Source organism: Triturus cristatus, chromosome 2_2, assembly GCF_964204655.1.
Source record: "Triturus cristatus chromosome 2_2, aTriCri1.1, whole genome shotgun sequence".
In the NCBI taxonomy this organism is placed as follows: domain Eukaryota; kingdom Metazoa; phylum Chordata; class Amphibia; order Caudata; family Salamandridae; genus Triturus; species Triturus cristatus.
In genome coordinates this window covers 993,262,478-993,406,656 of record NC_140582.1, presented here as the reverse complement: position 1 = coordinate 993,406,656, position 144,179 = coordinate 993,262,478, and positions in this window count along the sequence as shown.

The following is a 144,179-nucleotide window of genomic DNA, read 5'->3' as shown; positions in this document are numbered from 1 at the left end:
TGCAAGGAATGTAGTTGAATCTAGAAAGAATCAGTGGTTGTATCTTCAACTTGAAGTGGACCTTTAGAATGAATTGTTTGTTGCTCTAAAGGGGCCTTAAGTCCTGATTATGAGTTTGACTGGGGTAACAGTAAATTCATATAGAAATTTACTGTTACGTGCAGTAAATCTACCTCATTACATTCTAAATATGTGTTTTAACCCCTTCAAATGGGGAATTTTTGCATGGGAGCAATTTTTCCAGCTGTAAAATCACAAGGAATTTACAATGCCTACAAGCAAAAGTTTTGCAAAATGATGCTCCAAATTTTGAGAGCACATACTGCAGATTGTGATAATGTTTGTAGATTCTTGAAGTCAGATATTTCTAATGTCATCTTCTTTGCGCAGAAGCTAGTGTCCATCAGAGATGAATAGTTTTTCTGGTTGCTACTTGGAGGAAGTAGACTATGTTATGTAACATGTAGGACATTTTTTTGCTCATTTGGGTGTGAATTTGAGACTGTAGGATTGAATACTTTCTTTTACCAACTTCTCTGAGTAGGTGGGAAATGTATGCCTGAACTTCTGGGAGAGGTGTAGGTGATGGATGCGGTTAGTTGGTAGCTGAGTGTTTAGCATAGTAATTTCTGTCAGTGGGCAGCATTGTATGCTACCCTAGTTTCAAATCAAAAAGCGGAATGTGGAATGGCTGCTGTTGTAGCCAAAGTCTCATGCGATTTTCCCAGGACATGGTTTTCCCTCTGGAAGAAGTATGCAAAAATTCCACTCTGCCTGACACATCCAGGGCTGTGCTAGACGTCTGGCTTGGCTCCAAGAAGCCATGCATAAGCCAAAAATGTTTGCCATGTGACTCATGCAGCAAACATCATGCATAATATGATATCTCTTAGAAATTCAAAAAAAGTGTGCACCTTAGTACATCACAATATATACCTACAATGATAAGTGCTTATTAAAAGGAACAGTTTTTAAATGTGAACTTAGAAACCTTCCTACTGCCTCCACCTCCTGACGATAATGTGATTAGTAAACTAAGAGGCAAGTTAGATGGCATGCGCACCCTGTATGTAGCCGAGATTCTTATTATAGATGGAGCACTATTATAGTCTATTAAATCGAACACAAGACATTTTTGTACAGCCTGTGTTCTGCCCTCACATCTGAGAATGAAGAAAAATTAGGTTTGTGAATTACAATATTTTCCTGGTGTCACACAATGTGGGTAATCAGGAAAACCAGGGTTGATCCCAAATGTTCTGGTTTGACATTGTACAATTCAGCTAATTGAGCCACTAAATATGTTTTTTTCTCTCTCCTTTTACATCAAATAGTAATACTATGGGGCAGATTTACAATCCCCTTGTGCCTCATTTACGCCGCTGGTGCATCACTTTTGTGATGCAGCAGCGGCGCAAATCCTGCTCCATGGTGCGGGGTACTTACAACGTGACGCATCTGGGAGATGCGTCACGTTGTAAAGCCCTGCGCCACATGTAGGTGTTCCTGCGCAGGGGGGGCGTTCCGGCGCAGGAACGCCTCCTAAAAGTGGCTGAGTGAAATCTACAAGATTTCACTCAGTCACTTTTAGGCCCATGCTGCATCAAAACCCTGCGCCTGCCTGAAGCAGGCGTAAGGATTGACGCAGCATTAACAAGATAGGGCCCCCCAGACCATTGCTGGAGCTGCGTCACGCTTGCGACGTAACTCCAGCAATGCACCACTTTTACGGCACAGATGCGTCACGCATCTGTGGCGTTTTTGCCCCATGGTGTGCCGCATTGTAAATGTGGCGCATCCATCGTGGCGGAACTGTGGCGCACAATAATGGTGCATCCCTGCTGATATGCAGGGATGCACCAGTTATTGTAAATATGCCCCTATGTCTTTAATTGAGGTAAGAGTATGGGTGATAGGCAGAAGCCACATGAATGCTCAGCTCATTTTGTGTTCAAGGTACCAAGAGGGTCTTGAGCTGAGCCAAAGCCAAGCATCAGGGTCAAGCCTAACTCGAGCTTTCTGTGGTTCACCCACAAATACGGACTTTTATATCAGGACCTTAGCTTAAATGTGCCATCCTTTGTTGTATTGATGTAGAGTTACATTTGGAGTTTTCTTTTTTTGATCTAAAACCAGGTATCATGATTTGGTACTGTTAAAATATTATAAAAATATTAAAAACAAATTGCATATCAGCAATATTGACAGACAAGTTTAGAAAATAAATTCACAAAAGACAGACAAAATTAGCAGAAATCCAACTTTTTGTGGGATTAGCCTGAGGTGATGGTATGCAATCAATAGGTACTTTCTGATTATGCATTGCCAACTTTCAAATGAGACATACACATATTGATTGTAGGCAAATCTCAGTTGCACAAAAAATCTTGTAGCAGTTGCATATCAAGCATGAGCACTGTAAAAGATAGGATGAACCCTGAGGGCTACATTTGCCAAAGTATTTGCTAGACCTGTCAACCTTAAGGTGTTCTTCCCCCGAACGTTTTGGCAGCTTGCCTCCCATTTTGATGATTTATTTTTTTGGGTCTTAGGACCAGTGCTAAAATGCTTGTGCTTACTCCCTTAAACATGGTTTTATTGACTTATCCACCATTTGTATGCTTAATTTACTCATAAGTCCATAGTAAAGCATACTACTTGTATCAGGGCCTGTAAATTAAATGCTACTAGTGGACCTGCTGCATTGATTGTGCCACCCACTTGAATAGCTCTTTAAACATGTCTCAGGCTTGCCATTGCAGAGGCTGTGTGTGCAGTTTACACTGCAATGTCAACTTAACATTTAAAACTCCTTGCCAAGCCTTAAACATTATTTTATAACACATAGGCAGGCCATAGGGCAGGGTGCTGTGTAATAAGAAGGCAGGGTTTCCATGTCCTAGTGCAACATACATTCCCAAGTTCATTTTTTATTACCTGAGGACCTACCCTCCCAAAGGTTAACATTGGGGATTTCTTATTACAACTAATACGCTGTAATTCCCAATTAGAAGAAATGCTTGTGCTCACTCCCTTAAACGTGGTTTTATTGCCTTATCCACCATTTGTATGCTTAATTTACTCATAAGTCCATAGTAAAGCATACTACTTGTATCAGGGCCTGTAAATTAGATGCTACTAGTGGACCTGCTGCATTGATTGTGCCACCCACTTGAATAGCTCTTTAAACATGTCTCAGGCTTGCCATTGTAGAGCCTTTGTGCGCAGTTTATACTGCTGTTAGATTTGGGGGTCTCTAGTTGGCAGAGGTAGGTACCTTTGACAAATAGGGACCTCAGGGTAAGGGGGTACACTCCTAAAATAACCCCTGCTCACCCCCTTGGTAGCTTGGCACGAGCAGACAGGCTTATCTCAGAGGCAGTGTGTAAAGCATTTGTGAACACATACAGTAACCAAGTGACAACACTACAGATGGGCACCACACAAGTTTTTTATAAAAAATAACTATTCTTTATATAGTCCTATCACAAGACCACAAACTACAAAAATCCACAATACTGTACTTTAAAATGGTAGAATTAACTTAGTTCTCTTAAGATGGTAAATGTGACACTCCGAGTTCAATGTACCTTAAGATGCGTAACACAAGACAACGAAAGTGTTGCAAGGACGGTGATGCGTCGAAGATCTGGTGCAAAGAAAGAAAGATGGCGCGTTCTTCTTGATGTGACACACTTCCCGGTGATGCGGTGGCGCCTGATGCGACGTCGATCCTCTTCCCTGGTGATGCGAGATGTTTCCTCACGATGTGAGCCGCGACAGGCCCTGCGACATGCTTCCCAGTGATGCGGCGGCGTCTGCTGCGACGTCAATCCTCTTCTCCTGGCGATGCGAGGCACTTCGGTGGACCTGCGATGACTCGATAATTCTTCTGCGAAACGCTTTCCGGTAATGCGGCGGCATCTGCTGCGACGTCGATCCTCATCTCTGGCGATGCAAGGCGCTTCGTGTTGTGAAGCGGCAGTTCGGCGACACTATTCTTGTTCTTGAGTCGCGCTTCCAGCTCCTTGAGCCACGCAAGTCCTCAAAAAGTCCAGCACAACTGCAGGCACTTAAAAAGAACTCTTGGGGGGCTGGTTGGTGAAGTCTGTTGTCCCTGAGACTTCAGCAGGAGGCAAGCTCTCTTCCAAGCCCTTGGAGATCCTTCACAAGTTGAATGAAAATACACACAAAGTCCTTTCTCCTTTCTTTGGCAGTCAGGCAACCACTGCAGGCCAATCCCCCAAGCAGCACTTCAGCTTAGGGATAGTCTCTCCTCAGTTTCTTCTGGTTCCACTCCTCAGCAAAGCTTTCTTCTTGTTTCCCAAAGTGATCTAAAGTTCTGGGATCTGGGTCCCCTTTTTATACACAGTTTCTCGTTGTTCTCTGAAGGCAGAGAGGCCTTTGCCTAGTCCAAACCAGTTCTGGTCAGTCCTGGAGCACTTTGTTGACATGACTCCTTCTTTCCTTTAACAGTGCAGGGCAGAGACATCAGACGCACCACAGAAGGTGGAGCCAGCATTGTGGAGGAAAAGCACAGCCCTATTCAGGTCCCAGGTGCAACTCCTCCCACACATCTACATGGAGATCTCTCTATTCAGCCCTGTGCTGACTCACCCTGTTTCTGGGAATTCTCCGGCCCCCTGGAATTCTCCAGCCCCTGTCACTCAAACTCCAGACAAAGAATACACAACCTAGCAGAGGCAGGCCTGGATGGTTATACAAGAAAATACCTACTTTCTAAAAGTGGTATTTTCAAACACAGAATGTTAAAGACAACTTTACTAAAATATGTATTTTATCATTCTGAGTTCAGGCATCTAAACTCGAATTTCTACCATATTCCCTGAGTAAGTTAGGATTATAGGATGTAATAATCAAACTGCCATTCTGGCCTATGGGGAACAGATAGCCTTGCAATAGTGAAAAACGAAAATGGCTGTAATTCACTATTAGGACATGCCACACACACCAGGGCATGTCCTACCTTATACTTACAAGGCACCCTGCCCTTGGGCCTACCATAGGGGTGTCTGATATGAAGCAAATGTAAAGGTTTAGGGACTGGCAAGTGGGTGCACTTGCCCAGTCAGCATGGCAGTACCAGATTGCACACAGGCTCTGCAATGGCAAGCCTTAGACACACTTTTACAGGCTGCTTCTGTGGGTGGCACAACCAGTGCTGCAAGCCCACCAGCAGCATTTGGAATACCAGCCCTGGGCACTCTTGGTGTACTGTACTGGGGTCTGATAAGTAAACCAAATCAGTCAATCATGGAATCACTAATCCATACATCAATTTACATAGGGAGAGCATATGCACTTTAGCACTGATCGGCAGTGGTAAAGTGCCCAGAGTCATAAAACAGCCAACAACAGGTCAGAAAAAATACAGGAGGAAGGCAAAAAGTTCAGGGATGACCCTGCAAAAAGGGCCAAGTCCAACAACTGCAATGTCAACTTAACATTTAAAACTCCTTGCCAAGCCTTAAACTCTATTTTATAACACATAGGTAGGCCATAGGGCAGGGTGCTGTGTAATTAGAAGGCAGGGTTTACATGTCCTAGTGCAACATAAATTCCCAAGTTCATATTTTATTACCTGAGGCCCCACCCTCCCAAAAGTTAACATTGGGGATTCCTTGTTACAACTAATAAGCTGTAATTCCCAATTAGAATGAGGTAGAGCTATCATGTTTAGTACCTATAGAATTGTATTATAAATCCTCTTTAATGGTAATGTTGAATTTATCGTCACAATTTAAAAAATGCCACTTTTAGAAAGATAGTCATCTGTGGGGTTACGTCCTTATTGATGGCCAGATAGGACATGGGAAAAGTTATTATTTTTTTTTAAATGAAGGAATCTGACCACCTTTTTTGTCTTGCTGCTATTTATTTAGGCAGACTACGGGCCAATGTTTATATATTTCTTGGTCCCGGTTATTTCTTTACCCTTGTTTAGGCAGTTAACTTATTTTATACATTTATGTACAAGCCTGAAAATAAGCGATACACAATTCAGTTTGAGATAAATCATTGACAACAAACAATACACATAATAAACAAATTATTTGAAATCAGACAGTGCATAATCAAACAGTGCTTGAATCACAAAATCATGATTATTAAACCAATAATGAGTTTTGTCAACAATAATGACCTTGCAGTACTCTCTATACAACAATTTCTTTTTCTTTGAGAGTTGCTGACCATGGGGATTAAGCTTTAAATCTAGGGGAATAAAATCTATGTTCAATATCCCTTTATTGACTTTTGGCTACAACCAATTAATATCCCTCATGGGATTTTTGTGGAAAGGTGCCGACGCATTTAAAATCCCATTATTTATCATGGGATTATCCTCAGGGCAATGACAATGTATAATCTGTGAAAAATAAAATGTGTAAAAGTAATCAATGTTTATACACTCCCTTCTCTGTGAAGTTTAGATTTGGTTCTAAACAAAATTATAGGGTACCTGGACTTGTTTTATAAGGTTTCTCCTTAAATTGAGCTGTTTATTATATTCAGAATTTCTACAATGAATCTAGAGAAGAAAAGAAGCTTTGTTGTAGCGTGTGGAATGGTGGCGTATTTGGAATTAATAGCCAAATTTAATCTGAGGGGATTACTTGTAGTAGTCATATATTGCATTGTTGTTTGCATCTAATGTTCTTGGTTCGCTGTGAAGACTACATGGCAACCGCAGCCGCATTACATGTGGGAGGCGGTGGGCTCTGCTTGAGGCGATTGTGTTTTTGAAATCTTAAGTAGAAAGGAGAAAGGGCCTGATCAGTTTCCCAAGTTTCAAAAACAGTTTCTATTTGCGCATTATGAAGATACTTTGTATCGCTCCACTTACTGGCAATTTAACACAGTGATCTCACTCGGCCTCTTGACCTTTATGGGCTCTTCAATTGCCATGCATGATTGAGAGTCTAAGGCAGAAGGGCAGAAAGATTTGTTCAAAGTAACTATTCCTCTCGAAAGTTCCTTTAGTTACATGTACACATTTTGCAAATGTGTTTTATCTTCCGATTTACTTGCCGGTTAACGCAGGAGCTCTCTCCTTCACTTTCAGGCTCGAAGTCCATTGGAAGTTAATAATTGTTTCCGGTTTACGGCATTTCTTTTGAGGTGATTGTGAAACATGCCAAGTTTTCATTGGTATGCTGGATGTTGAAGTTTTTTTAGATTTTTTGTTGCGCTTCGTGGCTCACATAAGAAATGCTCTGCTCGCATTCTGGAGTTTAATAAAGTGATGGTATTTCTTGTTCTTTTAAATAGAAGAAGCTAACCTTTCTGATGTCAGCTGGGTGTTGTGCTTTACCAATTGTTTTCTTAAAAAAACTTTCTTTGCTGACCGGAGGTCTGTTCTTTTAAATGTTAGTACATGCTTTTTTTGTGGATTATTCAACCGAGCTTTTAGATAATTCTGTCATTTCATTCAACCCTTTCTGGGCGCTGTTAAATTATAAAATGAGGTATGCCTCCTTTCTTAATAATGAAGTTTCTACATTTCCACCTTTGGGCGATTGTTTGAGGACGGCTAATACTGTCCAAACAAAATCTCTTTCAGAGTGCTTCTTATCCATAAAATGGGACACAATGGGTGCTGACTGCACTTGTTTTATAATCCTGGAGCGGTGTTGTACGATACTTTGGTTCACTTGTTGATTCGTTTTTCCTATGTACAATTTAGGACAAGGACATTGAATGGCGTGGATTGTGTTTTTTGTTTTACAGTTTGAAAACTCTTTGTGTTTCCACTTTATTGCGTCATGGATGAATTCTGTTCTTTCAATTGTGCTATCACAAATGGAGCAATTGCCACATTTGTGGTGGCCTTCTAAGAGTTTCAAGTTCCATTGGGCACCTAGGTCCTTCTTTTGAGTGATAGGTGCCAAGTCGGCCCGTATTATGTTTTGGCCTATACTCCCGCCTTCTTTCATGGCAAACAGTGGTCGCCCTAATGGACAATCTAATTGAGTAAGAAGATGCCAGTTGTTCAGAATCATCTGACGAAATTTGTGAGTGTGGGGACCAAACATGGTCACACACACTCGTTTTTCAAGGGGTTTCTTGATGGTTTTTGTTGCATGCTTGAGTATTTTTCTGGGGTAACCCCTTTCTTTAAGTTGGTCACAAAGGACGGCTGCATTGATAAAGAAGTCCTCCTTTCGAGCACAGTTCCTTCTGATTCGCAACAGCTGACCATATGGAAGATTCTCACGTAAGCTCCTTGGATGGGAACTTCTGTCGGTTTACAGTGTAAAGTATTCATCAACTATTGTTCTTGGGGAATTACTTCCATATCAAAGAAGGTCAATGGTTTACTTTTGATTATACTGAATTTTATATCTGGATGTCTTGTATTGAGCCATTCATAAAAAGATTGAATTTCCAAAGGCACCAGACATCATCGATGTATCAATACCATTGCTGGATATATACCTCAAATGGATTGTTATTGATGATGAACTTGTCCTCAAAACGGGCCATATACGGGTCACATACAACACCATCATTTCTGGGGCGAAGGGACAATCCATCGCAGTCCTTTTTCTCTGCATAAAGAATGTTTCCTCAAATTTTAAATAATTTTACTTGAGGGCTATTTCTACCAATTGAAGTATAAATTCAGTGGGTACTCTGTGGGACCTGTTCCTGGTTTCCAAATAGTATTCCATACTTTGTAAAGCTTCCTCTTGCAGAATCTGTGTATACAAAGAGACTACATCGAGAGTTACCATCCATTGGTAGTCAGAATCAAAACAATGATCTTCTATCTTTGTAATAAATTCCATTGTATCTCTTATGTACGGTGGTTCTTGTTCAATGAATGTTTTTAAAAAGATATCCAAATACTTCGCTATGGGTTCCAACACGGAGTCGCAGCCAGTGATAATTGGTCTGCCCGGTGGTGTTTGAGACACTTATGTATTTTTGTTAGAAAATAAATAACAGGAATCCTTGAAATTAAAGCAATCAACTTAGGAGGAAAGCCAGCCCATTTTAATGCATGAAACATAAAATCCCAGCCAACCCTATTGAAGGTCATTTTTGCATCCAAAGCGATAGCAGCAATAGGGTGATCTAAGGATAAAGCTTTGCTTATGACATTAAAGAAGACGTGAGAATTGTCAGAGTCTGGTCTTCCCTTAACGAAGCCTGATTGTGCAGGGCCAATCAGATCAGGTAAAACAGGATCAATATCAAGTGCCAAAATCTTTGAGAAGATCTTATAGTCAGTATTAACTAGGTAAATGGGCTGATAACTCTTACAAAGAGAGTGATCCTTATCTTCCTTTGGGATTTAGCAGATCAAGGCTTCCTGAAACGTGCCCTGAGATGAACCATTATCAGAGAAATATTTAAACAAAAGTAAAAGATTGGGTAAAAGGATCTTTGCAAAATGATCATAAAACTCGATAGTAAAGCAATCTGGTCTGAGCGCTTTCCTGCGTCGTACCACCAAGACTGCATTGGAAATATCCGCTAAAGAAATATCAATTCCCAAGGAATCAAAATCAATGTGTTGAGAAGGAGGAGAAGCAATGGATTGAAAATAAGTGGAAAGATCAGACTGTACTGGTAGAGTTTCAGGCATATATAAATCCTAAAATGAAACAAAGTCATTTAAAATATCATTATCTGTAACAATAGGAGTACCAGTAGGGCCCTGTGAAGATTCTATTCTAGTTCTTTCCTTTCTTACTTTTAAATAGTTAGCCAGCAATTTACCCATGTTGTCTTGACCCCCATAATAGCGAGAACTACTTTTCAATAAGTAACTGGAGGTAGCGTCTGTAGATAATCTATTAAAAGTAAGTTTAGCGTCAATAGGATTTTTCAAGGAAGACTCACTATTGGAGTGATAATAAGTATATTCTAACTGTTTAATTTTATTAAGTAATTGAATCGATTGGCCCACTAGGGATTTTTTCTTTTGTGATACAAAATGTATAATAAAACACCTGGCGGCTGCTTTAAAGTACTCCCATATCATAACAAAAGGAGATACTGGGGTTGAGTTAATCGTAAAAAATTTGGAGGCATAGGAATCAAATTGTTGGCAGAAATTAGGATCTAGAAGTAGGGAATTATTAAAGCGCCATCTTCCTGGGTGGGGAGAGAAAGGGATAAGGTCTATGGGGCTGATTCACAGAACTAACTTACGACAAAATCCTAAACTTACTACTTTTGGTATTCACAGAAGTTAGGATTTTGTCTTAAGTTTGTCTTAAGACAAACCTAAGACAGACATAAGACAGACTTAAGACTGACTTAAGACAAAATCCTAACTTAAGTCTGTCTTAAGTCTGTCTTAAGTCTGTCTTAAGTTTGTCTTAAGTCCGTCTTAAGTCTGTCTTAAGTCTGTCTTAAGTTTGTCTTAAGACTAACCCTGGGCGTAGTTCGCGAAGTAGCACTTCGCAAAGCTACGCAAAGTGCAGTTCGCACTACGCGAGCTACACGTAGCACTTCGCGAACTGCGTAGTACCTTGTTCGCACTGTGCCAGATGTCGTTTTCAATGATTGCACAGTGCGGACAAGCAACCAGCACTGTGCAATCATTGAAAATGGCATCTTGCACAGTGCGAGCTGTAGTTTGCTGCTGCTGGAGTAGATTTTTACTCGAGCGGCAGCTTTCTCAACGCGAACTGGTAGTTTCTCATCGCGAGCGGTCGCGAGCATATGCGACCACTCGCAATGAGAAACCTGACCTCCTCGCGCTGGGAATCTCGCCGGGAGGTTTATTTTCCATGCTCGCGATCGCCAACATGATGTTGCTGATCGCGAACAAGGAAAAAGTCTCGCCGGGATCATTTTGCTTGCTCGCGGTCGCCAACTTGACGTTGAGGACCGCGAGCAAGCAAAAAATGACCGCAGCACCACGCTACGCGTGTTCGCACTGTGCTACGTGCAATTCGCGTAGTGCGAAGTAGCGCGAACTTCGCAAACTACGCGAGCGTAGCGTAGTGCTTTGCCCAGGCTTACTTAAGACAAACTTAAGACAAAATTCTAACTTCTGTGAATACCAAAAGTAGTAAGTTTAGGATTTTGTCTTAAGTTAGTTCTGTGAATCGGGCCCGATATCTACATGTACAGGAGCATGATCTGAGATTAAAATTGAACCAATTTCAGATTGAATGGCATGTTGGGTCGAAGACTTACTTAGGAAAAGGTAATCAATACAGTACTGTGAGTGATGTGAGGCTGAATAAAAATTATATTCTCGAAGATCAGGGTGACAAAGTCGCCAAATATCAACCAATGATTGGCGGCGAACTGTGGATGTAAATTGTGAGTGCATTTTAGAGGGAACAAACTTAACTCTTGAATGTCTGTCTAATATGGGATCGTGGATTTGGTTACAGTCACCACCAAATATGATATAATCATCATCATATAAAAGCAATTTGTCAGAAACATTAGTCTGGAAAACTTTATCGACTGAAGTAGGGCCATATACATCAAAAATAACTACAGGAATCTTATCGATGAGAAGCTTAACAATAACCCAACAACCTTCAGTATCAGATTCCTGTTGAACAAGGCAGGCATGTAATTTTTTATGACATAAGATTAAAACCCCATTTTTCTTACCTAAAGCTGGAGAATTAAAAACATGACCCATCCAACATCTCTTCAGCTTGGAATCTTCCTCTTCAGAGATTTTTTAAGCAAAGCAAAGCAATATCAGTTTTTAATTTCACTAGATGAGATAGCACCCATTGCCTTTTAATAGGGTTGCTTAATCCTTTAATATTCCAGGTAGTAATCTGCAATGTAACTTGATGATAAAAGCATGTACAAACAATATGCTTACAAGAGCAAGAATAAAGTTAGAATAAGATAGATATGAGGAAGAAAATTGAAAGAAGTGAAGCATTTGTTTTATGAAAGAAGGCATAAGCGAGGAAGGAGTAAAGTAGATAAAATAAAAAAGAAAGTGATAAGAAGAAACCATACAAGAGAACACCGATAAAAGAAAGATAAGATAGAGAACAAAAAGACAGCACCAGTCATACAAATGATGACTGAAGAACATACCTACAAACACAAGATGAAATGGGGGGGTGGCTACACCAGAAGACGATGATGACAGCACTGGAACTCCACCGAACCTCAGGCAGGGGAACCACGGATAAAGACGTCAACATATATGGGAGACCATAAGGGAAATGGATAGCGGGAAAAATCCAACTGTATAAGGAGGAAAGAAAAACATTATGCATAAGATGTTACCCTGGAAGAGAGGGATAAGAGAGATAATAGATAAAATGACTTAATGCTTGAACATTACAAAAATACAAGCGAAACAACATTCAGGGAGTTACATAGACAAGAAAACAGCCAAACAGGGTGAAGCAAAATAATAAACCAAGTAGATTTTGAAGTATCCATGACATCAGCTCCATGTGACAAAGAAATTCCTGCAATGCAGCCGGCTTCTCAAATTTGGTATTTTTTTCCTTAAAGGTGACCTTGAGAAGGCAGGGATGGATTAGTCCAAATATGGCATTAATAGATCGCAACCGAGGACGGAGATCAAGAACTTTTTTTCCGACAATCTGCGGGAACTTTAGCCACATCCTGAGAGAAAAATAGACTATGACCTTCCCAAAAAATGTGTTTTTTGGACTTGACAGCAGACAGGATTTGTGGGAGGTCAGTATATTGCAGGAAAAACATGATGACTCCACATGGTTTTTCGGGTATCTTGGGACCAAGTTTATGAGCCCTTTGAATGTTAAGCGGAGAAGTAGCAGATATGTCCAGGAGCTTAGGCAAAAATGTCTGAAAAAAGACGGTTGGATTGGAACCCTCAATATTTTCTGGAAGACCATAAATTCGGAGGTTATTTCTGCGATTTCAGTTTTCTAAATCTTCAGAGTGCTTTTTGATGAGACATATTTCAGACACTAGAAATGAAATGCGCGAGCATGAGGATTGAAGAGAATCTGTTCTTTGTTCCACAACAAGCACACGCGATTCTAACGAAGACCACTCATCATCCAGATATTGAAGAGTTTCAAAGCATGAATTTCCACAACGATTACATCCATGGAGGCTGAGGAAGAGTTCACTGGAAATTTGGGGGGGGGGGCTTTTTTTGGTTGCTTGGTGGAAATCACACATATTTTGCTTAAAAGCTGTGTTTTTTGGGATGGCGCCTGGTGTATGATCAGGTTTCTGAGGAGAAAAGTTCTCCATTTCGTTGTGAGTAGAGTCTGAGTCCGAGTGCACAGTATGTTTGGAGGAAGTAGAGAGTTTAAGGTTCCTTAGTCTCCCTATAAAAAAGAAAAAGGTAGTTTAGTAAACAGTGCATAATTTGAACCTTCAAAAGCAGTACTGCAAAGTCAGGCACACTGTGAGGAGAAGAAGGCTTCAACTCTAAAAGGGCAGAGCACACCGGAATATATCAGGAAATCACAGGGTCCACTTCTTCAACCAATAGAGTCACTAGAGGTGTAGACAATAGAGAATAATGTTTACATAATGAGAGTATTTAATCTCTTCAATTTATAATGAAGAAATGTCTCCACAAATGAGATACTCTGAGGAAAAAAGGGCACAAAAAGCAAAGTAAATATGTTTGTTCTTTCTAAAATAAATGTGCCAACTGCATACAAGCAGAGAGAAAACTAAAGCGCTGAAAAAATGCTTTAAAACATTCTGAATAAGGGTGCCTTTAATTTTGGAAGTGCAGTAAAATTTGAGAAGGGCTGTTTCATCTGAGGGCTAAAAGCGCTCTCGGCATTCAAAATGGTGGCCACCGCCTCAGGATAAGGGAAAATCCCTCGGTGTCATTATAACACTGGAAGCACTGCAGCGTAAAAATAAAAACAGCTCCAGCGACTCACCACACCGGGAGTGAGAGATGCCTCAAATCTCGTCCCTCGGCGAGTGCTGGAATCGGCTTCTAATCACATGAAGGCTCACTGGTCCGCCAGAGCACCGTGAGGTCACGCCATCTTTGAACAGCGCAGAAACCACGCCCTCCAAGGGCTTGATGTCTTGCCTCCTTGATTAAAGTCTCAGGTACATAAAATACTTCCAACTCACCTGCTACAGCATCTGGACTCTGCCATATGTGAGTCTGCCCTGCGAAGTGGTGCCAACCCAGTCCTTGACCCTTGGAAGTGGGTTCAAAGTGGTACTCCAGCAGAATCCACGCATCGCTGTTGTCGAAAGGATTCAGACCCAGCCATCTCCTCCATTGCAGGTGCATCACCACAATTGCAAGGATCGACTCCAATGCATTGGCAGCTGCGTGGCACATTAACTCCATTCTTGATGCATCATCACTGTGGCGCAGCTTTGAACCGATGCATCGACTACCGATGTGGATTGTGGATTGCCTCATCTGAACCCTGCATCTCATCTTCGACAATGACGCAACCAAGGTAGTTTGCAGTGGGTGAAGACTGGTCCCTGTATCTGACCCGTGCCCCATCATGGTTGCCCTAAACGTTTGGAATTTACATGACTAGATAGCCCCAGTTGATGCTTTATGCTTTTAAAAATTCAATTTCAAATTTCATCTAACTCTTTTAAAATTAATAACTCCAATTCTTCTATTTGGATGTTTGTAATCTTGGTCTTATTTTGTTCATTAAACAGGGGCGGCTCCTCCACATAGGTAGAGGAGCGTCGCCCCACTGCTTTCTGACAGTGCGAGAAGCAGAAACATAAAATGTATAAATACCATTTTATGTTTGTGCTTCACACACTGCGAGAAAGCAGAACTAGGTTTTGGTTGGGGCGGGCAGTTCGGGGAGGAGTGGCTATCCCAATGCTATGAACGCTGACTCATTTGGTCTGCCCCAGGGCTGACCAAACCAGTTATGAGCACTCTCCCGTTTTCTCCATGTAGGCTGCATGCAGCGTGCCAAGGAGAAAACGGCCTCCCATAGACGCCTGTACAGACGGCGTCCTAGCCAATCACAATGCTGCAGCACCAGAATTGTAGTGTTGTGATTGGCTTAGGGGAGAAGAGGAAGGCTGCCTGCTTCAGCTTTCTGTGAGCAGAGAGAGAACAGGAGACATGGGACCTGAGGCGAAGGTAAGTTGTTTTTTAAAAAATGTATGACATTAACCCCCTCCCCACGTGACTCCTTCCCCGCACGACGCCCCTACCCCCCACCCACGAGTCATGCCAGTCGCGACTCTCATTAAATTAAACTCCATGATTCTAACTACTTGTGGTATCTTTTGCATGGCGTTTTTACTGCTTTACTGTTTGAAGTTTTGCACGAATACTTTACACATTGGCTCGTATGTTGAGCCTGATTGCTCTGTGCTAAGCCACCAGGGGTGATCACTGGTTAATCTCGAGTATGTTTGTGACTTACCATGACTAGGATTGTGAGATTGTGGTTCCTGCTTGGGTAGGGTGCATACCTCTGTCAACCAGAAACCCAACTAACAGTATTTTCGTGGAAAAAGGAGTTTTTGTTTTTTATTTGATGGAAGCGATTCTTAAAGGAGGGAGAGAACCAACCGAGAACGTTCCAATTAACAGTTCTGCGATATTGAAGGGTGTCAAAGCAACTCCATGGTCTACTGTGTCAAAGGCAATGGTAGGATCAGAAGGCATGATTCCACTTTGTCAAGGATGCAAAGGACATTGTCTGTAATTCCCAGGAAAACAGATTTGATGCATTGACCAGGTCTGAACTAACCACATTAGTCAGAACCCAAAACATCATTGAAATCATGGAGTGAGTCAGACTGCATGGATACCCCAGAAACCTCACCCAGCCCTTGTGAAGAAATTATGTTCAGCAGCCTGAGGGGAAATTATGGGAAAGAATCCTGATAGCCGGCACTTGATCAGTCGGGGAGGAGATGTTCCCCACACCACCTGAGGCGCCTGATCCACAGGCCTCCAAGGCTAGAAGACTGTGTCTGTGAGGAGTGAGGCCCATAAGAACTATATACCCCTTCTATAGCAGAGAGTGCAATGACAGAGACTCATGAATGTTTTGCTTACATTCATTGTTCAACATTTTTGGAAAAGTTTGGAAGGTATGTAATATGTTGCAGAGCATGCCCTGGGGTGTTACACATATACATACACATCCATGCATCCTGACCCGAAGCACGGGGTCAGGGATTCTGAAGTAAGCATTCCTTACACAAATTAGTTATTTAACAAAACTTTACTCATCCAACAGGACCAGGCACATATGGTGCCGGCATCTCCCCTGGACTCCCCTAACAACTGACTTCCTCACACAATTCCACAGCTTGCTCATTCTACTTTTCACTCATCCCATTCGCCTATCCATCATATACATTCCACAAGGCTACCAAACATCGCTCTCTTTATAACAAAACTAAATTCTCCTCTACACCACTATAATAACACTTTAACAATCACAGGAAAATCCTATGCCTTATTCTGACCAATAAAATAACTCTAGTAGAACATCTAACTCAGTACATAATTCATATAACAAGCTGGTAGTTTACATACTCTTGTACCAACACCTTTCTCAGTTTCACCATCAATTTTCTCATTCCTTGTTCCTGCAGATTTTTATGGAACCATGACCAATTCCTTCTCACTAGCTCTAAGGTATACATTGCCCTCCTCATTATCCTCTCTTCCACTCTTCTCTACATTCCATTTGCATAAAGACACTCTATTCATATTCTACACTCTACTATCTTGAACTCCCACAGCTGTCCTCATGCCTTCCACCACATGTTGTAGGTCAGACCAAAACGAATGCCCCTTAGGCACAATTCCCAGCTTCCTAATGCGAACCCAGTTCCTCACAATTATCCCAGGATCACTCTTTTCCTTCCTTGGAATTTCTCATTTTCTGTTGATGTTTTCTTACGTGTTCCTTCTTTTCTGCTGAAACACTACTCACGTGTTCCACATTCTGCCATCTCATTTACTGACATGATATCAATTTAGTCATGGGATTCCGCCTTCCTAATAATTCAAATGGAGTTTTCCCAGTTACAGAACTGGGAGTTACGCTATATGACAGCAGTGTGGCTTGTAAAGTTCTCCTCTAACAAAATATTGACTTAAGGGCCATCTGAATTGACTCTTTCACAATTCTGTTTCACCTTTCTACTGACTATCTGCTTGGGGATGATATAAGGCAATAGTAATATGTTTTATGCTTAGGCCAACAAGATTTCTTTCATCTTTCCTGAAACAAATTGCATACCATTTTCAGTCACTACTTCTTCAGGAATAACTTACCTCACAAAGATTCTCTGAAAATGTCATTATCATATCAGTAGTAACACCACCCACTATTTGTACCTGCAGCCATTTAGAAAAATAGTCAGTAAAAAGTAAAGCATATGTGTCCTTCTCGGACAAAGTCAAAATTAGGTCCCATTAAATCAAAAGCCATGTTTCTCCGTGGTCTATCGGGATTCTCTAGTACACACACTGGAGCTAATAAAGAACGTGATGATTTATCACTTCCATTACACATGTCACAGTCTCGCACCCATTTATCTACACATGCATCAATACTAGGCCACAAGAACTGCTCCCTAATTTTCCTTTTTGCCCCAGACTTGCCACAATGTCCTTCATGTGCTATGTCCATTAACCTTGTTCACAGCCCTACTGGTGGTACAAATTTGTCCCCTTGGGCCAAAACTCTTTCAACAAATGTAAACTCACTTTGCACGGTATTGAATGAAACACAGTCTCCACTGAACTCCTTTTCATTAGGCCAACCCACTGCTACAAGTTTCTTAACTGGCACCACATCATGATTGCCCGTCATTACCTTAACCCATTGCTCCTGAGTCACAACTCCTCCTTGATCTGCAACAATCTCAATTGTAGCACCCATATCACATTTGTTTCCACTCCAATACTTCCTAAACATTCACTTAGAGGAAATTTGGACAGTCCCACTAGTCCATTTAATTTACCATAGGCATTTTCCGCAGTATAATGGTGCATTTATAATCTGGAAGCTTACCTTGCCAGCCTTGGAGACATAGATCTTCCAGCCCCTGATGCTAGCAAATGCACCAACATGTTATGGTCGGTTCTGATAAAAAATGGACACACCTACAGAGCTGACAGATATTCATCAATTCCTTCACACCCTTTTTGAAATCTCCAATAAAATCTAAGAGCCAGCTGTAGGTGGCTAAATAACGGTCGGTAACGACGAAATTCGGTACATTTCAGCGTTACCGACCGGTATTTAGCCATTCCTAATGTAGGTAAGGAATCGGTAAATAAGGAATCGGTAAATACCGATTCCTTATTGCTCTTGCACTTAAGGAATCGGTAATACCGATTCCTTAAATGCAATGTAGGAAGCACATTAAAGAGCGCTTTTGAGCCTTAAGAAATCGGTAATTACCACCAACTTCAAGTTGGTGGTAATTACCGATTTCTTTTAAAAAATCACTTTTTTGTTTTTTGTTAAGTGCCATGTGGCACACATTCATGCCCTTAGGGCATGTATGTGCACCACATGTGCACACATGCACATTTCTGGGGTGCAACAGGGTGACCTTTTGACACCCTGGCACCCTTGAAAGTGCTCCCACTATAAGCGATTCGGTAATAACGACTCGCAAATAGTGAATGTCTTCACATTCATTCCTATGGGCCTTCAAGCCCATAGAAATGAATGGGTAGGTATTTCTTATTACCGAATCTCAATTGCCGATTCGGTAATAAGGAATTTTAAGGATTCAGTATTTTTTACCGAATCATTACCTACATAGGAAATACCGATTTCTTAATGGCGAATCTCTAAAATTCGCTATTAAGAAATCGGTATTTCAGATTTACCTTCCGCTAGCCCTAAATCGCTTAAGTACCACAATTACTGTCTTTACTTATCTGTCTTGTAAGTGCCTCAAGGCTCTCTGATACCACTCAGATCTCCTGCATTTTCCAAACACAGAAGGTTTTTAAATTCCTTCAGTCCTACAGCACCCAAAGTTAGCTTCAATAGTTCCAACTGTCCGGCAGGCAAGCATTCGCCTTCCTCCAACACATCCACATATGCTTGGAAGAGATCAATCCACATGTCTCATTCTATTTGTGGAGTTCTCAGGTTGTGCTAGAAATGCTGGTGGTGCTTGAAATTGCGATTCTCCTATTACCATGACCAGAGAATCTGGATTTCATTAAAGGCACAGAGGCTAACATTATGCATAATCTTTTAATGCAACTTCAAGTACAGCCACTTAAAAGTTACATCATAAAGCAAAGCTCTAGAATAAACAAGTGTAAGTTGGCAACAGCAGCACAGAGATCTGCCTCTTTTAAATGCAATGAGAGCAAAAGGAAAAGTTCTTCCAAGGGCAGTGGAGTCCAGAAGCTGGCAGCATGCAGGGAAGGCCTCTCCTTGGAATGGAGGAAAACGAGGAGTCGAGAGCAGTTGCACGGATCCTGATGGTAAGCCAATCAAGACAAATTATCTGAAAAAGGACAAAATATTATGAAATTGTACTTAACACCCTATGTAAAGGTGGAAAAAAGAGAGATAGTGGTAATTGATACTACACATGTTAGAGGCAAATACCGTCAAATATTCTAAATTAATCAAAACATTACACTTAACAATTTTCTTAGAACAAGAAGAGTGCAATAAGACAAGAGATGTTAAAATTCACTCCCGGGAGGGATGGTTGGGATAATGTTAGCCTCTGTGTCTTTAATGAAATCCAGATTCTCTGGTCATGGTAATAGGAGAATTGCAATTTCAATACAAGACCGGAGGCTACCATTATGCATGTTGGTAGTCAAGTAGAACTACGTCAGACATGTGTTCGATAGGTTTGCAGTAATGTTTTGCAAAGGTATAGGAACTTGACCAGTCTGCTGCTTTGAGGATATCATCCAACTTACCCCCTTTCCAAAATAGCCCCTCCAAATGAATGTGCCCGAATTCTAAGGAGATCGATGCCTGCCAATTGCATAGCCAGTTTAACCCATCTAGCTATGGAAGAAGAAGTGACAGGTTTGAAGGACTTTACAAAGGATATAAGGAGTTGGTCTACCCCAGCGGTGCGAGGAGGGTCCATCCTTGAATCATATTCCTTCATGCAATCCACCACACATCATTTTTTACAAGCATCAAACGTAGGGTAAAAAATCATATCAGACATCGTTTTAGTTATCTTGATAATTTCAAATCTAACTCCAAGCGCATCATAGGATCTGTTGGATATTTTCAATGCTTTAACGTCCAAAACTCTATGTCAGGATATTAGACAAAGGAGAGAAGCTAGTTTGATGGAGAGTCTCTTATTATCTAACAAGTAATTATTCAGCCAGTTAGAAAATAGATCAAGAAGCAATTTAACGTCCCAAAGGGTGTCATATTTTGGTTTTGGAGGTCTTTTAAGCCTGATACTCTTCATAATTCTGCAAATTATAGGGTTTTTCGCAATAGTTCTACCATTAAAAAGGGAGTGACCTGCAGAAATGGCAGATCTATAACAGTTAAATGACCTATAGGTAAGACCTCTTTCAAATTGTTCGACAAGAAAATTGGCTACATGCACAATAGCAGCCTCCACGGAATCCAGGTTCCTTTCCAGGCACCAACAAACCCATCTTTTCCAGATGCAGTTGTATCTATAGTGTGTACCGGGGGCCCAAGATTCTTGGGGGAGAGAAGAAGCCTGCACCGAAAGTCCAGAGATTTCATTGGCTCGCCTGACACTTTCCAGGCAAGAAGGTTCAAAGTTCCGTTCAGAAGAAGCGGGTGATCCAAACCATCTATGTCTCTTGGGAGGCCTGGTGAAGCTGGAAGTAGAAAGGGTATTTTGTAAGCTAATTCCAAAGTCATTGGCAACCGGGCTTGGGACGGCCAAAATGGAGTTACTAGGACTATTGAAGATCGTTCTGTCCTCAACTTCTGAAGGACGCGTTGGATCATCGCAAAGGGGGGGAAAGCGTATCCCCAAATGTCTTTCCAATGCTGGAGAAAGGCATTCACTGCCAGAGCACCGGGATCTGGCATCCAGCTGAAGTACTTGGGAAGTTGGACATGAGCCTGCTCTCAAAGAGGTCTACTTCTAAGGGACCCCAAAGACAGTCTAGACTCTTGAACACATTTGCTTTTAATTTCCAATCGGTGTGATCTATGAGGAACCTTGAATTCCAATCCGCACAGACATTCTTTAGGCCCGGAAGGTATTCTGCTATTAGCGAAATTTGGTGTTCCAAGAAGAACATCCACAGCTTTTTGGCTAGGTTGGAGAGGGCTGGTGACCTTGTGGCCCCTAGGCGATTTATATAGGCAAAGGGATTGCTTGAAACTCATCAGGGCATAAAGCGCTGCGGTTAACTCCAGAAAGTTTATGTGATGCAAACTCTCCAAATAGGACCATAAACCTCCTGTGTTCTGGTTTTGAAAACAAGCACTCCAGCCATGAAGGCTGGCATTCTATTCCAGCATATATTCCATGGAAGTCCCAAAATTGGCTTTCACGTTCCAGGCATCTAGATTCTCCAACCACCAAGTCAGTTCCGCCTTGGCATCTGTGTCTAGGTGCATTTTGCCTCTGTACCAAAGGCCGGAATGGAGGGCCCTGCCCTTGAGTCTTTGAAGGGCTCGGTAATGTAGAGGGCCCAGAAAGATAGCTTGGATAGAAGTTGATAAGAGGCCCAGAAGTCTGGCTAGTTCCCTTAAGGTTAGAAGATCTAACTTCAGAACATGACGGATCTCTTTCCGAATCTTGGATATCTTCTTTGTGGGAAGTAAGAGCATGGACTTCATGGTATCTACCGTAAAGCCCAGGAACTCTAGAGACCTCGAGCGAGTCATGATGGATTTCTCTCTGTTTATAATAAAACCTGTACTCTCTATACCTGTACTCTCTATTAAATCCACAGTAGTGTTCAAGTCTTTCAGAATTTGAGAATGGTCTTGAGACATGATGAGTATGTGGTCTAAATAGGTTATGAGGTGGACACCCCTTTCTGTCAGGACTGTGGTAATGGCCTTCATTACTTCGGTGACACACCAGGGAGCTGAAGAAACACCGAAGGGAAGAGCTTGGAACTGATGTAGATGGTTGTTCCATGCAAATTGAAGGAAGGATTGTGACTCCTCTGCCATTGGAATCATGAAGTAGGCATCTTTTAAATCTAGTTTCACTAGCCAATCTTTTTCTAAGAGCATGTCACTGAGAAGATGGATACCTTCCATCTTGAAGTGATTGTAGTGGAGATATTTGTTCAATTCTCATAGATTTATTACTGGTCTCCACCTTTTGTCCTTTTAACCACTAGGAAAATGTTGCTCAGGAAATTCTTGCGTTCCCAAGGGACTTCTACGGTTGTGCCCTTCGTTAACATTGAATTTACCTCCTCTGCCACGATAGATTGCTGTTCTAGTGTCAGGTTTAACACTTGGGAGTTGAAACTTGAATGGGTTTTTCCGTGAAATCTATTCTGAAACCCTGAATAGTCTCTAAAACCCAAGGATCGTGTGTGATTTGTTTCCAAACATGTAGGAAATGTTTTAGGCGACCCCCTACTCTCTGTGTTGAAAAGGAAGGATGAGGAGGAAGGTTACTTACTTGAGGTGCTGGAGGGGTTGGGGCCTCTGGCCCTGAAGCCTGTGGAGTGGGTAGATCGACCTTGTTGAAGGAAGAATGAAGTGTTGGGCTGGGACTGGCGACCGAAACCTCTTTGCCTTGAGAAGGGTCTCTGGAAGAGGCGGCCGGCAGAACGACCCCTTCTGCCGGCCCTGGCAAAAACAATTGGGTTGAAGACTCTACACATTTTGGCTTGTGCTTTATCCAGAGCAGTAAAAGTGGCAACATACTTTCCCAAACCTTTAATCATACCCTCCCCGAAGAAGAGGCCATTGGGGTTAGATGAGGATTCCTTTTCTGCCATATCACAGAGCTTGGGGTCAATTTTGGACAGCACCACTTTCCTTCTCTCAGTATTTAGAGAAGCGTTGGCATTACTGAGTAGGATAAAAGTCCTCTGGCTCCATCCACATAGGAGGTCAATGTTGGGATGCGAACCTTTGATAGAGCTCTCCTCAATAAAATCAATCATGCAGCACAATGGGCCAAGCATATCAAGCATTCGGTCCTGACAGCATTTAAGGGAGCGTTCCATACCTTTCCTGGGATCCCTGCCAAATTTGAATAGGAACTTGATGAGTTTGGGGTCCAGGTTAAGTGTAAGACAGTATTTGTCCTGGATGATAGGACGTGGGCATTCTGCCTTGAGGATGTTTCTTGCCTCTCTTTCAAGTGGGTGCTTGATCGATCTTTTAATAAACTTGGCCACATGTTTTTGGGGCCACCACTGTGAGCTCCTAGGGTGTTGCATGTTGTCAGTGGAGAACATTTCCCCACAAAGGGGGTCATATATAATCTCCTTTGAGGAGGAAGGAAGTTCCTCCTGTGAGAGGTCAAGGTCAATATCAACGTCAATTTGGTCTAGGTCCAAAATGTACTCATCTAATGAGTCATTAGAAGTATCATTGGATAGAAGGGGATCTGTATCAGCACTTTGATATTGTGAGCCGCTTAGGGCATCCAAATGGGATGTGCCATTGTGGCACGTATTCTTTTTGGGGCGCGTAGGCCTCCCGTATAATTTGAGGAGCTTAGTCGCCCTTCACTTGTTGAGGCATGTAGACCTCCCAATACATTCGAGGTGCATGGACCTCCCATAGTGCTTTCATTTTTTAAGTTGTTGCATTTCCTAATTTTTTTACCCCCATTTTTGTTAAGGTCATCAGAGTGCCCTCCGAGGAGTATGGATGGGTTAGTGGGGTCAGAAAGAGATCTCTTACCAGCAACAATTTTACTTATGGTCTCCCTCATGCAGGAATGTAATTCCTTGTGTATTATTTTCTTTATAAGCTTCTTGTGGGTATTAGGAGCGGGTACCTGGGTCTGAGAGTCATCGGACTCAGCATCAGACATGATGGGTGTTTAGGAAGGGACCACTAGGTAGGTAGAATTACAGAAGAAAAAAGGGGATTTATTCCAGGTTGAATTGGTGGTTAAGTAGAAGAAGATACATATATATATATTTTTTTCTTATTTTAAAATGGTAAGATAGTTAGTAATAGATAATGGAGTCAGGAATCTGTGATTGGGAAAAGAAATTAGAGCCAGGAGAGAGGAAATCCCAACGAGCTTCCAACTGTTGGGCAATCAGCTGTTGAAGGCAGCATTGCTAAGGAACCTCAAGAAGCTTAGAAATGTGAGGACGTGTCTAGAGTGATAGGTAGTTGCTAAGGTCCTCTCCTCTAATGTGGGAGACTCCTTCGATGACTTCCTTGTTGGTTCCTGACTTTTTTTTAAAATTACCTTTTATTGATAATTGATTTATTTTAATTTAGTAGCGAGATGTGCGCAAGAAGGAAAAGACCGAAGGCACGACGGTGGCGTGGCCCGCACTGGGTAAATTGGAGCTGCGAGGGCGGCTGCACCGTGCCCGTGATGAGTGGTGAAATTATCCTGAGGCGATCGTGGTCGTACGACGGCAAAGGCAAGAGAGAGGCGTCTCTCAAGGATTAAAGATAAGCGCGAGGTGGGTGGTGACGAGCCGGGACGCAGAAAAGAAAAGGTAGGGGAAGCGGTGTTATATTATAGAAACGGTTGCAGGTAGTAGAGACCGCAGAGGGAGGAGTGAGGCTTGGAGAGGCACGGAGGGCCTGAGTGGGGTCGCGCGTATGAGCATGTAAAGAGTTAAAAGGAATTTTAAAAGAAGTTCAGCAAAGTCAGGGAAATAGAGCGCGATAACGCAATGTAAGTGTACAATTGGCAAAAATCACTTAAAACAGGAATATAAATAGATACATAGCACAAAACAACGATACAGTGACAGAGCATAGGAAGAACACAACACATCTGTCTTAAAGCCGCATTTAAAAGAGGCAGATCTCTGTGCTGCTGTTGCCAAGTGACACTTGTTTATTCTAGAGCTTTGCTTTATGATGTAACTTTTAAGTAAGGGTGGGCGTAGTTCGCGAAGTAGCACTTCGCGAAGCTACGCAAAGTGAAGTTCGCACTACGCGAGCTACGCGTAGCACTTCGCGAACTGCGAAGTAACATGTTCGCACTGTGCAAGATGTTGTTTTCAATGATTGCACAGTGCGGACAAGCAACCGGCACTGTGCAATCATTGAAAATGGCATCTTGCACAGTGCGAGCTGTAGTTTTCTGCTGCTCGAGTAGATTTTTACTCGAGCTGCAGCTTTCTCAACGCGAACTGGTAGTTTCTCATCGCGAGCGGTCGCGAGCATACGTGACCCCTCGCAATGAGAAACCTGACCTTCTCGCGTTGGGAATCTCGCCGGGGAGGTTTATTTTCCATGCTCGCGATCGCGAACAAGGAAAAAGTCTCGCCAGGATGTCATTTTGCTTGCTCGCGGTCGCCAACTTGACGTTGAGGACCGCGAGCAAGCAAAAAATGACCGCAGCACTACGCAACACTACGCTACGCGTGTTCGCACTGTGCTACGTGCAGTTCGCGTAGTGCGAAGTAGCGCGAACTTCGCAAACTACGCGAGCGTAGCGTAGTGCTTCGCCCAGGCCTACTTTTAAGTGGCAGTACTTGAAGTTGCATTAAAAGATTAATGCACAATGGTAGCCTCCAGTCTTGTAATGAAATTTGGACACCTCCTCTTCTTATCTATTTAGTAACAAGAAATGGTAGCAATTTCTACCACAATTCGAGCAGGTGGGCCCGCCACCAATTAGTACATCAAGGAGAAGAAATGTCACACTTTGGTGTGCCTATCACTGACAACCACACAGCTATGCTTTGTTCAGTGTATCTTCTTCCAGTACAAAATGGCCACCAAACTTACCCAATCAAATATGGCTGGCAATCATAATATTGTAAGGAATGCCCCTAGTATCCAAACTCAAGGCCTTCCCTGGTCTCCAAAATGCTGCTTTGTACCAAATTCTATAGGTGTGAGACTCACTTCTCTGAAATTCAGACCCCCAAGCTCTCAAAATGGCCTCTAAAATGCAGCTTAGCGCCAAATTCTATGAGTGGTGGTGCTCGTTTCTTAGAAAATCTGGCCAAACCCCTCACACATTGTACTACCCTCTTAACCGTACTAACGTCCTTCCAGACACATGAGCACAACTTGTTTCACCTTGTACTACAGCTATATAGTAAAATTGTGTCTCCCCAGCTTGGCAGCTCCTTATGCTTGCCTGTATGCATTCGGCAGGTATCAAATGATGAGGATGATTTACACCCATTTCAATTAAAGGTGCATCCTTGCTCTGTCATGCGTCCTCCTGCTCGTCACCATTTAAGTAAGAATTCCTTACACAAATGAGTTATTTAACAAAACTTTATCCATCTAACAGGACCGAGCACACATGATGCCTGGTATCATCCCCGGACTTTCCTCCAACTGCCTTCCCCACAACATTCCATAGCTTGCTAATTCTATATTCCACTCACCCCACATGCCAATACACCATGCACATTCTATCAGACTACCATAGGTTCAAATACAATTAGAGCCAATAACGTGAACAGGCAGAAGCTGAACAGTTCGGACAGCACTGCTGTGTCCTGTGTCCCTCATTTCAGCCGCTACAGGCCTCCAGTCCCAACTTTTGCAAGATAATTAAAGCACAGTAATGTGATCCTTTCTTGTAGAAAAACGCGCCAGAATTTACAGAGCCCAAATTCATCATTGAAATGGCTGGACTGGGAACTCAAAGCAGCCCTGGCAGATTTTGTCGGACCAGCTCGAGAGGGAGGGTTCAAGTGTGAAGCACTGCTGCTTTTATTACTAGGGGCCACTGCAAAACCATCCCTCAGTAACCAAACGGCCCCCACCGCTGCAAAACACTGGCCCCCACCCTTCCAGCCTCCCTGGGAATTGCCTGAGGCCTGGTATGGCCAGTCGAGCCCTGATCATGAAGTTAAAAAAGGTCTGCCAATGGGAAAGTCACAGACAGAGGAAAATTCATCACCTTTTTTGTATGAAAAGTGCTAGAAGGAGAGTCCTCGGCTTCTGGTCTTCTTCATGTGAGGGAGGTGCGGTCTTGCCTGGAGCACAGATCGAAGGTGTCTGGTTGGGTTGGTAGAAGTTGAGGTGATGGTTGAGGTAACCTGGACTGGTGTTGTGGGGATCTCTGTAGGCATGGGTGAGTATCTAGAACTTGTATCTGTCTGGGACTGAGGGCCAGTGAAGATTGTTGCGGTGTGTAGAGATGTAGTTATTTTGCTGGATGTTCAGGATGAGTCTGGCAGCAGCGTTCTGGGTGGTTTGGAGTCAGTGTAGGACATGAGCTGGAATCCCAACGTAGAGGGCATTTCCGTAAACAAGTCCACTTGTGAGAAGAGTCTGCGTGACTGTTCGTCTAATGGTCAGTGGGATGCACTTGAAAATCATGTTGATCTGTCTGTTCATGGAGAGGTTGGTATTAAGGTTGAACCCGAGAATCTTGGCATGGTCAACAGCGCTGGATGAGAGGCCAAATTTGGAGGTCCACCAGGACGTGTCCCAGGGAGACTGGTTGTTTTCAAAGATTAGGACTTTTCTTTTGTCTATGATGAGCTGGAGGCAGTTGTTTCTCATCTAAGCAGTAATGGCGCTCATGCAGTTGGCAAAGTTTGCTTTGATGGTGCTGGTAGAGTCAGTAAGGGAAAGGATGAGTTGTGTGTCATCGGCATAGGATACTATGTTGATGCCATGGGTTCTGATGATATCTGCTAGGGGCGTCATGTAGATGTTGAAGAGTTTTGGGCTGAACGTTGACTCTGCATATGGGTTTTTTTGTGTTCTGAGGTAAAGGGGGAAAGTCTTTTTTTCTTTGGTGTGGCTTGGTAGGCAGGTATCTTGAAAGGAAAGTTGTGGTGGTTGCACCATGTCTGCGGGATTGTGTGTGTGATGGTGATCCTGTTGTTAGAGGATAAAACAGGGTCGAGGGTGTGGCCTGCTGTGTTGATTGGTTCTCAGACAAGCTGGTTGAGTATCAGGTTGCTGAGGCTGTTTAGGAGGACCATGGAGTTGGGTCTGTGATGTCTTCCACGTGGAAATTGAGGTCCCCAAGGAGGATGTAGTGGTTGATTTAATTGAGAGGGGAGCAATGAAGTCTACAATGTGGGTATAGAATTCCCCTAAGGGGCCTGGGGCGAGCAGTAGGTGAGGGTTTCCTTAAGGGTGGTGTTGTAGTCCATTCATATTTGGAAGTAGAGGTGTTCCATGTTGTTGTCCAAGTCCATATAGGTGGTGCATTCAATCATGTAAGTAAGACTTAACCTAACTGTAAGACAGTGTTTCTATTGCAGAACACGTGTTAGTACTCCTCCAAAATGCAACACAAAATCCTGTTGGAAACAAAAACAGATAAAAACAAAGGTTCAAGGATCAATTTCATGAGCAGATTTAAGTAGATTCATTTATAAGCTGTCTTGAATTCAGACCAGCGATATTTCCCCAATTTCTCAACTGGAGCTTCGATGAAACTTTAAGGGACTACAAATAATCACAAACCCAAGTGTTACCCAGCTTATCTGTGTAGCTTTTAGACATAGGAGGACTGTAGTATTGAACCTGGTTTTATAATCTCGTGGTGGGCAAATATTCATTAGACCTAATGAATCGGTGTTGCTAGGTGCAGAATATTGATACAGTACTCGCAGCTTAATTTAAAAGATGCTCAAGGGAGCAACTAGCCATGCACTTGTGTCTAGAGCTGTTAAATATTTTGAAAACTTTAGTAACATTTTTTATTTAAAATGTATGGTAAGTAAATGCCATCAGGCTATGTTAGTGTTAAAATAAGATGCAGTCTGAACAGAATATACCCATAAATCAACATTATCAATGTATATCTTTGATAGTGATGTTAACATAACAGGTAATAACTATGCATGCAAGTTTTTATAATTGTATTCTGTTAAGAACAATATATTTGTGGCATGGTATGTAATGAAAAAACAAAATGGTGAGTCTAAATAGATGGAAATGGCTATACGGTTAACGGTCTAGTCCTTCATATAAAAAATGGAAGAAGATAGTCATAGAAGTCATGATGAAGAAATATAAGAGTGACAAATGCAAAATTTCCTATAGGTGAACAATGTAGAGATTAGGCTAGGTCATTGTATGCACTAATGCATTTTTTTTGTGAGAGAGCACTTTAGCAACTTGCACTTTTCAACACATAGAACTTTATTGCGCTTTAGAAGCAATGGGCACCATGTTCAAATTGCAGATGTATGCAATGTAAATCTCTGATTGTGATGACATTTATACAAATAACAACTATATATGCTAAGTTTCTGACACTGTATTCAGTTAAGAATTACCTTATTTTGCTATGGTATAAAATGAAAAACAAAATAGTACTTCTAGAAGGATGAAAATGGCTATAAGTTTGACGATCTAGTTTTTCATATAAATATGGATGACCACATGAGCAGTAGTATGCAATACATATACTTGATTGTGATGACCTTATGTTGGAAATGGCCCCTTTTGCTGGGTCACCACCAAATGTTTTGCCTTCCACCTCCCCTTTTTGCTGAATTTCTTTTTGTTGGCTTTAGGACTCTGGGCACTTTACCACTGCTAACCAGAGCTAAAGTTCATTTGCTCTCTGCCTAAACATGCCAACATTGGCTTATCCACAATTGGCATATTTAATTTACTTATAAGTCTCCAGTAAAGTGCACTGCCTGTGCCCAGGGCCTGTAAATTAAATGCTACTAGTGGGCCTGCAGCTCAGATTTTGCCACCCACTTAAGTAACCCTCCAAACATGTCTCAGGCCTGCAATTGCAGAGCCTGTGTGTGCAAATGTTAAACTACCATGGCAGCTTAACCCTCTTTCCAGGCACACACCTTCCTTTTTAATATATATGTCACCCCTAATGTAGGCCCTGGACAGCCCCAAAGCAGAGTGCAGTCTATTTAAAAGTGGGACATGTACTTTTAGTTTCACATGTCCTAGTAGTGCAAAACACTTAAATTCATTTTTCACTATTCCAAGGCCTATCTCTCTTATAGGATAACATTGGGCTTACCTTATTACGCTTTATAAATGCAATTTCCAACTGGGAAGAGATTGGAGCCCCAAGTTTGGTGTCTATGGAATCACAATCTAAAATCACAACTGATGGTGAAGTCGAATTTTAAATTGCGATTCTAAAAATGGCACTTTTAGAAAGTTGGCATTTTCTTTCTTTAGGCATTTGGTGCCTGCTGCCTGTCTCTGAATACATGTATGGGGTGGGTGACAGCCAGAGTTTGCGCATTCCCTCTACACAGTCACACAAAGGAAATGTACTTGTGACTTGATGGGCCATCCACATCCTGATGGGCCATCCTCTGCAGGATGGGCGTGAGGAGCTGGACACAGTCTCACACTTACACCTGAATAGGATCAGTCCTGTCTCCACGCAAAGGGCTGCATACCCCCTGTAGTGATTCTGGAGCCAGGGACGGAAGGGTAGGGACTCTGTGCACTTCAAAGGCATGTATTTGAAGTTTTCCCTACTACAAAGGAACAACTTGGGATAAGTATGGATTCTCAGACACCACCACATCAGTATATGTCTGGACCTGTGGATACGTTGCCAGGAAGATGTACTGCTGTGCTGCTGAAAGGACTGCCACTCTGCCACTCTGCTGGACTCCTACTCTGCTGTGCTGACCTGTTGACCTTCTGACCTTTTTGCCTGGGTGAGGACTGGACCCAGATCACTTGAACCTAAAGTGTGACTAGAGTGACTCCAAGGGCTGACTGGCTTACATCCTGATTGAAGTCTCAGGGACAAAAAAGACTTCCAACTGACATGCCTCAGAACTAGTACTCTGTCATCCATGAGTCTGCCCTGCCAAGTGGTGCCAACCCAATCCTGGGCCATTGGAAGTGAGTTAAACTGCTGATGCAGCAGTTTGGAACTTGGGCATTTCTACAACCATGGACGCATTATCCCTGTTGTGAGGACTGACTATGATGCATCGCCGACACCACGGTGCATCAATTTTATTCCTGATGCATCTTCGCCATTGTGTGGCTTGGAACTGATGTATCGGCTACCTGTGTGGATCGACAACAATGCATTGCTTCATCTGCACCCCACAACCTGTCTCTGACAACAACACATCGCTTCATCTGCACCCTGCATTTTGTCATCATCGACTCCACAATCGTACCTTTACAGTGAGCTACGGCTGGTCCCTGTATCCATCTAGCGCTCCATTATGGTTGGCCTAAACATTTGGTTTTGACTCGTTCTAGCCCAGGTTATTTCTTTGTGCTATTAAGCACTACATTTCAGTTTATTTTTTGAAAATTCAGTTTCAGTTCCACGTTTTGGATTTTTGTCATTTTTATCTTGTTTTAAATTGTTTTAAATTAAACTCTATTTTTCTAACCAAGTGTGGTAACTTTTTGCGTGGTGTTTTCACTGTTTTATTGTTTGAAGTGTTGCTCAAATGCTGAACACATTGCGTCTTAAGTTAAGCCTGACTGCTCTGTGTAAAACTACAAGGGAGTGAGCACAGGTTATTTTAGAGTGTGTTTGTGCTTTACCCTGATAAATATTGCATTTCCTGCTTGATCAGGTTGCATAGCTCTGCCAATTAGAAACCCAATTTCTAACATCTTATAAAATGATAACTATTTATGCAAGGTTTCAGTCACTGTACTCAATTCAGAATGTTATATCTGTGACATTCTATCAAATGAAAAAACAAAATGGTGCCTTTAGATGGATGAACATGGCTATAAGGTTGACATTATAGACTTTCATATGGATATGGAGGAAGGAATATGTATAAATAAGTTTCAATAATGTTTTGTGGTGTTGACCCAGCCGAAAGCATTCCCTGAAACACATTGGCTACCCGCACTACTGTATAAAAATAAAATTGGTATTAACACCACAAGAGACTCCTCAATGAGTCTTCATGTAAAGGTTTTCAAAAGTGACTCAACGAGTGCAGCTGCCACTAGATTCCAGGAGGAAGTGGAAGAATGTGGAGGAATGACCCTACTGATATATGTATATATGTGTATATTCCTTGACTCCATGTGGAGGATACCAGCTGACTAGAGAACACTGTTGGTGTCTGGCCAATGGTGGTACCACCACACTCCCTTCTTATTAATCAAAATCTTCCACTCCACTATAGAAAAGAGCCGGCACACAAGGGTCAGTGTATGGTGAGAAACTGTTTATTTAAACACAGGAGTGGACCCATCATCACTTTTTGGCTTCCACTGAAGCCTTGATTACACATTTGAAACCAAAGTCAAAGTTTACCCCAACTATTCCCAAAAATGACATAGATTGATTATTCAATTTGGTCATCCAGAGCCTTAGAAGCTTGCATATATAGGGCACGAAACAGCCACAGTTGAAATCCCAGGTCATCAAGTATAAGCAAACTATTGAAAAATTGGGGAAAAAATGGAGTGGATTATCAGAAACTCAGATAAAGGGGGTAATGTGGTTGTTTAGCCAATTGATATGTACATGGATGAGGCAATTATACAATTGAATGGCAGTACTTGTTACAAGGAGATTTGCAGGAAATATTGTGTAGATGTACCTGCGTTTTGTCTATTTCTTTCCTTATAGGCACTAGAGTGCCAGGGAGTTGCCTGGCTCCCAACTGCAGTTGTCATCTTGAAGAAGCGGTTTTCTGATAGTTTTATGTTTTCACTTTCTCACACTTCATTTAACTTGATTTTCATTCACTGCAGCTACGCTTCACAAGGGAGCTTGTGAGTGTAGCTGGGGTAGCTGGACCCCAGTTTAATTTTTATTTGCCCTCACTGTTTGATTGTTCTCTTTCTGGCCTTTGTGTGTATCTGCGCCTATGGCCACGCTCCCTCAAGTCCACAAACCACCCTCAGATGCCGGGTTTTAAAACCAGACAACAAACACGTCCGCATGCAATGGGCGCACCGCTGGCATGCCAAAGGCAAGCCCATCTGCGCCCGTCCATGCTCGGACTGCGTTCAGCACCAGCCAAGCTGCTGGGATGAACCCAGATATTACACCATCAATGTCTAAACTTCACTATTCCAGAGAAGTCCTGCTAAGACTCAAATCATTGGGGAAAAATGTCCTGGCCCATGCTACAATGCCCAGCTGGCTTGTAGCATATAACTCTGCTCCCACTGTGAAATCACTTTCCTCCACCTTCCATTGACTAACTAAGGCCTCATACTTCCACTTTGCTATCTAACCAGGTGTCAAGAGCTCAGATCCCCTATGTGCTCTTAAATGCCAGATCCCTGGTAAAAAATGCTATTGCATTTCGTGACTTTGTAGAATCCCATCAAATAGAACTTGCTTTTGTCACTGAAACATGGGCTGACACCTCATTTGACCCAGACTTGCTCCTGGCTTTTTCAGTGGGTTTCGAAATTCACAGTGGACTGAATAGGGAATAGGGAAAAAATGTGAGGGAATAGATGTAATTCTCAAACCTGACCTCAAATCTTGTTTTAAAGCCTTTCCAGATAACTCAGGTTGTAAGGCTCTGGTGTTTAAGATAGAACTAGACAGGAAATACTCGTCCAATGGCATTTTACTCTATCGCCCACCAAGCCCCAAAATGTCATTTATTGGCAATTTAGGACATCTTTTAGAATGTAAGGCTGAATTTTCAAAACGTTCCATCCTAGGAGATTTCAATGTTTATATGGAGAATGCCATGGACCATGATACTAAAATGCTCTTTAACCAAAACACCAGCACAGGTCTATGTCAAATAGTAAACGGTCCAACACATACTGCTGGGCATTGTTTGGACACATTTTTTTTGGACAACCTCCACTTAAGGTGCACAGATCTCTCCCTATCACATGGTCTGATCATAAGGCAGTTTTGTTTGAAATCTCACTGCTTCAAAAATCAGTCTTAAAAATCCTGGAACGCCATTTACCAGCCGCCCCTGGAACAAACTAGAAGCCAAGCAACTTAACTTCCTTCTTACTCAGACCTCCCGCTTGATCTTGACCTTGCAGTGGCAAACTATCAATCCTAGCTTGACTCTGCAACACTGCAACTAGTCCCTCCCAATAACCATCAACGACCTAGGTCCTCTCCTCCAGAACCGTGGTTCAACAACATACTTAGGGGCAGATTTATGTTAACTGGCTCATCCCTGCATATCAGCAGGGATGCGCCAATTATTATGCGCCACAGCTGCGCCACCATGGATGCGCCGCATTTATAATGCGGCGCACCATAGGCAAAAACGGCACAGATGCGTGACGCATCTGTGCCGTAAAAGTGGCGCATTGCTGGAGTTGCGTCGCAAGCGCGACGCAGCTCCAGCAATGTTCTGGGGGGCCCTATCTGTACAATGCTGCGTCAATCCTTACGCCTGCTTCAAGCAGGCGCAGGGTTTTGACGCAGCATGGGCCTAAAAGTGACTGAGTGAAATCTTGTAGATTTCACTCAGCCACTTTTAGGAGGCGTTCCTGCGCCGGAACGCCCCCACCTGCCCTGGACCGCCTACATGTGGCGCAGGGCTTTACAACGTGACGCATCTCCCAGATGCGTCACGTTGTAAATACCCCGCACCATGGCGCAAGATTTGCGCCGCTGCTGCGTCACAAAAGTGACGCAACGGCGGCGCAAAAGTGGCGCAAGTGCAACATAAATCTGCCCCTAAGAGTCCAGAAACACGTATGTCCTAGATTAGAGAGAAAATGGGGATTAGATAAAAATCTTCACACTAAATCAGAATACAAACCTTCTCATCTAGTATATAAGAACCTTATCATGAAGGAAAAGACCTATGTTACTGAAAAAATTAAAGCGGCCAATGGATGTTCAAAAGTTTTATTTGCTATGGTTAAAAGCTTGTCTGAACTCCCAGCATCACAGGACCTCAGAACTAGTCAACAATTTTGCAATTCATTAGCTGAATCATTTCAGCATAAGGTAAAGTCTGTTTATGACACCTTTATTTGTCAGGAAAAGCGCTCGACTCAGACACCAATGCAACAGAATAAAGTAAAACCTTCATCAGGCTCTGTAATACCTCTGCTTTAGTCTTTTACTACTCTCACTGTAGATCAGACTCAAAAAAATGATAATTTCCATCAAATCATGATACCCTTCTGACCCGTGTCCTCCGAGAATTCTACATATGTCTCCAGAAATCATAGCTAATCCTCTCATTTCTGATGGAGCAGTATTTCCCAAAACAAAACCTGCTCGGAGCACCACCCCCATAATACGTACTAAAAGTAAGTAGAAATACAAAAATTTGCGCTCTGACAGCGCAATCAGCCAGCCCCGGGAAAGGCTTTAGCGGGGAAAAAGAGCCGCAAACTACCCGTGGAACAGCAGAGGCCCCCAAATGACCGTTACTGGAACGGGCAAAGGGAAGCAGACGCTCCCCTCACTCTTCAAGGCACAGGCTGGGAAAACGGAGAAAATAGAAACTCCTGTGAGTGGGGGTGCCAGCAAGCACGAGCAGGCAGCCGCTGGAAAAACTGCAAGTAATCTGGACACTGAGGTGGGAGAGCTGAGTACAGGTACTGTTTCTATTTTGGTTGTGCCTAATGGGAGCCAGAGATTGTCTGGTCCCGAACAAAGTGGGTCTCAGCATCCCTTAGCAAACTCAGTGATGATCCTGTAAGAATAGAAGCTCAAGGGACTTATGCGATGGTAGTGGGCTCAGAAAGGAGCCTGAAGGAGGAGACAAATTCTATTCCATGTCAGACCACACGGGATCATCAGAGGATGAAGATCTGGATAAGGAGTGGACGGATGATGATAGTGATCTTACTGACTGGCGGTTTGGAGAAGGGCAAAAGGGTGAAGTATCACTCCGAGGGGAGGGTACTGTTCGCAAGTCCATCAAACAAAAGGACCAAGGGAGTCTCATGCCAAATAAGGCCTCTGGGTTAATGGGATCAATGGTATGAGACTATTCTTTTTCTACTCAGCCTGGTTCTATCGGGAGTATTGCTGTGGAAGGGGCCAGTGGTATAGATGTTGCTCAGGGACCCCCCACGGAGATAACACTGTCAACCATATACTAGATTATTATGGCACACCGTGAAGAAACACGTCAGGAAAGCTTACGAACACAGGGTGCGTGCCGTAGGATGCAGAATTCGATCTGGAGAGTAGCTAAAACATGTTCAGATATAGCTGCTAGGATTGTCGAGGCTGAAGAAAGGATCTCTACATTAGAGGATGACCTTGCAATACAGAAAGGTCTTACGGACTCTATTAAAGCACAAAGGAACGATATGCTGTGGAAGCTGTCGGACCAGGAGAATCGCGCCAGGAGGAGCAACCTACGAATTTTAGGAATTCCGAAAGGCAGAGATGGGTCGGACACCAGACAGTTCATCGTAGAGCTTTTCTCTGAGGCATTTCCGGACTTGAAGCAGTGGGATTGGCAGGCGGAGGTGCAATGAGCGCACCGGTTTCCACTTAAGCAAAGGCAGAAGTCGGGCTCAGCTTTGGACAAACCTTAGGCGATACTAATTTGTTTAAATAATTTCTTAGCTAGGGAGGGAGTCTACGATCTAGCGAGGCCAGACAGGTAGAGAGTAGGGAAAGACTGTGAGTTTTTTGTTAGACCCGACTTCTGTCATGCAACAGTTGAGCGGAGGTGGCAGCTCCACCAGCTAATAGTGCCATTTCAAGCAAAGGGGGTGCATGCCTTTTTGCTTTATCCTTCAAAGCTGAAAATAATATATCAGGGTCAGACAAGATTTTTTTCGTCTGAGATTCAGGCAAAGGAATTTTTGAATTCTGTTTAGAAAGCATTTAATGCAATAACCCTGCTCTGTTTTCCATCTGTTTTCCATCATAGGGGTTAGTACTCTTAGGTAATGAGGTGGGAGATGAGCTAATCAAAAGAGCCTTTCCTTTATTTTTTCTGGTATTTTATTGGTTTGTAGTAGCTCAGATCCCTTCTTTGGCTAAAAGCAGGAGGAAGGGTCTAGGGGAGAGCGGGGGTAGCCAGTTTATACCATCACAAGGACCTCGGTCCTGTTGCCTCACAAGGGGGGTGAAGTGCAGGGGCGGGCTAGGGGTTGGGGTGGGGTAAGTGGAGGGGGTAGGTTTGGGGCAAAGGGGGGGCATTTGGGGGTTTCACTGGGTTTTTTGTTTTGGTTTCTAATTGTAGTCATGGCAATTGCAATATGAAAGGTGGTGAGAACAAATGGTGGTGCTAGCAGAGTAGCATTATCTGTTGAGCCGAGCTTAGGATTTATGTTTCGTTTAAATGAGACGGGGTAGGTTGCGTATCAGCACATGGAATGTCTGCGGTCTAAATGATGGCAAGAAGCGAGCGCTTCTGTCCAAAGTTTTACAAAATATGCAAGTGGATGTTCTGTGTATACAAGAAACAAATATTCCATGGGGGAAGCAGGAGTGTTTGAAAGGGTTAGGCTTTGATTTAGTAGCCTGTAAAAGACAATCATCTTTGATCAGAGGTTTGGCCATATTGCTAAGACGGGGAGTCGGGATTTGTAAAAGAGTGAAAGAGGATAGAGCAGGTAGATGGGCACTAGCCGAAATCATGATTAATAACAGACCTATCTCTATCTGTACGATCTATGGTTCAAATCTAGATGATCCAGAGGTTTTAAAATTCTTAACCTCTTCAATGCCCGTGACGAGCTGGTCTCGTCATGGGCCGCGGTCGCGCTGTGCCCATGACGAGACCAGCTCGTCATAAACCCCGCCCGCTAATACAACGGCCGGCACAGGGCGGGGAAAGGGGCGGGCACTGAAGGGGTTAAATGTTGAATTGGCACTATGGCCGCATCCACTGATTATCTATGGGGACTTAAATATTCATTTGGCAGGCAACTTTAACTTGTCTAGTAATCAAGAATATCTGGGGAGGAAACCAAGAGTCTTTAAGGCTCTCCAGACTCTAGTATGTGAGCATAGTTTGGTCGATGTCTGGTTCAGACATAAAAAAGATGACGATGGCTTCACGTACTATTCTGCCCCCCATAATAAAATGGTCCGGCTGGACTATGTTCTTATGTCCGACCAGCTTGTAGAGGAAGCCTCTGTCGAAGTTCCCCCAAGAATGTTATCTGATCATAATTCGCTGATAGTAGAATGTCCTTGGGGGTATTTGGATAGAGTTCCTAGGCCATGGACATTCGAAAGAAAATTATTACTGGATCAAACCTATCGAGATCATATGACCAAATGGATAACGGAATTTTTAAGTATTAATAGAAAGACCGCCTCCGACTGTATAGTTTAGGACACACTCAAAGCTGCAGTGCGGGGTGAGACTAAGAGCTTTGCGGCTTATCGCTGGAAGATGGCTCAGGAGCAGACTAAAAGCTGTGTTGAGCAGTTATGGGTAGCAGAGATGGAGCTAACACAGAATATTAAGGATGGACATAATATTGATCAAAGTCAACAAGTGGTGGCTATTATCAAATCTAAATTATTACAATTTTTGGGGGAAGATCTGGCTGCAAAATATTTGCAATATCGTACAATGATGTTTGAATTTTGGGAAAATTCTGGTAGAGTCGTTGCCAAATGGCCACAGCAGAGAAATATAGTAAACAGAATTCTTAGAGTCCAAGATCAGCAGAGTTATGTTATGTTATGTTAATTTATTTCTTCTATAGCGCTCGGCTACTCCAAGGAGCATCCCGGCGCTTTGATGAAGAATATCGGCAGACAAAACGAGACATAACAACTAAAAAAGCAGACAGAAGAGAAGGATCAAGTTTAGTTAATAAAAAAATTTATTTAGTAAAAAGCCACGTTTTAAGCTCTTTTCTAAAAGCAAGGAGACTGGGAGCCTGTCTAAGATAAAGTGGTAGTTCATTCCACTCCTTCGGGGCAAGGTAGCGGAACGATCGACCTCCCATCCTTGCACGCCTAATAACCGGGACTGTCATTTTGGATAGAAAAGATGATCTCAAAGACCTGCTAGGTACATATCAGGAGAGACGTTTCCTTAAGTACTTAGGGCCAGATCCTTGTAAAGCTTTGAAGGCAAAAGTCAGGCACTTAAAAAGAATTCTTTTAGCGATCGGTAGCCAGTGTAAAGAATTCAGTAAAGCCGTGGCACCTGCTCTTCTCGGGAGCCCGTAAATAGCACGGGCAGCCGAGTTCTGTACCACTTGCAAACGGGTCAAAAGATATTTTGGTAGACCCAAGAGAAGGGCGTTTGCGTAGTCCAGTCGAGATCCGATCAAGGCCTGAACAATAATCTTCCTATGCTGGAAAGATACTAGAGGAAGAAACTTCCTCAGCATCCGTAAAATGCCAAAGCATTTACCTGAGAGGCACAAAACATGTGGCCCAAAGGACAATTCACTGTCCACAATAACTCCCAAATTTTTAGCCTTAAGAGACACATTGTCAGGTGGAAACAGATCTTGTGGCCACCAAGCTTTCCAATCTGGTTCACAGGTGCAACCAAAAAAGAGCAGGTCCGACTTATCGGAATTGCACTTTAATCCATTACACCTGAACCACTCAAAAACCGCACCAAGGCAATCCCTGATCTGTACGCCGTCGAATAACCCGCCCCTATCACAAGTAACCAGGAGCTGGGTGTCATCGGCGTAAGATACGATCTGGGTGCCAAAAGACTCCGCAACTACCGCCAGGGGGGCCATAAAGATGTTAAATAGCATAGGGCTAAGGATGGAACCCTGCGGTACCCCTACCTCTAGTGGAGCCATATCAGCGGAGAAAGGAGGCGCCCAGATCGTTTGCCGGCGGCCGGCCAGAAAAGATTTAAGCCAATTCCACACCGTTCCCCGAATGCCGCTCTCCCAGAGTCTTACAAGGAGGCGATCATGAGGGACGGTGTCGAAGGCCGCCGACAGATCTAACATTACCAACATGGCCCTTCCTCCGGAATCGAGAACTTCCCTGATGGCATCCGTGACCTCGAGAAGAGCCGACTCCGTGCTGAAATTTTTCACGGAACCCAGATTGCGTATCATGCAACAGGTCGTTTCCTTCGATGAAATTGGAAATCGTCCGATGTGCAAATTTCTCGGCCACTTTCGCCAGGGCAGGGAGAAGGGAAATAGGCCTATAGTTGGCATGGATGAGGGGGTCCAAGGAAGGCTTCTTGATCAATGGCAGGATCAGAGCATGCTTCCATGCCTGCGGGACCACTCCCGTTGACAGCGAAGAATTCAGAAGGGGGTTCAGCAAGGCATTTAAAGCGGGTGCCACCTTCCCCAGATATTTAGCCGGGCACGGATCAAGTGGAGAACCCGATTTCAAGCTTGACAAAAGCTCAAGAGAAGTGTCAAGGCATAGATGTGGAAATTGTAAGAGAGAAGGGCCTAGACCCTCCCTACATGAAGGGGGGGATGAGGGACCCACGACCAACTGAGAGCTAGGGTGGAAAAGAGAGGCTTGAATGGTTGTGATTTTACTGGTAAAGAAAGTTGCAAGCTGTTTTATCCATACTTCTGAATGCGTATGAGATGATGTACAGATAGCTGGAGAGGTGAATTCCAGAACAACTTTAAACATTTCTTTACAGCCATTTTCCGCCTCATCAATGCGACGCTCAAGATAGGCCTTTTTTTCCTTCCAGATTGACTGGTGGTAGGCTTTAGTTATTACTCGAAGTTTCAATTTCTCAGTCATATCATAGGTCCGTCTCCAAACTCTCTCAGCCCTTTTACAACCCTGCCGCTGCTCCCTTAAATGGGGAGTGAACCATGGGGCCGAAGCTCTGCGTTCGCCTGATTTAAGCTTTTTTTCGGGGATTAAGGCCTGAAATCTGTCTGTCAGCCAATTCTGAAAGAAACTGAGATTCTCTTCCAAATTGCCCAAAAGAGGACATGGAACGGTGGTAAGGGCCTCAGATACCATATCCACCGAAAGCAGATGGAAAGGGCGTGAAGTTCGCGTGGACTCCATTGATTCTCTCACCCGAGTAAGAGCAGTGGCAGGCACAAAAAAGGAGATCAAAAAATGATCAGACCATAATACTGGTTGTATAGACGTTATCGTAATAGATTTTGTTGAGAAAATCTGGTCAAGAGTATGGCCTTTGTTGTGCGTCGGTTTCTGCAGAAACGGAGACAATCCTAATGGAACTGTGACATCATTAAGTTTCATTGCATCGAGGTCCACTGTATTATCCATGTGAACATTGAGATCCCCAAGAAGAATACAATGCTCAGATCTGAGACAAGGGACTGAGAGAGCTACTTGTAGTTCATCAAAGAACGGCCCTGCAAGTCCCGGGGCTCTATACAGGAGAATCCCGGTACAAGCCTGGAGGGGGGAGAGCTGAAGGGTGAAACCCAAGGCTTCACATCCCTGAATATTCTCTACCGGGAAGGTTGAGCAGGGAATGTTTTTATTTACCAAAAGAGCTACACCTCCCCCTCTGCCTGATATTCTATCCCTCCTAAAGATGTTATATTCCGGAGGGATGGCGTTGGCTAAATCAGGTGCAGAGCAGTCACTCAGCCAGGTCTCAGTAAGAAATAAGCATGATATATTGGAATTCTGTAATAAATTCCAGATATCAAGGGAGTGACAGGTCAAGGATCTGGTATTAAGAAGAAGGCATTGATAAGGGGCCGGACTTTTATCCAGCGCCGTTCCGATAGACGTTGAAAGACGCCAACCGCAAGTAGGACACTCTTTTCTTAAGGCCCGGCTGCCAGGAAAGAAAGAATGACATTGGCCACTAGGGGGGCGTAAGGTAAGTAAGTCTCCCGAAATATAGCAAATCATATCTGTGAGATAACAACAATAGGCAACCCACCGTCCCGCTCCGGCCTCTGCCGAGACGCTGACGGGCGCAGACGGGCAAGACTCTGGCCCGACTTAGGCACGAGTCAGGCGCTGCCGCTGCGCGTCACCGCTGCGCGATCCAATGCGAGGGTTAAGTACTGACTCCCCTCCCCTCCGTCTGAGCACTAGAGCGCTCAGCGTGGTGGCGCTACGAGGGTTTCCAAGATGGCGTCGCAAACACAGGTAAGACTACCAATTCTGGCCGCTAAAGCAGCGGTGGGGTCACAATTTAAGTGCGAGTGTGAGGGCAGTAAGTATCTTTAAAAACAGGGAATAATGCTAAAGGAAAACCAACCAAGATACAAAATAGGATGTACCGTTAAAAACACGCAGATAAGTTCGTAATTACGCTCGCTCGCTAAGCGCAAGCTAGATACAAAGCGCTGCGGTCAGTAAAATCTACCGTTTCCTCACCAACGCTAACCAATGCTCGCCTTAAGTACTGACTCCCCTCCCCTCCGTCTGAGCACTAGAGCGCTCAGCGTGGTGGCGCTACGAGGGTTTCCAAGATGGCGTCGCAAACACAGGTAAGACTACCAATTCTGGCCGCTAAAACAGCGGTGGGGTCACAATTTAAGTGCGAGTGTGTGGGCAGTAAGTATCTTTAAAAACAGGGAATAATGCTAAAGGAAAACCAACCAAGATACAAAATAGGATGTACCGTTAGAAACACACAGATAAGTTCGTAATTACGCTCGCTCGCTAAGCGCAAGCTAGATACAAAGCGCTGCGGTCAGTAAAATCTACCGTTTCCTCGCCAACGCCATAACCCCCTTCAGGATGCATAGGAGGGGGTTATGGCGGTCTTTGGCAAGTTCTATACTCTGTTATATGAGAAAGAGAGGACCATGTTATCTAATGAATCTGTGGGGAAGGGGTTTTTGCAGGATATCGATACTCCTAAAATCACAACAGAACAGAATGAGGCTCTCTCAGCACCAATTACATGGGAGGAGGTTGCAATGGCCATAAAATCTTTGGCCAATGGAAAGGCCGCTGGCCCTGACGCTATTCCACTAGAATTTTATAGGGCTTTTTCCCAAGAAATTCAACAGGATGTTTTATCGTTTTTTTGGGAGGCGCAAAGGGGTATCATACCTGATTCCTGGAGGCGAACAACCATTGTTCTTTGTAAGAAAAAAGGCAAGCCTGAGTTAGATCCCTCATCCTACCACCCTATATCGCTTATTAATACAGATAGCAAGGTTTATTAACAAATATTAGCAAGTAGACACGCAGAAGTTATTACCCCGTTAGTTTCCATACGACAACATGGGTTCATTCCTGGAATGGGATACTGCGGACCATGTTAGGCGCGTCATTGCTCTTCCGGGTCTGGGTGCAGGACACAAAGTCACCCCTCGGGGTGATCCTGTTGGACACCGAGAAAGCGTTCGACAGGGTCTCCTGGGGTTGTTTGTGGGCAGTGCTTCGCTGGAAAGGATTTAGTACTGAATTTATACAGGCATTACAAGCATTGTATATTTCCCCAGTTGCAACAATTCGCATCTCAGGGCAGGAAACAGGGGTGTTTAACATTAGAAGGGGCACCAGACAAGGCTGTACGTGTTCGCCTTTGCTTTTTGCTTTGTACATTGACCCTTTCCTTAGCAAAATCGAAGCGAACCAAAATATTTTTCCGATTAGGGTCAATGGTACAGATTATAAGACTCTAGCCTATGTGGACGACATTGTGGTCTTAACCAGGGAGGTGGTCTCGGCTTTTGCGATTTTGAAGACATTTGCAGAGCAATTTGGCTTAACATCAAGCTATAAATTGAATGTTGAGAAGACGCAGATTCTACATTCAGCCTTTATGTGTCCTCCTGATGTCCCTGTTGTCACTGAAGCAACATATCTGGGGGTTAAAATCACTGCTTTAGTTGCTAGCATCCCCAACATGAATATCCTGCCAGTGGTTGAATCTATTAACACCAAACTAGAAAGATTAGACCATTTGTATCTTTCGCTGCATGGCCACTGTAATATACTTAAAATGCTGGTTCTTCCAAAATGTATGTATTTATTTAGAACCATCCCCTTAGAGTTCTCTCAAGTATGTCTGGTTAGGGCTGAGAGGATTTGGTCTAGATTCCTTTGGGGTTATTGTCGATCGCGTAGGGCCGCCAAATGGATGTGTCTTCCTAGAGACCGTGGGGGTTGGGCAGTTCCCAATATCTATTGTATTTCTGGTCATCCATGTTGCAACATTTCGGAGTACTTTTAGTAGGGGACAGGGCGGAGCTTCCGCTAGCCAATAGACCGACCATAAATAAAATAGGTCTGGGAGAGGCGGCAAAGGGTATTTAAGTTCGGATACTGGAACTGAGTTATTTAAAAAAAACATGATTTAAAGTAATTGGCGCTGTGTGCTCGATCTGGCGGAAAATTCGCCGTAAATAGAAAATCCCAAATATCAATGCCTACACGCCCTTTACGGCTGCTGGAACTCTGCCACGGATCTTCCAGGATCAGATCATTTTCAGATGGCAGCAGCTGGGTTTGAAGGTTATTGGTGATCTATGCTCGGAAGTTCAAATGGCATCCTTCTCATTTATAAGGGAGAAGTTTCAGTTAAATAACCACGATTTTTTTAAATATCTTCAGATCAGAAGCTTTTTTGATAAGCATCAAAATGAGGCTGCTGCGGTGTTTGAAAAGAATACTATAGTCGAATTAGTTTGAAGGAAAGCAAGAATAGGCACAGTGTATCAACATCTTCTATCTGGTTTTCCGGATGATATCAATGCTCAGAATATTAAGTGGGAGGGAAAATTTGGCAAAACGGGGGTTGATATCGGGTATACTTTAGAACTGGCCAGTCAGATCTTAGTCTACGGCAGCTTACAGACTCGATGTTATATGGCGGTGTTTGATCTATACTACACACCTCCAAAGATTGCAAAGTGGGGGGGGAAGGGCGATAGTTGTGGCAGGTGGGGGCTTCAAGCGGCAGATGAAATCCACATGTTTTATTTATGTCCAACTCTGGGTGAATTCCTTCATGAAATTGAGTATTTTATCAATTCAGTGCTAAAAATCCCGGTTGTAATTTCCCCAGAGCTGGTCATAATGGGTTGTGAAGCTACCGGAACGGATGGAAGATCTAGGTATACTGCAGCTTTCCTGTTTGTAGCAATGGCAATGATTCGGCTGGGTATCACGTCTCAATGGAAAAGCCCGGAAGCCCCTATTTTTTTTAATTGGAGATCTAGGATGCTCACATTATATCATTTGGAGTCCTCTGTCTACCTTTTAAGAGGGAAAAGGAGGCGGGAGATGGTTACTAGAATATGGGCCCCTATCAAGGAATGGTCTAAGGGATAAAGGTTATAGCTGAGTTGGGTTAATTGCTGCTGGCATGTGGATATAAGTATTTGTTTTATCATGCTTGTCTCCCTTTTTTTTGCTTCCTTTATGTTTATTTCTGTTTTTTTCTCTTTCTTAGCTCCATAACTGACTTCTAAGTTTTGGTCATGATTTTGTTTCTTTTCTGGATAAGTTTCTGTATTAATGCCCTTGTTCTTTTTGTATACTGTATTTGCCATGACATGATTTAATAATCAAATAAGGAAAAAGAGGTAATAAAAAAAAAGAAATGCAAATTAACATGCACCTTACACACATACACGTGGGAAAAAGCTTTGCACAAATCTGTACTAATGTGAAATAGTATATAAATGACTAAAAACTAATAATTCAGTCTTGAAAGACTCGAGAAAAATACATGTTTAGGCAGCATGCTCAATTTGTAGTTGCATGCTGCATCTTGCTGCAAAATACTAATTAATGCCGCTTTCCGCTTAAAACTTATGCTAGGTATTGTTAACTGGGAATAGTATGCGGGAGGGGGGCACACAGTGAAAACTACATTATCATATAATTAATAAATGTTTATTTGCACTTACTGTAGTATGCTGGACGCGAACTCCATCTTGATTAAAGTCATTCCGAGTGGGAGGGGAAAGATATGAGGAACGCAGCAGAGCTGACAGAAGCAAGACAAATACGCTGTGCTCAGCAGCAAGAGTGCCCAAGTTGAAGGACATGAGTCCCGGAACATTTGTCAGTTTGCCAAGGAACATGGTTGACCGTGGGATCGGACGTCCATTCCGCAGAAGATGCTGAAATATTTAATTCACTTTATCAAATTTTAACATTTGAATGTAGTATGAATAAAGAACTTGAAAACCTGTGGGAACAGAAATTATGACAAAGAAATGTCAAATGTGTGGTGTGAAGTCACTGTAGGGTGATAGAACCACCTACTGAGAGTGCCAATCAGCTTTTAGAATATGTGAGTTGGTGGATATGGAGATTTTAGGGTATAATTGAGGTGCCTTTAGGGGTGTGGTTTAGACTTGCAGGGAGGAGGAGCAGAAGGGTGGATGCATTGCTGATCGTCTGTTTGCAGAGAGGCCTAGCTGTTCCTGAACTTAAACCTGTCTCTGGTCCTGTATACTTTGTTCCCTGATCCTATCTCGGGGGACCCTCACCATTCCCTAGGTTTTCCCACAGGCCTACTAGGTTTGTATAATCGTACATGCAAATGTATTATTCAGAAATGTTTTCTCTTCACCTATCCACTCCGTCATGATATTGTTTCTTGCATAATATTTACTGAAACATTTGTCTCTTAATCTATCCCCTCCATTAAATGGTTACTGCGCATGTTGATGTGAGAAAAGAATGTGCTTTAGTTGCCTTTAACAACAACTTCTTTCCTTTGATGAATTCATTGTTTGTATTTGTACCACTTTGCATATGAGCATTTCAGAATTAAGAACAAATATTAAGGTAAAACTCTATTAATCTTACCGACAGTCTGTGGTTTATTCAAATAAACTGATTAAATAAGTTAGATGCATCATATCATTGCCATTAACTCTTCAACTAATTGGTCCATCGACCAAGTGGAAGGAAAGTTGATGTATAGGTTAGAAATATATACTGGAGATGTTGACTATGAAATAATAAACAACATAGAAAATTGAAAACATTGAAACAAAATTGACCCCAGCGCATCAGGGATACGGGTGAATGTGTGTGGGCCATTATTTCAGATATTTGTAAGTATTGATCCCTAATCAGAAATTAGGTTGCGCTGGATCACATCCATGTTCAAGTCAATGTTTACTTCAGGACGCTTCCCTACTGAATGGAAAAAAGCTACCATACTACTGCTATTAAAAAAGCCCAATTTGGATGCCAATGACACCCTCAACTACAGACCAATATCAAGACTTCAGTTCCCCTTTAAGGTAATTGAAAAAGTCATCAATACGGAACTATCTACCTTTGTTAATAATAACAAGCTCCTTGACTCATCTCAATTCAGTATCCGTGCTTACTATAGCACAGAGGTAGCTCTGATTACTGCTACTGAAGAGCTCAGACAAACCCTTGACGGTGGGGAGAGTGCTGCCCTGATCCTTCTAGACCTATCAGCGGCTTTTGACACGGTCAACCAGAAGTTGCTGGTAAATTGTCTAGCCTCTCTTGGGATCAGGGATAAAGCACTCTCCCTGCTGGGCTCCTTTCTGATGAACGTTCTCAAGTGGTGGCGCCCCTCCTTCTCACTTCCTTGTGGCATACCTCAGGGATCCTCCCTGAGTCCAACATTATTCAACTTGTATCTCACCCCTTTGGCTAGACTAATCAAAAGCTATGGTTGTGCTTTAGTGTCTTACGGTGACGACACTCAGAATATTGTTTCAGTGAATAGTCCATCAAACTCAATCGCAGCCACATTTCCATGAATGCATGATTCATATAGGTAACTGGAGGTTAGACAACTGTCTAAAACATAATTAATCTAAGACCCAAGTACTGCTATTTGGCAATAGCTCTTCTATCTGGGCAGACAGTTGGTGGCCTTCACAACTTGGCACTCTGCCAACTCCAACTTGTAAGGCAAATAATTTCGGTGTGATATTTAACACTAAACTGTCATTTGAAGCCCACAAATCAACCACACTATCTCTTCCTGCTTTTTCATACTCAAAATACAGAGGAAGATACTTCCTTTTGTCCCTCTTGAGTTAAGGGAAACAGAGGTCTCTGCACTTATCTAATCTAGGCTGGACTATTGCAATGCTCTGTTCACCAGCTCACTGAAACATAGTATTAATAATCTCCAGATGGCACAAAATTAACCAGCTTGAGTACTTCTGGGGCTCACTATATTTGAATCCACTTCTAAGGCCTTGTTGCAATCAATCAATCAATCAATACATTTATAGAGCGTGCTACTCAACCATGAGGGTCTCAAGGCGCTAAAGGGAGGGGGGTGCTGTTACTGCTCGAATAGCCAGGTCTTGAGGTGCTTCCTGAAGGTGAGATGGTCCTGGGTCAGTCGTAGGTGTGCGGGGAGGGAGTTCCATGTCTTGGCGGCCAGGTAGGAGAACGATCTTCCTCCGGTTGTGGTTCTGCAGATCCGTGGGACGATGGCGAGTGCGAGGCTGGCGGAGCGGAGCTGGCGGGTGGGAGTGTAGAACGAGAGGCGGTTGCTGAGGTATTCAGGGCCCATGTCGTGGAGCGCTTTGTGTGCGTGGGTGAGGAGCCTGAACGTGATCCTCTTGCTGACGGCGAGCCAGTGCAGGTTTCTCAGGTGGGTGTTATGTGGCTGCGGTGAGGGATGTCGAGGATGAGTCGTGCGGAGGCGTTCTGTATGCGCTGAAGTCGTTTCTGAAGTTTGGCTGTGGTTCCAGCGTACAGGGCGTTCCCGTAGTCCAGTCGGCTGATGACGAGGACCTGGGTGAATGTCTTTCTGGTTTCGGTGGGGATCCACCGGAAGATCTTTCGGAGCATGCGGAGGGTGTTGAAGCATGAAGATGAGATAGCGTTGACTTGTTTGGTCATCGTGAGGGAGGAGTCCAGGATGAATCCCAGGTTGCGAGCGTGGTCCGTGGGTGTCGGTGCGGTGCCCAGCACTGTGGGCCACCTGGGAAGGTGGCTGACGCGAAGGAGTTGTTTCTGATGTTCCGGAGGCGGGGTGCGATGATGGCATTGGCTTTGTTGAAGATTTGGTGAGGGCATGGGTCAGAGGGAGAGCCGGAGTGGATGGTGTTCATGACGTGGGTGGTGTCTTCAGTGCTGATGGGGGTCCAGGCGCTGAGGGTGGTGGGTGTGATTGTTGGTTCGGTGGCTGGAGGTGGGGTTTGGGTGCTGAAGCTGTCATGTATGTCTGCGATCTTGCGGTAGAAGAATGTGGCAAGCGAGTTGCAGAGGTCTTGCGACGGTGCAATGTCGTTGTTGCTGGCCCTGGGGTTGGAGAGTTCTTTTACGATGTTGAAGAGTTCCTTGTTGTTGTGGGTGTTGTTGTCCAGCCAGTCTTTGAACGATGTCCTTTTGGTGGTGCGGATCAGCTGGTGGTGTTCGCGAGTGGCGTTCTTGAGGGCTGTCATGTTTTCTGTTGTCCATTCGAGGCACCAGGTTTTTTCGAGGGTTCGGCAGGATTTCTTTGAGGCTTTGAGGGCGTCGGTGAAGCACGTGGTTTTCCTGTTGCTGGTCTTGCCTGGGGGGTTCTTGAGAGGAGCGAGGTCATCGGCGCAGTTGGTGATCCATTGTGCGAGGTTCTGGGCTGCGTCGTTGGTGTTAGGGGTGTCGACTGGTGGGTTCTGGCTCAGCGAAGTGGTTAGCTGGTCTGTGGTGACTTTGCTCCAGCATCTGCGGGGGATCTGTTGCGTGTGGTGGTGGGATGTAGTCTTCTTGAAAGTGAAGTGGATGCAGCTGGGGTCTGTCCAGTGTAGTCCAGTGGTGTGGCTGAAGGAGACGTGGTTGCTTGCGGAGAAGATGGGGTCGAGCGTGTGGCCGGCGTAGTGGGTGGGGGTGTTCACCAGTTGCTTGAGTCCAAGGTTGGCGAGGTTGTCGAGCAGGGTGGTGGTGTTGCTGTCGTTGTTGTTCTCCAGGTGGAAGTTCAGGTCCCCTAGGAGGATTTATTCGGGTGATGCTAGGGCGTGCGGGCTGATGAAGTCGGCAAAGTTTTAGCTGAATTGTGTGCGTTGTGGGGGTCTGTAGATGAGGGTTCCTCTGAGTGTGGTCTTGGGGTTGGTGTGGATCTGGAAGTGTAGTTGTTCGGCGGCGGAGATTGTGTCTTCGGCGTTGGTTGTGACGCTGATGGTGTTCCTGTAGATGATGGCGATTCCTCCTCCGTTTGGTTGACGCGGTCCTTCCGGGGGATTTTGTAGCCGTCTGGGATGGCTATGACGAGGTCGGGGGCCGAGGAGGCGTTCATCCAGGTTTCCGTGAGGAAGGCGACCTCAGGTGCTGTAGTATCGAGGAGGTCCCAGAGTTCGATGGCGTGTTTGTGGACAGAGCGGGCGTTGAGGAGAATGCACTTGAGGTTTTTGTTGTTGTTGCTTTCTTCGGTGGGCGGGGTGCAGGTTCAGAGTCATGTGAATTTGCAGGTTTGGCAGGCGAAGGGTCCGTGGGTTCGTTTTGGGGTGGCTCGGTAGCAGGCGGATGAGCTTCCGGTGTTGAGTGCGTTGAGGGTGGTGATGGCGTATCTCAGTCGTGTGCCCTGGCTCCTGCGGGGGCCAGGGGTGCTGGCGCTGGGCGCGGTCCAGGCACAGACGGGCGCAGACGGGCTTGCCTTTGGCGCACCTTCGACGCCAGCGGCATGCCCGTTGAGCGGCCGCTGTGAGGCCTCCATATGAGGGGCTGTGGGAGGGAGGAGCAGCTGGGAGGCGGGAGCGGGGCGGCGAATGGGAACAGCGGGGGGCGGGACCGCAGGGACACAGCGGCGGGAAAGGTGGCACAGAGGAAAACCGGGGAAAAGCGGGGAGAGGACACAGAAGGCAATACGGGGGAAAGGGGGCACAGAAGGCAAAAAGGGGGAAAAGGAGGTACAAAAGGGCACAGCAGATGTCAAATGGGGACTACAAAATACAGAAACAAAATCCAAGGCAACAAGTGAAAAACGAGGGGCAAGACCAGAGGAGACTCACGCAGCAACAGGCAGCGGCAGGGGCAAGGCGACAGCAGATTGCGGGGGCAGCGTCACAGGGGGACCGTGTGGCGGCTGGGGGGCGACCTACCTGAGGACAGGGTCAAATGCAATGGCTGCCAGTTGCCAAACAGACCTAGTTTAACACCCTGTGTATAGCATTTAAATCTCTGCATGGATTATGGCCTGAGCAGATGTCACGATTTCTGAAGCATTACACCCTGCAAGATCCCTTAGATCAACTGAGCATGGTAACCTTGTCATTCCCAGAGGGTGCAAAGTCAGCTGGAGTGGCAGGAGTTTTACCACCACCAAGGCTAGACTCTGGAACTCCCTGCCAATTCTACTTAAAAAATAAACTAACCATCTAAAATTTAGAAAGGACCTGAAACCCTGGCTTTTTAGAGGTTGAGCTCTAATATCTAGTTCTGTCCGTCTGAAGGTAGCGCCTTTACACCTCAGGGTATTTGTAGCACTTTATAAATATCTCTCTTCATCATCAGATCAGAGTATTGTAACAAGTTAATGCAGTAGAGAAATGAAGGGCTAATTTGTAAGGATGAGTATGGCTTCTTGCAGAGTGATTCATCAAAAGTCCCTGTGTGTTCTCGCATCCCAAAAATTCATAAATGCCCTGAAGTTTATTGCAGCACAAGAATGTCTCTATCAAAACACCTTCAAATATCTTGTTTTCTTTATAGGCTGTTTGTTTCCAGTAACTCTCTTATATTAAGGACTAATAGGCTGAATTTATGCTGCTTATGGCCTTGATGTGTCTCCCCTTTATAGTATTATCTGCCATCCGGACCGAAAGAGGACTGTGAAACATTACTTTAGGACACATCCCATCACATATTATCAGCGCACAAAGATGCTTTTAGAGATGCCTAACTAATAATATATTCATGTATAATGATTAACTTTATGAGCAAAAGGGGGGACTGTGATGGGCACTTGTTTCACCCCTAGCCATCTAAATTTACATTTGGGCTGGTGGGAGGAGTAAGCTTGAGTGGCTCTGAAAATTGAGTGAACACAATATTCTTTGAGTGTATATCATAGAGAATATTTTCATACTATGGAAAAGTAGTGCCAAGTTGGCAGAAGAATTTGTAGCAGAAATATATTTAAATGATCTCAACCTGAACTTGGTTGGTAAATTTAGTGATAGATAGCTAGAGTTTTTTTATGTGTAGCTCCTTATTAAGGATGCAAGTTGACAAGTACTCTGTATAGAAAACCAAATATGGGGACCAGTACTCTACACACTAATAGCTTTGACCCTGAGCCTTCAACCAATAGTATAGAGACTCTGCAGTTTCCAAAAGAAATATGTAGAGGTGGAGAAGGAGATGGGACACAGGTTCGAAGAAAGATATTATAAAGGACAGGTATTGGTGATAGCCAAAAATTGAGGGAGGATGCATTGTTTAAAGCTCACAGAAAAGACAACCAAGGTGAAAGGGTTGAGAGATTCATTTCTAGTTATTACTCTGCACACAATGCAGCCAGGACCATTCTGAATAGAAGCCAGCATCGAATTTAAAATTATACTGTTTTGGGAAGAACTTACTTGGAAGAATACAAATTACATACAGAAGACACCTCTATGTAATCAAGCACTTTAAAAAACTTCTAACAAAACAAGAGAAACATCAATAAGTCATGAATTGGTAAGGAGCACTGTAAGCACCAAGAAAGACCTCGGGCTCAAACCGCAAGCTAGTTTTATTATGTGCTCCTCATGTAAGGCCTGTATCCATAGTGGTCATGTTATCTCCATCGAAAATCCTCTTAATGGAAAGCAGTATATAACATTAGGGGTCAGTTTACGTGTAATACTGAGTATGCTGCTTATATACTGAAGTGTTCTTGCCTAAAACCTTTATGTTTGCAGTACCATCCTGCTGGAACTAAGAACAATGACTCTACCTACCCTGTTGCCAGACATTTTCATCTCCAGCAAGAAGGTGATCCTAATAAAATGAGGTTCAGTGTGATTGATCATGTCAAGAAATACATGAGGAAAGAGCATAGAGAAATTGTATTACATAGGTTGAAGTTAAAGTACATTCTATCCGTTAACAGTATGGAACCTTGGGGGTTAAATGTTGAGGAAGAGATGCATGTTCATCTGTAGAGTTTGTTGAGACTTGTCATGTTGCCTTGCTTTGGTAGGATGCCTCTTTCTTGAAAAAATTATTATGATGATTTTAAGTATTTTCAATATTTGGAGTTTTTTAATTTGTTTTTATTCCTCCCCTTGCTCTTATATTTGAATATGAATTTGCCATGCACATATGTGAAAGCAACTTTTGCTGCCACAATTTAAAATTCTTGGTATAGCTTGAACATGATATATTGCATTTAATTTAATTGGAGGAATACAGTAAATCGAGTTCTCTATTGAAGTAAGTATTATGAATTTAGCCCTTTAGGCATAATTGCTGTCAGAGGTATATAATGTGTTAGGACACAAGTGCACTTATTGTTAAATAAGATGAATTCAGATTATATTTTATTAGGTTATGAATTTATCATGTTCTATGGTTAGTTAATTATATAACCCTTTTTTGGTGAACATTTGTTTTCATAGAACGTAATCATACAGAGAGACTGTAGTATGTTATTTATGTTTATTCTTCATGTCCTCTTTTTTATCTATATATAAGTACATTTAATGAGATATGGTTATCGCATTACTTATTGTGACCAAGGCTTTAGTGAAAGCTGAAATGTGTTTGTTTCCGCTTCAGCTGTTTGAATAAACAGTTTCTCACCATATATATAGCCACTTTTATAGTTATGGTTAGGATTTCCATGTATAAAAGTTCCTCAGAATTTTGGTCACTAATAACTTTGCCTCCATTTGACGGATCCCCACAAAACGTTCCTGAACAACTGCTTTTTCAACATTGGTGGAAAACGGAAATTTTTGTTTTGCGAAAATTAGTCAAGAGAGTGCAAAGATTAAAGAGGGCTTTTTAACACATTTTTCCACCAATACATTTTCCATAGACTTTTGTATCTTGTGTAGCGCACAAGCAACTAAATGGATTTACATGAAATTTGGCATGATTAGACATTTTCATGCACAGATGATCCTTTTGGGTACTACCAGTAATTAGGGCAAAGTTATAAAGAATGTTATCTTATTGAAAGCTGTTGTGGTATTTCCTTGATATCTTGCTATATTTTACAGTACTTTGCAGAAATCCCCAGTACATAGCGATGACAAGACATTCTGTTATTGGCTAATGTCTGACCTTACAAAAGTTAAAGGCAACCTTGTTGTTTTTTAGTATACTGCCTTTGTTCTGTGTTTCACCCTTTAATCTAGGTAATTTTTCGCCTACCTATTACCACTTTAAAAAAGTGGTAATAGGTAGGAAAAATATTTATACGTTTCTATATTATAAAAAAAAAAATATATATATATATATATATATATATATATATATATATATGAGCTTGCTTCGCTCACATGTTTCCTCCAAGAAAAACAAGAACGAACGTGGACCTCGTTGTATAATTCAAAGATTTTTTATTTCTCCTTGTCTGCCATTACGCGTTTCAGCCGTCAAAAGCGGCCTTGATCACATGACAATGTTCAGACATTTTTTCTCATTATTTAAAGTGCTAGTGCTTCCAAAACCAACCTATCACACATGTGAAAGTTGATAAACAATGAAGAAAGACTGAACTAATATCCTATTAATGAGGATCCACATATGTAGTTCATGTACTATAGACTTAATTGCAAGAATACAATTAAAAAAAACAATATTATAGGTAGGAAAAATATTTATACGTTTCTATATTATAAAAAAAAAAATATATATATATATATATATATATATATATATATATATATATATATATATATATTAAAGCTCCAAAGTGCCCACAGGCAAGGTTGCACTCATCCAGCAGCACTACAGTTCCAAGCGGGTAGAAGACATCACCGCATGCCGGTCTGCAGCCCTCATGTCTCGGTTTAAAGCCTGACGCGTTTCTGAGCCTTTGCTCGTCTTCAGAGGCTCGACTGCAGTTTTCGCCAAAATCTAACGTCTGCTAAAATGTTAGACATAGGGGGTGGATTATGCTGATACGACCACAGGGTTGTATCAGCAAGGTTATCGCCGTTTTGCAGGGAACATCGCTGGATAACCTCGCTATCTCTGGAATTTTTATTGCCCTGGAGAAACGCGTTGTTAATAACGCGCTACCAGGGCGATAAATTCCAGAGATTGCCTGCGATAAGAAATTTGTCGATAAGCACGCCCAGCGATAATTATCGTTGGCCGTTGATAATAGGCCCCTGTAGTACTGCCTCAGGTACCCCAAAAAATATATATTTTATAAAATTAAAAATACCCTCTAGTACCCTATATTTTTTAAATATAGTGCAATATAGGGTATTTTCTATTTTAACATATTTAAATCTTCACAAAAAAGTCCACAGAGCACCTTAGTAATACCTACAAATTAAAAAATAAACTAAAATGTGCAGTTCTCCCCAACATGCTTTTAATATATGTAGAAAATTATAAATACATTTTACTAACTACTAGCACTTTAATACCTTGGTAATATGTAGGGAACAACCAAAAGATGACCACATGGCTAGATCTAAGAACCTAGCCCAGAATGCAGCGAAAAGTGTGAAGCAGCCAAATTGTGCTTTAAACAACATTGCTGCCTTCATATTTGTAGACACAGCAATTAGCTAGCGGTTAGTTAGTTACTTAGTAGTTTATTCAATCAATGTATGAACATTTACATAAAATACATCAGCACATAAAAATCCATGTATTATAAAAGAAAAAAATAAATGGATTTACAACATGGCCAAAATGTATAAAACAGCAATGCAACTTAAAATGACACCCACAGGGAATTTTTCAAGAACAGCATAACGGCAGTGAGGTAAAACATACTACTTAGTAGCTAATGTTTTATTCCTAATATGCCAGGCAAAGAGCAGGTACCTTGATACAGAAAACACAAGCCATTCCGTATTATCTGATCTTAAAATTACCACAGCTTCTAGAGGTCAAGAAAGAGACATCAACCCACATGCACAGATTCAGGACAACGGCTGCACACTGGACAAATCAAAGATAAGGTAGACTGCTTCCAATTACTTTTACTTAGATTCACAGGGAAATTTACATACCTTCATGTATAAATAGAGTGCTTGTGCAAACGGCAGTTCTATCTGATCCATAAATGTATTCAATATGTAAGTACATTTAATATCCAATAACAGCTCGGTTAAAGTGCCAAGTGCCAGAGAGTTGTAAAGAATAAAGAAAAATGCCCTGAATGTAGTCCCAAAACCTCACTTTTAACAAAAATACCATATCTTTAGTCATGGTCTCTGGTTCTTTCCACAATTCTCTCTGGGCTAGTTTATACAACCATTGTTTGATCTTCTTTAACCAGAGGATACGCCCTACTACCTTGTCTAGTACCTTACCAACAGCTCCTTTAACAGAGTCTTGCATGTCCAAAGCCTCACACAGAACACTAGAGCTTTTAAGACAGAAATATGGATACTACTTCTCAATCAAGGTCAATACATACCACTACAATGTATGCCAATCTACTCTACACTATTCCACTGTATGCAACTCCAACCTAAAGCATGCCACTCTTTGTTATTTCACTCTATGCCACTCTACTCTATGCCACTCCACTGTACGCCACTCTCGTATATGGTATTGCTCTGAACACCACTCACCTATATGCCACTGCAGTTAGGACCCAGTTTCTATGCTTTTTATGTTTTGTCAATAACTTAAGTATCATTTGACTCCTTACAAATTTTCAAACCTGGTTTGCCACTCACTTCAACTGCTGTCCTGAAAGTTTCAGGGCGATCCGTCAAGTGGGGGCAGAGAAAAAGTGGGGTCCCAAAATGCACTTTTCCAATTAAATTTCCAATAGGAAATTTAGCTACTGCCTTAACCACTGAACGGAATTACAACAGATTTGGCAGAAAATTAGATATTGGTCCAGAGAAGTGCCTTTTTCGGATTTGGTGTAAATCCATTCAGTAGTTTTGGAAATATTAAGGGAAATCTAGATTTTTATATATAGGGACACATATCCTCGGAGGATCTGACAGTCTCTTTGCTGAAGTGTGATTAGCTGCCAACACTTCAGCCAAGAAGTGTTGGCAGTCATCTTGGCACTTGCCTTGAGATATGTTATGTTATGTTATGTTATAGAATTTGTAAAGCGCATCTGTTACCCGTAGGTGTCCTGGCGCTATGGCCGAAGTCCTCCTTCAATTGAGTAGGTTATCATTGATACCAATTAAAACGCGAATAGCCAGGTTTTCAGTGCTTTCCTGAAGCTAAGGTGGTTAGAAATGCATCTAAGGTGTCGTGGTAAAGCGTTCCAGGCCTTGGTTGCTTCAACCAAAAAGCTCCGTCCCCCCAATTCGTTTTTTTAGCTAGAGCGGTTGTGGCCAATTTGGCCTCAGCGGAGCGTAATGCCCTCCCGGGTATATACCACCGAATGTGCTTGGTCAAGTATGAAGGTCCCTTACCCTGAAGTGACCTGTGCACTATGCACATGGCTTTAAACAGAATGCGTTTTTTCACTGGAAGCCAGTGTAGTTTTTTGATTTCGGATGAGATAGCAGCGTATTTTGGAATCCCTGAGATCAGTCGAGCGGCTGCATTTTGCAATAACTGGAGTTTTTTCAGTTGCCCTTCCCGAATGTTTAGGTAAAGGCTATTACAGTAGTCCAGTTTTGAGAGGGTGAGGGCTGAGACCACTGTTCTTAGACTCTCTTTGGGAAGCCGGGGCAAGATTTTTTTGCAGGACCTTAAAGTAAATGAGGTGGCCGAAACCACCGCATTAACTTGATCTTGGTAAGATAGCTGGTTATCTAGCATTATCCCTAGGATTTTAACTTTCCTGCTGGGTGACGGAAGTGGTCCCAATGAGTCTGGCCACCATTCTGGAGTCCAGAAATTTAGATCGTTACCAAAAAGAACCACCTCGGTTTTGCTGGAATTCAACTTGAGGCAATTTTGAGCCATCCAATTACCAACCTCCGTCATACAGTCATTAAACCCAGAGGTAATGTTCTGCTGTCCTCCCGGGAGCAGAGACACCACAATCTGGGTATCATCCGGATAAGAGGTGAGATGGAACCCGAAGGATTCTACCAGAGGGGCTAGCTGCTTTACATAAACATTAAAAAGTGTTGGACTGATGGAAGAGCCCTGCGGGACCCCACAGGGGAAGGAGAAGGGTTTGGCGGAGAAGTCTCCCAGAGTAACCGTTTGTACTCTATCTTCCAGGAAGGAATTAATCAGGTTCCAGGCCATGCCTCGGACTCCAATTTCCTCTAATCGGTCCATCAGCAGCCCATGATGGACCGCATCGAAGGCTGCTGATAGATCCAACATAATCAGGGTCGCTTTTCCTCCTTGGTCCAGTGTGGCTCTGATCTCTTCCGTAGATTTAAGGAGTGCCGATTCCGTGCTGTGTCCCGCTCGAAAGCCATATTGAGTAGGATTCAGCACCCGACCTCCCTCCAAGAAATTTCTAATTTGGGTGTTCATAATTTTTTCCGCGATTTTGGCGGGCAGCCGAAGCCTAGATATGGGCCTAAAGTTATTAGGATCATTGGTGTCCAGTTGGGGTTTTTTTAGAAGTGGGAGGATGGATGCTGATTTCCAATCTAAAGGGAAGTGGCCTTTTTCAAACATAACGTTAATTATGGATGATAAAAATGTTGTAACTGGTTCGGGTGCAAGTTTCAACACTGATGCGGGACATGGGTCCAAAGGAGATCCTGATCAAATTTTAGTCAACACATTACCTACTTCTGGAACTGTGATAGGGGTAAAATGGAGTAACTGATCCGATGAAGATTTCGGATTATTCTGATCTGGCACGCTCAGTTGAGAATTTTTAGATAAATGTGAAAAAGTAGAAAATATCACATTGACCTTGTCAAAGAGGTGGTTGGCTATCCTATCGCAAAGCTCTTGAGAACATTTTAAAGGGGGGGAAGCAGGATGAGCCAGCACCATTACTGTTTTAAATAATTCTTTGGACACATTTTTTGCCTCATTGATTTTAAGAGCAAAGAATTCTTGTTTCGTTTTGAACACCAGATTCTTATATTCCTTAAGACAATCTTTGTATAATGTTTTCCCTGCTTCATCGTAATTCCTTCTCCAGTTTCTTTCAAGCAATTTGCAACAGAGTTTTTTTTCTCTAAGTTCCAGCGAGAACCAAGGGGACGTTGGTCGTATCCTAGTGTGGCTGTATTTTTTTAGGGTGGCCAGTTTGTTGCTGGCGGCTTCCACCCAGTTAAAATAGCATCTAGCGGCCTCGTCTAAATTAGTGGGAAGGATAGGAAGGGTATCATCTAGCAAGTTATTTAAGTCCTGTTCCCTTACCTTACTCAAGGGGCGGGTTAGCCGATGTATAGTCTTACCTTGTATTGGGTCAGGTGAGGGAGAGGTGACAGAAAATATCACTGCATTATGGTCTGACCAAATGACAGGATAAGTATCGATGAAGTTGACTTGTTCGTTGTTGGAAAAGATTCCATCTAGGGTATGACCTGCATTGTGTGTGGGCCCCAGACCAACTGTTTCAGATCTATTGTGTTCATAAGATCAATTAATGTACTAGTGTCTGGGTCTTCCTCTTTTTCTAAATGAAAATTAAAATCCCCTAAAATCGTGTATGATCTTGATCCTAGTTCATTCTCGACCCAGCGGCTAGCTTGGGTAAAGAACTGAGATTTAGGGCCGGGAGGCCGATAAACCAATGTCCCTTTGAACGTATAATGATGGGAGAGATAGAAACAAAAGTCCAGTGTTTCACATTCTGGCCTTAGTGAACCCTTAAACATAGCATTCAAAGATTCATGAAAGATTACAGCCAGCCCCCCTCCTTTCTTGTTCGCCCTATTGAGAGAATGGCAGCTATACCCAGGTGGTGTGGCATTAACCAACTCTGGACCTGATGCCTCATTCATCCAGGTCTCGGTAAAGAAAGCGATCTTGATCTCTTCATTTTCCAAGAGCTGCGCGCATTCCAAACTGTGTTTGACTAACGATCTTGTGTTTAGCAGGAGGTATTTAAACGTCTTGTTTTCATACTCTCCCCTAATTGTTTTGGACCGGGACTGTGTATTCACTGAAGCGTGGTCGTGATATAATGATATTCTAGAACAACAGTTAGGGCAAATTAACTGGTCTATTCCAGGAAGTGTGTTCGGGAATAGACCGATACAGCCAGAGTTATGTAACTTACTATTTAATTCTCTAAGTTCCAGCGAGAACCAAGGGGACGTTGGTCGTATCCTAGTGTGGCTGTATTTTTTTAGGGTGGCCAGTTTGTTGCTGGCGCCTTCCACCCAGTTAAAATAGCATCTAGCGGGCTCGTCTAAATTAGTGGCAAGGATAGGAAGGGTATCATCTAGCAAGTTATTTAAGTCCTGTTCCCTTACCTTACTCAAGGGGCGGGTTAGCCGATGTATAGTCTTACCTTGTATTGGGTCAGGTGAGGGAGAGGTGACAGAAAATATCACTGCATTATGGTCTGACCAAATGACAGGATAAGTATCGATGAAGTTGACTTGTTCGTTGTTGGAAAAGATTCCATCTAGGGTATGACCTGCATTGTGTGTGGGCCCCAAGACCAACTGTTTCAGATCTATTGTGTTCATAAGATCAATTAATGTACTAGTGTCTGGGTCTTCCTCTTTTTCTAAATGAAAATTAAAATCCCCTAAAATCGTGTATGATCTTGAACCTAGTTCATTCTCGACCCAGCGGCTAGCTTTGGTAAAGAACTGAGATTTAGGGCCGGGAGGCCGATAAACCAATGTCCCTTTGAACGTATAATGATGGGAGAGATAGAAACAAAAGTCCAGTGTTTCACATTCTGGCCTTAGTGAACCCTTAAACATAGCATTCAAAGATTCATGAAAGATTACTGCCAGCCCCCCTCCTTTCTTGTTCGCCCTATTGAGAGAATGGCAGCTATACCCAGGTGGTGTGGCATTAACCAACTCTGGACCTGATGCCTCATTCATCCAGGTCTCGGTAAAGAAAGCGATCTTGATCTCTTCATTTTCCAAGAGCTGCGCGCATTCCAAACTGTGTTTGACTAACGATCTTGTGTTTAGCAGGAGGTATTTAAACGTCTTGTTTTCATACTCTACCCTAATTGTTTTGGACCGGGACTGTGTATTCACTGAAGCGTGGTCGTGATATAATGATATTATAGAACAACTGTTAGGGCAAATTAACTGGTCTATTCCAGGAAGTGTGTTCGGGAATAGACCGATACAGCCAGAGTTATGTAACTTACTATTTAATTCATACAGCAGAGGGCTTGAGAATGTCCGCCGTATCCTTACATTACCTGTAGGGTCAACATTCGGACTGGCGCTGGTCGCGGATCGTGCGCAGACGGGCGCGGATGGGCGCAGACGGGCTTGCCTTTGGTGCGCCTTCGGTGCGCCGGCGGTGTGCCCGCTGTGCGCGTCCGCTGCGCGTTCGCTCCAGCTTCCGGCTAAAATAGCCTGAAGGAGCGAACCACTAGACCGTTAACCCGCCTCCCTCAGGAAATGGCGGTCAACAACCCGGTGTACGGACCCCCGAGGGGCAAAGGTCAGTATACACACAATAAAGTATACACACAGTAAGAAGTTTACAATGAGGATTAAATGAAAGTTGAAATGCCTGAAATTGCGCTTGATAAAAACGTCAGCCCGGCTCAAGCCTCAGGTGACGACCAGTCGCGTTCGCTCCAGCTTCCGGCAAAAAATAGCCTGAAGGTGCAAACCACTAGACCGTTAACCCGCCACCCTCAGAAAATGGCGGTCAACAACCCGGTGTACGGACCCCCGAGGGGCAAAGGTCAGTATACACACAATAAAGTATACACACAGTAAAAAGTTTAAAATGAGGATTAAATGAAAGTTAAAATGCCTGAAATTGCCCTTGATAAAAACGTCAGCCCGGCTCAAGCCTCAGGTGATGACCAGTCGCGTTCGCTCCAGCTTCCGGCTAAAATATCCTCAAGGAGCGAACCACTAGACCGTTAACCCGCCTCCCTCAGGAATGGCGGTCAACAACCCGGTGTACGGACCCCCGAGGGGCAAAGGTCAGTATACACACAATAAAGTATACACACAGTAAGAAGTTTAAAATGAGGATTAAATGAAAGTTAAAATGCCTGAAATTGCGCTTGATAAAAACGTCAGCCCGGCTCAAGCCTCAGGTGGCGACCAGTCGCGTTCCCTCCAGCTTCCGGCTAAAATAGCCTGAAGGAGCGAACCACTAGACCGTTAACCCGCCTCCCTCAGGAAGTGGCGGTCAACAACCCGGTGTACGGACCCCCGAGGGGCAAAGGTCAGTATACACACAATAAAGTATACACACAGTAAGAAGTTTAAAATGAGGATTAAATGAAAGTTAAAATGCCTGAAATTGCGCTTGATAAAAACGTCAGCCCGGCTCAAGCCTCAGGTGACGACCCTAGAGTGGTGCTGGATCCTTGGCTCCTGCCAGAAAATAGAAAAAAAGATATGTGGATATGGTAAATGAAGATGCAGGATATCCAGTCATATAGGTGAAACAGAATAACATTTGTTCTCAAAGTAAGAGTGTCAGGTTACTGGTATAGATGGTAAAAAGCTATCAGGAAATACCCACCTGGATGCCACGCACTTCAAATGACATTCATTCCACCAGGCACACATCAGCATTCTATTACCTCAGACTCATGCTGGCTGAGCAGCAGGGGTCATAAAACTAAGGAGAGAAAGCATGGCATAGACATAAAGATACCAAAGTGGGCTCCTGTACTTCTCTACTATTTAGCCACCGGAAGGGTCAGGTCCTGGGGGCATGCAGGATTAATAAAAGGAGGGCACTCATAGGCCCCACCTCCTGAACTACTGAGGATCTTTCAAGCTCTACCTCCCTGGGCCTAATTTAATACAGTGGAGGGGGTCGCGCAGACCCCCTCTTGGTCTCTATAGAGCACAACAACAAGAACAACTTAACATATGTTTATTCTTCAAAAGATCACCTCTGTGAAGCAAGTCTTTTAGCAACTAGCATGGCACTAACTCCGTTGTTCCAACCTGAAATACCAAGGGTGTGCCTTTGAGAGCGAGAACATATACAAAAGTAAACACTACACATCTTCCTCTTTTAATGAATAACAAAATCTATTATACAAGAAAACTTACATAATACACAATTATAGAAATGCAGAACAAATATATCTTAAATTAATTCATGACCCAAAAAGAACGTTAAAATATCACTTGATCAGAAGCCAATCTGCACGCTCATTATGTCTGTCGCTTACACCAACATAATCAGACATTCACACTGGTTTCTTTTGAATCCTCTTTTCAACTGAAATCGCATCAACTATGTTCTCGTGGACATTCACATCCACAGAACAGCTCTCTATCTTTATTGATTCACTCCTTCCTCATTCCAGCACTCTTTCTTCATTATGAGGATCTTCATCATACTCAAAGTCATGATATAACTTGGAATTTTCCCTACTGTATACACCATTCTCTCCTTTGAGGATGGCAATCCTACTAAAATTCCATACTTTTCCATCAGTTAATTTCACAGCATTGTTCAAAGCGTTTGCAATTTCAAAAGGTCGCCTAAATTCTTGCCTTTTTTAACTTTCCAAGGCTTCTTAACATTGCCCCACACACCTACTCTGACACTAGAACTATTCATAGATCACCTTTTAGAGTCAAACTTAGATTTGTTGTTCTTGTGCTTCTCAATTTTTTGTCTCACTAATTCCATACCCACACTGGTAGCAGTAGATTCCATAAACCATGATGGATTTTCTTTGTTCCAGGTAACCTACCTCTCAAAATTTCAAAGGGAGAACGCCCTGTCATATTATTAGTATTCATTCTATTCATCCACAAATTTCAACTTCCCAACCATCATTCTCTACACCAGCAATCTCTATGGCACCTTTAAGAACTCTCTTAAATCTTCCTATCATGTCATTACGACTGGGATTATAAAGAGATGTGGTGTGATGTTTGATGCCAGCTCTCTGGAAATAATCTTTAGTCTTGTTAGATAGATAGAAACAGTATACTAATTTCTGTGATGACCTGGACGAAAAGCCCTTTATCAGTGTATACACGATCCAAGAAGGATAACACAGTGTCCGTGTCTACCTTGTCCACAATCCTTAAAACAGGCCACCGTGAAAATAGGTCAATGGCTTGAACAGTGTATTTAGAATTAGAACCTACGGGCCTATAATGTCAATAGCATTAGTCTCCCATGGGTTTATCTGAATGAAATGTTCACTTATGCTGGGCCTTAGCATGTTCAAAGACTTGACGACATTAGCACACATCACACAACTCCTGACTAGTTGCTCAATCAAAATGTCCATACCTGGCAACCAAATTCCTCAGTTGTTTGTTGGCCAGGGACTCAAGTACCTTTCCAAAGTTACATAGAAGAGAAATAGTGTGCTAGTTACTGAGCTCTTAGGGATCTGACAATGTTTTTCTCAAAATTGGTTTGAACTTGCCTTCTTTCCATTTAATAGGGACTGTTGCTTGATTTAAGGACATATTAAAAAGGTCAGTGAGATTGTGTGGGGGCAATGGTAGACATAATGTGAAGTGAGACCGGATCGACCAGAGAACCCGATTTGATTTTGAAGAGGGAAGTTCCAACTTCTTCTTGAGTAAGTTCAGTAAACTCTTCTAGAAGTGCTGTAGCGGATATCTGGTTACCGTCAGGTTCATTATTTTGCTTTTTGGTATTGGGATTATGTAAAGTATTATGAATGATATCGATATTTTCCTCAAAGAAGGTGGACAATGTGTCCACCCAGTTTTGTGAGGATGGATTATCAGACTGGCAGGAGGAAGGATTAGTACATTATTTTAGTATTTTATAAAGTTCCTTGTTTGAATTTGCAGCCTTCTTGATTCTGTGGCTAACTTAATATTATCTAGATAACATTTGTAAGTGATTTTGTAGGCCTATCTGTCCTCAGTGCTTTTGGGTTTCTTTCATATACATTCGGCTTTTCTGCTGGCTAGTTTATCAGATTTTATGGATTCAGTGAACCAGGCTGACACTTTAGACTTATGCTTGACCCTTGACTGAGATACAGTGATGTCAAGGGCCTGAATAATTGCCTTCTCAAAGGCGTCCACTGAATGATCTATGTTCTCGTTGCCTGTTAGTAGAGGGGGGCTGAAATAGGGTAAAAGTGTTGCTAGACTGACTTTTTTCCAGGGCCTTATCCATTTCTGTTCACTACGACGATTATCATAAGTAGTGGCTGTTTCTAAAGAAAATATAAATAGACTGTGGCCCGACCAGATAAAAGGGATAGGAGGCTCCACTTTAATGTTGGCTCTGTTTGTCAACAGGAAGTCAAGTTTATGGCTAGCCAAATGGATGGGTCTGATCACCATTTGTATTGATCCCAATGTGTTTAAATTGGAGATCAGTTGGCTCGTATCCGTATCAGAAATAAGTACTGCATGGAAATTAAAATCACCAATAAGAAAGAAATTATCACCCTAGTACGTGTGGGACAATGATCTTGATCAAACGATTGATAAAATCAGTTTTAGGGCCAGGAGGTCTGTAGACTAGGGTACCTCTCCACGTTCCCTTAGTTTGTTTTTCAATTCTAAAAATACAAAGTTCAGTCCATTCTGAAGTAATGGTTTCCAGGATGCTGACAGTATACGATTGCAGCTAGTGGGTTTGCGATGCAATTCTGTGCAAAATCTGCCTTTTTCAATGTAAACTTGAATGCCCAAGTAATCAATCATTTCCTTGCTTATCTGGTAAGTGAACTGTAGTTGTTGTGGATTTTGATTAAGAGAATTTAAAAAAACATGTTATTCATCTGTTTCGCCTTCCCATATTAAAAACAAGTCATCGATATAGCAAATCCATAAAACGATTTTCTTCAATACCTTGTTGTTCTTTTCCATCCAGATATGCGCAGCTTCCTAATGTCCCATTGTTAGGTTTGTATACATTGGGGCAAATGGCGTACCCATTGGGGGACCTTTCTTCTGTATATAACATTTTGCATCAAAAGAAAAAAATTATTGGTAAGACAGAAGGACATATTCTCGAAAAGCATATTTGTGTGTTGTAATAAACTTAGAGAACGCTATCTTTAAAAGTATTCAAAAGCTTTCAGGCCATCTTAATTTGCTATAAACAGGTACAATGATACAACGTCTACCGTGACCATCGTGTAATTTGCTTTCCAGTGTATGCCATTGATACAATTTAAAAAAAACAATTGAGCCCTTGGCATGTGGAGGAAGATTTGTCACATATGGAAATAAAAATATATCAACAAATCCGGAGCCATTTTCAAGCAAGGAATCATGTGAACTCACAATTGGGCATCCCGGATTATTAACTATGCTTATATGTAATTTAGGCAGCACATAAATTGTAGTTGTAATTAAATGAGTTGTTTTCTAGTAGGGACTTTCTTCATCTTCCAGTAATCCTTGATCATGCCATGTATCTATTAATTTATTGAAATCCAACATGATTCTCCGTGTTGGATCTTCCTTCAGCCTTCCATAAAAATGAGTATTATATAAGTGTCTTTTTACTTCTTGCTGGTATTTCCTCCCTTATCAAAGACTTAATGATGATATTCTATCATATTGTAGATCATGTAGGACCCACAAATCATCTTGGGTCATATTCTTTTTCTGATGAGAAATATTTTTCCTTTCTTTTAAGCATATTTCCCTTAGTTCTTCTGTCATTATTTCCTAGAAAATATTCATTTTATTACCGGGTTGAAACTGTGGGCAGAATTTCGTTCTAGATCTGAAAACGCTTGAGGCTGATTTGTTGGTTTCAATCCCCATACTTAGACAGTATTCTATATAGTGGTATTACTTCCTGATTATAAGCTTCTTGCACGGTCTAGATCTCCAGACTAGTTAATATTTTCAAAGGGGCAACATCTTCAAGCGTTAAATTGGATAAGATTTGAGGAGTTCTGTCTTTCTGTACAGTATGTTTCTTCATGGAGAAATATTTCTTCAATTTCAATTGTATACAAACTTTGTAAAGATCGATACATGCTGTCCCCAGATTAATTGCTAATTGGGACAGTAAGTAAGGCCTTTATTGAGCAGGGTTTTATGCTTTTGATTCAGGACTTTCAATGAAAGATTTATTACCAAATCATCTTCAATATTGATTATCCTTTACATTTTCTTTTGTTTTTGGTACGTCTTCCTTTTCCCTTTTCATCTTCGCCCTGTTCTTTTTGAATTCCTGTTGCTGGGGTTCCTCTCCCTTGTGTCGTCGTCCAGAAAAAGCTAATTTTGCCGGAAAAATATAATTTGGGGACGTATCGCCATTTGTCCCTCGTCCTCAGAACTTACTTCAGGTCTTTCAATGTTGGATTAAGGCCTTATTGTTTCTTGTAATTGATCCATTGCTTGTCTGTTATAATTTGCCTCAAAACGTTCAGCAAAAGCGAAGCTTCTTCCTGCAGCATAGTCCATTTTTTCCCTATTGAATTTCTTTAATTTCTTCAGTTGAACCTCTCGTTCATGTGTTTCCAGTATCTTTTAAAGCTCCTACGTAGCTCTCTTTTCTTCTTCAGTTTCCTGATGTTTCTCTAATAGTTTCTTTCATTTTTTATTTTCTCAGTGACTGATGATAATCTCCACTCTGCATGAATAATAAGCATATTTATTAATTTCATTGAACACTCAGTTGTGTCACTTTACTACTGTTTGAGCAAATCCTTATCCATACCGCTTAATGTCGGTAGAACTAATATCCTGAGCCATGTTGCATTCCAGATAATTTTTCAATGTAACACTTTCCCACCATTTGTTGATTTCAATTATTCTCACTTGTTCTAAGATCCTCAGTAATGTTTTGGGGGTGCTAGTATATGTTGGTGTTTCCCCCTGTGATCTTACTGGCATATCACTGCCCGGTTTATTTTCAAACATCTCCTTTAACAGTCTTTTCCGTTTACTCCATTTGTCTGCCATGATTTTTGTCTTGCACAATAAGTGAAAACCAACTATCGTAGCCATTTTTCATTCACTGTATATGGTTCTCCTTGTGAAATTCACTCTATTGGTGACCTGTTTCTTGGCGATCCCATAAATATTATGAACACAGATGCTGGCTTTGGATGATATTTTAGCCGATGCGCTCTGATTTATTCAAAATCTGGCTTTCTTTATTGTGGTCCTGTTACATGTTTCCATAAATTATTGTGACGTTAACTTCAAATACCACATTTTACCAGAATATGACCGAAGAAATAATTTTCATTTCATAACCATGCACTAGGCTTTTTATGTTTGAAAATATAATTGCTTGGAATATGTATGTTTTAACAATGTGAAGAATGCACTCCATTACTCTTTTCGTATTCATATTCGTTTACTTTTAAGCAATGTCATTGTTGAGGTTTTTTTTAACCTAGTATGCCGACTGTGTCTTTAAAAAATGGTTATTGGTGGTGGTCTAAATAGTAGGCCTGGACCAAAATTCCGTTCCGTTCGTGGAAATTGCGATAATTTGGCACTTTCGCGTTCCGCGGAAAGCGTGAAAATGTCAAATTTCCGCATTCCGCAGCCTAGCGATAATTTGTTTCTTGCTCACGCTGTAAAATAATACATTCTCGCGTGCGCGCGATCGCCTTACCTGAATCCCCGCATTCGCCGACAAGTTTTCCTGATCAGGTCGCGTTCTCCACGAGATGTTGGATTGTTGGTAGCCATTTGCGCTGTCTCGCGACAGTTCGCGCCCGCAGTAACGTCATGCGTCGCGCGATCATGCACCGCGAGACAAGTGAAAACAAGATGGCCGCGCCCGCGAGCAACCGCATGGGTAAGTTGGCGAGCCGCGACCAAGCAGAAAATACCGCGAACGGGGGGGAAAAAAACTTCCGCATCTTCGCGATATTTCCGCGTGTTTGCGGAGATTTTTTACATTTTTGCGATAATTTGCAAAAGTAAATTTCGCAAATTCCGCCCACCCCTACTAAATAGGCACTTCACTGTAAAGCTGAAACACCTTATCCCTGACATTGTGGCAATAAATAATTCTACACTGTGAGGAGTGCCCTGGATTGGTTTGAAATTGGCTTCACATATTAAGTGTTCCATAAACCCGAGGATGGACACCAGTGTGCAAGATGGATGTGATCAGTGGTTCTCTTGTTGACAAAGGACATTGACTTGACATACACACCCACAGACACACACATATGTATATATATATATACATACGTACATATATATATATATATATAAATATATATTTATATAAATATATATAAATTCACTGAAAAAACCATAGGTTTCAGGGGCGTTATAGTTAGCTGGACTTTTCACTCGTACAAAACCATTGAAATTCCCCCGTTATAGTTAGTTCAGCTAACTATAACTTGCGCGCCCGCAATGCACTGCTGATGACGTCACATATTACATCACTCATGACATGGTCAGTGACATCACTCATGACATTTCAATGGTTTTGTACGAGTGAAAAGTCCAGCTAACTATAACGCCCCTGAAACCTATGTTTTTTCAGTGAATTTCTAAGGTTTTTTAAATGCTAATTTCTAACTATGCCTACAGAGATAGGACATGTGAAGAAAGAAGAAAAAACGCACAGAAAGAAAAAAAAGAAATGCAGAAAGAAGCAACAGAAGTCCTCAAAGACGAAGAAAAGTGCAGGAAGAAGGATAACATGCAGAAAGAACAAACAGAAGAGCAGAAAGAAGCCTTGTTGCAAAATCATCCTGTACCCTCAAATTTTTCAGACGGATACTGGTGGTAACTGAGTCTGACTAACCAGTCCTAGAGCCAGTGCTATGTTAAAAGACACTCAGAATACAGTGAAAACACCTACATACACTAGGGAACACTATGCGTTGGGGTCCCCCTGTGATCAGCATGACCTCCTCTGTAAGCCCCTAGTATATAATAGGGCAGAGGATTAAAACTACCTCTTAAAACGCGCTACAGGGGGTGTTTGCACACGTCACCTGTGGTAAATATTTAAATTACCTGTACTATTTTTTATGCGGTAAAGTCTAGTAAGAATAACTCAGTCAAAATAAGAGGCAGAATCCGTGGTATTAGAGGTTCTGAAAAGGGCTTTATTCCTTACAAAGGAATCATAGTTCGAACTAGGCAATCTTATTCCATCACCACGAAGGTTCAGGAAGGGATAGGCAATACATTATTGACAAGTAACAATATATATATGAAAAGCATTGCATTAAGACAGATGCAGGAGGCGTAACAGCTGATAATACAGATAAGAATACACATACGTAATGAGAATGGGCGTAATAACAGGCGTATACTAGAAACGTCATTTAAAATGATGTCACAAGTGGGTGGATCCATAAGAGAATCCTGCAGTGTCAGCAGAAATGTTTGGCAGAGATGCGCGCGCAGCCGCATGACGTGTGATTGACGTGCAACTAGAGGGTGAAGGGGAATTGACATTTAGCTCTACATGTGGAGACAAAAGTCTGGGGGGTCAGGTCAACCTAATCCCAAATCGTATCTAATATCTTTGTTTAAGGAACTGTGTTATCCAAAAGGAAAGGTTTCTCGGACGGAATCTATTCTATACTGACTGTTAGTGCATGTACAAGCGTCTATGTGTCTACATGAGATGCGAGGGGGCAGGAATCTTCCATGGTAACAGGGGCTATGAATTACTTGCAAAAAGACAGCGAGGCCAAGCTCTTTGCTCGGTAGCTGGAAGGATGTTTACCTAAACTACTAGACAGGAATGCATTGGATGAGGAGCGGAGCAGATAACTTGAAGGCTGAATACAGTTTTTGGCAGGCAACAGGCCGCGTCAGGCACCGTTAGCCGCGCAGGGAGTAGGACAAAGTTCATAGATACGGATGCAGGTCCAGGCTGGAGCATTTCAGAGGCAGAAGCAGGAAATGGCTTGATGACAGAATTCAGGGCCTACTCGCCTGAACTGTAAAACTAGAAAAGTGAACCATATAAAGTCGGTGGCCAATCATACTTAGGAATGAAATATTTGACCCATTCATGGCGGATCTGAAAGAGGACATGTTGACGTTGGACGCACATGTATTTGCGTCTTCATAGCTGGAACTGGAGGGAACATACATGTACTTGTAGCATGTACATGGAGCCGTTGGGGTCTAAGATAGGGGACACAATTGACCATAAAAATTCATATTTCCTCATTCCCTCCTTGTCCCCTACGGACCCTTATGAAATATCCATCTTCATCAATCCATCAATCTGTTCATATAGCATCATTTGTTCTTCTTTCTTCTTCCGGGATCTTGAGTGAAAATTCGGAGGCGGGATACACGATGTGGCACACAGACCACAAATCGCTGGCCCACATTGTAGACACAAGCAGCAACTGAATAGAATGAGTAAGCCAATACCTAGGAAGGATAGGATCCTCCATCCCCAGGCTGACAACACGCTCCAGAACCAACCGGACCAAGTCCAGGAGCCTGGATTCTGGTGTATCTGGCTTACGATCTTGTGAAGTCGAGTTATGGCTTTATATACTGACGGCGCGTTTTCTGGTATGAAAACACAGCAACTTGATCCGATGACCCTACAAGCTCCGCCCCTATCGGCCAGGATGACGTCAAGGACAAGACGATTTTGAAGAACAACAATCCGCATCGCAGACTGCTCCTCTGTTAAGTTGCCTAAGGCGGAAGTAGTTTCATTCACTACTGCTTCAAGGGTTCTAGTTAATCTACGTATCAACTTACTATTAGTGACTGTACCTATGTAGGGAAAGAAACCTTTATTGAAATCTGTGTATTGCTCCCATGCTGTTTCGGTGTAGTCGACAATCGGGAGATCTCTCTGCTGTCTATTGTGTACTAAATGGGTATTCCTATGGTAATCAGGCGGGGCTAGGAAAACAGGTGGCAGAAGGAATGCAATGTAACAGGTACCATCCCAATCTAGGGGTAGGCGTATGTATGCGGTGTGACCACAGATGAAGTAGGAATGACGAGAAGCTCTAAACGTAGATTTGCCTTTATCACTGAATTCTATTACAGTGGTACATTTGCTATGGCCCATGTGAATTGAACCATTCTTTCTTACACATAATTCGCCTCTAACTGGAAATACTGACATAGCGGGCAAGATTGGTGTAGCTTCGGATTCAATATTCAGGATCATGAGATTAAGTGTAAAGTTACCTAATCCATATACTTCGTTTTCTAGATCAGTTCCTGTTCTTTTGGGAAGTCCCTCCTTGTTAGGGTAGCAGACTTTAAGTAAAACTAGGTTCAGGTTTCCCCACACCCAGTCGTCTTGATAAATTACTGAATTTGAATCTAGGGAATTAATCAAACTAAACCATGCTCCACAGGAGCCATTGTGGGTGAATGGATACGGAAAGAGAGGCAGAACTCCCTTGTATTTCTGATAGGGGGGAAGTCGGCCACATATCCAACAATTTGTAGCATTGCTGGTCTGATGAGAATGATGTAACATACTAATGAATGTGTTGTTGCGCAGCGCAAATCTATAGGACAACTCATGCGGGGGTAATTCGCTAAAAGAGTGTTCGGCAGTAACATTGAAAGCACGCTTGGAAATAGGGTAATACATGTGTAATAATATACTGGTAATGATAATCAGAAGACTTAGAAAAAACATAATTAACAATGTCACTATGCAGTGACTACGAAGTGATTTACAGTACACATATTTTTTTAGCTGTTTCTGTCTATTTCTCTCTCTATTTCGGTCTAGAGGATACATGTCAGAGACAAATTCAACCGATTCACCTTGAAGAGGACTTAAACAATCAAATTGTCTGACTTGCTAGACCTTAGTTTCAGTTTATAGTTTTCTTTTTCAGTTTTTTCAACCAGGGGGAGTTTTGAGTCAGTCTGTGAGGGAATGCAGGGTTGATGATTCAAGTCGGATGATAGTCCATGAAATTTTTTGATATGGCTCGAGTGCAACCACCCTTTACGTCCCTCAATCTTCACAGCTGTCCTTGTGGTCAATAAGACGAGTTTAGGCGACTGCCAGCGAGGCTCCAGCGGGTTCCTTCTGTCGAAGTTCCTTATCAGTACCAGATCTCCCGGAACCACGTCATGGGGCTTCACCTCAGTGTTATCGGGAAAAGCTGCAGCTACCTGTGAACGACAAGATTGTAGTGCAGACATCAAGGAGGCCAGGTAATCTGTCAGCATATTACAATCAACATCAGTTATTTTACGGGGTATAGGCGTCCCCCACATATTTGGTGGTCTACCGAAGATCACCTCATACGGGGATAGCCCTGTTCGAGAGTGTGCTACCATTCTCATGTAAAAGAGCGCAACTGGTAAGGCTACTATCCAGTCGACACCTTTTTCTCTACATACTTTGGACAGTCTAATTTTCAAAGTTTGATTATGCCGCTCCACGAGACCTGCTGCCTCGGGATGTCGGACACAGTGGAATTTCCATTGATAGCCTAACAAAAGTGAAACATGTTTCATTAGCTCGGATGAGAACGGTTGGCCATTATCTGAGTACACGACACGGGGCAGACCATACCGTGGGAAGAATTCTCGAACTAACTGTTTGGCAGTAGTTGGGGCAGTGTAATCTGAGACGGGATACGCCTCTGTCCACCGGGAAAGAGCGCATACAACTACGAGGACATATTTGAATCCTCGACATCGTTCCATCTGGATATAATCCATCTGGAGGACTTCAAAAGGGTGATCGGGGGGTTGAAATCCACCCTGGTCTACAGGTACGCTTTTTCCTGGATTGAACTGACAACAAATCATGCAGGTACGTACTTTCTGTTTAGCTGCTGCTCGCAAGTGTTTATTGAACCAAATGTGTTGAATACTGTCTAGCATAGCTTTCTCTCCTAGGTGCGCTGGGCTATGTATTGTGTTAATGATGACTTGGACCATTGAGTCGGGGAGAAACCATATAGATTTTCCCTTTGTCATCCATCCTTGATCCGTTTGGATCCCTCCTAATTCAGTCCATCTCTTTATTTCTTCTGGTGTAGCATGTGTCTGTATGTCAATTACATCAAGGGCAGGATCCTTAACTGTCATGCAGCGTGTTGTTGTCGGAACTATTGTCTTTGTCGTGTCAGTTGTATGAGTCTGATTCTGAGCAGTCTGTTTAGCTGTTCTGTCAGCTAGGTCGTTACCCTGAGAAATAATGTCAGTCACTTTTGTATGGGCTTTACACTTCATAATCGATATTGCAGTCGGCAGATGTATTGCATCTAACAGAGCTTGAATAAGGGGACCGTGCTGGATGTGGGCACCGTGAGAAGTTAAATAACCTCTCTCTCGCCAAAGCACGCCGAAGTCATGGACGACTCCGAATGCATAACGTGAATCTGTGTATATGTTGACTTTCTTATTTTTGGCTTGAATACAGGCTTGTGTCAGAGCGATGAGCTCTGCTGCTTGAGCCGACAGGGTATCTATACAATTTGTTTCAATAACTTCAGTGTCTGTTGTGACTGCATAAGCGGCCACTAACTCTCCTGTACTTGTTCTCATGCACGAACCATCTACATACAATGTCAGGTCTGGATCTGATAATGGAATATCGGTCAAGTCTTGTCTGGGTTTCGTCGTAATAGTAATGACTTCAATACAATCATGTGCCAATGGGTCTGTTCCACTTACTGGCAAAAGTGTGGCAGGATTTAATGTACTACAACGTCTGATTTCTATGTGTGGCTGGAACAATGTTAATTCATAACCCGTCAGTCTTGCTATGGTCAAGTGTTGTGTTTGGGTCCGGTTCAAGAGAACCTCTACTGCATGTGGTACTTGTACTGTCAATTGATGTCCTAACACTATGGCATCGCTTTGTCGGATTGCTAAAGCTGTTGCTGCGACTGATTTCAGGCACGCAGGAAGAGCCTGAGCTACGGGATCTAATGTACTGGAAAAATAAGCACATGGCTTATGTGATCCTGCTTGTTCCTGCGTGAGTACTGACAAAGCAGTACCTTCTCGTTCTGTAACAAAAAGTGTAAAACGTTTGCTGTAACATGGTGTTGCTAAAACAGGTGCTTGACATAAAGCTTTCTTTAAGCTTTCAAAAGCTTGCGTATGTTCCTGAGTCCAAGGGAGGACAGTCGATGTCGCTGCCTCCTGTGTTGTCAACTGAATGAGTGGTTTTGCTAGAAATGCATATTGAGGGATCCACTGCCTACAGTACGAAGTGAGGCCTATGAATGCCCGTACCTCCTTTTGTGTCTTGGGTGTCGGCATGTTAACAATTAACTGGATACGGTCGGGTGTAAGCTGTCTTCCCCCCTTGGACAGCAAGTGCCCAAGATACACAACTTGCTGGACACAGAATTGCAGCTTTGAAGGGGACACCTTGTGCCCCTTGTCGGCTAGGAAATGTAAAACCGTCAGTGATGCTTTTTCACATTCAGGTTCGCTTCGGGCAGTGATCAGCAGATCATCGACGTATTGAAGCAAGGCAGTGTTAGCTGGCATGTGGATACTATCAAGTTCTCTTTTCAGTGCTTGGCTATAGATGCTGGGGCTTTCTGTGAATCCTTGAGGTGCGCGTGCGAATTTAAAACTTCGTCCATTTAAACTGAATCCGAACAAATATTGGCTTTCCGGATCAATTGGGACGCTAAAGAAAGCGTTCTTGAGATCAATTACAGTGAAGAACGTTGCTTCTGAATCTATGGCTGTTAGCAATGAAGAGATATCTGGGACCACGGGGTATTGTGGTACAATGCATTTATTTAATTCTCGCAGATCAATAACCAATCGATATACTGGTGGTGCTTTTGGATCAGTTCGTTTAAGAATCGGAATTATCGGGGAATTACATATATTGGAGTCCGTTTCTACAACCACTCCTTGTGCAATGAGCTCGTCAATGATTTGCAGTAAAGCCACAACAGCATCTGGCGGTAACTTGTATTGTCGTATTCGTGGTAATACTACTCCTGTTTTGAGTGTAACTCGATATGGTGTAATGTGCATACAACCTACATCAGTGGGGCCTTGTGCCCATAAATGTGCAGGTAGATTCTGTAACCGATGATCCATGTCTCTAGACACATAGTGACCTTTAAAGTCACGCAAAAATAGTCGTACTCCTTCCGGAGAACAACATATTACAGCTCCTAGAGCTTTCAATGTTTTTATACCTAACAAGTTTTCTGGGCATGATTTTGTGAGCAATAGATCTGTAGTCCGTGTTAATGGACCGACCGTTAATGCAAGTGGTTGCGATACTTCATTAATAGTGGGCTTTCCTGAAAAACCAAGGGAAATATTTTGTGAGCCTGAGAGGGGTACCCCTGGGACTTCGCTGTGACGGATAGTGGTTCTGCTTGCCCCTGTATCGAGTAGGAACTTTCTGTCTTTCCCTAATACTTGACTCTGTACGTAAGGACCTTCTTGATCTACGGGAACCTCAATAAGGGGTGGGCCAACTTCCCTCTCTAGGCTATTTCATGTGTAGCGCTGATACTCTGGATAGTCATTTTGTGCATACTGGTACATCTGTTGTGTCGTGTTTTGTGTTGCAGCAATAGGCTGTGGCTGTTGTTGTGGTTGTGGTGCGGTCTGTTGTGGAACTGGCATAGGCGGTATATTCTGAGGTACTTGTTGTTGGATCTGATCCTGTCTAGGCGGACGTGGTCTCTCTTTCGTTATACCCGTAGAGATATTATGTTTTAGAACTGCGCAATCGTGTATATAATAACCTGGCTCTTTACAATAGTTGCATGTCCCTCTAACAGCACCTACTGAATCATTGGACTGTGTTGTACCCTTTTTATGACCATCAGCTGGAACTGACTGCGCAACAAGCATTTTCATTTTCGTGTCTTTCATACGTCTTTGTTCTTGTTCTTGTTCTTCTCTAATTCTATTGTGATGATATTTTAACATTTGTAACATCTGTGACGGTGTGTTACCTTGCCAGGTACTCTCGAATTTTAATACTCTACCTTTAACTTGGGGCAGGGAATTCTCAACTAATTTTGTCACAAACAGATGTGGATACGACTCACTACTTGCTTTTATGCCACTATTAATACCAAAACATTTTTCAAATCGGGAATAGAAATCACTAGTGTCTTCATCTTGTTTTTGTTTACAGGCTGAAATTGCACCCCAGTCTTCCTTTTTCGTAGTTAATAAACGTGGTAGTACCTGCACTAATAATCCTGGTAATGCTGTAGTCTTTTCCCCAAGCCCTGAACCTGCAGCTCGGGCTTTTTCTTCGTTTTCTAATGCTGTCCACTCTATCTTTTGGTCTCCCACCTCCCATTCCTTTTCTTTGAGTTTCTCGTAAATACCGGCAGGCAATAAAACTTTTAATATTTTCATAATGTCCGGATAAGTATACTCTCCCATGAGTAACATGTCTTTTATCTCACGGTGGAAACCTGCTGGGTCTTTGTCATGGCTAGGTACTACTTTCTTCATTTCTAATAATTCAATTTTGTTATGGGCGTGTACACAAACACGCGTTTAAAAGTATTGTCTTCACCTCTGATTGGGTGTACTTCGCGTAAGGGATTCCCGTCATTAGACGCAGGGACTGGAGAAAATTCAGCCACAATGCTTTCAGTCAAGCCCTTGAACAGAATCCTCCAAAGCTCAGCGACAATTTGGTAGAGGCGTATAAGATATATGAAGATTGGGTGCAAGGTGCGCTGGATAATGTAGCCCCTTGGACTCATAAAGCCATGGCTCGGAGCACGAAATCTGCTCCTTGGTTCACCGCTGAGCTGCGCGCCGCAAAAACCAAGTGCAAAACCGTGGAGCGTAGATGGAGAGTGGAATATGCCCCCTCACTACGCGAAGCCTATAAGAGTGAACTAAGGCTCTACCACAAACAGATCAGGAAAGCTAAAAGAGAGTACTATAATAAACGGATAGACTGTGCGGAGAACACATCTAAAGAACTTTTTATGATTCTAAAGGAACTCTCAGCCCCTCCAGCGAGTTCAGGGGAAGCCCCCCCCACGACTGAGTCATGCAATGACATCGCAGACTTCTTTATAGGGAAGGTAGAAAAAATCTATGCATCGTTTCAGACTAACTCTGAAGCTATAAATCCCGACCCTAACTGCGGAAAGATGGTCAGGGAAGAACTTAGGAAATTTGTGGTTCCTCAAACTGAGGAGCTTATCAATATCCTATCGAACATTCACTCAGGCTCTCCCCTTGATGCAGTACCAGCGAGAATTCTTCGAAATCATATCCTGCTGGTAGCGAAGCATATAGGTAACTTGGCTTCAATGTCTTTCCATGAATGTTTAGTTCCGGATAGCTGGAAACTGGCCCAAGTCGTCCCAATTAAAAAGAAAGCCCACATAAGCATCTCGCAATTAGACAACCTGAGACCAATCTCCCTCCTTCCCTACTGTGCGAAGGTAGTAGAAAAATTGGTCAACAGAAAGCTGGTGAGCTTTGTGGAGGAAAACATGCTCCTTCACACGTCTCAATCGGGATTCAGAGCCAGACACTCGACAGAGACTGCCCTCCTCCTATCGACAGAACTGCTGCGAAGTAAGGCGGACGAGGGTCACACGGCTGCACTGGTCCTATTGGACTTAAGTGCGGCGTTTGATACCGTATCTCACCCCGTATTACTGGACCGCCTAAATGAAAAGGGAATAACCGGTCCTGCACATGAGTGGCTGGTCTCCTTCCTCAACAACAGGAGATTTCAAGTGCACTGCCCACCATATAAATCCAGTGTTAGATGTCTTAGGCAAGGGGTTCCTCAGGGCTCGATCCTGAGCCCCACTCTATTTAATCTGTACATGGAACCCCTTGCCAAGTTGGTGGAGTCATATGGTGTCGCAATAGTCTCTTATGCAGACGATACACAACTGGTGATCAATCTATCCCGTGATCCAGTTGTGGACGCTGAGAATTTCTCGGCCTGCTTGGTAGCACTTGACGGCTGGATGAAACAGAACTGTCTCCGCCTCAATGGCAACAAGACGGAAGTTCTTATCGTAGGCCCCTGCCCTTCCATTTGGACCTCTGCCTGGTGGCCCACGGAACTGGGCTTGGTCCCGTCCCCAGTAGACACAGTCAAAAACCTTGGCTTCCTCCTCGACTCTAAGCTAGCATACACCAACCATGTTGGGAAGGTGGCCGGAAAATGCTATGGACTCCTGAAGGTCCTGAGGAAAGTCCTGGACCTTTTGCCCCCCAGCTCCAGAAAAACTATGGTACATGCCTTGGTCACCTCCCACCTAGACTATGGGAATTCCCTTCTATGCGGACTCAGCAAAAAAGGCCTAGCTCAGTTACAACGCGTCCAGAACGCAGCTGCTAGGCTGGTCCTTAACCTCCCTAGGAGAGCCTCTGGGAAACATGCATTACGCTCCCTCCACTGGCTCCCAATAAAGGAACGAATCAAATTTAAAACCATGTGTATAACCCACCGTATAGCTCACAAAAAAGCACCTCCATATCTCCAGGACCTGCTTCCTGTCTATCGCCCCTCACGTCCCCTGAGGTCGATGGGCAGCATGCTTTTAGTGGCGCCTCGGATATATAGAGCTAGGATGGGAGGTCGTTCCTTTAGACACCATGCCAGCAATGACTGGAATAACCTACCCATCGACTTGAGGATGGAGCTGTCTGAAACCAGGTTCAGACAGAGGCTGAAAACCCACCTTTTCCCCAAACTCAATTCAGCATAGCAGGCCAAGCACTCCTTCTGTGATCCAGCTGATGAGATGTAGATAGGGCTGTCAGCGCGGGGACGCACTGTTCTCTGTGCAACCATGCGCTTAACAAATGTCATTAACCTAACCTAACCTGTCTGTCTATGTGATACGTTTTTCTTTCCAACTTGGGGGGAACTGAAACATGTTCTGGGCCTATGAAGACAATGTACTGGTGTCGATATTCTAGAATTTCTTTAATTAAATCAGTACCTGAACCTCTCCATTTATTCGTGAGTAATTCTATCAATATATCAGGTAGGGGACCAGGATCGGAACGTTGGCTTCTATACAATATAACGAGGTGCTGTATCATGTATATACCAGCTAAACGCTGTTCGTCTGGGGTAAGATTCAAAAACGTGTGTGCTAACGCATCATCACTGTATTTTTCAGAACTGTCAGCCCATTGTACTGCTGACCTGGCTAATTCTTGTTCATCCATAGAGTCGAGCATATGATACCCCCTTCGGTCTCGGAGTAATTTATCAGCAGCCTGGAATAAGTGTTCAGGGGACTTCGCATTTAGCATAGGGGCTTGAAAATGTCTGTTACATTCTGGACGTATCGGACGTATCGGGTCATTAAAGTATCTGGTATTGTTACAAGGTCTTCCCCTACCTACATAAGCAATCGTTTCTAATTGTCCTGTGGGCATGTCTGATTCTTCCTCCTCCTCTCCCTCTGATTCAGTTTTGTCTGCCTCCGATCTGGCTTTATGTGTTCGTTCTACTTCCTTGCGGATCTTTCGGCACATAGCTACTATACATGTCTGTTTATCGTGATTTCCCTCTGATATATGCTGACCCCATCTGGTAAGGACTTGCATTTCATCCTGATCTACCTCGGACCTATCTCTGTCTCTGATCAAGCAGTTTATGAAGAAGCGTAACAATAGTCTCTGTACATCCACTTTCTGGTATTCCATGGCTTCGTCAATACTTTCAGGGCCTTGCCCTGTTTGGACAAAGCGATATATATTGTCTAAATGTTTAATCATTCCTGGTAATGTCGTTAGATACGTTGAAGCTCGTCGTATACGTAGTGATGATAACAGCATTCTGTCATTTTTACCGGGCACTGGATCATATCTACAATCTATAAGATGTTCCTTGAACATGTCGGACGTTGCTATTTGTGGTGTACGTTGGTTTGCTAAATCTCTGAGAGACGATTTGCTTCGTAATGGTGGCGTGGCGAAAATTGCTGCCGCACCTCTGAGGATCCAGGGTTCAGGTCCCTGTTCGTGTCGCACCTTCTGAGGTGCTAGGCATAAAAGGGTTTGTGGGATGTAATGTAGAAACTGTGGATGTAGGAAAAGTTGGATTGTGCGGGGGAGTTTGTGGTTGCGGAGTTGGGGGCAGATGATCTCGGCGTTGAGCACCCTCGACAGGTGGTGTGTGTGGCGGAACATTAACATATTCGGGAGCTACATCGTCTAAATAGGAGGAAAGGAAAATATCTTTTGCGGTCTTGGGATGTGCTTTAATCGGGAGTAAAGGGGGTGGCAAATCTTTCGGTATTTCCGGGGTGGCCTTAGGTAAACCTTCGGCCAAGAGAGGATACATACCATTCATAAGAGTGTTTCGTTGTCTGTCTACTTGTTCTGTTTTTACTCGGGTACCTTCCTCAATTAACATATTTTCTCGGGCTTTATTTAAGTTCTCCCTACTTTTCTCTTCCAGTCTGAGCGCTTTCTCTGTGCGCCGATGCGATTCTTTACGCCATAGTTCAATGGCATCTTTCTGTGACTGTCTGGCTTTCTTTTTCCATAATTCTTCTTCTACTCTCATGATGCAATCTGCATCCCATGTCCCAGCTGTGGGCCATCTCTGACTCTCTGCTAAATCCTTGGTGTAGTCCACCCATAAATCAAGATATAATACGGCATCTAGGCCATGCTTATGGTACATAAAATACCCTGGATTATCCCTAGGTGGAATGGGAACAGCTTCTTCGAGTACTCCTTTTCTAGTTTTGATCTGTCTTAATTTTGAAAAGAACGGCATCTTTAAACCTTGCTACTTGATTCTTACTCAAACTGGACTTGAACATGATTAATACGAAAAACACAATAATGAACACTCATTCATACCACAATTTTTGAACACAGTAAAACATTTAACATTTAACATTTAACGAACAATGATAATTAAGAGAAAACTAACTACTGACATAATACTAATATTCGATAATACTAGATTATATACATGAACATACTGGATATACTGCTAAACAGTACAGATACACTGCTAAAACAGTGCAGACCGGATTTGTGTACCCAAACCCGTCAGGACCGGCACAAACCAATGTGCACGTCTAACTGCCTCCCCAGCAATGGTACTCACCGGGTAGCACGGAACGGAAGGCCTCGGAACTGAACTGAACTGGATCGGACTGGACTCGACTTGACTCGGAAACTTCGGAACCTGGTGGGCCTCTGTATACCTCGGATCTTGCTCTCTCAGCTAGGCTCTGGTCGGGATACTTCGCACTTCTCACCGCCTCGTCTGGGTGTTGATCGCAGCCTCAGTCACCCCCGCTTGGCCGGAGGGAGATACAGGAAATCCTGCGGGTACGCGTTTTTGTCCGTTCAGCTGTGGCAGGGGACCGGGCCTGCAACGCACCTCCGGCGCGTGAGATGAGAAAGTGTCCCTGTTCGGGCGGCAATTTATGTGGTAAATATTTAAATTACCTGTACTATTTTTTATGCGGTAAAGTCTAGTAAGAATAACTCAGTCAAAATAAGAGGCAGAATCCGTGGTATTAGAGGTTCTGAAAAGGGCTTTATTCCTTACAAAGGAATCATAGTTCGAACTAGGCAATCTTATTCCATCACCACGAAGGTTCAGGAAGGGATAGGCAATAGATTATTGACAAGTAACAATATATATATGAAAAGCATTGCATTAAGACAGATGCAGGAGGCGTAACAGCTGATAATACAGATAAGAATACACATACGTAATGAGAATGGGCGTAATAACAGGCGTATACTAGAAACGTCATTTAAAATGATGTCACAAGTGGGTGGATCCATAAGAGAATCCTGCAGTGTCAGCAGAAATGTTTGGCAGAGATGCGCGCGCAGCCGCATGACGTGTGATTGACGTGCAACTAGAGGGTGAAGGGGAATTGACATTTAGCTCTACATGTGGAGACAAAAGTCTGGGGGGTCAGGTCAACCTAATCCCAAATCGTATCTAATATCTTTGTTTAAGGAACTGTGTTATCCAAAAGGAAAGGTTTCTCGGACGGAATCTATTCTATACTGACTGTTAGTGCATGTACAAGCGTCTATGTGTCTACATGAGATGCGAGGGGGCAGGAATCTTCCATGGTAACAGGGGCTATGAATTACTTGCAAAAAGACAGCGAGGCCAAGCTCTTTGCTCGGTAGCTGGAAGGATGTTTACCTAAACTACTAGACAGGAATGCATTGGATGAGGAGCGGAGCAGATAACTTGAAGGCTGAATACAGTTTTTGGCAGGCAACAGGCCGCGTCAGGCACCGTTAGCCGCGCAGGGAGTAGGACAAAGTTCATAGATACGGATGCAGGTCCAGGCTGGAGCATTTCAGAGGCAGAAGCAGGAAATGGCTTGATGACAGAATTCAGGGCCTACTCGCCTGAACTGTAAAACTAGAAAAGTGAACCATATAAAGTCGGTGGCCAATCATACTTAGGAATGAAATATTTGACCCATTCATGGCGGATCTGAAAGAGGACATGTTGACGTTGGACGCACATGTATTTGCGTCTTCATAGCTGGAACTGGAGGGAACATACATGTACTTGTAGCATGTACATGGAGCCGTTGGGGTCTAAGATAGGGGACACAATTGACCATAAAAATTCATATTTCCTCACACCTCCAACCCCGTCCCCTCACTTCCCCACTGTGTAAACACGCCCTGTGGCCGTTTTAAGTTGGGAGATTAAGTCCCCTTGAATCCTGAGGGGCCCTAGGGTCCAACTAGACCACTAGGTACCTCCAGTAAGCGCCACAGAGCTGCGTTGCAGAGAGATGTAAAAAGTGGCACGGCCTGGACCACCTCTCTGCAACGCAGCTCAGTGGCGCTTACTGGAAGCACCTGGTGGGCTAGTTAGCCCCCAGGGGCCCTCAGGATTGAAGGGGAATTATTTCCCCAACTTAAAACGCGCCATAGGGCGTGTTTGCACACGTCGCCTCAGGCCCGGTCCCCTTCCTTCCCCACTGTGTAAACACGCCCTGTGGCCGTTTTTTAAGTTGGGAGATTAAGTCCCCTTGAATCCTGAGGATCCCTAGGGGGCAAAATAGCCCACTAGGTACGTCCAGTAAGTGCCCTTGCAGAGAGGTGTAAAAAGGGGCACGGCCTGCACCACCTCTCTGCAACTCAGAGCAGTGGCGCTTACTGGAAGCACCTGGTGGGCTTGTTGGCCCCCAGGGTCCCTCAGGATTGAAAGGGAATTATTTCCCCAACTTAAAACGCGACACAAGGGCGTGTTTGCACACATCACCTCAGGCCCCGTCCCCTCCCTTCACCACTGTGTAAACGCGCCCTGTGGCCGTTCTAAGTTGAGAGATTAAGTCCCCTTGAATCCTAAGGGTCCCTAGGGTCAAACTAGCCCACTAGGTACCTCCAGTAAGCGCCACAGAGCTGCGTTGCATAGAGGTGTAAAAAGGGGCGTGGCCTCAGAACACCTGTCTGCAACGCAGCTCCCTGGCGCATACTGGAGATACCCGTTGGGCTAGTTGGCCCTCAGGGACCCTCAGTATTGAAGGGGAATTAATTCCCCAACTTACAACTGGCCAGTGGGCGCGTTTGCAGAGAGCTGCAAGGAGGGGGTGTGGCCTCCGGCGCGATGCCGGTCTTTCATCTATTTTATTTTTTTAAGAAGGAGGACTGTGTGGCCCCCCTTCTTTTTCTAATTTACTGGCCCTGGGGACCCCATCCACCAGGGCCTGCACCCTAATTTTTTTTGTTGAAAAAAATTAATTTGGCCCTCCCAAGGCCTTAATCGGCCCCGGAGACCCGAACCCACGGGTCATAGCCTTTTTAAAAAAAAATCTTTAGGAGGGGGCTGCGTTGCCCCCCTCCTCAGGCCACTTATGGCACCATCCCCCGGGGCCGGCCATTGTTTTTTATTATTTAAAAAAAAAATATATTTATAGAAAAACCTAGGACATGCTGGACAAACCGTATGTACCTATCACCATGACGATTTGCGTGATATTCATTAAAAGGCGACTATTCATAGAATGAATCCACATGGAATGTATTTACACCGCTAGTGAAGCTCTGACGTGTCTGACGCCCTACAGTGCCTAATCCCGGCGGCCCCGCCGGTGGTTACTCTCCAAGTAGACACCCTTGTCGTTTATTTATACAAACATGGGTAGCTATTGACGGGCACATTTCATATACACGCACACCAAGCGATTCAAAGGGGATTCGACAAAAATTCGACCAAACTATGCAAGAAACCACCCTCACGGTTAATAAAACACACATCCACCGCCGGATGTGTAATACTTTTTATTTTACTCTCTGGAAAGGAGACGAACCTCACTTGAGAGTCACAGGGTGCTCCTGGATGAGCCCAATGCTGTGTTACACCCACCAGTGCCCGCCGTGTGCCACACACCTCTGTGTTGTATTCCACCAGCTACTGCATATGCTAAGACACTCCCTAGCCCATGTGCACTGTAACACCACCACGTGAATATGTCATGCCACACTTGCCTCTGCACGGGTAATATTGCCCCATCTAACGTGCCTTCCTCGATGCCTATGTTATAACGCACAGCGCTATGCCATACATATTACAATCTGGGATCCATATCTTTGTCACAGTGCATATGCAACGTTACACTCCCCAGCACATATTTTATATTACAACTTTAGAGACTAGTTAGGTTACACAACACTGCCCTGTGCATATTACACTCCAAGGCGCATATTGCATAGCACGCGCCAGTGCCTGTGCTATCTCGCGCTCTCCAATGAATCTGTCATTGCGCACAATGTATTGCATATTATATTTCACGCCCTAGTTCATCTTATATCACACGTTTTGGTGCATAGTTTATACCATATACTATATCTAGTTTTCATTTTCAATCGTGCTCTCAGGACTATGTTCTATATAACACTGCATCCACTTACCCTTTTCACTGGCATTATATTTTGCGATGGGGGGTGGAGGGTCAGGGGGTGTTTCTGCCAAGTGAGTCTGGAGTCACAGTCACAAACGTCCTCTTCTTCCTGAATAAAAGTGACAATATGCTGCATACTTGTTCATATTTTAAGTAGTTCGCACAGACACACATTTTAAAAACAATAAAGTCCCTAAAACCCACCTTCTGTGAACAGTTAGCCTGCTGCCCCATCCACCTCCTCCCTATCCTCTGTTGTCTGAATCCATGGACTAGCCTCCTCCCTCCTGCCATGCATGGTCTGATGTGCTGCCACTGCCCTCCATTTAGCATGATGTACCAGTCCACTCCTCCTGCCCTCCATTGCCCAATTCTATAGCCCATTATTGACCTCCTGCTTAGCCTCTGTGCTTAGCTTGCTGCCCCTATTCTCCTTCCCCCTTCCCTCCGATGTCTTTGTGCATGCCCCTGCTCCATCCTTTTTGCCCACCATGTTCCATGGACCTGCCACTCCTATCTACTCTGAGTGTTCTGTTGAGCTGCCCCTCCCCTCCCAACTGCCTAGCATTGTCAGATGACTGTAACCTGTCCCTGCCACCTCCACCCTGCCTGTCCACATGCCATTCCCTATCCCCTTCCTCCTGTCCTCCATGGTCCATTTTGCTGCCACACCCTTCTGCCCTCCCTGGTCTGTTGTGCTGCAACTGCTCATCCTGCCTGCCCCACGCAGTCTGTTGTGAGGCCCCTTCCCCTGAACTCTCTTGTCTGTGCCCAGGTCCTGACCCTCCCTTCTATCCTCCAAGGTCCTTTGTGCATGCCCCTGCACCCTCCTTCTTGCCCATCATAGCCATTGTGCTGCCACTAACCCTCCTGCTTGACATGCATGGTCTTCTGCGCTGCCATGGCCCCTCCCACCTTCCCTGTGTGGTCAGCTAGCTACCCCTGACCCCCTCCCACCTTCCCTCCATGGTCTGTGTGTATGCCATCATAGTCTCATGGTGTGTCTTGTTTCTAGTGCCCATCCTGCCTGACCTCCATGGTCATCTTGCTGCTCTTTTTCTCCTGTCTGTCTATTATGGTCAGCTAGCTACCATTGCCTCTTTCCCCTCTGTTCTCTGTTGTCCATGTGCATGGTCCTGTCCCCTCCCTATTGCTTTCTATGGATTGTTGTGCTGCACTCCCGTCCTGCATGCGCTGTGTGGTGTATTGTGCTGCTGCAAACCCTGATGCCTGCCCTGTAGGGTCAGTTTGGTGCACCTCTCCATGTCCTTCCTGTCCTCTGTTATCCGAGTCCATGTCCCTACCCCAATTCCTGGTGCCTACCATGATCCAATGTACCATAGTTGCGAACATTTTGAAGTTGGTAAGAGGGAGATTTTGAAAAAAAACTGGGGTATTGATTTTCCCCTTTGAGTTACATTGAAAAAGAGGAGATTGTAGACAGGAGACAGATCAAATAAAGCCCATTTGAGCTTAAAAACATTGGAAGTTTCCTGGCTGAAACGGGTCTGTTGGCATGTATGGTTGTACTACCACTGCCTCTTCCTTCTGCCCACAATGGTCTATTATATTGCCACAGCCTCTCTTGCCAGTCCTGTATTGTTGGTTTGTTGCCCCTGCCCCCCTTTCCACTGCCCTCCATAGTCTGTTGTGCTTCCACTGCCCTTCCTGCCTGCCCAGTGTGGTCAAATTGTTGCATCTGCACTCTCCTACCTGCCTTCAATTTTCAGAGTCCGTGCCCCTGGCCTCTGCCTCTCAACAGTATCCCAATGAACAACTAGATTGCTGACATTCTATATTTATTACAAAAGTGTGGAACGCCTGACGTCATCTTGATGTAATCAAAACTGTAATACCTAGAGTATTTCCTTTAGAAATTACATATATGAGAGAGTCTTATTTGCATTAAAATTATGGTTAGTGCTCTAAAAACTAAAATGAGGTCATATTTTCTGAGTTTTCAAATAGCGACAAAGACATTTTAAATTATTTGTAATCTTGATGTTTTTTTTATCCAGTTGACCACTTGATTAAATGTTGCACCTAGGGAAGAGGATGTGGTGTTACTTCCAGAGCTGCAGACTTTGCAACTGGGGAACCAGGTTGGAGTTTATGCTCCAGCTCAACATTCTGTGATTCTGGTCAAATCACTTAATCTCCCCATGTCTACAACCAAAATGAATTTGATCTTGTGTGATGTAACCAATGCTCATGTAAAGCACTCCAATACCTGACAAGTCTGCACTATATAAAACTGCAAATACACAAAAAATAAGTGTTTTGCACACTTCTGTCATTGGGCTATACTTGGGCAACTTCTGGGTGATATTTGGGCTACATTTGGGCTCTTTTGTCTCTGGTGGCCATCTTGGGAGATTTATTTGTTATGAAGATTCCTAATTTCCTCATTCACTGCAGTCTACTCAGTGGGAATACTTTCAGTTTTTTATTTTGGTTCCATCAAGAAGGCATTCAGATGTGTCACACATTTGCCATAAATTCTGAATGTTAGCACTCTAATTGCTCATTAGATCACTTTAGTAAAACTACTGCTCACCAGGGAAGTCTGCTGCTGGTATTCAAAGTGCATGTTTCAGTCTGCATGTCAGATTTTTTTTATGAAATAGAAGAGGATTTGTGAAGTCAAAATGTGCCCTAATTTTTCTTTCTGCAGAACTAATCATAATTTCTATGGCAAAATGAACCCCCTCATTTTGTTACTTTGTAAATTAAATGTTTTAAGTGTTACCACTATATTCCAATCAAGATGGCTTCAGGTGTGCCATACTTTTGTCATAAGTAAGACTGTTAGCGCTCTAGTTGTTCGTTAGAACACTCTGGGACATTCTGTCATTGGGCTATACTTGGGCTACATCTGGGTGATATTTGGGCTACATTTGGGCTCTTTTGTCTCTGGTGGCCATCTTGGGAGATGTATTTGTTATGAAGTTTCCTAATTTCCTCATTTACTGCAGTCTCCTAAGTAGGAAATACTTTCAGATTTTTACTTTGGTTCCATCAAGAAGGCATTCAGATGTGTCACACATTTGCCATAAATTCTGAATGTTAGCACTCTAGTTGCTCATTTGATCACTGTAGTAAAGCTACTGCTCACCAGGGAAGTCTCCTGCTGGTATTGAAAGTGCATGTTTCAGTCTGCATGTCAGAATTTTTTAATGAAATAGAAGAGGATTTGAGAAGTCACTCAAAATGTGCCCTAATTTTTCTTTCTGCAGCACTAATCATAATTTCTATGGCAAAATGAACCCCCTCATTTTGTTCCTTTTTAAATTAAATGTTTTAAGAGTTACCACTTTATTCCAACCAAGATGGCTTCAGGTGTGCCATACGTTTGTCATAAGTAGGACTGTTAGCGCTCTAGTTGTTCTTTAGAACACTCTGGGAAGCTGCAGTAGAACACAAAGGAATCAACTGACAGTCTCTGCCCTTGTTGGATGTACATGTTTTACTGAGAATGTCAGACTTCGTTCTCACATGACTGAGAAAGATAATGTGAATTTACAGAAAATATGCTCTCAGGTTAGCTTATAGATCACCTTCCAAACCTCTGTGGGAAAAGCATGAGAAAATAGATTTCTCCCAAACATGATTCATGATATCACAGCAGAAGGCTTTTTCACATGGTAAAATCACCTTAGAACACACCACAATTCCTAAAATGGGTATGGTACCATCAACAAATGATTTATAATGTAACTAAAGTCTTAAAACCTTCTATTAACTGCAATGAGGTGCTATCATGTATATTGGTCCCAAGATGGCTGCCAACACTTCTTGGATGAAGTGCTGACAGCCAATCAGATCTCACGATGAGATGTGTGGTTAGGCTCCGCCCAGATATATATGTGATTTTACTTTTGATTTTCTCAGGAACTACTGAACGGATTTACACCATTTAAGCAAAAGGCACGCGTCTGAACTGAGGACTTCCTCTTTGCCAAATTTGGTGTAATTCTGTTCAGCACTTCGGGCTGTAGCTGCGTCAACAGGTCCTATGGGAAAATGCATGGGGAAAACGTGTTTTGGGACCCCCCTTTTTTCTCGACCCCCGCTTGACGAATCACCATGAAATTTTCAGGATAGGAGCGGACCGGAGCTGGCCAAATGTTTTGAAAATTTCGCGAAGATTCATCAATCAACGCCAACGTTATTCCAAATAGAATGTTGCGGATTTCGAATGGAAAATAGGTCCTAACTATAACTACCTACTATATATATATATATATATATATACATCTATTACCTACTGGCGGTTGCCAGTAGGTAGTTATAGTTAGGACATAGTTACTATAGGAAAATGGCAACATTCTATTCGCAATAACTTTGGTGCCGATTGATGAATCTTCGTGAGATTAGCTCCTATGTTGAAAGTTTGGGGGTGATTCGTCAAGGGGGGGCCGAGAAAAAAGGGGGGTCCCAAAACGTGTTTTCTCCATGTTCATTTCCATAGGAAACTTTAGACAAGGCTACAGGTCAAACGGGTATGACCCCAAATTTGGCAGGGAGAAGGGTCGTGGTCTAGAAAGCATGTTTTTGTTTATTTGGTGTAGATTTGTTTAGTAGTTTTTGAGAAATACAGATATCGATATTTGGGAATTCTGCCATCTGATTGGCTGAGGCGTTACGAGCTTGTTGCTGATTGGCTGTGAGCAGTGCAAGCGGTTGCAACTAGGAAGTGTTGGCTGCCATTTTGTGATTCCGTTGAAGCGAGTCAGGTGAAAAAAGGGAGAAAAAAGGGGGGGAAAAGTGGGAAATAGGAGGGTAGGAACACGTTAACCTCTGTGGGGTGTTTAGGGTGTGCTATAGAGGGGGTGTGAAGCGAATTATTTACCCCTACCAGTGTGTAAGTGGTGGGCTATGGAAATTAAGTGAGGTATTGGGTAGAGTTTGATGCGGGTAAGGTGAGCTGGTGCGGGACTCGGGGATTAAAGCGTGAGCCCAAATTGTGTGTCTTATGCTGTGAAGTCATGTGCCGTGGCCGCTGCACTACAGTTGTGGAAGTAGTGTCCGGATGTGTTTATAACTACTAGGACGAACTACTGACCCGTACTGGTATGAAAGTCCTGGGGTACGGAATATATGTGAGGTATTGTCTAGAGTCTCATGTTGCTAAGCTGAGCTGCTGCCGGAGTCGGGGATTAAAAGCGTGAGTCCAAACTGTGTGTCATATGCTGTGAAGTCATGTGCTCTGGCCGCTGTGCCACATCTGTGCAAGTAGTGTCAGCATGTAGTTATAGGTACTTGGATGAACTTTTGTTTAGAACATTGTACCTTGTGTATGTTGCTTAGGTGGTGTTGTATACGGAGTGCGAATGTAAATCAATATGGTATTTGTAGAGCGCAAACTACTCACCCCTATGGGTGAGTAGATCTGGGGATCAAAGCGAGAGGTCTGTGCTGCAACGTGAGATGGTCTGGCTGCTGCGCCACAGCTTTGTGGAGAATACATTTTGGCAAGGGTGCGGGGGTTGGCGTTATATGGCCCTAAAACAGGTGGCCTAAGTTGTAAGTTATAGGGTGGCTCTAAAAAGATCCCTTGTGTTCATTAGTTGGAGCTACATATAAGTGCGGATGCACACCTTCCAGTGAAGTGTACTCCATCACTTCTGTATATATCCGCCATATCAAAACGTATGTTGCTGTTGTACATGGACCCCATTTTGTGGTCTCTGAGGTATGCAAAGACAGCTTTGTTCACTTTTTTCTGAGATTTTTCAATCTGACAAAATTGTTTGGACCATTTCAACTTCTGTCTTTGGCATATGTTAGAATATACAAAGACACTTTGAGGCAAAAATAACATCCATTGTCCAAGCATTTCCAAATCTACCCCAGTCAATGTGCCTAGATCGTTTCCACCACAGTGCACAATCATGAGGTCAGGGTGTTGGAGATGCAAACAGGTTTTAACCAAAGGCAACATTTGGTGCCACTTCAATCCTCTCTCTCCAAACCATTTAATGTCCATATTTTGTAAACCTAGGTCTAAGTCAATACGTCTCTGTTCTGCATACCTCTTGCACCAGAAAACATAGCTATGCCCTACGATCCACACTAGCATTTTGAAGGTACGGCTGGAAGGTATGGAAAGGTGTCTGTAGCTCATGCAGTTCCTTCGGAGAATAACAGATATGTTTAAAGATGGCGAACTAGTTTCTTTTCGCATACAAAATGATACCTGATTAGGAGATGAAAAGCATTGTTTTTTAAAAGTAGGGTGCACATTAGTTTTGTGGAAAAGTATGTTTGTGATTGGTTGAGAAAAAGCAGTTTGCACGTACATATTATAGAATAACATTTGCTCAACTTAACCACACCTGCTACTTGCATTTAGAAAAACAACAGTTGATGGACAGAATGCAGAACAATGTCATACATTCACCCCAGTACAGAGATCTGGGCCTAAATCCCTCATTTTATTTATCACCATGCCATTCCAGTTTGAACCCAGCCATATGAAAATCAGTCTTGACCCTGTGCCTCATGGGAACAGTCCAGCCCGAACTGCCAAGCAAGGTCCTCCCTGGACTGGAAACAAGCATCCTAGGACCGGTTTCGGGGTTTCACCCCTCTTCAGCCAGGATAGCTTGATTCCAGTGGCATGGAGAGCACGGGACACATGTCTGGGCATACCCGCACCACGCGGGGTGACAAATGCAAAAACAACAGTTGTAGGACAGAATGCAGAACAATGTCATACATTCATCCCAGTATAGAGATCTGGGCCTAAATCCATCGTTTTTTTGCTCACCATGCCATTCCAGTTTGAACCCAGCCATATGCAAATCAGTCTTGACCCTGTGCCTCATGGGAACAGTCCAGCCCGAACTGCCAAGCCAGGTCCTCCCTGGACTGAAAACAAGCATCCTAGGACCGGTTTCGGGATTTCACCCCTCTTCAGCCAGGATAGCTTGATTCCAGAGGCATGGAGAGCACGGGACCCACGTCTGGGCATATCCGCACCACTCGGGGTGACAAATGCAAAAACTACAGTTGATGGACAGAATGCAGAACAATGTCATACATTCACCCCAGTACAGAGATCTGGGCCTAAATCCATAGTTTTTTTGCTCACCATGCCATTCCAGTTTGAACCCAGCCATATGCAAATCAGTCTTGACCCTGTGCCTCATGGGAACAGTCTAGCCCAAACTGCCAAGCCAGGTCCTCCCTGGACTGGAAAAAAGTATACTAGGACCGGTGTCGGAGTTTCACCCCTCTTCAGCCAGGATAGCTTGATTCCAGTGGCATGGAGAGCACGGGACCCACGTCTGGGCATACCCGTACCATTCGGGGTGACAAATGCAAAAACAACAGTTGATGGACAGAATGCAGAACAATGTCATACATTCACCCCAGTACAGAGATGTGGGCCTAAATCCATCGTTTTTTTGCTCACCTTGCCATTCCAGTTTGAACCCAGCCATGTGCAAATCAGTCTTGACCCTGTGCCTCATGGGAACAGTCCAGCCCGAACTGCCAAGACAGGTCCTCCCTGGACTCAAAACAAGCATCCTAGGACCCGTTTCAGGGTTTCACCCCTCTTCAGCCAGGATAGCTTGATTCCAGTGGCATGGAGAGCACGGGACCCACGTCTGGGTATACCCGTACCACTCGGGGTGACAAATGCAAAAACAACAGTTGATGGACAGAATGCAGAACAATGTCATACATTCACCCCAGTACAGAGATCTGGGCCTAAATCCATTGAATTTTTGCTCACCATACCATTCCAGTTTGAACCCAGCCATATGCAAATCAATCTTGACCCTGTGCCTCATGGGAACAGTCCAGCCTGAACTGCCAAGCCAGGTCCTCCCTGGACTGGAAACAAGCATCCTAGGACCGGTTTCGGGGTTTCACCCCTCTTCAGCCAGGATAGCTTGATTCCAGTGCATGGAGAGCACGGGACCCACGTCTGGGCATACCCGCACCATTCGGGGTGACAAATGCAAAAACAACAGTTGATGGACAGAATGCAGAACAATGTCATACATTCACCCCAGTACAGAGATATGGGCCTAAATCCATCGTTTTTTGCTCACCTTGTCATTCCAGTTTGAACCCAGCCATGTGCAAATCAGTCTTGACCCTGTGCCTCATGGGAACAGTCCAGCCCGAACTGCCAAGCCAGGTCCTCCCTGGACTGGAAACAAGCATCCTAGGACCCATTTCGGGGTTTTACCCCTCTTCAGCCAGGATAGCTTGATTCCAGTGGCATGGAGTGCACGGGACCCACGTCTGGGTATACCCGTACCACTCGGGGTGACAAATGCAAAAACAACAGTTGATGGACAGAATGCAGAACAATGTCATACATTCACCCCAGTACAGAGATCTGGGCCTAAATCCCTCATTTTTTTTATCACCATGCCATTCCAGTTTGAACCCAGCCATATGAAAATCAGTCTTGACCCTGTGCCTCATGGGAACAGTCCAGCCCGAACTGCCAAACAAGGTCCTCCCTGGACTGGAAACAAGCATCCTAGGACCGGTTTCGGGGTTTCACCCCTCTTCAGCCAGGATAGCTTGATTCCAGTGGCATGGAGAGCACGGGACACATGTCTGGGCATACCCGCACCACTCGGGGTGACAAATGCAAAAACAACAGTTGTAGGACAGAATGCAGAACAATGTCATACATTCATCCCAGTATAGAGATCTGGGCCTAAATCCATCGTTTTTTTGCTCACCATGCCATTCCAGTTTGAACCCAGCCATATGCAAATCAGTCTTGACCCTGTGCCTCATGGTAACAGTCGAGCCCGAACTGCCAAGCCAGGTCCTCCCTGGACTGAAAACAAGCATCCTAGGACCGGTTTCGGGATTTCACCCCTCTTCAGCCAGGATAGCTTGATTCCAGAGGCATGGAGAGCACAGGACCCACGTCTGGGCATATCTGCACCACTCGGGGTGACAAATGCAAAAACTACAGTTGATGGACAGAATGCAGAACAATGTCATACATTCACCCCAGTACAGAGATCTGGGCCTAAATCCATAGTTGTTTTGCTCACCATGCCATTCCAGTTTGAACCCAGCCATATGCAAATCAGTCTTGACCCTGTGCCTCATGGGAACAGTCTAGCCCAAACTGCCAAGCCAGGTCCTCCCTGGACTGGAAAAAAGTATACTAGGACCGGTGTCGGAGTTTCACCCCTCTTCAGCCAGGATAGCTTGATACCAGTGGCATGGAGAGCACGGGACCCACGTCTGGGCATACCCGTACCATTCGGGGTGACAAATGCAAAAACAACAGTTGATGGACAGAATGCAGAACAATGTCATACATTCACCCCAGTACAGAGATGTGGGCCTAAATCCATCGTTTTTTTGCTCACCTTGCCATTCCAGTTTGAACCCAGCCATGTGCAAATCAGTCTTGACCCTGTGCCTCATGGGAACAGTCCAGCCCGAACTGCCAAGCCAGGTCCTCCCTGGACTCAAAACAAGCATCCTAGGACCCGTTTCAGGGTTTCACCCCTCTTCAGCCAGGATAGCTTGATTCCAGTGGCATGGAGAGCACGGGACCCACGTCTGGGTATCCCCATACCACTCGGGGTGACAAATGCAAAAACAACAGTTGATGGACAGAATGCAGAACAATGTCATACATTCACCCCAGTACAGAGATCTGGGCCTAAATCCATAGTTTTTTTGCTCACCATGCCATTCCAGTTTGAACCCAGCCATATGCAAATCAGTCTTGACCCTGTGCCTCATGGGAACAGTCTAGCCCAAACTGCCAAGCCAGGTCCTCCCTGGACTGGAAAAAAGTATACTAGGACCGGTGTCGGAGTTTCACCCCTCTTCAGCCAGGATAGCTTGATTCCAGTGGCATGGAGAGCACCGGACCCACGTCTGGGCATACCCGTACCATTCGGGGTGACAAATGCAAAAACAACAGTTGATGGACAGAATGCAGAACAATGTCATACATTCACCCCAGTACAGAGATGTGGGCCTAAATCCATCGTTTTTTTGCTCACCTTGCCATTCCAGTTTGAACCCAGCCATGTGCAAATCAGTCTTGACCCTGTGCCTCATGGGAACAGTCCAGCCCGAACTGCCAAGCCAGGTCCTCCCTGGACTCAAAACAAGCATCCTAGGACCCGTTTCAGGGTTTCACCCCTCTTCAGCCAGGATAGCTTGATTCCAGTGGCATGGAGAGCACGGGACCCACGTCTGGGTATCCCCGTACCACTCGGGGTGACAAATGCAAAAACAACAGTTGATGGACAGAATGCAGAACAATGTCATACATTCACCCCAGTACAGAGATCTGGGCCTAAATCCATCGTTTTTTTGCTCACCATGCCATTCCAGTTTGAACCTAGCCATGTGCAAATCAGTCTTGACCCTGTGCCTCATGGGAACAGTCCAGCCCAAACTGCCAAGCCAGGTCCTCCCTGGACTGGAAACAAGCATCCTAGGACAGGTTTCGGGGTTTCACCCCTCTTCAGCCAGGATAGCTTGATTCCAGTGGCATGGAGAGCACGGGACCCACATCTGGGCATAACCGTACCATTTGGGGTGACAAATGCAAAAACAACAGTTGATGGACAGAATGCAGAACAATGTCATACATTCACCCCAGTACAGAGATATGGGCCTAAATCCATCGTTTTTTTGCTCACCATACCATTCCAGTTTGAACCCAGCCATATGCAAATCAATCTTGACCCTGTGCCTCATGGGAACAGTCCAGCCTGAACTGCCAAGCCAGGTCCTCCGTGGACTGAAAACAAGCATCCTAGGACCGGTTTCGGGGATTCACCCCTCTTCAGCCAGGATAGCTTGATTCCAGTGCATGGAGAGCACGGGACCCACGTCTGGGCATACCCGCACCATTCGGGGTGACAAATGCAAAAACAACAGTTGATGGACAGAATGCAGAACAATGTCATACATTCACCCCAGTACAGAGATATGGGCCTAAATCCATCGTTTTTTTGCTCACCTTGTCATTCCAGTTTGAACCCAGCCATGTGCAAATCAGTCTTGACCCTGTGCCTCATGGGAACAGTCCAGCCCGAACTGCCAAGCCAGGTCCTCCCTGGACTGGAAACAAGCATCCTAGGACCCATTTCGGGGTTTCACCCCTCTTCAGCCAGGATAGCTTGATTCCAGTGGCATGGAGAGCACGGGACCCACGTCTGGGTATACCCGTACCACTCGGGGTGACAAATGCAAAAACAACAGTTGATGGACAGAATGCAGAACAATGTCATACATTCACCCCAGTACAGAGATCTGGGCCTAAATCCCTCATTTTTTTTATCACCATGCCATTCCAGTTTGAACCCAGCCATATGAAAATCAGTCTTGACCCTGTGCCTCATGGGAACAGTCCAGCCCGAACTGCCAAACAAGGTCCTCCCTGGACTGGAAACAAGCATCCTAGGACCGGTTTCGGGGTTTCACCCCTCTTCAGCCAGGATAGCTTGATTCCAGAGGCATGGAGAGCACGGGACCCACGTCTGGGCATATCCGCACCACTCGGGGTGACAAATGCAAAAACAACAGTTGATGGACAGAATGCAGAACAATGTCATACATTCACCCAGTACAGAGATCTGGGCCTAAATCCACAGTTTTTTTGCTCACCATGCCATTCCAGTTTGAACCCAGCCATATGCAAATCAGTCTTGACCCTGTGCCTCATGGGAACAGTCCATCCCAAACTGCCAAGCCAGGTCCTCCCTGGACTGGAAAAAAGTATACTAGGACCGGTGTCGGAGTTTCACCCCTCTTCAGCCAGGATAGCTTGATTCCAGTGGCATGGAGAGCACGGGATCCACGTCTGGGCATACCCGTACCATTCGGGGTAACAAATGCAAAAACAACAGTTGATGGACAGAATGCAGAACAATGTCATACATTCACCCCAGTACAGAGATATGGGCCTAAATCCATTGTTTTTTTGCTCACCTTGCCATTCCAGTTTGAACCCAGCCATGTGCAAATCAGTCTTGACCCTGTGCCTCATGGGAACAGTCCAGCCCGAACTGCCAAGCCAGGTCCTCCCTGGACTCAAAACAAGCATCCTAGGACCCGTTTCAGGGTTTCACCCCTCTTCAGCCAGGATAGCTTGATTCCAGTGGCATGGAGAGCACGGGACCCACGTCTGGGTATACCCGTACCACTCGGGGTGACAAATGCAAAAACAACAGTTGATGGACAGAATGCAGAACAATGTCATACATTCACCCCAGTACAGAGATCTGGGCCTAAATCCATCGTTTTTTTGCTCACCATGCCATTCCAGTTTGAACCTAGCCATGTGCAAATCAGTCTTGACCCTGTGCCTCATGGGAACAGTCCAGCCCAAACTGCCAAGCCAGGTCCTCCCTGGACTGCAAACAAGCATCCTAGGACAGGTTTCGGGGTTTCACCCCTCTTCAGCCAGGATAGCTTGATTCCAGTGGCATGGAGAGCACGGGACCCACATCTGGGCATAGCCGTACCATTTGGGGTGACAAATGCAAAAACAACAGTTGATGGACAGAATGCAGAACAATGTCATACATTCACCCCAGTACAGAGATCTGGGCCTAAATCCATTGAATTTTTGCTCACCATACCATTCCAGTTTGAACCCAGCCATATGCAAATCAATCTTGACCCTGTGCCTCATGGGAACAGTCCAGCCTGAACTGCCAAGCCAGGTCCTCCCTGGACTGGAAACAAGCATCCTAGGACCGGTTTCGGGGTTTCACCCCTCTTCAACCAGGATAGCTTGATTCCAGTGCATGGAGAGCACGGGACCCAAGTCTGGGCATACCCGCACCATTCGGGGAGACAAATGCAAAAACAACAGTTGATGGACAGAATGCAGAACAATGTCATACATTCACCCCAGTACAGAGATATGGGCCTAAATCCATCGTTTTTTTGCTCACCTTGCCATTCCAGTTTGAACCCAGCCATGTGCAAATCAGTCTTGACCCTGTGCCTCATGGGAACAGTCCAGCCCGAAATGCCAAGCCAGGTCCTCCCTGGACTGGAAACAAGCATCCTAGGACCCATTTCGGGGTTTCACCCCTCTTCAGCCAGGATAGCTTGATTCCAGTGGCATGGAGAGCACGGGACCCACGTCTGGGTATACCCGTACCACTCGGGGTGACAAATGCAAAAACAACAGTTGATGGACAGAATGCAGAACAATGTCATACATTCACCCCAGTACAGAGTTCTGGGCCTAAATCCATTGATTTTTTGTTCACCATGCCATTCCAGTGTGAACCCAGCCATGTGCAAATCAGTCTTGACCCTGTGCCTCATGGCAACAGTCCAGCCCGAACTGCCAAGCCAGGTCCTCCCTGGACTGGAAACAAGCATCCTAGGACGGGTTTCAGTGTTTCACCCCTCTTCAGCCAGGATAGCTTGATTCCAGTGGCATGGAGAGCACGAGACCCACGTCTGGGCATACCCGTACCTTTCGGGGTGACAAATGCTAAAACAACAGTTGATGGACAGAATGCAGAACAATGTCATACATTCACCCCAGTACAGAGATCTGGGCCTAAATCCATTGTTTTTTTGCTCACCATGCCATTCCAGTTTGAACCCAGCCATATGCAAATCAGTCTTCACCCTGTGCCTCATGGGAACAGTCCAGCCCAAACTGCCAAGCCAGGTCCTCCCTGGACTGGAAACAAGCATCCTAGGACCGGTTTCGGGGTTTCACCCCTCTTCAGCCAGGATAGCTTGATTCCAGTGGCATGGAGAGCACGGGACCCACGTCTGGGCATACCCGTAGCATTCGGGGTGACAAATGCAGAAACAACAGTTGATGGACAGAATGCAGAACAATGTCATACATTCACCCCAGTACAGAGATATGGGCCTAAATCCATCGTTTTTTTGCTCACCTTGTCATTCCAGTTTGAACCCAGCCATGTGCAAATCAGTCTTGACCCTGTGCCTCATGGGAACAGTCCAGCCCGAACTGCCAAGCCAGGTCCTCCCTGGACTGGAAACAAGCATCCTAGGACCCATTTCGGGGTTTCACCCCTCTTCAGCCAGGATAGCTTGATTCCAGTGGCATGGAGAGCACGGGACCCACGTCTGGGTATACCCGTACCACTCGGGGTGACAAATGCAAAAACAACAGTTGATGGACAGAATGCAGAACAATGTCATACATTCACCCCAGTACAGAGATCTGGGCCTAAATCCCTCATTTTTTTTATCACCATGCCATTCCAGTTTGAACCCAGCCATATGAAAATCAGTCTTGACCCTGTGCCTCATGGGAACAGTCCAGCCCGAACTGCCAAACAAGGTCCTCCCTGGACTGGAAACAAGCATCCTAGGACCGGTTTCGGGGTTTCACCCCTCTTCAGCCAGGATAGCTTGATTCCAGAGGCATGGAGAGCACGGGACCCACGTCTGGGCATATCCGCACCACTCGGGGTGACAAATGCAAAAACAACAGTTGATGGACAGAATGCAGAACAATGTCATACATTCACCCAGTACAGAGATCTGGGCCTAAATCCACAGTTTTTTTGCTCACCATGCCATTCCAGTTTGAACCCAGCCATATGCAAATCAGTCTTGACCCTGTGCCTCATGGGAACAGTCCATCCCAAACTGCCAAGCCAGGTCCTCCCTGGACTGGAAAAAAGTATACTAGGACCGGTGTCGGAGTTTCACCCCTCTTCAGCCAGGATAGCTTGATTCCAGTGGCATGGAGAGCACGGGATCCACGTCTGGGCATACCCGTACCATTCGGGGTAACAAATGCAAAAACAACAGTTGATGGACAGAATGCAGAACAATGTCATACATTCACCCCAGTACAGAGATATGGGCCTAAATCCATTGTTTTTTTGCTCACCTTGCCATTCCAGTTTGAACCCAGCCATGTGCAAATCAGTCTTGACCCTGTGCCTCATGGGAACAGTCCAGCCCGAACTGCCAAGCCAGGTCCTCCCTGGACTCAAAACAAGCATCCTAGGACCCGTTTCAGGGTTTCACCCCTCTTCAGCCAGGATAGCTTGATTCCAGTGGCATGGAGAGCACGGGACCCACGTCTGGGTATACCCGTACCACTCGGGGTGACAAATGCAAAAACAACAGTTGATGGACAGAATGCAGAACAATGTCATACATTCACCCCAGTACAGAGATCTGGGCCTAAATCCATCGTTTTTTTGCTCACCATGCCATTCCAGTTTGAACCTAGCCATGTGCAAATCAGTCTTGACCCTGTGCCTCATGGGAACAGTCCAGCCCAAACTGCCAAGCCAGGTCCTCCCTGGACTGCAAACAAGCATCCTAGGACAGGTTTCGGGGTTTCACCCCTCTTCAGCCAGGATAGCTTGATTCCAGTGGCATGGAGAGCACGGGACCCACATCTGGGCATAGCCGTACCATTTGGGGTGACAAATGCAAAAACAACAGTTGATGGACAGAATGCAGAACAATGTCATACATTCACCCCAGTACAGAGATCTGGGCCTAAATCCATTGAATTTTTGCTCACCATACCATTCCAGTTTGAACCCAGCCATATGCAAATCAATCTTGACCCTGTGCCTCATGGGAACAGTCCAGCCTGAACTGCCAAGCCAGGTCCTCCCTGGACTGGAAACAAGCATCCTAGGACCGGTTTCGGGGTTTCACCCCTCTTCAACCAGGATAGCTTGATTCCAGTGCATGGAGAGCACGGGACCCAAGTCTGGGCATACCCGCACCATTCGGGGAGACAAATGCAAAAACAACAGTTGATGGACAGAATGCAGAACAATGTCATACATTCACCCCAGTACAGAGATATGGGCCTAAATCCATCGTTTTTTTGCTCACCTTGCCATTCCAGTTTGAACCCAGCCATGTGCAAATCAGTCTTGACCCTGTGCCTCATGGGAACAGTCCAGCCCGAAATGCCAAGCCAGGTCCTCCCTGGACTGGAAACAAGCATCCTAGGACCCATTTCGGGGTTTCACCCCTCTTCAGCCAGGATAGCTTGATTCCAGTGGCATGGAGAGCACGGGACCCACGTCTGGGTATACCCGTACCACTCGGGGTGACAAATGCAAAAACAACAGTTGATGGACAGAATGCAGAACAATGTCATACATTCACCCCAGTACAGAGTTCTGGGCCTAAATCCATTGATTTTTTGTTCACCATGCCATTCCAGTGTGAACCCAGCCATGTGCAAATCAGTCTTGACCCTGTGCCTCATGGGAACAGTCCAGCCCGAACTGCCAAGCCAGGTCCTCCCTGGACTGGAAACAAGCATCCTAGGACGGGTTTCAGTGTTTCACCCCTCTTCAGCCAGGATAGCTTGATTCCAGTGGCATGGAGAGCACGAGACCCACGTCTGGGCATACCCGTACCTTTCGGGGTGACAAATGCTAAAACAACAGTTGATGGACAGAATGCAGAACAATGTCATACATTCACCCCAGTACAGAGATCTGGGCCTAAATCCATTGTTTTTTTGCTCACCATGCCATTCCAGTTTGAACCCAGCCATATGCAAATCAGTCTTCACCCTGTGCCTCATGGGAACAGTCCAGCCCAAACTGCCAAGCCAGGTCCTCCCTGGACTGGAAACAAGCATCCTAGGACCGGTTTCGGGGTTTCACCCCTCTTCAGCCAGGATAGCTTGATTCCAGTGGCATGGAGAGCACGGGACCCACGTCTGGGCATACCCGTAGCATTCGGGGTGACAAATGCAGAAACAACAGTTGATGGACAGAATGCAGAACAATGTCATACCTTCACCCCAGTACAGAGATATGGGCCTAAATCCATCGTTTTTTTGCTAGCCATGCCATTCCAGTTTGAACCCAGCCATATGCAAATCAGTCTTGACCCTGTGCCTCATGGGAACAGTAAAGCCCGAACTGCCAAGCCAGGTCCTCCCTGGACTGTAAACAAGCATCCTAGGACCCGTTTCGGGGTCTCACCCCTCTTCAGGCAGTACAGCTTGATTCCAGTGGCATGGAGAGCACGGGACCCACGTCTGGGCATACCCGCACCATTCGGGGTGACAAATGCAAAAACAACAGTTGATGGACAGAATGCAGAACAATGTCATACATTCACCCCAGTACAGAGAGATAGGCCTAAATCCATCGTTTTTTTGCTCACCTTGCCATTCCAGTTTGAACCCAGCCATGTGCAAATCAGTTGTGACCCTGTGCCTCATGGGAACAGTCCAGCCCGAACTGCCAAGCCAGGTCCTCCCTGGACTGGAAACAAGCATCCTAGGACCCGTTTCGGGGTTTCATCCTTCTTCAGCCAGGATAGCTTGATTCCAGTGGCATGGAGAGCACGGGACCCACGTCTGGGTATACCCGTACCACTCGGGATGACAAATGCAAAAACACCAGTTGATGGACAGAATGCAGAACAATGTCATACATTCACCCCATTACAGAGATCTGGGCCTAAATCCATTTTCTTTTTTGCTCACCATGCCATTCGTTTGAACCCAGCCATATTCAAATCAGTCTTGACCCTGTGCCTCATGGGAACAGTCCAGCCCGAACTGCCAAGCCAGGTCCTTCCTGGACTGGAAACAAGCATCCTAGGACCGGTTATGGGGTTTCACCCCTCTTCAGCCAGGATAGCTTGATTCCAGTGGCATGGAGAGCACGGGACCCACGTCTGGGCATACCCGAACCACTCGGGGTGACAAATGCAAAAACAATAGTTGATGGACAGAATGCAGAACAATGTCATACATTCACCCCAGTACAGAGATCTGGGCCTAAATCCATCGTTTTTTTGCTCACCATGCCATTCCAGTTTGAACTCAGCCATATGCAAATCAGTCTTGACCCTGTGCCTCATGGGAACTTTCCAGCCCGAACTGCCAAGCCAGGTCCTCCCTGGACTGGAAACAAGCATCCTAGAACCGGTGTCGGAGTTTTTCGGGGTTTCACCCCTCTTCAGCCAGGATAGCTTGATTCCAGTGGCATGGAGAGCACGGGACCCACGTCTGGGCAAACCCGTACCACTCGGGGTGAGAAATGCAAAAACAACAGTTGATGGACAGAATGCAGAACAATGTCATACATTCACCCCAGTACAGAGATCTGGGCCTAAATCCATCAACAACAGTTTATGGACAGAATGCAGAACAATGTCATACATTCACCCCAGTACAGAGATCTGGGCCTAAATCCATTGTTTTTTTGCTCACCATGCCATTACAGTTTGAACCCAGCCATATGCAAATCAGTCTTGACCCTGTGCCTCATGGGAACAGTCCAGCCCGAACTGCCAAGCCAGATCCTGCCTGGACTGGAAACAAGCATCCTAGGACCGGTTTCCGGGTTTCATCCCTCTTCAGCCAGGATACTGCTAAACGTGCTATTGCAAGCGCCAGGTATGTCCTATCCTCGCTGAGACATTGTTAACTCCTTAAAGGGTCCCGGGCTAAGCTCCCAAGATGTTTAAAATGGCAGCGCCCTGAAATACATCTCAAGCCATTCCCCTCCGCCCCAGAAACCATACCTCTAACTGAAGCAGATTTACAAATGCCACTAAAAAAATTAAACACATTTCTGCCCTTGAGTGTGTGCTGGCCTCTGAAGATTACCTGTTCATTTTTACCTGTACACTATATGCCGATCAATGCCTGACTATAAAATGGCGATGATCCATTACAACCTGACTCGCTTCACAGTGCCTGACTTAAGATGGCGCTGCCTCAAAACTTTATTGCCTAAATCTGTACTGTGCAACATCACAGTTTACACTGCTATGCCTGTAGTCTCACCTAATTTTCATAGTGTAGGTCACAACTTCATCTGACCCCAACTACACTAGGGCCCTTCGTTTTTTTTTTTCTCACCCGAAAACCGCCTTAATATCAGACTCTACCCCACTAATCACATTAGTGCCATTCCCTAATGATCATGGCACATCCTGTCTTGACGTGGTCAGGGAAAAATTCCTACACAATGGTCTACCCCCCCAACCTCTCCAAAACCGCTGCTAAATCTTTCAAGCATGCCACCCTAAAAAGTCACCCTGAGACGCTGATATCCGACCTGCGCTTCAACCCAGACAGTGGCATTTGCATAAATGAGCTTATCTTCTATTCCAGAAGAACCGCCGCCTGGCGCAAAACTTTAGTGCACCTTCTTAACGTTTGCTCAACCAGAAACATTCTTTACAGCACCAAACTCACAATTGCTCACTCTTCTACCCTACGAGCGGATCTCACCATCACCCTCTACAAAAATGGCATCGTTCTGATCCAAACCTCAACCAATAATCTTAATAAATTCGCAGACCTTTTCATCCTCAGAAACCATGTGCACGACACAAATAGGGTAACTAACACCTGTACCAATAACTCACCGTCCTGCCAGCCTATTGAACCCAGCCGCCCGCATAGCCCCACTGCAGTTCTTCCTATCTCCCACAGCATGCCTACTGACCCCGATTACGGATGCTCCCCTATACCCTTGATTCCCCCCCTCCCAGCGCCCCCACCTACAGGGAGACTGGTACGTTCCCATTGTCCCCGGACTCAGTCCAAACTAACCCTCCTATGGCTCCCAACACTGATCACCCTCACCATTATAGCTCGTCCACCGGCACCTCCTACAGAGCCGCCCCCAGATCTCCGACCTCCTACCTGCCAGCCATCCACCAAAATCACGAGCTAGGTACTCCTCCAAACACCCTGGAGTCTGCTCAAACCAACCCATCTCCCCTTCCACCCCTGGACTGCACCTGAACCATTGCCCCCTTGCCCCCTAGCACCCCCAGCTCATATTGATCTCGAAACTCTGCACTCCAGAGCGACTAAACTAACCCAGAGCATCCATAGCTCCAGTTTGGACCTTATGAACCTCCTTCACCTGGCCGAGCTCTCCCTTGCTAACCTCAAGTCACCTCATACCTCCCCCCCACAATCACCGAGCCTCCCACGCATCCACTCCTGCTACCTCTGAGACATCTTCAACCACGCAAACAACCTTGCCATCTCTGAGAGGAGGAATCCCAAGCACTCGCACTCCCCTACAACTCTACCACCGCCACCTCTAATCCTCTAGACCTTACGGAAAACTAAATCCTAGCCATCCTCCGAGACCACAACTCTGCCCAAGCCACCCCTTGTCCACTAGATACGAGTCCTGGACACCCCATCAGCGCGGTCACCATCAACCCCAACAGGACACCTACCCTCCATAACAGCAGTGTGATGAAAAGCAACCTCGCGCCTGTAGACCTGACCGTCCAGACCCCTGACACCCCCCCAGACCCCACTTTTTCTGGTCTCTTAATCAATTGCCGTTCAGCAGTCAAGCATGCCGCTGATATTGCTGACCTCATCCTGAACAAATTCTTAGACCTAGCTATACTAACAGAATCTTGGCTCAATGAATACTCCTTCCCTTGCTTGGACTTATTAGTCCCTCCCAATTACAACATCGCTAGACTGGACAGACATTCCAACAGGAAAGGAGGAGGCATTGCCTGCATCTACCGATCCTCCCTCCTTGTCACGGAACTCTTGGCAGACACCACTGACTCCTGCGAATACCTCGCACTCTCCATTTGCAGCAACTCATTACATCTTTGCAACTTGCACATTATTTACCACCCTCCAGGCTCCAACGACTCTTTCACTGAACACCTCTTGGAAATCATCACAACTAAGATTTCCTCCAATGCCAAAGAGATTTTCCTGGGTGATTTCAACCTGCACTGGAATGACACTAAAGATCCCTACGTCAACACCATCAATGACCTCCTAACCGACCAAGCCCTGACTCAAGCCTGCTCTCTGCCAAACCACTCAAAAGGGGCCATCCTTGACTGGATCATTTCTTAGGAATCCTCAGTCAAGCTTATCTCCATAGACCCATGTGACTGGTCTGACCACGACTCCATCTCCTTCATTTTACCTGGAACCCGCACGACTAAGACACCACAACTGGTGATTCCCAAACACTGGACCAGAGACACTAAGAACCTTGACCTTATGGAACTAGAGGCTCGCTGCAAATCTGACCTCCCCCGCACATATCCTCGGTCAGCGACCTAAATGAGCATTACTCGTCATCTATATCAATCATTCTGGACAACCTTGCCCCTCTAAAACTAAAAAGAACACAAATCAAAGACAGGAACCCCTGGTTCACTAGTTCCCTCAACATGGAGTGGAGATCCCTACGGCAATCTGAAAGAAACTGGAGACAACACCCCTCTGCTACGCTTCTAAAACTTCTCCGCCAGGTGAGAAACTCCTACAACAAGCACATCCTCAATTCAAAAAAAGAATATTTCAGATAGGAATCGGGAACGCCAAGAATAGACCCTCTAAGCTCTTTGAGCTGGTCAAACACCAATCTAATAAACTGGCTAAAACACCGAAAGAATCCCCCAAATCTCTAATATCGTCAGAGGAATTCTCCTCTTTCTTCGCTGGCAAATCACGGCATTAGGAATTGAACTCAGTACCGCCACCCACTCTCAACCCCTTCCGGACCTGCCCCCTTTTTCCGCACCACCCCCTCTGGCCTCACCTAAAAACCAAGCCTGCTAGACTGACTTAGAATATTATGAAGAAGACTCCAACTCCAAAATCATCTCTACCCTAAACCCAAATAACCACTTTAATAACCCGCTACCTTCCAACTGCCTCACTGCTGCCTCCCAATCCATTGTTCCCTGCTGGACCGCAATAATAAACGCCTCTCTCCAGCAGGGCTCGATTCCTGACCTCTTGAAAGCCGGCCAAGTCCTCCCTCTTTTAAAAAAAAATCACTGGACCCAGCCTCCCCCGACAATTTCAGACCTATCTCCACTATCCCACTATTAGCCAAAGTACTGGAGAAGTGTGTACAACAGCAACTAAGTCAGCACATTAACAACTTCCACCTACTTGATGACTTCCAATCTGGATTCAGACCGGGGCATAGCACTGAAACTACTATGCTCCACATCGTGGACGATGCCCTCCAAGCCTTAGACCAAGGCAAAACCTGCCTTCTAATCCTCTTAGATCTATACTCCGCCTTCGATACTGTCAACCATGATAAACTACTCAAATGCCTCAATCTCAGGATGGGTCTGGATGGTGTGGTCCTAGAATAGTTCAGGTACTTCCTCCACAACTGATCTCAGAGATTCCTCATTAACGGCAACCTATCAGCTCCCACCCCGGTCACAGTTGGAGTCCCCCAAGGGTCAACCCTGTCCCCCACCCTCTTAAATCTTTACTTAGAGCCACTCACCGAAGTTCTTCGTACCGCCAACATCTCTTACCATATGTACGCGGACGATACCCAAATATACATCAATATCTCTTCGCTTGAGATCCTCTCCCTGAACGAGACCCTGAAACTGACTGTCCAATGGCTAGCCGCTAACCAACTCAAACTCAACGCAAAGAAAACTGAATTTCTCCTAATCTCCCCTTCAAAAGCCAACCCAGAGATTCAGATGTGGATCAAGGCCATCACAGCCCTAAACTGCCCGCCGACCATTGTGGGCTCTGCCAAATCCCTGGGCATAATCCTTGACTGTAACCTGAACATGCGAGACCATATTAACTTGATGGCTAAAGCAGCTAGATTCTACCTGAGCTACCTATGGAAGCTGAAACCTTTAATTGATGCTCCTGACTTAAAAATGGCAGTTCAAGCACTAGTCATCTCTAGACTGGAATATGGATGTTCCACCCTTACTGGTCTACCCATGATCTCCCTAGGACCTTTAAAAGCTTGCCTCAACGCGGCCGCCAGACTACTCACCGGCCCCAGGAAATTCTACCACATCTCTCCACATATGAAAGCGCTGAACTGGCTCCCTCTAGAGGCCAGAATTCAGTTGAAACTAGCATACATTACACACAAGGCTCTATACTCAAACTCCCCTGCAACTAGTGGTATCTGGAGGAAGCAGGACCTCCCGGTCCGCTAGAAATCTCTTACTCCAACCCGCCTTTTTTCAGAAAAAAAGAACCTACAATAGGGCGTTCACCGGGGCAGCACCAAGAATTTGGAACTCTTTCCCACTCACCATCAGAAGAATCCCCTCGCTAGCACGTTTCAAGAAGGAGGCCAAAACCTTCCTCATGGGTAAATTCCTCGTCTAATGCCTGCCCTCACAAACCACATTGTGCCTGAAGAATCTAAGACTAGCGCTTCTTCCCCAGATCACCTACTCTCCCCTCAGAGAATATGTGGGGCCTTTGTTTCTACTGACTTTAACTATGATTGCATGTAGGGCTGTCATGAGGGGAACCTTGCGGAGTTTGTACACGGTTCTGGATTAGACGGTTGCTTTGCTGTCTTCTCCTGTTGGTGGTTGTTTCAGGTGTCTTGTTTTCTTGTAATAAATCTACTTATTGGATTCACTGCTGTCTGCCTCTTCACTACATAAATTTGGCAACGAGTGGGAGAAGGCAAAAAGAAGGCACCACTCAGCAATATTTCAAAATTGTTTGCGTTGTGCTGAAGACCCGTTTTGTTCGTGTAGCTGTTTCTACTCATGCCAGGGTCGTCAGCTCATTGAACTATGTCATCCGACTTCTGGTAGGATTTATATTTTTTGATTTTTAGATTTAGCTTCTTCACTACATTCTGATCGCTGTACTACACGTGTGTAAGTAGTGTTAGTATGCATTTATACTAACAAATGCATCATGGTAGTAGGGATGGCAACATCTCAGGCGGAGCTCATACAATGTCCCAGGGTGTGCATTCGCTGGACATTTGGGTTTGCTATTAGAGGGTGGTGCATGGCTTCCACCCTGTGATAGCAAATACTTTAATTGTTCGGGGGGTTCGAGGCCAACTGAAGTCCAGGGATCGCCATACTCCGGGTCTTTATTTAAATATGCAGGGTGGGCCTCGGCAGTCCCTGAAGCCTCGGTAGTCCTAGGCAGTTCCTTATTTGTTCTGGAATCACACGGGCAGTACTTATGGTGTTGTAAAGTGATACACTCATAGAACTCTTGCAGTTGTACAACTACCCAGGCTTCATTTGTCTAATAGTCAGTTAGATTATGTTTGGTAGGTGCACTCTAATATTAAATAATGTTGTCATTAAAATCTCCTATAAACAGATGATTTTCACAATAAACAATAGACAAGTGTCATCAGAAAAAGAAGACCTATACACTCAGTTATTTATTTGAAAAAATAAGTAACCTTTATTAAAACAGAAATAAATAGAAAGGTAACTTTAATAGAACAGTATAATTAAAAAAACGTGGGTTGGACTCCAGTGGAAGCAGCGTAGGAAACCTGCAAGTCAAAAATGAAACATAAGTATGTGTGCTATGTGGAAGAGGTAAAGAAAGGTAGTCCAAATGAAAGGACCATAGTGAGAATGGAAGGGAGGGGGAGTGGGTGGAAGGGAGAAGGGGAGAGAGAGTCAAAAGAAGAGAGGGAGGAGGAGACAGAGCATTGGCCTATTACACCCAGCCCTTCGTGTTTACCCTCCGTCACCCGTTTGTCTAGGACGCTGGGGTCTGCGAGAAAGAGTGTGGTTCAGCAAGTCCCTAAAATTAAATACATGAGGCCAGAGATTATGGGCCATATTATGAAGGAAGGGCGATAACATTATCGCCGCTTTAGCCGCAGGAAACTGCCGCTAAAGGGGTTGATAACATGTACTTGTGAATTCCCTTAGAAGCCCAGGTTCTGATGTGAACCTGGGCTTCTATGGGAATTTACAAGGGCATATTATCAACCCCTTATCGTCACTTTAGCTACAGTTTCCAGTTGCTAAAGTGGTGATAATTTTATCACCGTTGTTTGATAATTTAGTCCTACATTATTAGCTACGGGAAAATCGCTTGCATGCACCTGTGCACCCAGGGTGCTGCACCCCAACCCCTTACCCCGCACTGTGCTCAATTGTAGGTCTTGCACACCGAGGCTTCACTGCTCACCTGCCACCACTGGTGTGTCCCACGACGTGTTGGTGCAAGCTCCTAGTCCGAGGTATGTTTGTCCGATAGACCAGGTCTCCGGCAGGGGACGGTGTCTTGATACCACGATGGAAGGTGTCAGAATGCCAGGACATCATTGCAGGGTCAGCTCCCACTCCACCCTTCTTGTGGCAATCAATGGAATGTCTGAAAAGGGAGAAATAATTTAATGATGGAAACGTCTGGAGGTAAATGAAGGTTTATTTCATGCTTGATAGAAAATAGCAGTTGAGTGCATCCTTCGTTTCTGAAGTACAATCTACCAACTGTTTGTGGTAATCGTGGTTCAAAGAGGAGTTGGAGTGCACGAGAATACACAAGGTTAAATAATAATATGTTACGCCAACGTTCTCATACAAAGGAACAGAGCGCATGCGAGAAGCATATTATGCGCTTGTAATGCAGTGGCGGGAGCCTGTGTGCATGTACACTTAGTAAGGAGCTCACTACAGTGTCCTAAAAGCCAACGCCATGTGTCTGTAGGGCAGCGCTGCCCGCTGGCTCAGGCCTACAGTACGGTCCAGCAGGATCTTAAAATTAGACCGGTGTGACTGAATGAGGTCAGAGATCACATCATTATGCACGGCAACATTGCTTTTTCGCATGTGCGCACTCAGGGTGATGCACCACACCCCTCCCGCAGAACTGCCCTCAACAGGTGTCTCCAGGGCAGCGCTGCCCATAGGTTCAGGCCTACCTTATGGTATAACAGGTCTTTAAAATGAGACAGAGATGTGACTGAATGAGGTCAAAGATAACATCATAACACATGGCAATATCGCTTATTCGCACGTGCGCAGTCTGGCTGATGCATCCCATCTCTCCCGCAGCACCGCGCTGAAGAGGTGTCTGTAGGGCAGCGCTGCCCACTGGCTCAGGCCCACAGTACAGTCCAGCAGGTCTTTAAAATGAAACAGAGATGTGACTGAATGAGGTCGAAGAACACATCATAACACATGGCAATATCGTTTGTTCAGACCTGCGCACCTAGGCTGAAGCACCCCACCCCTCTCGCCGCAGCGCTTTCAATTGGAGGCCCTGTGCACCCAGGCCGCTCTACTTACCTGCTGTCATTGTTGTGTGAGCAAACACTACGGGCAGCAGTGCTCACAATTCAGATGGAGTGCTGATTGCAGGAGAGTCTATACCTCATGGATCCCTTTCGTAGATGACGGGCAGTAGGGCTCACAATTTAGAGCCCCTGTTGATTGCCAGGATGGAGAACAACTCATGGATCCAGTTTTTTTTTTTATTGCACATTGTGATATGTGAGGTGGATGCGGCAAATCATTTGAGGTAGTGTGGACCCATAGGTTTCAGGGACGTTATAGTTAGTTGAACATTTGACTCATATAAAACCAGAGAAATTCGCCTGTTATAGTTAGTTGAGTTAACTATAACTTGCGCGCCCGCAATGCACTGCTGATGATGTCACATATTACATCACTCATGACATGGTCAGTGACATCACTTATGACATCACTGATGACATCTCAAATGATATCACTCATGACATCACTCATGACATCATCCACGTGACAATCTGATGCACATACTGATGCTCTAATATAAACTTTGATACACCATTCTAAAATGCTGACTATTATTTTTGAAACCATACACAGAAGAATGCCATATACTACATAGCACTCACTATTTCCTAGGTCTACACACACATCCAGTCACCTATACATGTAGTTACTCACCAATTGAGGACTATAATATGCACTCATACATCTATACATGCAGTCACACACTGCCATTCATCCATAGATTTACTCCCACGCCTAGTCAGTAATACAAAGAATGAATCACATACCCATTTAATCATGTATACAGTTATACACACCAACTTCGTTATTTCTAAACATACCACATCACTTATTTATACAGATACTAACACATATTTACTGTCTTATACACCCACTCTTGAAATAACTTAGTCTCACCTATACTCATTTATATACTCCAACACTCACATATAGTGTAGCTAGTCACAGATATACCACTGAGACATTTGTTCACTCACCAACACACCCATAGACACACTAACTCACCCATACAGCCCTTTCCAGATGCACTTTTTAATCCATAAAACCACCGAATCACCCACTCAGACATCTATGCACAGACTCATACACCCACCCACCTACACAGACACTCAGGGACCCATACAGATACTCAGACAACAAATCAATAACCTATATAGACACTCATGTAGGTATTCAGCAACCCATGCAGTTGCTTACACACCAATGGAGAGACTAATACAGACTTTTACACAGTTTAGTCAGTAACCCATACATTCAGTAAGACACGATCAATCACTTACTTATACAGTCAGTCAAATACATACGAAATAATTCCTTTAGGCACTTGTAAATGCATTCATTCTTCAATACACGTTGGCATACATATAAAACATATTTACATTTTATAGAAACACACATTCACTGGATGATGTCATGAGTGATGTCATCAGTGATGTCATTTGAGATGTCATCAGTGATGTCATCAGTGATGTCACGAGTGATGTAATATGTGACATCATCAGCAGTCCATTGCGGGCGCGTGAGTTATAGTTAGCTCAATTAACTATAATAGGTGAATTTCTCTGGTTTTATATGAGTCAAATGTGTAACTAACTATAACGTCCCTGAAACCTATGTTTTTTTTACTGAATATAATGCTTGAAATGTGTATATTTACATCGCTGAAAGCTTTTAAAAATGCATGCTTTAAACATATCAGTATTTCTTTTATGTTTACCATTGCCTTAAGGGGGGAAGGGCTATTTATATTCAAATGTGTTTGGCGCCATTTAGATTGAGAAAGCCTTCTGTGAAGGCGAAACGCGTCTCTCTTGCCAGGGGGTCGAGAGAGACCGGAGACATTAAAGAAAGCCATACCTGACTTCCTCGAGTACGTACCTTCTTCATTGGAGTGGGATGGTGGATTCATATATATATATATATATATATATATATATATATATATATATATATACATACATATATATATATGATATATGGGTAGTTATAGTTATAGTTAGAACCAAAGTTTCCATAGAAAAAGTGTTTTTTGTTTTGCGAATAACTTTGGCACCACTTGACGAATCTCAACGAAATGTTCTCAAAACGTTCCCTTTTTGCTTCAACTGCTGTGTTGAATGTTTTCGGATGATCCAGCACGTGTGTGCCATCAAAAAAGAAGGGTTTTCCCCATATGAAATCTATGGCGGTTTTCAGTTTTTTTTAACACGACTATAGCCCGAACTGCTAAATGGAATTAAACCAAATGTGGTTTTGTGAATCCCTTAAGTCGCTTTTCAGCTATCTAATTAAAAAAAATATAGATATCTGGGGGCATGAGTACTTGCAGTGGACTTGTTGATCCTACTACAATTTGATTGGTCAGGGTAGGAATACCTTGACCCCCCCGATATGGTGAGGGAGTCCCTCAGGGACCCTACTGGGGGTAAATGGCATTTCTATTTTTTTATTTTGTTTTGGACTTGAAGGTGGATCCATTAATCCACTGCAACATTTAAAAACAAAAATCTTTAGGTCGTGGGTGCATATGACAAATATAGGAGGTGTGCATGGGGACCTCTCCTAGGACTTATCAAAGCCCTGGGGACTGCCGCCTCCCCGGCGCTATTTTATTTAATAATGGGGTTGGGCCCACTGAGCCCCACGGCAGCACCCGGAAACACCACCTTCCTAGGGCTAATTCCATCAATCTGGGGGGGCCGAGTGTACCCCCTCCAGCCCCAAGGACCAACACTGCCCCAGGGCTAATTATAATAATATGGGGGACCTTGCGGACCCTCCCTGCAGCCCAGAGGACCTCCACCTTCCTGGGCTAATTAAAATTATGTAGGGGTCCACGAGAACCCCCCTTCCCTGGGTACTGCCACCTCCCCAGGGCACATACTTTATTAAAAAAGTAATGCAATCTGTGAAGGTCATAACAGTGCATTGCGGGGTGGCGAGTCATAGTTAGCTCATATATATATATTTTCACTCATACAAAACCAGAGAAATGAGGTGTGTGACTGCCTGCATGCATGAGTGAGGTGGGCAGTGGCTGAATGGGTTAGTGAGTGTATAAGTGAGGGGCTGTGTAGGTGATTTAAATGCTAATTTCTAACTTTAAAATCCCTGTAACCTTTAGTTTTTCAGTGAATTTCTATGGTTTTAAAATGCTATTTCCTAACTATAATGCCAATGTAACCTATGATTGTTTAATTGAATTAGTTATGGTTTTCAAATTGTATTTTCTATTTAAAATGGCTCTATAAGGTGTAATTTTATAAGCTCATATTTTCTTCAGTGGACTAATAGACGTAATTTTTTCTTTACATTGATTATATAAATGCCAATATTGCGATACCTGGGGTGACATCGGGAAATAGATGCATGTTTTTGAGGAAGTCTTAAACAAATATATAGACAGATTCCATTTAATAGCAGACACCAGTTGTTTAGTAATGCAGAGTTTATGTTTGAGTTTGTGTGATGGTTTTGTGTAAAAACCTCTTCAATGTGGTGTTTTGTATATTCCCGGTGACTCTGTACACCGCTGTTTCGTCGGTAGCCATGAAGAGCATGTGTTGTTTTTTAAACTCGGGGACACATACTTACACAATTTCTCAATTAAAAGGCTTTTACTTGGTGCTTTGCGTGATCGCGGCGATGTTGAAAGTCATGATGATGTAGGAAACTCCTATGAACACGTGTTTTGGGTAAAGTGTATAATGCATATTTATACAATAATATATTACATAGTATGATCCACATTTGGAGCTCAATATCAGTTGTTAGCACTTATGTTTAAGTACTTATTTTCAAATAGAATATTATGCAGTTAAATCTTTGGTCTTCACGAGGACGCTGATCCTCACGAAGATCATGTAACCAGGAAAGAAAGGAATATGATTGGATGATACACTTTTCAACTATAAAAATAGGAAGAACACTCATTTATGTATCTTGAACATTCTTTAAGAAGAGTTAATTCTTTAGTACTTAGTGGTATAATTTTCTTTTTCTTTTCTTCTTTTTGCACTTTTTCTAGTTGTGCACAATCAATTTTAGGAAATGTCTTGGTCGGTCCTCTTACCAGCAAGACACTCTGGGCCCGATTCACAGAACTAACTTAAGACAAAATCCTAAACTTACTACCATTTTGGTATTCACAGAAGGTACCTACTCATATTGGTATTCACAGAAGACACTTACTCACTTCGGTATTCACAGTTAGGAGTCCTAACTATACTACTACTAAACTGAGAAAAATCCTAATTTTAAGACTTTCGGTATTCACAGAAGGCATTTAGGAGTCCTAAAGTTAGGACTCCTAACTTCTGTGAATACCGAAATGAGTAAGTGCCTTCTGTGAATACCAAAATGAGTAAGTGCCTTCTGTGAATACCAAAATGGTAGTAAGTTTAGGATTTTGTCTTAAGTTAGTTCTGTGAATCGGGCCCTCTATTTGTTGTTGCTTCTTTCTTCTCTGAGTCTTTGTTGGCATTGTAATTCTGTGTAAATAACTAGATATTGATGTCTGAAAACAAAAATTGAAAACTACATTCATCACTTAATTATGTAGTATTACATTACATATTTTAACAATTTAAACATTTAGTTGATATAAGGATATATAGCTTAGCCAATATTCAGACTAGTTGTGCTTACTTTTAGCTATGTAACACCCATCCTATTAACTACTAACAGCCTATGTTATTGCTCAGCTGTATATATAGGTAAGAGGATGCTCATACAGCTACTCACACACACTCACCCATAGAGTTACTCACCTATAATCTACTTACAAAGACATTAACTTAAAGGAACATACCCCATTTACTACCTACAGCCTACCTCAGGGGACAGTCATATGTTATAGAAGAGTAGCTTAAAACTAAAGAAAGGCTTTACATGTTAGACTTGACTGTCTCAGTTTTTTGACATATTGGCATATTGTCTATAGCTGTGTGAGTCCCTATCAGAAGCTCATATTCCATGAGTATGTACATTTTTTCATAAATGGCCATCTATCTTTGTGATATCTATGGTCTTCTAAATGTGTCTGTAAAACATTGGGCTTTTTATGCATGTCAAACTGCCTTTATTAGTACAACATGCATATAAGTTGTGCCTTTATGTGTAAATTAATCTTTGCATGCGTCTTTAATTACCTCAGTGGGTGTTTCACTGTCTTCTGCTTTTTTACTTAGGTATGTCAGATTTAAGTGTGTAAGAAGGCTGGATGTATAATGTGTTCATACATTTCTATGAATGCATATAGCTCTTTCAAACATCAATACACATCTTGTATTTTTTAAGCAAATAGCTCCCTGTGCTATGGCGTAATGGCCTGCATAGATTGCCTCCTGAGTGTACTAGTGAATATTGAAATTAATGAAGTGTGTGAGAAACTGCCATTATTACCAGAAGATACATATCAGTTGTGCCTATCTGTGTGAGTCAATATTTTTGTTCTTCTCTAACCACCTCACAAGATCTTTCAGTGTCTTTCTGGTTTTCTTGTTCGATATCTCAGATTTAAGTCTGGGGGTAGGCTGGATGTATAAGTAGCCATATATGTTTACATGAGTGCACATAAGTCACTGAAACATCCAAGTGCATCTTTTACTTTTTAAGCAAATAACCCCCGGCACTGGCCTAGCTACAGCCTACCTTAGGGTTCACTTAATTCTGGTACAAGAACAGTTTACACCTTGTGTAGCACTTTTAAGTGATATGAAATCTCTACCAGTAAAACTACATGCTTAAGCTCAAGTCTACCAAGCCTGAGACATAATGCAAGCACTACTTGTCCGCATGATAAACTTAAAAGTGTCACTTGTTTAGCACAGATTTGAATGAGAATTTCAGTTCCCATCTGGGACTATGATTTCATATGTATGTACATGTATTACTAAATCTCTGCCTCTCTATATGTGATATATGGCTCTCTAAATGTGTCTGTAACAGCATGCATACATTCCCTCCTGGGTGTACTAGTGAATATTGGGTTATTTAAGTTTGTGAGAAACTGCCGTTATTACCAGAAGATACATATCAGTATTGCCTGTCTGTGTGACTGTATCTTGCAATGATTCTCTAACTATCTCACTAGGTGTATCAGTGTCTGTCATCTTTTCTACTTACGTATCTCAGATTTAAGTCAGGGTGTAGGCTGGATGTATAATTGAGCACATAGATTTCTATGAGTGCATATAGCTCACTGAAACATCAAACTGCATCTTTTAAATTTTAAGTGAATAGCTCCCTGCGCTAAGCCCTATCTACAGTCTACCTCATTGTTCAGTTATATATGGTTTAAGAAAAATTTATACCTTGTGTAGCGGTTTTAAGTGATAAGACAGCCCTATCAATGAACCTCCCTGCACAGTTCAATTCAGATTTATAATTTATATACAGTTATAGTGCATCATTTCCACTTTCAAAACTTTTAAAACTGAGTGAGTTCATTTTTTATAATGGAACAAATAAGACTACAACTCCCAGAATTCAAATATTGGTTATAAGCAGCACATCATATATTTATATAACACTTTGACATCATCTACTTCAAGTGTTCATATAGATTTAACCATTAATGTGCAGTTATTTCTCCTACCACTTCCAGAATGCAGTAAAGCAATACAAGTGTAACATTGACCTCCATGGAACCACATTCCAAACTAACTTGACAGACACCTGACCCACACCTGAGACAAACTATATTGTAGTTACCAATTAATAGATATATAAAAACTCGAACACTTTGATTTATATGTCATCCTTTCTTTTTTTAGATAATTATACATATTTCAAAAATATTATTGCAATATGACATAATTATACGCCTTATCAATAATTTTTTTGACTTTCCCCCCCAAAAAATAACATACCAGAAGATTGATTTCATTAGTAAAATCGCTTTTTTTCTTCTCTTATTAGGTAGATGCAAATTTTTCAGTATTTGTAAAAACTTAGCACAAAAATGGCACTCCACTCTCATTCAAAGCAACCATAAATGGCAACCTACTGAACGTTGAATTGCCTGATACTGCAAAAGTCAGCAAATAAATACATTGCTTTCATATTTCAGTCTTGTACTTGCATTTCTGAAAGGTTACAGTCTATTAACCCTTTCACTCCTGTTAAGAGGTAGCCCAAAATGTATGCCATTGTGTCAACAATCGCAACGTAACCACGATGATCGCAATGAATTTATGAAAAAAACGGCAGTCGGAAAACCTACTTCCCACAATACTTTTATATGTCTATCACTATACTACACTTTCTTGGAACATCCTCACTAGGTAATCTTACCTACCTAATAAAACAATGAACCTAAACCTCTCCATTTACAAAAAAATAATACCTGTTTCTTTAACACCGTTCCGCCAATACACACTCTTCAGATTCTCCACAAAAGCCCACTAGAACCAGTAGGTCAGAAGTTCACAAAACATTCCAGAAGGACCATAATAGTTACAAAATGAACTACAGCAGATGTGGCGTACTGCACATACTGTAAAGCATATCCAACCCTCAGATAGGAAAACAAAAAGACGAAAACCCCTGGCAGAACCCTGGACGGAGATACTGAGAAACTGGGAAGCCAGAGAGTCTAATGTGGGGGGGGGGACACGACGATGAACCCTCAATGATTGGTGAGAATGAGCACTCCCCTATTCCGCCCGAGAGTACAACATGAGAAAATTAGTTGAGTAGCTAGGAGATATTAAATATTAAAGAAGAGGAAAAGATTTCAAATGGGATAGATAAGTCACTGGACTTTGCGATAGTGGAGAGTCAACAGGGTCCATGGGAGCCCCAATCCCCTTTCCCCTCCCTCACCCGCTCTCGATAGATTGGAACAATGATAAATGGTATAGAAGCTAATAGGCATCGATTATGACAATAAAGGGGATCTCAGATGAGGAACGTATGGCAGAGCAGAGTTAATATTGTTTGATATAGAATTGTTAAGTATATAGTGAAAATCTTAAGGGAAAAATATAAGTACTGCGCAGACTACATGCCAAAGAAGGCAGGCAGACCTGGAAAAAGATGATTACATGGGAAAAAGAAAGAAAAAAAATAATATTAAATGAATAAATAAATAATTGATCATACCATAACTATAATACGCACTGATACATATTGTAGGAATAGAATGACAAGGTCCAAAAAAATAAAAACGACAAGAGGCAAAATAGCTGACGTTTAATGATAAATGTAACATTCTGGATGGTATATCACTGTATACCACTGTATACAGAACTGTGGTTGTGTCAATGGGTTCATGGGCCTCTGAGTGTGACTGTGACTGGGTACATGAGTCTCTGAGTGTATAATTAACTGGTTGTATACGTCTCTGAGTCGCTCTATGAGTGGGTATGTGAGTGACTCTATGGGTGTGTGAGTGTTCTGAGTGGGTCAGTGAGTGGATGCATGAGTATTTGAGCAGATCTGTGAGTGGTTATATGAGTGTCTCAATGGGTCTGTGAGTGAGAGCATATGTGTCTGAGTGGTTAAGTGAATGGATGGATGGATGAGTGGGCCTGTAACTGGGAGCTTGAGTTTCTGGGTGGGTCTGTGAGTGGATGCAGTGAGTGGGTGCATGTATAGCTGATTATGTTTGTGAATGGTTATGTGAGTTTCTGAGTATATATGTGAATAACTGAATCCATAAGTCTCTGAAAGGATCAGTGACTGAGTGTGGGAGTGACTGTATGGGTGTGTGCATGGGTATATGAGTGTCGGAGTGGATCAGTAAGTGAGTGTATGAGTGACTTAGTGGGACTAGGGTACATATGTGAATGTGTGAGTGTGTCTGTAAATAGGTCCATGAGTCTCTGAGTGGGTCTGTTCATGGGTGCATGACTCTCCAAGTGAGTCTGTAAGTGGGTGCATGAGTATCTGAGTGGATCTGTGCGTGGGTGCATAAGTGCCCATGTGGGTCTGTGAGTGGGTGTAAAAGCTCTAAGTGGGTATGAGACTGTACGCATAAGTCTATGAGTGGGTCTCTAAGTAGTTGCATGAATCTCTGAGTGGGTCTCTATATGGGTGCCCCACTCTCCGAGTGAGCTTGTAAGTGGATGCAGGAGTATCTGATTGGGTATGTGGCTGAATGTATAAGTGTGTGAGTGGGTATGTGAATGGGTGCATAAGTGTCTCAGTGAGTTTGTGAGTGCATACATGAGTGTTTGACAGTGACCAGCGAGTGTGTACAAATATATATTTTTATATTTTCACCTACATTTGCAATGACGTCATGATAGTCATGACATCCACGCAATGGTACATGGGTGCCGTGCTGGCAGTTGCGGCATCGATGCGACTATCGCACTAGATTAAAAATAGTATTGTGGACAATTACCTTGTGTCACTAGCACTTACATTTCTGAAACATGGGGTCATGTTTGCTGTCACAGAAAATTCTAGCCCCGGGAACCATTCTGATTGAGAAAACGTCTAGCCAATCACAGCATTCCTGTTAGCGCATGCACTCACGAGTAAACGCAAAATCGTTGTGAAATATCCACGTCCAGCAAGATATATCTATAAGTTTCAACTTAAATGAAAAAAAACCCTACAGAATGGATTTGCACCAAACAATAAAAACACAATCTGAGTAACATTTACCTTTCTGCAAAATTTGGTGTAATTCCTTCCATCGGTTCGGGCTGTAGCTTTGACCATGTATTCCTATGGGAAATAACATTAGAAACACACCCTTTTTTGTTCCCCTATTCCTCGGCCGCCACTGAGCAGATCACCCTCAAACATTTTGAGACACACAGGACCTACTTTGACACTTTTGTTGGAATATTTCATGTGGATTGGTCAGACCGCGCCAAAGTTAAAGGCAAGTCAAAAAATGCTTTACTTATGGAAACTAGGTGCTAACTATAAATACCTACTGGTGACCGGCAGTAGGATATATATATACATATCTATATATATATATAAAACCACCAACTACCAGTAGGTGGTTATAGTCAGGACATAGATTCCATAGGAAGAGTGTTTTTTGATTTACCAATAATTTTGGTATTGCTTCATGAATCCTCATTAAATTTTTCAAAACTAGTTTGACGCTCAGTTCAGCTGCTGTCTTGAAAAGTGATCTGCCAAGGGGGGGCTGAGAAAAAAGGGGTCCCAAAATGTTTTTTCCCCATGTTAATTTCCATAGGAACCGTTAGACACTGCTACATCCTGAACTGCTGAATGGAAATATACCACATTTGGCAGAAAGGTAGCTGCCCTTTTTATTAAAGGGTTTAAATCTATTCAGTAGTTGCTGAGAAATGTAAAGATTTTTAGATATACAACTGTGGACGCCAATCTTGCACTGAGATCTGATTGGCTGCCAACACTTCAAACCAGGACGTGTTGCCAGCCATCTTGTGACTTGGTTGAACAGAGTCACATAAAAAACCTTAAACAAAAAGGAAATGGGGCAGGATAGAAACACCCTGACAGACTAGGCCTCTTGGGGGAGAGGGTCCCACAGGGACCCCTCAGGGCCAAAAAAGCACATTTAAAAGAAAAATCTGATGTAATTACGCTGGATCCGCGACTCCTGATGAAAATTATTATTTATGCTTTATTTGTAATCAGTCCTCGGGTGGGCCAGGTCCCAGGGGCATGTGTGAAATATATAGAAGGGGGTGCATGGGGCTCCCCTCCTTGGAACCTTAAAGCCCTAGAGACTTCTGACTCCCCGAGGAAAATCTCATCAAATTATACGTGGGTTGCCCTAGGCAACCCTGTGCCCTGGGGACTGCCACCTCCTCAGGGCAAATGATGATTGAATGCGGGGTGCCAGCATGCAACCCTGCAGCCCCAGGGACCGCCTCCTCCTTGGGGCAAAATGAAATATTAATGCCAGCGGACTTTGATTCCCCCCACACACCCGGGTACTGCCACCTCCTTGTGGCAAATAGTTATTATTGCAGTGGGGGTGGTGAAGCCCCCCCAGAGCCACTGGGACCCCCACCTCCCTAGGGTTGTGGTCTGCAATGAAGAGGGCCGCACGGCCCCCCACCTGGTGCCTCAGAGTGCGCTCAGGCCCCCCACCCCGAGGGCTGGCTCCTGTGACCTCCAGAGGTGCCCACCATTGGGAAGTAGCTGTTTCCAATGGCTTGGCAGGAGCTCTACAGCTTGTGCCAAGCCATAGCAGACTGTGCTTGCTTTCAACAAGCCAGAGCCTCGCTTACTGAAAGTGAGCACAATAGCTTTGATCGAGAGGAAGTTGCATGTCAGCAGCTTTCAAAAGAATGCTAGCTCCCGCAGATGGAGGGGAGCCAGCAGGGACCTCAGGGGCCTTGAGTCTCCCCCCTGCGCTCTTCAACTTTGCCAAGTGGGTGTCCTGGGTGGGATCAGGGCACCCAAACTAGAGGCCAGGGTCCAGAGGATGGGGACCCTAGGGCCGAAATAGGCATGGAGAGGGGGGCCAATGGCCCCCATTAAAAAAGGACTTGCCTCAGAGAATGGAGTCCCTGGGGTCGAAAGTGGCCCAGGGAAGGAGGGCCGCGCAGCCCCCTCCCTTAAATTGTTTTATGAAAACACCTCAGGCAACTCACCAGAGGCCACACCCTCTTTACCACCACTCTGAAAACGCGCTTTGTGGTACACTTCTACCTGGGGGATGAGGACCCCTTGGTCCAGAGGGTCATTGGGGGCCAACAAGCCTTCAGTTCTTTCCAGTAGGTCCTACACAGCTGGAGTGCCCCGCCCCCTTTCACTATCACTCTGCAAACACGCTTCCAGGCACACTGCTGGTTAGGGGAATAAAGTCCCCTTGGCTCCAGAGGGTCCCTGGGGTCCAACAAGCCATTCCATTACCGCCAGTAAGTGCCACATAGCGGGATTGCTGAGGTCTTCGGAGGTCATGCCCACTTTCTCCACCAGCTCACCTAACTGTAACCATTAAATGTTACTGGTTTTGTAGGAGTAGAACATGAGCCTAACTATAACATCCCTGAAACATTTGTTTTTTTCAGTGAATATATATACATATTACATCATTCATGACATGGTCAGTGACATCATTAATGACATCTCAAATTACATCACTGATGACATCATTCAGTGAATGTAAGTGTTTTTAAAACGTTTATGAGTGTAAAATATATATGCCAGCGTGTATTGGTGAATCAGTAGGTGTATGAGTATCTGTATGGATGATTCAGTGTGTGTGTGACTGTATAAGTGAGTGATTATTTGTCTCAGTGAATGTATGGGTAAGTGACAAGGTTGTGCGAATGTCTGTATCAGTCTGTCAGTTGGTGTCTAAGTGGCTGTATGGGTGTGTGAGTGGGTACATGTCTGGGTGTATGGGTGAGTGATTGGTTGCTTGAGTACCTGTATGATTGCCTGAGTATCTGTGTGGGTGGATAAGGGGTTGTGTGTCTACCTGTATGGATGTGTGAGTGTGTGAGTATTAGAAAGTGGATAATTAGTAGTGGTAAATATGCATCTACCATGGGCAATAATGCCACTAACACAATATAGGGCTCAGAATAGATCTTAGAAAATTATTCCCACGCTCAACCCTTGGTAGTTTGGCTTCGACCAGGCAGGCTTAACTTCAAAGACAGGTATGTAAAGCATTTAAAAACACAAATTCAGTAAATAATTAAGATAAAACTCATAATAAAAATCCATCACCAATTTATAAAAATAGGAAATACTTCTATATTTAAAATGACACCAAAGCGAACAAAATCCAATGTGGGGGAACAGGAAATATGATTTTTTAAAGATTTAGGGCCAGATGTACAACCAGTTTATTTTGCGCCTCGCAATTTGCAACTAATTGCGAGTCACAAATTGCCAGGCGCAAAATAAAATGTACAGCAGTGTTTTCAAAGTTGTTTGCGATTCCCAATGGGGTCGCAAATTGCTAGGCTCATTAAATTAATGAGCCTCTCGCAATTTGCGAGCCCATTGGGAATGACAGTCCCTCCCAGGGATGGTGGCATGCTGGGCTCAGCAGACCACCATGTCTAGGACTGCTTTTAAATAACGCAGTTTTTTTAAAATGCAGCCTGTTTTCCTTAAAGGAAAATGGGATTCATTAAAAAAAAATAATGAAACTTTTTCATTTCATTTCATTTTTAAGGGCAGGCTGTGGTCCCTGGGACAACTGCCTACCCTTCAAAAACATTTTCGTATGCATTTGCAAAGGGGAAGGGGTCCCCTGGGGACCCCTTCCCATTTGTGAATGCACTACCACCTACTTGAAGTAGGAGGTAATTGCGAGCAATTGCGGTCACAAAACATTAGTACATGGATTTGAGACTCGCTATTTGGAAGGGAATGCCCCATCCAAACCTATTTAGTGAGTCGCAAATCAATTGTGACTCGTTAAATAGGCTTTGTACATGGCCATGATGTTTTTGCATGAGCAAACGGGTTCGCAAACCCGTTTGCGCATGCAAAAACGGGTTGCACATCTTGCACTTAGTACTACATAGCACATTGAAACCTATAGTGCCTATTGGGACATCTGGTCGCAGTAGACTGGGACAAAGTCAAAGTTTCAGGCTGACAGCAATGGAGCCTTCAGCAGCTACCCCTTGCGGAAGGTCTCAGTCAATGTTTTTACCTTCTGACTTAGAAACTTTTCTAGAGCTTTTCTTCCTAGGGTCCCTTGAAGCACTGGGCCAGCCCATATTCAGTGAGGGTTCCCAGTCAAACTTATGGAAGTCAGACCTCCAGAGCTTTCTAGTGGGACGAACCAGAGATCCAGGCCAGCTTGCAGTTGAAAGTGGGCGGCGTGACTCTTGCAGTTGGTCCCAATCACCTTCTCTACGTTCAAACTTTTACGAGATTTTTCTCCTGAGGCCCTCGATGCTCTTCACCAGGCCGGATTCGGAGAGTGTTCCCCGGCTTGGGTTTTGACCAACTCCCGGTCAAACTCTGGAAGTCGGACATCCAGGCATTGCAACGGTACATACCTGGAGGGCAGGCCGGTTTGCGGTTGAGGGTCGCCGACTTGGCTTGCTAGGTCGAGTTGGTCCACTTATGGACTCCAAACTTATGGAACATCTTCCTGCAGTTCCTTTGAGTGTCCCAAAGGGTCAAACAACATACTCCAAGGGTCTGGAAGCTCCAATCTGGTTCTTGAAAGTTTGGGACTTCAATTTCCACAATCCCACTTGACAAAACCCTTACAAATCCGCTGGTAGTACTCCAGACTGGGGAGTATTGGTAGTGATTGTCCAGATGAACTCTGTTAAACTAGAGCTTGCAGGGAGTCTATTCTTTTGGCCTCTTGAAGCAGGTTTGATTCACAGGGCTGTAGTTCCTGACTGTGAAGCAGGTGCAGTCAGTCAGAGTGCAGGGCCTAGTTGGTACAAATCAAACTTCGCAGCATGGACTGTTCTTCTTCATTTAGTTTCAAGCAGCAGATCTAAGAGGCACTGCCCCTCTCAGATACTTATTCAGTGTTCTCTGGGGTCACCCAGGAGGGCACTCGTGTCCAATGAGGAGCAGGGCAGCACCCCAGAGCATTACTATTTCCTCCAAAGTGTGACACAATGGTCTCCCAGAAAGCACTATTTCTCCAAAATTCGATGTGGCAGAGAGGCAAGAGCTGGCTAAACCAAACTCCAGGATGGCTCATCTCCATAGACTTCCTCCATCTGGTATCTGCACATTTCTACCTTAAACCTGCCATCTGGCTAGGTTCAGAGGGTATGAGAGTAAATGAAACTGGCTTCTTCTGCCTGTCTCCTCCTTCTTTTGAAGATCATTGTTTACAGCCCACCTCCCCTGCTCTGGCATTCCTATGCAGAAGAACCCTCTCCTCCCAGAATGTCTCTTTCACCCCAGGGGCAACTTATCACCTCATCAAAGTAGCCTGGCTAATCCACTTAACATGACCAATCAGGGCGGTCACAGGAAGGCTGAAGTTTGGCTTACAGACACAAATGTCTTATAACTTCTTCTTGTCTGTTCATTTTAGGATACATTTGACAATAGCATATTGTTGGATTTACCAATACCATTCTAGTAAGCCCTTGAATGATATGTTCTGGGTTTACTGACGGAATTATTAATTAATGCGTTCCTGCCATGTTAACCTATGTGGCTGGGGATCTGAAATGGGGAAAATGAACTGGGAAACATGTTTTATAAGAATCCTGCCTATATCTACAGGAAGGATCTCCTACCCCTGGAACACCTATGGGAGACTTTAGGGATTCTGAATATGTAAAGATATTGCAGATTCTCAATGCGATTTTGGGAAGCACTATACTACAATGGGGGAAGTGAAATGTGCAATGTCGCTTAACCCAAGGCATACAAAACCTATTTTATAAGGTCCCTTCTTATAAATTCCTGATCCCCCCCACCACTGGAACAACTAGGGGAGACCCTGGGGGTACCTAACATGCCACAATATTGTAGGTTATTAATTTTTAAGTGCCCCAAAGTTGAGTTTGGGCACAATTTACATGTTTAAAGCAGTCCTGCAACACAAGGCTGTTTTTAAACTGACCTTAGGCCTCAGCAGTGCATGCATACAAGTGCAGAAAGGGCTGCTGGCCTCTAAACTGCCATGGCCTATTATATACTAAGGACTTAAGAGTAGTTTTAATCCCCTTGCCCCATTATGTACTAGGGCCTTATATGGGAAGTAATGTCATACATACGGGCTACCCTAACCCATAGTGTACCCTAGTGTATGTAGGTGATTTCACTGTATTCTAAGTGTGTTTTCAGCATAGCACTGGTCCTGGCCTGGTTAAACAGAGCACAGGGATAGTCAGAGTCAGTTACCACCAGTAGCAGTCATCAAAAAATGGGGTGCCCCGGGTACAAGGATGACTTTTCAACAATGAGTTAGTGACTGTATAGGTTAGTGAGTGCATGTGTGAAGGGCTGTATGGGTGAATGAGTGTTTGTATGGCTGTGTGATTGAGGGAGTGGATGTATCAGTGGTATATGGGTGAGTAACTGGGTATGTGAAAGATATTAAAAGTGAATGATGGAGTTTATGAGTGACTGTCTGAGTGAGTGAGTGAACGTGAGAGTGGCTGTATGGGTGAGTGTGTATTTGTGTCAGTAACTGTGTAGTTGATTAAGTATGTGTTAGTATCTATATGTGTAAGTGAGTGAGTATGTGTATCTGTATGGGTGAGTAAGTGACTGTATGATTGACTGTATGGGTTAGTAACTGGGTGTGTGAGTAGCTCTATGGGTGACTGATTAGTTGGGTGTATGAGTGGATAAGTCAGTGGCTGTATTAGTGATTGAGAGGTTGTATGAGTGACTCTATGGGCTAGTGAGTGGATGTGTGTGTAGATCTATGAATCAGTTAGTGGGTGTGTAAGTATTGGTACGGGTCTGTGAATGATTGTGTGGGAGGAGAGTGGGTGTATAAAAGGTTCTACAGGGGTGTGAGTGGGTATGTTAGTGGTTCTGTGGATGATGTTATAAGTGATATAATCAGTGATATAATTTAAGATGTCATCAGTGATGTTACTGACCATGTCATGAGTAATGTAATATGTGGGGGTCATAAGCAGTGCATTGTGGCGGTGTGAGTTATAGTTAGCTCAGCTAACTATAACTGCTGAATTTAATTGGTTTGGTATGAGTGAAACCTGAGCCTAATTATAATGTCCTTGTAACCTTTGTTTTTTTCAGTGGATTTCTAAGATTTGTTTAAATTCCATTTCCTAACTTTAACGGCCCTGTAACCTTTGTGTTTTCCAGTCAATTTCTAAGGTTTTTAGAATTCTGTTTCCTAACTATAATGTCCCTGTAACCTTTGGTATTTTAAATGAATATCTATGGTTTTTTAACTAGTAGTCATATTTGCAGAAGGGTGGAGAAAGGGAGTGGGGCCCCCTCTCAGGAATCCTGCTATGTCTGGCTCACTCTAGATAACAGGAGGGCCTCTGGACCCCAAGAACCCTCAGCATCCAAGAAGACTACAGTCCCCAACCGGCAATGCACCAGGAGGCATGTTTTCTGAGTGGTGGAGAAAGGGGGGGTGGCCTCTGAATACCTCTCAGCAATTCTGCTGTGTGGGACTTACTGCAGGTAACAGGAGGGCTTGTTGGCCCCCAAGGACACTTTAGAACAAAGGGGACTTCATCCCCCAACCAGCAGTGCAGCAAGAGGCGTGTTTGCAGAGTGGGGGAGAAAGGGGGTGTAGCCTTCGAAGTCCTCTCAGCAATCGTGCTCTGTGGGACTTACTGCTCATACCAGGAGAACTAGCTCACCCTCAAGGATCCTTTGGAGCAAAGGTGTCTTCCTCTCCCTACCAGCAGTGCACCAGGGAGTGCGTTTACATAGTGATGGAGAAAGGAGGCATGGCCAACACTGACCTCTCAGCCATTCCACTGTGTGGGACTCACAGGAGGTAACAGGAGGAATTGTTGGCCCCCAAGGTGTTACCCCAAAACTGGTCCAAGGAAGCTTGTTTACGGTCCAGGGAAGACCTGACTTGGCATTTCGTGCTGGACTGTGCCCATGAGGGACTGTGCCAAGACTGATTTGCATATAGCTGGGTCTGAACTGGGGTGGCAAAGTGAGCTAAAGAACGATGATGGATTCAACCCAGATCTGTGACTAGGGATGAGTGTCTGAAAAGTTTCAGTGCTCCATCCATCATCTCATTGTGTTTGCTTTGTTCACCCTAAGTTAGTAGGGTATGCCCAGACGTGGATCCCTTGCTCACTTTGCCAGTGGATTCAAGCTAGACTGGTTGATGAGGGGTGTTACCCTGATACCGGTCCCAGGATACTTGTTTCTGGTCCAGGGAAGACCTGGCTTGGCATTTCGAGCTGGACTGTTCTCATGAGGGATAGGGTCAAGACTGATTTGCATACTGCCGGGTATGAACTAGGGTGGTAAACTGAGCTAAAGAATGGTGATGGATTTAACCCAGATCTATGACTGGGGGTAAGTTTCAGCGCTCTGATCATCATCTCCTTGTGTTTGCTTTTAACACCAGCAGCAGGCTGCCAATTAACTCCCTGGTGATCAGAAGCTTTACTATAGTGTTCTAATGAGCAACTAGTGTTCTCACATTCTGAATTTATGCCAAAAGCGTGGCACATCTGAATGCCTTTTAGATGGACTCGAAGTGGAAAACTGAAAGCATGTTCTACTGAGGATACTGCAGTAAATGAGGAAATTAGGGAGCTTCATAACAAATAGGTCTCCCAGGATGGCCACCAGGAAAAAAAGAGCTGAAATGTAGCATAAATATCACCGAAATGTAGCACAAGTATAGCCCAATGAGAAAAGTGTGCAAAACACTTGATTTTATGGGTTTCATTTGCAGTTTTATATAGCACGGACTTGACCAGAAGGTTTTGGAGTGCTTTACATGAACATCAGTTACATTGCACAAGGAAACAATGATTTTGGTTTTACACATGGGGAGATTAAGTGATTTGCCCAGAATAACAGGATGTAGAGCTGATGCCAAAACTTTAACTTGGTTCCCCAGTTGTAAAGTCCGCAGCTCAGGCCAAAAAGCCACATCCTCTGTACAGCATATAATCAAGTGACCCAGGAAGAGGGGATGAGAGAGCCATATCTCTGCAAATATAGCTCTCTCCTACTCTCTCCCTGTCACGCAACTCAGCACAGTCTCTTTAGGTGCTGATGTGCATTTCAAGACACCTTTCTGAATCTGGGCCTTAGTTTCCATAGGAAAAGTTTTTTTTGACTTGGCAATAACTTTGGCGCCAGTTGATGAATTATAATGAACTTTTAAAACAAAAAGTGTACCAGTCATTCTAGTAGTGTATGGAAAGTTTCAAGGTGATCCATCAAGTGGGGGCTGAGAAAAAAAGGGGCGTCAAAAAAAGCCCGAACTACTGGATTGAATTACAGCAAATTTGGCAGAAGGGTAGCTCTTGGTACAGTAAGTATGTTTGTTGTGATTTGGTGTAAATCTGTTTAGTAGTTTTCAAGATATTGGAAGAAAAACACATTTGTATATGTAGGGATGCAGATCCTCCAAGGATCTGGCATTCCCCATGCTGAAATCTAATTGGCTGCAAACACTTCAACTAGGAAGCGTTGGCAGCCATTTCGGGACTGCGCTGCAGCTGAGTTCCAAACAAAGTTCAAAAAAGAAAAGAGGGCAGGTGAGGAATACCCTGACCCCTTTGCTGAGGTCCTAGAGTCCCCCTGGGACTTCGCCTGGGCAAAAAAGCCTTTTTCTTAAAACATTTTGCTGTGAAAATTAAACAAAAAGCAAGCACAGTTGACCTCGCCTATAGCCCCCAAGTGGGTCAGGTCCTGGGTTGCATGTGGGCATATTTAAAAAATAACAGATGAGGGAGAAAGGGGCTCCCCCCTAAGCCTCATTTGAGCTCCAGGGTCCACCACCTCCCTTTTTAATTTATTGGAGGGGGTCCATATAGAACCCTCTTCATTTTTTATAAGGGAGTGGGGCCACATGAACTCCCTCTCCTGAGGCCAAACCCAAAATGTAAACATGGAGGGGTGATATGCGGCCCCCCTCCTGGGCCATATATCGCCCCAGGGACCACCGCCACCCCTGGGCTGTCCCGTAGAAAAAAAGGAGCAAATTATTACCCTGGGTACCGCCACTCCATGGGCAGGCATCTGCTATGTCCCGGGGTTTCCCACTTCCGGGACATAGCAGTTTGCTTTTGCTGGATGGGAGCTGACAGCTCTGGCCAAGTAAGAGCAAACATAACTGCTTCCTGCAAGTGGGAGCTGTCAATCCGCTCAGGCTTACTGGAAACAGATGAAAAGATTAACCTTGCATACAGGGAGATGCAAATTTAGCATCTCTGGGTGATATCATCAGTGATATCAATTGAGATGTCATAAGTGATGTCACTGACCATGTCATGAGTGATGTAATATGTGAGGTCATAAGCAGTACATTGCGGGAGCACACGTTATAGTTAGCTCAGGTAACTATAACTGCGGAATTTCATTGTTTTGTACGAGTGAAACTGAGCCTAACTATACCGTCCCTGTAACGAATGTTTTTTTCTGTGAATTTATATATATATATTTTATTATAGTTATTGTTAGGACCTATTTTCCATAGGAAATAAGGACCTATTTTCCATAGGAAATAAGCAACATTCTATTTGGAATAACGTTGACGCCCAAAGACGAATCTTCACGAAATTTTCCAAACTTTTGGCCAGCTCCGTTCTGCTCCTAGCCTGAAAATTTCATGGTGATTTGTCAAGCGGGGGCCGAGAAAAAAGGAGGGTCCCAAAACGCGTTTTCCCCATGCATTTTCCCATAGGACCTGTTGACGCAGCTACAGCCCTAACTGCTGAATGGAATTACACCAAATTTGGCAAAGAGGTAGTCCTCAGTTCAGACTCGTGCCTTTCACTTAAATTGTATAAATCCATTCAGTAGTTCCTGAGAAAATTAGAGTTAAAAAGATAGATATATCTGGGCGGAGCCTAAACACACATCTCATCGTGAGATCTGATTGGCTGTCAGTACTTCATCCAAGAAGTGTTGGCAGCCATCTTGGGACCAATATACATGATAGCACCTCATTAAAAAGCATTGCAGTTAATAGAAGGTTTTAAGACTTTAGTTAAATTATAAATCATTTGTTGATGGTACCATACTCATTTTAGGAATTGTGGTGTGTTCTAAGGTGATTTTACCATGTGAAAAAGTCTTCTGCTGTGATATCATGAATCATGTTTGAGAGAAAACTATTTTCTCATGCTTTTCCCACAGAGGTTTGGAAGGTGATCTATAAGCTAAACTGAGGGCATATTTTCTGTAAATTCACCTTATCTTCGCAGTCATGTGAGAATGAAGTCTGACATTCTCAGTAAAACATGTACATCCAACAAGGGCAGAGACTGTCAGCTGATTCCATTGTGTTCTACTGCAGCTTCCCAGAGTGTTCTAAAGAAGAACTAGAGCGCTAACAGTCCTACTTATGACAAACATATTGCACACCTGAAGCCATCTTGATTGGAATAAAGTGGTAACTCTTAAAACATTTAATTTAAAAAGGAACAAAATGAGGGGGTTCATTTTGCCATAGAAAGTATGATTAGTGCTGCAGAAAGAAAAATTAGGGCACATTTTGAGTGACTTCTCAAATCCTCTTCTATTTCATAAAAACATTCTGACATGCAGACTGAAACATGCACTTTCAATACCAGCAGCAGACTTCCCTGGTGAGCAGTAGCTTTACTACAGTGATCTAATAAGCAACTAGAGTGCTAACATTCTGAATTTATGGCAAATGTGTGACACATCTGAATGCCTTCTTGATGGAATCAAAGTAAAAAACTGAAAGTATTTCCTACTGAGGAGACTGTAGTAAATGAGGAAATTAGGAAACTTCATAACAAAAAAGTCTCCCAAAATGGCCACCAGAGACAAAAGAGCCCAAATGTAGCACAAATATCACCCAGATGTAGCCCAAGCATAGCCCAATGACAGAATGTCCCAGAGTGTTCTAACGAACAACTAGAGCGCTAACAGTCTTACTTATGACAAAAGTATGGCACACCTAAAGCCATCTTGATTGGAATAAAGTGGTAACACTTAAAACATTTAATTTACAAAGGAACAAAATGAGGGGGTACATTTTGCCATAGAAATTATGATTAGTGCTGCATGGCAAATGTGTGACATATCTGAATACCTTCTTGATGGAATCAAAGTAAAAAACTGAAAGCATTTCCTACTGAGGAGACTGCAGTAAATGAGGAAATTAGGAAACTTCATAACAAATAAATCTCCCAAGATGGCCACCAGAGACAAAAGAGCCCAAATGCAGCATAAATATCACCCAGATGTAGCCCACATGTAGCCCAATGACAGAAGTGTGCAAAACACTTATTTTTTGTGTATTTGCAGTTTTTTATAGTGCAGAATTGTCAGGTATTGGAGTGCTTTACATGAGCATTGGTTACATCACACAAGATCAAATTCATTTTGGTTGTAGACATGGGGAGATTAAGTGATTTGACCAGAATGACAGAATGTTGAGCTGAAGCAGAAACTCCAACCTGGTTCCCCAGTTACAAAGTCTGCAGCTCTGGAAGTAACACCACATCCTCTCCCCTAGGTACAACATTTAATCAAGTGGTCAACTGGATAAAAAAACATAAAGATTACAAATAATTTAAAAGTTCTTTGTCGTTATTTGAAAACTCAGAAAATATGTCCTCATTTTAGTTTTTTAGAGCACTAACCATAATTTTGATGCAAATAAGACCCTCTCATAAATGTAATTTCTAAAGGAAATGCTCTAGGTATTACAGTTTTGATTACATCAAGATGACGTCAGGCGTTCCACACTTTTGTAATAAACATAGAATGTTAGCAATCTAGTTGTTCATTGGGATACTGTTGAGAGGCAGAGGCCAGGGGCACGGACTCTGAAAATTGAAGGCAGGTAGGAGAGTGCAGAGGCAACAATTTGACCACACTGGGCAGGCAGAAAGGGCAGTGGCAGCACAACAGACTTTGGAGGGCAGTGGAAAGGGGGGCAGAGGCAACAAAACAACAATACAGGACTGGCAAGAGAGGCTGTGGCAATATAATAGACCATTGTGGGCAGAAGGAAGAGGCAGTGGTAGTACAATCATACATGCGAACAGACCCGTTTCAGCCAGGAAACGTCCAATGTTTTTAAGCTCAAATGGGCTTTATTTGATCTGTCTCCTGTCTACAATCTCCTCTTTTTCAATGTAACTCAAAGGGGAAAATCAATACCCCAGTTTTTTTTCAAAATCTCCCTCTGACCAAGTTCAAAATGTTCGCAAGAATGGTACATTGGTTAATGGTAGGCAGGAGGAATTGAGGTAGGGACATGGACTCGGATACCAGAGGACAGGAGGGACCATGGAGAGGTGCACCAAACTGACCCTACAGGGCAGGCATCAAGGTTTGCAGCAGCACAATACACCACACAGGGCATGCGGGATGGGAGTGCAGCACAACAATCCATAGAAAGCAATAGGGAGGGGACAGGACCATGCACATGGACAACAGAGAACAGAGGGGAAAGAGGCAATGGTAGCTAGCTGACCATAATGGACAGACAGGAGAAAAAGCTGCAGCATAACAGACCATAAAGGGGAGGAGAGACGGATCAGGGGCATTACAATGGAACAGACAAGCCAGGAGGGAGGGAATAGGGCTCTGCACATGGAAACAGAGGGCTGGGGGCAAGGGGGCAGGGCAGGAGCAGCAAGATGACCATGGAGGTCAGGCAGGATGGGCGCTAGAAACAAGACACACCATGGAGAGCAACAGTGAGACTATGATGGCATACACACAGACCATGGAGGGAAGGTGGGAGGGGGTCAGGGGCAGCTAGCTGACCACACAGGGAAGGTGGGAGGGGCCATGGCAGCACAGAAGACCATGCATGGCAAGCGGGAGGGTTAGTGGCAGCAGAATGGCTATGATGGGCAAGAAGGAGGGTGCAGGGGCATGCACAAAGGACCATGGAGGATAGAACGGAGGGTCAGGACCTGGGTACAGACAAGAGAGTTCAGGGGAAGGGGCCCCACAACAGACTGCGCGGGGCAGGCAGGAGGAGCAGTAGCAGCACAACAGACCAGGGAGGGCAGACGGGTGTGGTAGCAAAATGGACCATGGAGGACAGGAGGGAGGGATAGGGGCATGGCATGTGGACAGGCAGGGTGGAGGTGCCAGGGACAGGTTACAGTCATCTGACAATGCTAGGCAGGTGGGAGGGGAGGGGCAGCTCAACAGAACACTCAGGGTAGATAGGAGTGGCAGGTCCATGGAACATGGTGGGCAAAAAGGATGGAGCAGGGGCATGCACAAAGACATCGGAGGGAAGGGGGAAGGAGAATAGGGGCAGCACGCTAAGCACAGAGGCTAAGCAGGAGGTCAATGATGGGCCATAGAATTGGGTAATGGAGGGTAGGAGGAGTGGACTGGTACATCATGCTAAATGGAGGGCAGTGGCAGCACATCAGACCATGCATGACAGGAGGGAGGAGGCTAAATGGATGGAGCAGCAAGCTAACTGTTCAGAGAAGGTGGGTATTAGGAACTTTATTGTTTTTAAAATGTGTGTCTGTGCGAACTACTTAAAATATGAACAAGTATGCAGCATAATCTCACTTTTATTCAGAAAGAAGAGGACGTTTGTGACTGTGACTATGGGCTCACTTGGCAGAAACATCCCCTGACCCTCCACCCCCATCGCAAAATGTAATGCCCGTGAAAAGGGTAGGTGGACGCAGTGTTATATAGAACATAGTCCTGAGAGCACGATTGAAAATGAAAACTAGATATAGTATATGGTATAAACTATGCACCAAAAATTGTGATATAAGATGAACCGGGCGTGAAATATAATTTGCAATACATTGTGCGCAATTACAGATAAATTGGAGAGCGCAAGATAGCACAGGCACTAGCGCGTGCTATGCGATATGCGCCTTGGAGTGTAATATGCACAGGGCAGTGTTGTGTAACCTAACTAGTCTCTAAAGTTGTAATATAAAATATGTGCTGGGGAGTGTAACGTTGCATATGCACTGTGACAAAGATATGGATCCCAGATTGTAATATGTATGGCATAGCGCTGTGAGTTATAACATAGGTGTCGAAGAAGGCACGTTAGATGGGTGAATATATCCCGTGCGAAGGCAAGTGTGGCATGACATATTCACGGGGTGGTGTTACAGTGCACATGGGCTAGGGAGTGTCTTAGCATACGCAGTAGCTGGTGGAATACAACACAGAGGTGTGTGGCACACGGCGGGCACTGGTGGGTGTAACACAGCATTGGGCTCAACCAGGAGCATGCTGTGACTCTCAAGTGAGGGTCGTCTCCTTTCCAGAGAGTAAAATAAAAAGTATTCGGCAGTGGATGTGTGTTTTATTAACCGTGAGGGGGGTTTCTTGCATAGTTTGGTCGAATTGTTGTCGAATCCCCTTTGAATGGCTTGGTGTGCTTGTGTATTAAATGTGCCCGTCAATAGCTACCCATGTTTGTATAAATAAACGACAAGGGTGTCTAATTGGAGAGTACCCACCGGCGGTTGCGCTGGGATTAGGCACGGTAGGGCGTCAGACACGTCAGAGCTTCACTAGCGGTGTAAATACATTCCACGTGGATTCATTGCATGCATAGTCGCCTTTTAATGAATATCACGCAAATCGTCACGGTGATAGGTACATATGGTTTGTCCAGCATGTCCTAGGTGTTTCTATAAATATATATATTTTTAAAATAATAAAAAACAAAGGCCGGCCCCGGGGAATGGGGTCCCCGGTGCCATAAGTGGCCTGAGGAGGGGGGCAACGCAGCCCCCCTCCTAAAAAAAAAAAAGAAAGCCATGACCCAGGGTTTGGGGTCCCCGGTGCCGATTAAGGCCTTGGGAGGGCCAAACTAAGTTTTTTTCAAAAAGAAAATTAGGGTGCAGGCCCTGGGGGATGGGGTCCCCAGTACCAATAAATTAGAAAAAGAAGGGGGGCCACACAGCCCTCCTTCTTAAAAAAATAAAATAAATAAAAGACCGTAATCACGCCGGAGGCCACGCCTCCTCCTTGCAGCACTCTGCAAACACGCCCCCTGGCCAGTTGTAAGTGATGTCACTGACCATGTCATGAGTGATGTAATATGTGATGTCATCAGCAGTGCATTGCGGGCGCGCGAGTTATAGTTAGCTGAACTGACTATAACGGGGGAATTTCAATGGGTTTGTATGAGTGAAAAGTCCAGCTAACTATAACGCCCCTGAAACCTATGGTTTTTTTCAGTGAATTTCTAAGGTTTTTTAAATGCTAATTCCTAACTATAACGTGACTGAAACCTATGTTTTTTTCAGTGAATATATATATACATACATTTAGAACATATATATATAGAGGGGGAAAGTCAAGCTATATCCTTGCACTCAACACCAAAGAACCTGATGAAGATGAAGTGATGAAGAGATGTATGTACATTTTTATTTTTATCGTATATGTATCATTTATGGATACAATGCTGAGTTCTGTTGCCTACCCATCAAATTGGATGTCATGTAGTTGTTTTTATTTGTTTTTAATTGTGTTGTGTATAATGTTTCCCATTCCTAATTAATGATCAGTTTGATGTCTCAAACGTTTATTGAGGACAATACTTATCAACATTTCACGCAACGCAACACAGCAAGGCACCTTGCTGCACTGCATTGAGTGAAAGGGAGAGGGCCAGAATGCGTCATATTGATCAAGATATGGTGCATTCCTGCTGTTTGCCTTTGCTGATGCACAATCTGCTGCTTAGTGCCAATGCAGGCACTCTTCCACCATAGTGCAAGGCTGTCTGTGTTGTGGGCAGGATTGTTTTTGTGCAGGAAGAGACTTTTTCCACTTTCTATTTGTGCTGCAGGATAAAACACATGTAGAAAGACCCACAAATTAGTGTAGAGATATTTCTCCTCTTTAAGCCTACCTTGGCTTAGCATTCTGATACATTTCCAAGTCTACAAGTATTGGTAAATCTGTGAATGCTTCAGAATCCATGGTAGGTGTGTGTACTGCGTAACGAAACTTGAGGGGGGCCCCCTGCAAGGTACATGGAGGGGCCCCCTCTGAACTCAGTCGGGAGCTCCCCGGACGGAGTACAGTGCTGAGAGGGCCCCCTGGAGTTTGGGGCCCCCCACCACGGGGGCTTTGGGGGCCTGTGTTGCACCACTCGGTGTGTGGGACCACTTATACTCCACCCATGGAATGCCTCCTTGGGACAGAGAAAATCAAGGCAATGACTTTCTCAGCCTTGCGTTACTCCAAATTTAACAAACCAAGCAGGGCCATGCAAGGTGGCCTTGGGGGCTTGGTAAATCTCATCTAGGTTTTCCATCACTCTTACTTTACAAGTGTGAGGCAAAACATTGATAAAATAAATATGCCCCTGAGTTACTTTGCACACTTGGGCCTGGTTAAAAGTGAAAGGAGAAACTTTGAAGCAACCAATTGAATACCTGATGTGAAAATTCACTGAACTACTAGAGAATTGTGAGTAATTACGTTGGTATGGAACATTTCACCTAACTATAGCAATACTCTGATCTGTGTTTTTTTCAGTTAATTCCTTGATTTTTTTAAATGTAAAGTAACAGCCAAACTCCCACAGGCAGCTTACCACATGATGCAAGGTGGCCACCTCTCCCATAGGCAATCAACCCCAGGATGCCTGCGGCTAAAGGCCGTGCACAACGGGGGTTAGGCCAACCTTGCCATAGTCAGCCAACCCCACTCTGCTCATAGTCTTCTGTCATGTGCAGAGGGAGTTGGCCCAGGACCCAGGGACCACATCCCCTTAAGGCCATCTTTTATTAAAAGTGAGCTTTCACAGGCCCTACAAACCTATCCCCCAGGGGCAAATTCGAAGGGGAGAGGGTGAATCATTACCTTTACCCGCACCTAAACCACTTTTAAAAAAAAAGCAAAAAATAAATTCTGTTATTTAAAAAAATACTTACCTGTGTGGTGGAGTACTGCGTTGTAAAGGTACACATACTTACCTATGTGGTACTTAACTGCAGGGCAAATGCATGCGTGATAAAGGATTCATTGTAAAGACTGTTTTCCCTTTTAAAGCTCCACTTTGAATGGCCATTAAAAATCTAACTTCAAAATTACATGCAGATAGAACATGCATTAAAATGATAAATGGAATACTAAATCTATACCCATGAGCATATTATGCATATTTTCTGTGTTATTTGTGTAGCTAATATAGTATTGTCTGACAAATGTATATCACACTTGAGTTTTAAAAAAGTGAGACCTTTGGTATTTAAATTGTGACTTTTTTCAAATGTTTGTTTCATAAATTAAGAAGCTGTATTATTGTCCTATTTAGGCCTATGCATAATGTAGGTAGCGTTGTTTAGTTCCAAATATGCACATCCCACTTATTTGAAAATGAGTGTAATTGATTTCCTGGCGTCTCCAATTTACTAAACGCCCACTCTTTTTTCCTCATCTGTGCAGTGACATACATTCCAGCAGTCAGAAGTGGGAGTTTGAAAACTAATATGAAAAAGATAAATGCAGACGGGGCGAGACGCCTTAAGCAAATTAATATCATCTAGATAGATCATATTTTGAGAGATTCATTAGAGTACATCCTTGAAGCACTAGGTTTAATATTTCTCCTGTATGAATCTTTTATACATTCTGGAAGTTTATTCTGAGCCTTAAGAGATATTTGCATTAATGATACCCAGCCATATTTAGTCATTCACTTGATTTCCTGTGTCAGAATGTATATTTGTTCTGGTAATAGTTTGGAGCAAAGCAAAGAGAAGAGAATAACTCTCCACAAATTGTACTCACTTTCAAGTAATATTTTTAATTGACACTTAGCAAAGATTTGAGAGTAATTGTCAGACTCAGTTAAGAAATAATATGTTAAATGCACCATGCACCACACTTCTTTGTTGACTATAGAGGTAAAATACATGAAAGCAGCAGAGGCAGAGAGTGGCTTTGGGACAAGTATTTTTTTCAACTTCATTAACAGTGTATAGCCCTGATGTGTGTTGTGAATGCATTTATCAGACTAAGGTATTCTCTTTGGGTTTAAAAGGACTTGGGGCCAGATATACAAAGCAGTTGTTTCTCGCAAACGGCCTGATTCACAGAATCAGGCCGTTTGTGACCGACATTTTTTTTTCTAATATATCAAGCCGAACCTGCAATTCGGTAACACATTACTGAGTCGCAGTTTGGACTAGCCACCAAAAACATAATCGCTATTTGGAAGGCATATTTTTAGGGTGTCTCTTCAAAATAGGGAATTTTAATGATATGTACCATGTTTTGCAAACAAAATGTGGTCACAAAACAGTCATTCTTTACCATCAAATCAAAGATGGTGGTAATTCATTTTCAAATGCAAAGGGTCCCCTTGGGACAACTTAACCTTTGAGAATTGTTTAAAAAATATTTTTATGAGCAGTAAGTGGTCCTATAGATTACTGCCTACTCTTAAAAAAATAAATATTAAATGCCTCTTTTTTCCTTAAAGGAATCCCATTTTCCTTTAAGGAAAATGGCTGCATTAAAAAAAAAGAAGGGGCACATTATCCAGATCGGCGTTAAAATTATCGCTGATTTAGCAGCAGGAAACTGACGGTAAAGCGGAGATAATGGGCTTGATAATATGTCCTTGAGAATTCCAATAGAAGCCCTTGTTCTAGTGTGAACCTGGGCATCTATTGGAATTCTCAAGGACATATTATCAAGCCCATTATCGCTGTTTTGGCGGCAGTTTCCTGCCGCTAAAGCGGCGATAATTTTAACGCCGTACTTGATAATATGCTCCCAAGTGCTTTATCTAGATGCAATCAAATGCATGGTGGTCTGTGACTCCAGCAGTCCACCCTCCCTTTGATTGCAGCAAATCCTACTGGATCACATATTTCAACCTACCTCATTCATATTAATAAATTAGGTCTATTTGTAGCCCACTATGAATCGTTAATTAGGAAATAAGGGTCAATTATAACTTTAGTACGTTAATAAAAGTGCAAGCGTGGACAATTATTTCACCAAATGCATGGTGGAGACCTCCCATTCAGTGCCTCTCTGTCTCCGGGCCAATGGATCTTTGCCACTGTGTTAGAATGTAGTATAAACTACTTGAATCACACGCAAAGCCCTTCACACTCACAAGCCAAACTACTTTGGTTCAAAACTTTCTAAAGCAGGAAGAGCCAGGGCTCTGAGAAGCTCCAAATCTCTTCTTCTCATACCTCCCAAACTGAAATAGATATCCTCACAGACTGGCTCATTTTCTGGAAATGCTCCTAGGATATGGAACTCAGTCCCTAGAGACCTCCACCGTAATCCATCCTTTTAATGCTTCTGATGGGACCTTAAATATCTACTGCTCAACAAATACTCAAACTAAGTTATGTTACCCAGTCCTTTTAGACCATTTAAGGCGGGCTTTGATTGTTTAAGCTTCTTCTCTGTCATTCACGCCATTAACTTGTGCTGTTCTAATGTACTCGTATTGTAGCTACCTTGACTGCAAAACATTTTTCTTGGTTTGCATATAGGTATGTACTTCTATGGAATAATCCTGCATTATATGCAAAGAGCTCTGATACCTTTGGGTCTAGCTAGTGCTATATAAAACCTACCAATAAATAAATACATTACAATTCAAATTAATCATCAACTTTCAGAATGTTATGTTCAGTCAATGATAAGAGGTTTGGAATAGTTTTAAAAGCATTAAGTGATCAGTAACTGTTTTTGTCGTTTTTTTCAGATTAGTCCAATAACAGAAATATCAAGAAGGTTTGGATAGAGACAGAATAAAAATAACAGCGGGTTCCATAAAGGAATTAGTTCCTGTCTTAATCTAAGAGCACCTAACCTAGTCTAATAAAAACCCATAAAGAGTCCTCTTTGGAAAAGAGCGAGGTTCTGGAGCATCTAGTTAGTAAAAGAACAAACTCCCAATGGAGAGTTGTCCTGGAAAACTAAGACGAGTTCCTCAACAGCTGCTGTAACAAGCGTCATATCAGAAGAAGTTAATTACAGCAGTAGCTATGATCAGTGTAAGGAGCAAAAGTAGATCAGGGCATGGAGAAATCACTGTTAGCAGTAGCTTACAGCAATTCGGGTAAGAGTAGCACACTTAAGTTACAAGGGAAATGGCACGGTACGAGTGCACGGAAAAAACATTTATTTTCTAACTAGGAATACATACATATAAAATGTATAAATTGTATGTTGCAAATCCAGCAGTTTAGGTCATCTTTGTTGAATGAAAAAGGATCTTCCGATGGTCTGTCATCTCTCCTCTTGATTACCACGGTAAACACTCATGCTGACAAATAAATATCTAAAAAGTGCTGTTAGATACATGACGGAAGGTTCTCATGTGAACCTTCAGAAGTCTGTTCTGTTAGCAGTTTCAAAGTCCCATTGTGTGCACAAAGGGCTAGTCTAATGTAATGAATCATTTCTATCTGCAACCTCCTGGTTATAACATGCAAACAATATTTTCAGTAAACTGGTTACAACTAATAGTTTGTTCATCATGAAAACATAGCAAATTACATTGTCTTAATACGATGAAATCATATGGTGTGAGGAAGCAAAGAAATACAGTTTCTCAGGGCGGCCCATTTTGAAATGGTGAACGATTCTTCAGTCAGATGCTGACATTAGGTCATTATTTTCTAAAAAGGAATTTTGTTTAATGAAAAAATAGATTAAATTAAATCAAGGCCTATTCATTGTCATGTCCCACTTGGTCCCCACCCATAAGCAGCACTTACGAGACAGGTAGGTGGATTATTGTTTCTTTAATGCTCTCTCTTGGTGCAGTGCATGCAGGCACTTCCTTCCTCCTCGTGGGATGTATAAATAATGCCCCTTCCCTTCTCTCTGACCGGAAAGTGGTATCTGGTGGCTAGTTTCCTCCCCTCATGTCCTGTGCAGGGTCCTAGTGCCCACATGCACCTCGCTCCAACATATCCCCCTTTTGTGGAAAAAAGAAAACACAAAAAAAACACAAAACCAAGGAGAAATTAAATGAACAGAAAACAAAACAAAACTAGAAGAGGAAAGAAAAGAAAACAAAATCCAATCAAGAAACAAAACACACACAAAGTCATGAAAACAACGATGACCATTGGTCTCTTTGTCTCTGATTTTGGAGACCTTCTCTCCAGCCATTATTGTTCCTCAATGACCCTTTTTGGTCTTCTGCTCACTCTCTTTGGGTGAGATATTTCTCTTTCCTCACTTTGCACCTCCCCTGTTGCTCCAGCACTGTCCAGTCCTTCACTGCTGAGAGGTGCTCCTTCTACACCTTCCTCAGCTTCACCTTTTATGATCTTTGCTTTTTTCTTTGACACTGTCTCTCCTTCCTTGTCGTCTGAGGTTTTGAATCACTTGAAGTGTGAGCTATTTCTTGTGATGCTGTAAGGTTCTGACGCTGTGTTATCATGGTCCCTTTCACGTTTGTTATTGTTAGTGGTTTACTCGAGAAAGGACTGTCTGACTTCCTTGTTTGACGTTGGTACACTGGTACTAAATCACCTTGCTTTAATTCAGATGTTGTGGCATGATGCTATGTGTCACCGTATCGTTTCATCTTCATCTTTGCCTCTTGATCTCTTTCAGCAATGTTACTTGGTTCAGGTGGTGCTTTTTTTTCCAGTTGAGGAAACCTTGTTCTGCTTGTTCTCCCCAGAATTAGCTCTGCCGGGCATCTTCCTATGGAGCTGTGTGTGGTGCTGCGGTAGTCTCGCAGAATTTGGCACAGTGCTTGCTCCACTGAGATCTGTGCCAGTTTTGCACATTAGACGGCCTTTTTGATTTTGCAGATGAACATTTCCACCATGCCGTTTGGTTGTGGGCACAGAGGTATTATTTTCCTGTGATGTATTCCCAGGCATGTCATTGTTAGAAATGGGGGTCTCAAGTTGACAGAGGTAGGGGTCCAAATGGGGGTCCTTGCTTCTAGTCAGGGTAAGGGGGATACACTGCTAAAATAACCCCTGCTCACCCCCTCGGTAGCTTGGCGCAAGCAGACAGGCTTATC